Source organism: Bos taurus, chromosome 1 (assembly GCF_002263795.3).
Source record: "Bos taurus isolate L1 Dominette 01449 registration number 42190680 breed Hereford chromosome 1, ARS-UCD2.0, whole genome shotgun sequence".
In the NCBI taxonomy this organism is placed as follows: Eukaryota; Metazoa; Chordata; class Mammalia; order Artiodactyla; family Bovidae; genus Bos; species Bos taurus.
Genome location: NC_037328.1, coordinates 79,518,387 through 79,662,565, shown reverse-complemented (window position 1 = coordinate 79,662,565; position 144,179 = coordinate 79,518,387). Strand labels below are relative to the sequence as shown.

Genomic DNA, 144,179 nt, shown 5'->3' with positions numbered 1-144,179 from the left:
AGACTGAAAGAGACCTAACTCTGATTAAATGTTCATTCAATTTAATCTTTAAATAAAGAATAAATAGACATATGTGGGCACATAGCTATATAATTACTGCCAATTATTTCCATACTATTGTTGGGAACGGACAACTAAAGATGATACTAAAAACTTAAAATCTCCTGGCACTCATAGAATCTATGCACTGCTCAAAAAACACTTAAATTGTGTTCTCTTCTGGGCTTTAATCATAGTAATGTGATTATATCACTCTACTGAGTTGTGAACCGTGAACTTCCAGATGTTCAAGCTGGATTTAGAAAAGGCAGAGGAACCAGAGATCAAATTGCCAACATCTATTGGATCATTGGAAAAGGAAGAGAGTTTGAGAAAAGCATCTACTTCTGCTTTATTGACTATGCCAAAGCCTTTGTGTGGATCACAACAAACTGTGGAAAATTCTGAAAGAGATGGGAATACCAGACCACCTGAACTGCCTCCTGAGAAATCTGTATGTAGGTCAAGAAGCAACAGTTAGAACTGGACATGGAACAACAGACTGGTTCCAAATCGGGAAAGGAGTACGTCAAGGCTGTATGTTGTCACCCTCTTATTTAACTTATATGCAGAGTACATATGAAATGCCAGGCTGGATGAAGCACAAGCTGGAATCAAGATTGCCGGGAGAAATATCAATAACTTCAGATATGCAGATGACACCACACTTATGGCAGAAAGCGAAGAAGAACTAAAGAGCCTCTTGATGAAGGTGAAAGAGGAGAGTGAAAAAGCTGGCTTAAAACTCAACCTTCAGAAAACTAATATCATGGCATCTGGTCTCATCACTTCGTAGCAAATAGATGGGGTAACAGGGAAAGAGTGAGAGACTTTATCTTCTTGGACTCTAAAATCACTGGAGATGGTGACTGCAGCCATGAAATTAAAAGACACTTGCTCCTTGTAAGAAAAGTTATGACCAACCTAGACAGCATATTCAAAAGCAGAGACATTACTTTGCCAACAAAGGTTCATTTAGTCAAAGCTATGGTTTTTCCAGTAGTCATGTATGAATATGAGAGTTGGACTATAAAGAAAGCTGAGTGCCAAAGAATTAATGCTTTTGAACTGTGGTGTTGGAGAAGATTCTTGAGAATCTCTTGGACTGCAAGGAGACCCAATCAATCCTAAAGGAAATCAGTCCTGAATATTCATTGGAAAGACTGATGCTGAAGCTGAAATTTCAATACTTTGGCCACCTGATGTGAAGAACTGACTCTTTGAAAAAGACCGTGATGCTGGGAAAAGTTGAAGGCAGGAGGAGAAGGGAACAACAAAGGATGAGATGATTGGATGGCATCACTGACATGATAGACATGAGTTTGAGTAAGCTCTGGGAGTTGGTGATGGACAGGGAAGCCTGGCATACTGCAGTCCATGGGGTCACAAAGAGTCGGACATGACTGAGCAACTGAACTGAGTTGATTGGTAACCAAACGTACATAATGTATTTAACACAGACAGACTCCCCTCTAAGTGGACACCTTAATTCCCTCCTCAAGGTCTTATAAATAAAAGGTACACCAGTACCTGAAAGGATGTTCTGTTTTCACAGAGACTAGTTAGATTAGATTTCTCTTGTTTGATCAGCTGTTTAGGAATTAACGTCCACTAAGTCATGTTCATTAATACATTAAAAATGTGTATTATCTAACATAAATATTTTCTATAAAATAAGAAATTCCTCTTAGATATGTATATGCTCCCACTAGTAAGTTTGTACTCCAGAGACTTATATTGATTTTATGTGTTTATTGAGCTTCGGTAAATAAACTGCCTGCAATGCAAGAGACCCAAGTTCAGTCCCTAGGTAGGGAAGATCCCCTGGAGATGGGAATGGCTATCCACTCCAGGATTCTTGCCAAGATAATTCCATGGATAGAGGAGCCGGGCAAACTACAGTCCATGGGTTGCAAAGAGTAGGATGTGACTGAGCAACTATCACACTTTATGTGTTTATATTTAGTTTCTTATTTTAGCAGTTATTTTGAAATACAGTTGATAGTTAAAACACACTTCCTCAAAAGGACACCTTTTTAAGGTCTCTGTGAGTTAAATTAGCAATGTTTTTATCTGTCTTGAGCAATACCACTTAGAATGTTGTGTGCTCAGTTGCTCAGTTGTGTCCGAATACTTGTGACCCCATGAACTGTAGGCCACCAGGCTCCCCTGTCCATAGTATTTCCCAAGCAAGAATACTGGAGTGGGTTGTCATTTCCTCCTCCAGGGGATCTGCCCAACCCAGAGATCAAACCTGCATCTCCTGCACTGGCAGGCAGATTCCTTGCTATTATGCCACCTGGCAAGACCCGCTTAGTTTGTTATTATAGTGCTGATAATAATAGCTAGCGTATATGGAATATTTTTATTATTTGCATTTTTATTTGACTTTCACTTTCATAAAATCAAAAGAAGATCTGATATCTCTCCTCTTATTCTGTGATTATGATATTGTACTTCAATACCTTTAAGAGTGTGACAGTCACTGAGGTGACCCAGCACATGTGTTTCTTGTAACCCATAGCTCTCATGTTGGAATCTTATAATTAAACTAATATTTCCCTTGAGGAAAAAATTAGGAGCTTACTTTTAAAACAGAAGCAGCCATTTAACCTTGTTCAGTTACAAAGAGGATTGTCGAAGAAGATTTTAAAGCAATGTTTTTCTCTGGATAAATGTTCATAAATTATAAATACATTTTAAAAGCTCAGAACTTTATTTTAGCTATCTAAACCAGCTTCTTTTCTCCAACTTCTAAGTGATTTTTCCCTTTCAATTTTAATATATTATTTGTTTTACACAACAGCATGGTGGTTAGTTGGATATTTCAGCCTGCCTACCTATTAATACTAATATTCATTTCTACATATAATTTTAAGTGTATGTAAAATGTAATACATGTTTGTGGCAGCTGCTCCCAATAATTATCATTGGATTAAAATTAGAATTCATAAAATTATTTGAAATCATTTATGTTTTAAATAACCCAAATTATCAGAGTTACCAACTAAAACATAATCTTTATTACCACAGGGAATTTTAAACACTATATCTGTGAGATTTGGAGCATGTATATTAAATAACTTGACTGAAATCACAAATTAAGTCATATATCATTGAACAGAAATATTTAAGTCAATAAGAAACCAAAATCTTATTTTTCATAATTTCACCATAATTTTATTTTGTATTTACAGTCTTCAATTTCTAACACGAGGGTCTTATTGAGGATTGGAGGGATTAGGGAGGTGAGAAGGGGTTTGGAGAAGAGGAATCAGAGGTCTTATATGGGCAACAATCATTAATAAAGTTAACAGGATGTGAAAGTCTTCCAGAAGAAATTCTTGCAGCCAGCTTTGCGTTCTCGGGGTGCCATGGCCGGGTTTGAGTTAGCAGATCTCTGCAGCTCCAGCCTCATTTCATCCTGCTCAGCAGCCTGGGACAAATCTTCAGGCTCCAGGGCATCATTCTCTGTCTGGTTGGGTTCAGACAGCAGCTCTGCCAAGAAGTACTTGGCCAGTTTCTGCATGGGGTGGAAGGAAGACAGAAGGAAAGAGGATGAAAATGAGGATGGTGAAGAAGAAAAACCAGAAGAGCTTGGCTTGAAATACAGGTTTAACCACAACCAAACCCCAATTTTCCCAGCTGTGGACTTTTTGTAACACTTAAAATCAGTTAAGGATGTAAAAAAACAAGGGCTGTTGCTACAGCCACAAAATTACACAAAGAAGCTTTAAAAACTCAAATGTTTCTGCAAGTTTTCTGCTTCTGTAGGTTTAAAACACACACAAAGAAGGAAATAGATTGTTAGTTTTGCAAAGGTGAAACATAAGCCAATAGATTAGCTCAATGTCCACATCATGAGCTACAAACTAGAATTGTTCTTACCGTTTTTACTAAGCCACCTTTTAGGGAATGAGACCTTTCGCAACCGTAAACATGTTGTGTTCTGGCTGTACAGTGTCCTTTAGCCCCTAGTCCCGCTGCATGGGAGGGAGGTACTGCCTAGCCGCTTCAGAGGTCCGCGCTTTCAGCACCTGGGTCAGCACCTCCCGCGGTCAGTACCCGGGAGAGATGCCATTATCCCTTCGAGCTCAGTTAACCAAGGTCTTGGAATTGTCTTGAATGCCACAGAACTCACCTGAACTGTGACCTACTGCGCTGATCGGGAAAGAAAAAAAAAAAGGTAAAAAGGTATTCTGGACTTTGAAAGTTTTCCCGAGAGCTTTGGTGGCTAAGGGACCCAAAAAGGCACCAGCACTGTGGGAGCACCTCAAATTCACCCAAGGGAGCAGGGGCAAGGCGAGGGAAAGTTAGGGGATTCGGGTGAGGGGAAAGAAGACGTCAAGGGAGTCTCCTTACCTGCTTGCCAGCGGCAGCAGCCAGGGATTTCTGCAGAAACTGACGGAGCCGGGGATCCGAGGGCGCGCCGGTGACACCGCCAAGAGCCAGGACGATGGAGAGCGCGGCCAGCGCGCACTGGAGGCGGCAGGACAGCATCTCGGCGGCGGCGGCGAAGCCGAGCTAGAGTGCGGTTGGTCAAACTCTAGGAGCTGATCGCAGGCAGCAGCGACGGCTCGAACCTTGCCTCTCCTAAAGCAGCTTGTGTGCTCTCCTCCGTCTCCCCCTTTTTAAACTCTCTCTCTGACGTCAGACGAGGAGGCGCCCCCAGATCTCACCAGCGGTTTTACGCACCATTACCCTCGTGAAATCAATCACAGAAGTGAGAGGAGGCTGCACAATCAAAAGTAGCTTATTAAAAAAAAATAAATCCTGTACATGCACAGGCCCACGCGATGCCACATATGTCACTCCATCTACACAATTTTTTATATTCACTCAGTGCTATGCACATACACATTCCATAGTCTCACTCATACATGTGCACATTCAATGACACACACTCAAACACTCAGCCTCTGCAGAAGCAAATGAGCCAGCACACCTAGCTGCATGCCCATAAATATACCAGACCACTCTATCCAGCATCATACTCAAACATTTTAGGAGAGGCAAATGCAAAAGTATGAGAGTGTAACAAGTGGAGACTGTCACGAGCATTCCTCGTGACAATGCATGTCAGAGCATTCCTCTAAGAACAGATTTGAAAATGGAATGTGGATTTCGGAAAGATTGAATCATCTTTCTCCATTATCTCTGTGAAAAGTCTTGTAGATAAGAAGTCATGAGGCTCTGAAAGAACTTCACTTCTTATAATGGAGAAGAAAGTACCTTAAGTTCACCCACCATCCCTCTTTCTCAGCAGCTGAAACACTTTTAGTCTACCTGCCTTTCCACCGTTACCCTCCCCTGCAAAAACTGCTAAAGGAAAAAAAGAAAAATTAATTTAATTTTTGTCCTTGAAACTTGGAACTAGAAAGAAATCTCAGAAACCATCTACTAAACCCCAGAGTTTGAGTCATTGAGCCTAGAAATGGGCAATGAAATACTCTGACTCACATAGTGCACAGCTGGGGCCAGGACCAGTCCTCCACACTTCAAGGCCAGGGTTCTTTTCACTCAACTTTGAGTTTCCTAATAGGTTCCTGACTAGTAGTAGCAGTTCTGGATCAGGGACTCCCAGTCTGGACATACAGAAGTCCAGGAACCCCCTGAACATGTGTGACCATTATTGTATGTTTCTGTGCAAAACAGCATTGACAGTACTCTCCCACTCCTCTCACAAATAAAAAGAAAGTTTGAGAAATGCTGGTCTAATTCTAGCTGTGGTCTGGTTAGATGTCAGCTATCCTGATCAGAGTTCTGGCAGCTTTTTTCCTTTTTTTTTTTTTTCTCCTCCATGAAATAATTCCTTATCAGGGAAGGGCCAGATGAACCCTGCAGGCTCTTATGAGACTTACAGTTTATAAGCTCCAAGCTCATAAAAGCTGAAAAAAATTACTGATTCTCCAGAAACCAAGTGAAGCAGAGAACATGACTAACCCTGTCTCCAGCCAGGCATCACATATGTATTCTCTATACTAGACCAAGACAGCGTTAAGAGGCAGAAGGGACTGGGAGGTGTACCGAATGGCTTGATTAGTTGTCAGCTTTTCCTTTTGTGTCTGCAAGCTAAGAGAAGGAGTGCCAAAGCTTCCAGGGCTTGGTGAGTCCAGACAAGTCCACGCACAAGTGAGGCATTAAAAACTCACTCACAAAAGGAGATAAGCTTTTGAATGCAGTTTTTGGCCTTCTTACAACCCTGAATATTTATTGGAAGGACTGATACTGAAGCTGAAGCTCCAATACTTTGGCTACCTGATTCAAAGAGCTGACTCATTGGAAAAGACCCTGATGCTGGGAAAGATTGAAGGTAAAAGTAAAAGAGGGCCACAGAGGATGAAATCATTGGTTAGCATCACTGACTCAATGGACATGAGTTTGAGCAAACTCCAGGAGAGAGTGAAAGACAGGGAAGCCTGGCGTGCTGCAGTCCATGGAGTCTCAAAGAGTCAGACATTACTCTAATCTCTTCCTCTCTTAAGGTCCTCTTACCATTTTCCCTCTTTCCTTAGCACTTTCTCATAAAAAAATGTTCATGATCTTTCGGATCAGTAAGTCTGGGTTACTTTTCTCATATCCTTGCTGAAGTGTTGAGTCTGTAGATAAGATGACTTCTGGGCTTTTTGTTTTGATTAGTTTTATAATCCTTAAATTATCAAGAGTCTAGAAGCCACTTAAGAAAGAAGAAGAACCAAGACAAAAGGAGATGCAAATTCTTCCTTAAGCCCCCCACTCATGACCAAATTTTGCATAAAGCTTAATTTAGCACAAAGACACTTGAAACTTCCCCAACCTGAGCTCTTTGCAGCCAAATTCCCAAAGGCCTCACTCTCGGGTTCCAAAGGCTGGGAGGGGGAGGCTGTTTGTGTTTGTACTGAGGACCCCACTTCCTTGATCACCAGAAATGATTCCTCTCATCCTTATTCAGCCTTCTGTTGTTCACAAAGTACTTTCTCACTCATTTTGTCAGGGCATGCTAGCCCCATCTCACAGAGGAGAAAACTGAGTCCCTGGGAGCACAAGTGCCTCGCAAACAGGCACAGAGGCAGGAAGTGGCAAAGTCGAGGGAGGCTGTTGATGGCTCTAACAGATTCCCTCCTCCCCTGACTCAGAAATGCCAGAGTCACTTGGCTGAGCAGTTTGCAGCCAGGATGCAACTACCTTGAGGGAAGCATCCAGGCCTCTTTCATGTGCTACTTTCCAGCCAGGATCTGATTTCTCACTTCCCTGTGAAATGTACATTAGGGGGGAGACTACCTGTCAATATGAGAAGCAAAACTCATTTTAATAAGAGACAATACAATCTGTGAGCACTCAGATGTTCATTATTAGGCAGTGCAGAAAGGAAGAGAGTAACTGTACTTGGAGTCCAGAGACCTGGGTTCCGGTTCTGCTGCTGTCCAGCTGTGGGCTTCTTCTCTGGGCCTTAGTTTCCTCATTTGCAAAACAGAAGGGTTACTAGGCAATTTTTGTGAGTCTTTTCAGCCCTGACCATCAACAAGCTTGAGTCTAGAAAAGTAAGAGGCAAACTAGAGCATACTGTAACATGCTGTTTCTTTCTCAAGTTGAGAACTTCATATTGGAAAAGTAGCCGTCTTTTATGTAATATGAGGGGGGAAGCCAGATGCAGTGGGCATTTCACCACCTATAAGAAGGAAAATTAGCTCTTGCATCTTGCTTCTGCTACTGACCTGCCCCTTCCCACCTGCACCTCAGTTTCTCCATCTGGAAAATTGATTCACTCCAATTATTTCTACAAAAAGTGCCAAGAATCTGCTGCTTGAGAGGTTGTATAGTACTATAGTAGTGAACTATATAGACAAAGTCCTAATGAGAAAAACAAACAGGAAACTTATCAATTAATTAATATATGTTCAAATTGATTAGAATTAAAACAAGACAGACAGGGGTCAGATCATGTAGAGCCTTGAAGATCATGGTAAGAAAACCATTGGAGGATTTTGAGTAAGGGATTGACCTAATTTGAATTTTTTTTAAGTAATTCCTTCTGCTGAAGTAAATAATTAACTATAGAACAGCAGAGTCGAGGAGATGACTTAGGAGTCTAAGAACCATTTAAGAGAAAAGAGGAGCCAAGATGGAAGGGACACATTCTCCCTTAAATACCCAAGCCAGTTATCCTGGCATAAAGTCATTTCATACCTCCAACATGAACCTTCTGTAGCCAACTCCCAGCGCTTCTTTCCACAGAAGGGGAGATGGTTTGTGCTTGTTTGGGGGACCTTACTCCCCAGACTAGTTCAGACAAGAGGAGATGGTTTATGGGTGAGAATGACAGCTATGAATGAGCTGAGCACTGGTTAGGTTTGAAGTTTATTTTGAAGTAGAGTTGACAAGACATGCTGATGGTTTGTTTGCATCTCCAGTTAAGGAAATGAGAACAATTGGTAACAAGTGATCCAGACATTCCCTAAAATGTTTTCAAGTTCCACAAATTCCTGAGAGTACAGGAAATGGATTTTGGACAGAATCTCCTCTTGGGCATTTTATAAGTGAAAAATCATTTATTTCTGTCAGAAGAGAATGAGAATTACAGGTGGTGGGGAGAAGCAAGATGGACTAGTGGAAAAGTCCTGGCCTGGATGTCTGAGGTCTGAGACTTAAGTCTTCAGTTTTCTCTTGCTTAAAATGGGCCTGATAATCCTTGCTTTTGCTAAAACATGATTTGAGATCCAGGTCAGACAGTGTAAGTGACAGTGCTTAGTTATCCATAAAACACGATGAAAAAATAAAGTCCTGGTTTTTTTGTTGCTGCCCAGAGGGAAGCCGTCAGCCAGCGCCAAGGGGTGATATTCAATAAGTCGACCTCTGAAAGCTGGAGTGTTCTCACTGATGCTCTGACCTGGCTAGACAGTCAAGCCTTCCTCTGGGGACACCCATCTGACAGTCCAGAAAGATCTCTCAAGAAATGCAACAGACTGGTGCTGGAATCCATCTATTAGAATTAGTCTATGAGGATCAGACTCTGAGAAAATAGTCTCTTCTCTCATGTACTTTTCCTTGAAGATATAGCACCTTAAAACTTCACAGTTATTAACACTTTAATGTGAATGTATATGTTGAATTATTTTCTTGCTTAGAGCTGCCTAAAGGACAGTGTTGACTTAAAGCTGGGAGATCAACTTGGAGTGGGTGATCCATCTTGTAGAGGGCACTTCCCAACACTTATTGGGAAGTGTTGTTGGGGATGCAGGCAGGCTATAGGGACCACAGAGACTCCTTTTCCCAAGGGCAAGCGTGCTTGGGTGAGAATACCCTAAGGACCTTTCCTTCTAGACCAATCCCACCACCATGGGGCATGAAAATGAGAACTTGTGATTCTCTAAGGACTTCTGTGAAGCTGGATTTCAGCTGGAAGAGTCCCAGCTCATGCCCTTGAAATTGCTGGTGGTAGAAGTGCCAGATTTTTCTGCCAAGTTGGCTTTCATGAACTTCCACAAGGAGCATCCCTGGTAGCTCATAAGGTAAAGAAAGTGTAATGCAAGAAACCTGGGTTCAATCCCTGGGTCAGGAAGATTCCCTGGAGGAGGGAATGACTACCCACTCCAGTATCTTGCCTGGAGAGGAATCTGGCAGGTTACAGTCCAGGGGGTTGCAAAGACTCTGACATGACTGAGCGACTAACACTTTCACCATCTTGCCTAAAGTGATTGCAGTAGACAAGAAGAGTGAAGGGGTCACTAATTGAAGCCCAAGGGTAAATTTTTTCACACAGGGGTGAAAATAATTTCCCCCAGGGGTGGGTGAGTGGTGCCAGCTCAGGTCTGTTCTCCTGCAGTACTCTCCTATCTGGTCTCTATCCCATCACTTTCCAGCTCGGAAGCCCTCAGTGATTCCCCAGTGCCAATTAGTTCAAATGCAAACACATCAGTCTTACGGACATGTTTCCTCAGACCCTAACTGTTCCAGTCAGTCTCCCTCCTTGTCACTCCTCAACTCCCACCCTTCCCATTGCCCCCAGCTACCTGCTCTTCCCTGTACACCCCCTGCTGTCGCCCCCACCCACTACTGTGCGCATGCTCCTCCACCACTTGGAATACCTTGGATCCATCTCTGACTGTTAACATCGTGTGGCTTAAGACAAGAATGTCTCACTTAGAATCAACATGGCCCCTTCCTGCACCAAAGGGTGTATCTTTTGTGCCTCTCCTCTAGTACAGACCATGCTAGATCACTGTATTTCTGTTCCCTGAGATACTGTATGTCTCATCCATGAGCCTAGAGATTCACCAGGGGCAGAAATCTGGTTTTGGTCATATTTGCATTTTCCTCAGAGACCATAAAAATGTGAAGCACAGAGTAGTTGCTGAAAATGTTGATTAAGTGGGAGACAGATTTCTTCTTCTTATATGTGAGGTCTCTGTGAATTTTGTAGCTAGAACGAACCTCAGATGAACCTCAGGTAACTAAAGACTATCTCACTTGACCCCCAACCCTAGGTAGCTAATACTTTCAGGAACACATAACCATTGGTTTCTTAGTCGTCTTTGAGCTTCAGCAAAGAAAAAACCCCAATTGCTGTTCAATGTAACTTTTCCTATCTACTTAGAACTAACTGAAGTTGTCGTATGAATGTGCTAATATACTCATTGGAAAAACATAAGACTTCACTGGAAAGCTTAGAGAGGACTCATCCACTAATCACAGAGGAAATAAGTGCCCAGCACACAATAGGAGAGAGTAGCACAGCTGACTCACCTCTGCTTATTGTTAACCTTTGATTGTGTGTTAATATCAACCAAGCAAGGGCATGGAGGCCTCAGGTTACATAGTCAATGCATAGCTGGGCTGATACGGAGCCGTTTCTGCCACCCCAACATTTCCTCTCAGTTTGAGAGACAGAAAGAAAGAAGGGCACATTGCCCCTAATTATGCTCCCAGATTCCTTTCTCTTTGTGAGTCCCTAGGGTCCCCAGTCGGAGAAGGCAATGGCACCCCACTCCAGTACTCTTGCCTGGAGAATCCCAGGGACAGGGGAGCCTGGTGGGCTGCCATCTATGGGGTCGCACAGAGTCGGACACGACTGAGCGACTCAGCAGCAGTAGCAGCAGCAGTGTCCCTAGAGGCATCCATCTTGCTCATCTATGACTTCTGCGCAAGGCTCCCCGATGAAATGAAACTGGGCTGTGCTCTGCCCCCAGCCGTGCCACCCAGAGGATGTCTCCCAGTTCTCTTCACCTATCTCCCTCCTAAAAACAAGGTGCTAAAGTTCAGATCATCCATGAGCATTCCCAGTGTAGTCATCAGGGGAGGATATGTCTTGACAAGCTGGGTCTGAGAAATGAGAGACCAGAAACCAGTTGCCCTGTCCCTGGAACAGTATACAATAGATGGTGAAGTTCTTCTTCAGTGTGATGCTGAGATAACCCCAATCCCCACCTTGAAACGGCATGACACGGGTATATGAACACAGAAATGCCCCCATGGAATGAGAGCATTGCTACAGACTGGTCCAATTTCCCCCACTCAAGCTATGAGTATTCATCTAGACTAGTGGCTAGTATTCATCTTAACCCTGGCTTCATACCAGGATTGCCTGGAAAACATTTTAAAAGCACAGATAGATGCCTAGGATTCAACTGCAAAATTCTGACTCCTAGGCCTATATCTTTTAAGAGCTGAATTGTGGTCTGCAACCAGAATGATGGGGAAAATGATGGAGTCACCAACCACTGCCCCCCACTGCTCCCCTCTCATCTCATTCTGTCCTGTTCTTTCTTTCTCCTCTTCTCCACCTTTGACCTGGGGACACACAAGCACAATGGGCTTGGCTTGACCACATCAGGAACAACGCACCTATTTCATTGACTTTCCTGACACAGCCCCAAGAATTGAGGGCAACGGCAGGACTGGAGCCAGAAGTGGACCCGTTCACAGACCAGGACTTCAGAAGCATCTGATGCCTCCGCAGTGTTCACACATTGGAAAACTGAAGTCCAGAGAAAGGAAAGGTCTCTCGCAAAACCACATAACTACTATTAGAGTCAGATCCTCTGATTCTTAATTCTGTGGTTTTTTCTGTGAAGTTTTTTGAATCCCTTCCACCCAAGCAGTCAAAATCGTGCTGCACCGGCAGTTCCTGTCTTGTTATCTATGTAGCTTCCCGACAGCTTGAAGCAAAGCCTTATTTCCTGTCAGGAGTATTATCCTAGAGAGGAAGCTTTGTGGATTAATGCGTTGGGCCTTCATGCTTTGTGTCTCCATCCTTTTCTGATTGTGCATTTCCTAATCTCATGATATGATCCAACCTGCTCCTCAAGGCCATGGAAGAGTGTGGCTTCAGCTCTGGCACAGGAAGCTGTTGTTAAACTGAGCTCGCCTGCCCTCTGCTGGCTCAACCGGTAGAAGACAACTTTATCTAAAATTTTATATTCATTCCTTCATTTACTTCCTTCACTAACTTTTTAAAGCACCCACGATTCAGAGAACACTCTGCTTGGTGCTAGGATCGTAAAGAAGCACTCAGAGAAGAATCTCTTTGTTTAAACATTTGATTATTGAACACTCTGTGATAGACACTGTGCTACTGATTCAGATGACTAAAACTCATTGTTTGGCTTTGAAAAGAGGTTGCAATCTTGTAAATTATTCAGATTATTGTCTAAGACCTAGAATCAAACAATTAGCATTAGAGGGAACTTCAGACCCTTTACAACCCATTTTAATCCTGTAGGCTTCCCAAATTCAGTCCAGTTCAGTTCAGTTGCTCAGTCATGTCCGACTCTTTGTGACCCCATGGACTGCAGCAGCCAGGCCTCCCTGTCCATCACCAACTCCTGGAGGTTACTCAAACTCATGTCCATCGAGTCGGTAATGCCATCCAGCCATCTCATCCTCTGTCATCCCCTTCTCCTGCCCCCAATCCCTCCCAGCATCAGGGTCTTTTCCAATGAGTCTTCACATGAGGTGGCCAAAGTACTGGAGTTTCAGCTTCAGCATCATTCCTTCCAATGAACACCCAGGACTGACCTCCTTTAAGATGGACTGGGTGGATCTCCTTGCAGTCCAAGGGACTCTCAAGAGTCTTCTCCAATACCACAATTCAAAAGCATCTTTCTTCACATCCATACATGACCACTGGAAAAACCATAGCCTTGACTAGACGGACCTTTGTTGGCAAAGTAATGTCTCTGCTTTTGAATATGCTGTCTAGGTTGGTCATAACTTTCCTTCCAAGGAGTAAGCATCAGGGGCAACCGAGAGTGCCAGGCTGTGATGGTGCAGGAATGGCTGAGAGGAGCTATCTCATATCTGAGGTCAGGGGCTGTGGCTGAGAGGAGCTACCCCACATCTGAGGAGTGGCAGCTGTGCGGGCTCAGGAGGGCCGAGAGAAGCTACTCCACGTTCAAGGTCAGGAGGGGCGACTCATTCAAGGTAAGGAGCAGCCATGAAGAGATACCCCACGTCCAAGGTAAGAGAAACCCAAGTAAGACGGTAGGTGTTGCCAGAGGGCATCAGAGGGCAGACACACTGAAACCATAATCACAGAAAACGCCAATCTGATCACAGGGACCACAGCCTTGTCTAACTCAATGAAACTAAGCCATGCCATGTGAGGCCACCCACGACAGGCCTCCTCCTCATGGTGGAGAGGTCTAACAGAATGTGGTCCACTGGAGAAGGGAATGGCAAGCCACTTCCCAAATTAGGTACACCTAATTAGGCTCCCCATACACAGGCACAGGGACTCCGGAAGTATTGGGAGAGGGCATGGGGCAGGAATTTTATTTCATTGAACAGCATTCTGCAACAAAGTTTCATAGAAACAGAAAGTTTAAGGCAGAAGCAAAGTTTGATGTGAAGAAAGCTGAGCGCCGAAGAATTGATGCTTTTGAATGTGGTGTTGGAGAAGACTCTTGAGAGTCCCTTAGACTGCAAGGAGATCCAACCAGTCTATCCTAAAGGAGATCAGCCCTGGGTGTTCTTTGGAAGGAATGATGCTAAAGCTGAAACTCCAGTACTTTGGCCACCTCATGCAAAGAGTTGACTCATTAGAAAAGACTCTAATGCTGGGAGGGGTTAGGGGCAGGAGGAGAAGGGGACGACAGAGGATGAGATGGCTGGATGGCATCACTGACTCGATGGACATGAGTCTGAGTGAACTCTGGGAGTTGGTGATGGACAGGGAGGCCTGGCGTGCTGCAATTCATGGGGTCGCAAAGAGTTGGACACGACTGAGCAACTGAACTGAACTGAACTGAACTGAAAGTTTGAAAACTGCAGTTTCTAATACAAACTGTCCTCTTAACATATAACTTGAATGTCCTCCAACCTCATGAACCTACACTCATAATTGATGTCAGTTTACAGATGGTCTCAGGCCTTATCACTTTTTGAATCTTCATAGCAGTGAAATCTCACTCCCTTTGCAAGGTGCCTTCAAGGAGGTCTCACCGGCATTGAAAATTCCCTCCTGTTCACGCTGTTGCTGCTGTGTTTGGACAGAGTTCCCTTGTCCCCAGGTCGCTGGCAACGTTGTGCCCAGAACCAAAGACACATGATTCTTGTGTCCACTGCTCTCCCCATGACGCTGTTAAGTACCAACTGGCATCTCTTACACCATCTCTTTCCAACTTTTGGCTGCATCTTACACAAGAAATGCATTATACATTACAGTGCAGTAGTGCGTGTACATACCTGAACACAGGTTTCTCAAAACAGTACTTTTCACTTTGGTATTTTCTGTTCTTTCCTAATTCTTTTTTTTCTTTAATGCCAGTTATCACCCATTAAATTAACTATGTGACCCACTACTGAGACATAAACCAGTTAGAAAGGCTCTGCCTTGGGCCATGGCCCACCTGCCTGCCCTCTGCATGGACTATGGACTTGGAATTCCCAGGCTGCATCTCTCCCTCTACTGTGAGACCCTAGTGGGGCACAAGCCACAGGCCCTGCCACTGGGGTGTTGGTGTTCACTTCTCTCCTCTGCTTTCTATAGTTTTAGAAGGTCTCATTGCTGTTTTAAAGCCAGGGGCCTATACTTGTTAAGCAACTTATATCCCTGCTTTTAAAGAAGCAGCAGTGTTTACTAACTGATGGGTTGAATGGTGGCTCCCCAAAAGTATGTCCATGTCTTAACCCCATACCCTGTGACTGTGACTTTATTTGGGGGAGGAGAAGAGGTCTTTGCTGTTATAAATAAATTTGCTGATGTCAAGATGAGATCATCCTGGATTATCTGTGTGGGCCCCAAATCCAAAGAGTATACTTATTATTAAAACATAATAATTTAAAGATCATTTAATATTCATCTAAATCTATATCAGTTATTTATAACTACCTTGTTCTAAGAGGCTTCGCTGATGGCTAAGTGTAAAGAATCTACCTTCCAATGCAGACATAGGTTCAATCCCTGGATCGGGAAGACCTCTTAGAGAAGAAAATGTCAACCCAATCCAGTATCCCACAGACAGAGGAGCCTGGCAGGCTACAGTCCATGAGGTCACAAAAGAGTCGGACACAACTTCCGTACTAAACAACAATCTTGTTCTGATGAATATTCAAAGTAGTTTACAAGAGTAGACTTTTAAAATGCAACTTAGGAAGTAGAAACTTGAGGTTCAAGATGGTGAACTCAGCCCATGCCCCTATTTTGCAAACCTTCCAGACATTCCAAATTCCTCATTGACATAAATAAATGTGAGATAGGGAGAGAATGGGGTTTGGCTTCAAGCTGATACATGGGGAGATACACGAAAACAGTCCAAAGAATCAGAGTAAATGCCTCTCTCTCTCCTATGGACAAAGTTACTACAGGAAACAATAAAATAAACAGAGCAAAATCTCTTTAACTTACAGTCTCTACAAGATTTGTAAGGCTATTGCATCAATTTTTTATATTATATTATCAGATCAGATCAGATCAGTCACTCAGTCGTATCTGACTCTTTGCGACCCCATGAATCACAGCACGCCAGGCCTCCCTGTCCATCACCAACTCCCGGAGTTCACTCAGACTCACGTCCATCGAGTCAGTAATGCCATCCAGCCATCTCATCCTCTGTCATCCCCTTCTCCTCCTGCCCTCAATCCCTCCCAGCATCAGGGTCTTTTCCAATGAGTAAACTCTTCGCATCAGGTGGCCAAAGTACTGGAGTTTCAGCTTCAGCATCATTCCTTCCAAAGAAATCCCAGGGCTGATCTCCTTCAGAATGAACTGGTTGGATCTCCTTGCAGTCCAAGGGACTCTCAAGAGGCTTCTCCAACACCACAGTTCAAAAGCATCAATTCTTCGGCACTCAGCCTTCTTCACAGTCCAACTCTCACATCCATATATGACCACTGGAAAAACCATAGCCTTGACTAGACAAACCTTTGTTGGCAAAGTAATGTCTCTGCTTTTCAATATGCTATCTAGGTTGGTCATAACTTTCCTTCCAAGGAGTAAGTGTCTTTTAATTTCTTGGCTGCAGTCACCATCTGTAGTGATTTTGGAGCACAGAAAAATAAATTCTGACACTGTTTCCACTGTTTCCCCATCTATTTGACATGAAGTGGTGGGACCGGATGCCATGATCTTCGTTTTCTGAATGTTGAGCTTTAAGCCAACTTTTTCACTCTCCACTTTCACTTTCATCAAGAGGCTTTTGAGTTCCTCTTCACTTTCTGCCATAAGGGTGGTGTCATCTGCATATCTGAGGTTATTGATATTTCTCCCGGCAATCTTGATTCCAGCTTGTGTTTCTTCCAGTCCAGCATTTCTCATGATGTACTCTGCATATAATTTAAATAAACAGGGTGACAATATATAGCCTTGACGAACTCCTTTTCCTATTTAGAACCAGTCTGTTGTTCCATGTCCAGTTCTAACTGTTGCTTCCTGACCTGCTTACAAATTTCTCAAGAGGCAGAGCAGGTGGTCTGGTATTCCCATCTCTTTCAGAATTTTCCACAGTTTATTGTGATCCACACAGTCAAAGGCTTTGATATAATGTAAAAGGAAGGAAAATTAGGTTGATAATGTTTTTTTTCCCTATCTCAGTAAATTCCAGAAGACACTGAAAAAATACACACCAAGTTTTGAGAGAAAAAAAGATAAAAGATTGTGATAATAAAAATTAAAACTTGACCTATATATTTAGAGGGGATAAGAGCAGTACAAGGTCAATCACATACTCTTTCTCTCCCTGAAAATATTACTCACAAACATAAGAAAGGAAGAGAATAAATCAGAATAAAGAATTCAAAAGTACAGTGGGCTAGAATAAAGATGGTGAGGAGGAGTAAATCTATAATATTTAAGAGTTCAGTTCAGTGGCTCCGTCGTGTCCGACTCTTTGCCACCCCATGGACTACAGCTCGCCAGGCCTCCCTGTCCATCACCAACTCCCGGAGTTTACTCAAACTCATGTTCATTGAGTCAGTGATGCCATCCAACCACCTCATCCTCTGTCGTCCCCTTCTCCTCCTGCCCTCAATCTTTCCCAGCATCAAGGTCTTGTCAAGTGAGTCAGCTCTTTGCATCAGGTGGCCAAAGTATTGGAGTTTCAGCTTCAATATCATCCTTCCAATGAACACCCAGGACTGATTTCCTATAGGATGGACTGGTTGGAGCTCCCTGCAGTCCAAGGGACTCTCAAGAGTCTTCTCCAACACCACAGTTCAAAAGCATCAATTCTTTGACACTCAACTTTCTTTATAGTCCAACTCTCACATCCACACATGACTACTGGAAAAACCATAGCCTTGACTAGATGGAACTTTGTTGACAAAGTAATGTCTCTGCTTTTGAATATGCTATCTAGGTTGGTCATAACTTTTCTTCCAAGGAGTAAGCATCTTTTTATTTCATGGCTGCAGTCACCATCTGCAGTGACTTTGGAGCCCAAAAAACTAAAGTCTGCCACTATTTCCACTGTTTCCCCATCTATTTGCCATGAAGAGATGGGACCAGATGCCATGACCTTTGTTTTTTGAATGTTGAGTTTTAAGCCAACTTTTGCACTCTCCTCTTTCACTTTCATCAAGAGGCTCTTTAGTTCTTCATCACTTTCTGCCATAAGGGTGGTGTCATCTGCATATCTGAGGTTATTGATATTTTTCCCAGCAATCTTGTTTCCAGTTTGTGCTTCATCTAGCCCAGCGTTTCTCATGATGTACTCTGCATATATTCCAGAGTAGATTCTTCAGTTAATATTATGAAACATAATGCATTTGTCTGACATAATTCTTGAAAGAAAATGTATGAGCTATAAACTATTTTATTAATTTAGTTATAGAATACTAGACTATTCTAATAAAACTGGAAATCCAAGTTAACAAGAAAGAAGGTATGTGAAATTCTTCCCCACCAACCAAAAGAAATAAGAGCTTATGAATCTTTCTTGAAATAGATATAAGAATGTGGATGAAAATATAGTAATATTTCCTAAAAATATAAATACACTCAGAAGAATAGACATTTGTTGTATAACTTTCTAGGGGAAAATGATTTTTTAAAGTTGAACAGTACTGTAAAATAAGTTTTTAAAGAATTAAGAAGTGGGAGGGAGGCTCAAAAGGAGGGGATATATATGACTTATAGCTGATTCATGTTGTACAGCAGAAACTAACACAACATTGTAAAGCAATTGCTGTTGTTCTTGTTTAGTCACTAAGTCATGTCTGACTCTTTTGCAATCCCATGGACTGTATCCCACCAAGTTCCTCTGTCCATGGGACTTCCTAGGCAACAATACTGGAGTGGGTTGCCATTGCCTCCTCCAGAGGATTTTCCTGACCCAAGAACTGAACCTTCATCTACTGCATTGGCAAGTGGATTCCGTATTGCTGAGCCACAAAGGAAGCCCCTGCAAAACAACTATCCCCCAAATAAGAAAATCTTTTAAATGCCAAAAAAAGAATTAAGAGGTGATAAAACAAATAATTTTATATGTGATGCTTTTCTCCCTAAACTACAAATGCTTTTTGTAGTTTTGCTTTTCTAACTAAACAAGTATATTCTATTTCATTTTTATTCTAAGACTTAGAAACACCCATTTTCAATTTCCAAATTCTTAAATTTTATGTGGTCCACTGGAGAAGGGAATGGCAAACCACTTGAGTATTCTTGCCTTGAGAACCCCATGAACATTATGAAAAGGCAAAAAGAGGACACTGAAAGATGAATTCCCTGGGTCGGTAGGTGCCCAATATGCTACTGGAGATCAGCAGAGAAATAACTCCAGAAAGAATGAGGAGACAAAGCCAAAGCAAAAACAATACCCAGTTGTGGATGTGACTGCTGATGGAAGTAAAGTCCAATGCTGTAAGAGCAATATTGCATAGGAACCTGGAATGCTAGGTCCATAAATCAAGGCAAATTGGAAGTGGTCAAACAGGAGATGGCAAGAGTGAACAATGACATTTTAGGAATCAGCGAACTAAAATGGACTGGAATGGGTGAATTTAACTCAGATGACCATTATGTCTACTACTGTGGGCAAGAATCCCTTAGAAGAAATGGAGTAGCCATCATAGTCAACAAAAGAGTCCAGAATGCAGTACTTGGATGCAATCTCAAAAATGACAGAATTAGCTCTGTTCATTTCCAAGGCAAACCATTCAATATCACAGTAATCCAAGTCTATGCCCCAACCAGTAATGCTGAAGCTGAAGTTGAACGGTTCTGTGAAGACCTACAAGACCTTTTAGAACTAACACCCAAAAAAGATGTCCTTTTCATTATAGGGGACTAGAATGCAAAAGTAGGAAGTCAACAAAACCTGGAGTAACAGGCAAATTTGGCCTTGGAGTATAGAATGAAGCAGGGCAAAGGCTAATAGAGTTTTGCCAAGAGAATGCACTGGTCATAGCAAACACCCTCTTCCAACAACACAAGAGAAGACTCTACACATGGACATCACCAGATGGCCAACACCAAAATCAGATTGATTATATTCTTTGCAGCCAAAGATGGAGAAGCTCTATACAGTCAGCAAAAACAAGACCAGGAGCTGACTGTGGCTCAAATCATGAACTCCTTATTGCAAAATTCAGACTTAAATTGAAGAAAGTAGGGAAAGCCACTAGGTCACTAAGGTAAGACCTAAATCAAATCCCTTATGATTATACAGTGGAAGTAACAAATAGATTCAAGGGATTAGATCTGATAGAGTGCCTGAAGAACTATGGACAGAGGTTCGTGACATTGTACAGGAGGCAGAAATCAAGACCATCCCCAAGAAAAAGATGTGCAAAATGGTTGCAGAGGAGTCCTTACAAACAGCTGTGAAAAGAAGAGAGACAAAAGGCAAAGGAGAAAAGGAAAGATATACCCATCTGAATGCAGAGTTCCAAAGAATAGCAAGGAGAGACAAGAAAGCCTTCCTCAGTGATCACTGCAAAGAAATAGTGGAAAACAATAGAATAAGAAAGACTAGAGATCTCTTCAAGAAAATTAGAGATACCGAGGGAACATTTCATGCAAAGATGGGCTCAATAAAGGACAGAAATGGTATGGACCTAACAGAAGCAGAAGATATTAACTTGAGGTAGCAAAAATACACAGAAAAACTATACAAAAAAGATCTTCAAGACCCAGATTATCACGATGGTCACTACCTAGAGCCAGACACCCTGGAATATGAAGTCAAGTGGGCCTTAGAAAGCATCACTACAAACAAAGCTAGTGGAGGTGATGGAATTCCAGTTGAGCTATTTCAAATCCTAAAAGATGATGCTATGAAAGTGTTGTGCTCAATATGCCAGCAAATTTGGAAAACTCAGCAGTGGCCACAGGACTGAAAAAGGTCAGTTTTCATTCCAATCCCAAAGAAAGGCAATGCCAAAGAATGCTCAAATTACCGCATAGTTGCACTCATCTCACATGCTAGTAAAGTAATGCTCAAAATTCTCCAAGCCAGGCTTCAGCAATATGTGAAACATGAACTTCCAAATGTTCAAGATGGATTTAGAAAATGCAGAGGAACCAGAGATCAAGTTTCCAATATCTGTTGGATCATCATAAAAGCAGAGAGTTCCAGAAATACATCTACTTCTGTTTTATTGTCTGTGCTAAAGTCTTCGACTGTGTGGATCACAACAAACTGTGGAAAATTCTTCAAGAGATGGGACTATCAGACCACCTGACCTGCCTCCTGAAAAATCTGTATAAAGGTCAAGAGGCAACAGTTAAAACTGGACATGGAACAACAGACTGGTTTCAAATCAGGAAAGGAGTACGTCAAGGCTGTATGTGGTCACCCTGCTTGTTTAACTTATATGCAGAGTACATCATGAGAAATGTTGGACTCGATGAAGCACAAGCTGGAATCAAGATTGCTGGGAGAAATATCAATAACCTCAGATATGTAGATGACACCACCCTTATGGCAGAAAGTGAAGAAGAACTAAAGAGCCTCTTGATGAAAATGAAAGAGGAGAGTGAAAAAATTGGGTTAAAATTCAACATTCAGAAAACTAAGATCATGACATCTGCTTCCATCACCTCATGGCAAATAGATGGGGAAACAGTGCAAACAGTGGCAGACTTTAGTTTTGGGGGCTCCAAAATCACTGCAGATGGTGACTGCAGCCATGAAATTGAAAGACGCTTAGTCCTTGGAAGAAAAGCTATGACCAACCTAGACAGCATATTCAAAAGCAGAGATATTACTTTGCTAACAAAGTCCATCTAGTCAAGGCTATGGTTTTTCCAGTAGTCATGTATGAATGTAAGAGTTGGACTATAAAGAAAGTTGAGTGTCAAAGAATTGATGCTTTTGAACTGTGGTGTTGGAGTGCTAGGAGATCCAACCAGTTCATTCTAAAGGAGATCAGTCCTGAATGTTCATTGGAAGGATTGATGCTGAAGCTGAAACTCCAATACTTCGGCCACCTGATGCAAAGAGCTAACTCATCTGAAAAGACCCTGATGCTGGCAAAGATTGAAGGCAGGAGGAGAATGGGATGACAGAGGATGAGGCAGTTCGATGGCATCACTGACTCAATGCACATGAGTTTGAGCAAGCTCTGGGAGTTGGTGATGGACAGGGAGGCCTGGCATGCTGTGGTCCATGGGGTCGCAAAAAGTGGGACACCACGGAGAGACTGGACTGACAGAACTGAGCTGTTTAATTTTCTCAGTTAAGTTTCTCACAGGAAAAAATCTTTTTCTGCACAGTTTTGTCTTATTTTTTAAGTTAATTGAGATATCTGTGTACCCCATGGATAAAGAAGAGATATATCATGTCTTTGCTGATGTTCCTCAGCCAAAAGACCATCAGAAACACATGTGTCACTGAACAAAGTTGAATTGCAAAGAGTGAGAATGCCCTTGGCAACCATGAAGCATCTCAGCAAGACGGTTTACAAAGGACACACTCTAGCACTGGGGCTGGAGTCAGGTTGGGGGAGGATCATGTAAAAGACTTTGCTCTGGTTTAGATGTTGGTAGAAAGTGGAGAAAATTTTATGATTAGAAATCTCAATGGTTCCTATCTAGACAGTGAGAAGACAGACAGGAGCAAGGCTGAAGTTGTGACTGGTAAGATAGCAGCCAATATCATATTGGCCAGAATAGGAGGTTGTTAGTCATTTTTGTGTTTTAGACCATGTTTGTGCTCTTATTCATATTCAAATGAGACGACAGAGCGGTCTTCTTTTTTTGTTGTTTTAATTTATTTGACCATGCTGAGTCTTAGTTGTAGCATCTTTATTGTAGAATCTTTGCTGCCATGTTCAGGCTCTTAGTTGTGGCATGCAAGATCTAGTTTTCTGACCAGGGATCGAACCCAGGCTCCCTGCATTGGAAGCATGAAGTCTTGGCCACTGGACCATCAGGGCAGTCCCCTTATGCTTGCCTTGATCTAGCAAGGCATACCAGAGTAGTCTAGTCTGAAACTGCTGCTCTGTGGAGTTATGCTCAACAGGAGAGCACTCGGGCCATCTGTGAATGCCAGGCTGGCTCCCAGGGGTGTTTTTCTCTTTCTCATCTTTTATGCAAACACTTTGATATATGAACACACACATATGCACACATAATCCAAAGTTTTATATATTTTATTTTATCAGGGACATTTATTTTTATTTAATGAATCTATTAAATGTATATAAAGAATGTGGATATATGCATATTTAAATCATAAGAATGTAATTCACCTTCAATGTAGAAACAAACAGAAAGGAATAAAAAAGCAAAATGGAAAATCAGCTGTACTCCAATTGTTCGCAACTGAATTGAAAAAACATGAACAATTAGGACCAGAAACAAACTGCTATTTTCACTGATTATTAAATTAGTTAATTGACTTTATTTTCAGCATTGAATAAATAAAGGTTTCTGTGTTGTTTGAGCAAAGTTGTTACTTTTATGACTTGCAGCCCAGATTCTCATGACCTACGGTACACCTGAAGAAATCATTTATTGCTGTATCTAAAGATAAGAAATGAAGCTATTCTAGCTCCTTGAGTGAGAAGAAAACATGGACGGAGAAAGATCAGAATGAGGAGGAAAACTGAATGCTACTTTAATACATAAAGGCACCTAAGATAAAATATGTAGGCATTCAAATGTTTCTAGAAGACACAAGGGTAGGATTACGGTTCAGCACTATTTTTTTTTTTTATATTTGCTTTTAAAGACAAGTTCTAAAAATGGTAATAAAATGTGTCTTATGCTCCTTGCTCTCACTCCTTACTTGAGCCAAAAGAGCTGTCTTTACCCAACTCCAACCCTCCTTGCTTTTCTGCCTCTTTCTAGCCAGGGTGCCTAGCTTCCTCTTGGGCTCCATCCTGCCCTCTTCTGGTAGCTGGTTGCTTATTCTTCCTGAGCGTAAAATAAGCTCTGTCTTTGCTGCTGCTGCTGCTAAGTCGCTTCATTTGTGTCCAACTCTGTGCGACCTCAGAGATGGCAGCCCACCAGGCTCCCCCGTCCCTGGGATTCTCCAGGCAAGAACACTGGAGTGGGTTGCCATTTCCTTCCCCAATGCATGAAAGTGAAAAGTGAAAGTGAAGCCGCTCAGTCGTGTCTGACTCTTAGCGACCCCATGGACTGCAGCCCACCAGGCTCCTCCATCCATGGGATTTTCCAGGCTAGAATACTGGAGTGGGTGCCATTGCCTTCTCAAAGCTCTGTCTCTAGGTCTCCCTTTTGCTTTTTCTAATTTATTTACTTATTTTTGGCTGTGCTGGGTCTTTGTTGCTTCTCTCGGGCTTTTCTCTAGCTGCGGCAAGTGGCGGCTACTCTTCAGCTGCAGTGTGCAGGCTTCTCACTGAGGTGGCTTCTCTTGTTAGGGAGCATGAGCTCTACAGCATTTAGGCTTCAGTAGCTGTGGCTCACAGGCTCTAGAGTTCACGCTTTGTAGTTGTGATGCATGGGCTTAGTTGCCCAAAGGCATGTGGAATCTTCCTGGAGCAGGGATTGAACTTGTGTCCCCTGCATTGGCAGGTGGATTCTCAACCACTGAATAACCAAGGAAGTCCATGGGTGTTCTTTTTTGTTCACTCAGCATGGGATGCCCTTAGCTCCCTCTGAGACCCACCCTTGACTCCCTGACCACTTCTACAAAATATACCCCTGCATGACTGGTCTAAGAAACCATCCCTAACTCCTTACCCCCAGGTATGACTAAAATTGTCCCTTTCCTAGCACTGACTAGCACACGTTGTGAGCCCTCCAAGTTAGCGACTATGTCTAATTATCTTTGTGACCCAAGAACTTAGGACTACCAGGAATGAAACAGACCAGAGCAGACAGATGTTGACTTATGGATGAAAATGGAAGGATAACAGTTGTATAACCATAGGATATACTCCATGTAGTTTTTCCTGGGTTGGTAATGGGTCTGCATTGACTCACTCCACTGTGCTGTTAGACTAGTGCCTAGAGATCCTGAGTCTTAGCACAATTTTTTTTCCACGCCTCACTGTCCTCTTCATCAGATACTCTGCAAACAACTGCCAACCAGCAATTAATGAAAGCCAGGTATACTGACTTCGTGGTGTGAAAAAAGCAGAAAGAGACACACAGGGGTTATAGTGCACTGACTTCTTGCAACACCTATAACACAGATGCTGTTACAGGGTATAAAAGAATTACTAAAGAAAACAAGAATAAGAAGACAGCCTCTTTTGACAGGCCACATGGGCTTCATGAGAGATGAGGAACAAATATCCACTCCCCATCACAGGGACAAACGTCCGTGCCCACAGGGTTAATTTCACACCAAGTATCTGAGAAAGTTCTCTCCTAAACCTCTTGTCAGCCAAACTAGCAGGCAATTTTTGCACATTTTTCAGACATTTCTGCTTCCAGGTTTTAGAACTCGGACTCTGACTCCCCACCCACCCTACCCCCGCTCCACCACCTTCAGGTCCAGCTGTCATCTGAATGTTCGTGGGTGCCTCTGCCCTCTGGCAAAGTGCTGTGGTCTTTGTCCAGGATCTGAGTCTCAATATATATAATAAATATAATATATTGAGCCCAAATGGGCTTATTTAGCTCTTTATTTCTTGGAATCCTGGGTTCTGTAACAAACTAACCAGCTCACAAACTGGACATCTCACTAAGCCTGTTTTCCCCCTGGAAGTGTGGATAATCATAGTGCCTAGTTCACGGGCTGTTACTAAGGGGAGATTAGAAATACTAGCTGACATGAAGTCTGCATTCCCTTTACTTCCAGCTGGGGTATCACAATACATGAGACGCACAGGATTGCTCTCGGTGGGAACAAAGGTGTGGTAGAGAATACTGCAGCAACAAGACAGGAATTTAGTCAGTCAACCATCCTGATTAAGCAGTGACTTTGTGTCAGGTCCTGGGGATGAAAAGCAAGAGACAGTGGGGGACAGGCACACATGCAAATGGTGACAATATGCAAAATTCAGTAGCAGAGGTGGCTTCAAGGGGTGAGGTCCTGGCCTCTCCCGGGGCTTAGCACAGCACCTCACACACAGAAAATGATTATAACAGCAAGTGTTTCTTGAGTCCTCCTCAGTAAATGATATGTATTATGAGTATCTGGAAATGAGGTGCGGCTGGCTAATGAGAGTTTCATCCATTAGCAGGAAAGAGGGTAAGCAAGAGAATGACTCAACCATGTAGATTATTAGAAAGTTACCCCGGGATAGTGGTAGTGTGGAGGGTGGGCTATGGGCTGTGGGGGAGGCTACAGCCATGATGATAATGAAGGAGACTACAGAGGCAAGGCATACAAATGATGAGTTTAGGTAGCAGTAAACAGGAAGAAAAGCAAGAAGATCAACCCTGGAAGTACTTGGGAAGAGCAATCAACAGGGCATGGTGACCAATTTGTCCAGGGTGGGGAAGGGTGGTACAAGAGGTCAGGAGATAAATACCAGATTTCTAAAATAGGAGGAGCAAATTTGGATGGCAGAATGATGAGATCAGCTTTGGTCATGCTGAGGCAACTCCTGGTGGAAAGGTCAATTGATCTGGAGATCTGGAGTTCAGTAGAAATTGTTAGAGAATCGATAAGAGCCAGAAGTTCATATGTAGTGAAAACCTAAAGCATGGGGGGTGTATATAATAGAAAATCAGCAGAGCGAGAGAATCCCGGGGAATGTAAGGGATGCTGAGAGAAAGAATGCCATAGCAGCAGAGAGGAAACAGAGATAGGAGACTAAGGAGAAAATGCTGACCTGGAACCTTCAAGGAGGGAGAGCAAAAGGCAGCAGTGAGACAGAGATGGTTTGGCAATGGGGTGCAGGGTGACAGTTTTAAGGACATGGAAATGAGACTCCCAAGAATTAAGGAGGACAAATATAACCTACTCTTTGAGAAACATGTCTTTGAGGGAATTTTTTAAAATACCTGGTAGTAGTTAGAGGGGATGTGAAGTTGGGGAAGTTTCATTTGAGTTAAATATGAAGAAGATACAGGTGTACTTATAATACTGAAAAGAAGAGATTGCTAAAGGAGAAGACGTTCATCTCAAATTTTCCCCAGATCTCGTCTCATTCCATCTGCTCTATTCCCCTCACCCCGACTCCATTTTTAGTGGCTCTTCAACCCCCAGGCCCACCTCAGAGGCTCTACCTTTGTTGATCCACCTGAGGCCTGAGTCTCCCCCTGACGCAATCTCAGCAGTCTAGCCCTAACCTCACACACCACACCTCACACACCACAGTTTCAGTAATAGATGCTGCTGGTGCTGCTTTATCGAGCTGGGAACAGTTGGAGACCTCAGGAAACCTCATGATTCCTGGACTGCCATGTTCATCTTCCCAGGAGCCACCTCATGTCTGCGATTGAGCAACACCCCTGAGGCACATGCTCTGCAGAGGCCCAGGCCCAGCTGAGCCTCCTCTGTGACTGGAAGAGGTAAATACAACCCCACATGCCCGCTAGTTTACAAATGCACCAGCCTGAACTTTTCCTGTGCCTCTACTGCACCCAGTCGAAGAAATGTCGATTTCCCCAGACAGCCTAGCTCTCTGCTCCTGCAGGTCCATGGAGGAATCTGGACAAGTCACCGGAAGCCCTCTGCCAAAGCCAGAGAAGGGTAAAGCCAGCCTGCACATAAGTGTACAGGTGACAGCAGTGTCCACAGCAGCCCATCTCTGGAATCACGTCCAGACAAACACACTACCTTGAACTCCCATCTTCAGTTTGCAGGCCCCACTTGGGGCAGAAGCTCTAAAGGTGAGCTATAGAAAGGTGTGAATGTCACGAAACTACTCAGAGTGTGAATGGCAGAGTTTCTTCTCCTATTCCAGATAATAATAAGCAGAGGGTTATCTGATACCAGATCATGAATCAAATCATCCAAGTCACAGCTATACCTGAGAGGACAGATAAAGCAAATGCGTTCTCTCTCGGGGGCAATCTCGTGGACTGGGCAGGGGGGAGAGGCCGGCAGACAGGCGCTGTCTCCACTGTTCGTGTGTCCCCCTGGTCATTGCCTGCCCTAAACGGAGGTACACAGCCCCACTGTCACCTGGAGGATTCACGTCCCCAGATCTGCCTCACCTGCCCTTTCCCTCAGCATCCCCGGCATTTAGAACAGCTATAGACTCTTCTACAAGGTATTTCCATACAGGATGGCAATATCACACATCATACTGCATCACATGTAAACAGTGGTGCCACAGCTCACATACTTCTACAGAGCACAGGAATGCATTCTCCCAAGTCCCAAACCGACACACACACACAAACACACACACACACATACACACACACAAACACACACACACATACACAGAGCCATCACTTGCGGTGAACGTTTACAAGGCCTCCTTCCCAGGAAATAAATTTAGGTAACACTGGGATTCAAGAATTCCAGTCAACTGACAGAGCACAGAGGATACATATTTATTTGTGTATCTGTACCCCACCACCTGTCCCTGTCCCCAGAAGGCTTCAGACTGCAGATACTTTAAACCTGTACCCACCTCTTATTTTATGAGACCACATACACTGACATGCGAAGTCCAAATTCTAGACAAATACTATCCAGTAGAAGTTTCTGTGAACATGTTCTATATCTGCACAGTACCACTAGCCACTAAGTCCTTGATATTTGGCTGGTACAACTGAGGAACTGAATTTTTCATTTTATTTTAATTAATTTAAACTTAGCCACGTATGGCTAATGACTAACAGTATTGGACAGTGCAGTTCTAAATAATTCCAGCCAAGCAGGCTCTAGCATCAGAGTTTAAAAAAAAAAATGGTGTCTTTCAGAATGGTGGGAGCTGGCTCTCCAGGAGAGGGACAGGGTGAAGACACATTGAATATTGATTGAAGATGCCTTGAGTGGAGCCACAGCCCGCCCCAAAGGGAACCATGGTGGGATGCTCAGAAGCAACTGAAGATGACCTTGAGAATCAGGCAGGGACAAGACTGGACCTAAGGGGGTCCTAAGGGGATATGGCATATGGAAATGAAGCAGAATAAGGGGTAGAGGTGGAGGTGGAGGGAGGGGCTGCCCACTGTGAGATAAGTACTAACACCAGACGTGGAGAGAGTTCTAAATCCACCTTAGACCCTTCTCCCCATGCCCCCATCACTGTGAGTTTTAATGGAAGGATTATTAAATACCTCCTGGAACAACTTTCATTCTGCAGGGTAATAAACTGAGGTCCAGAGAGGTAACTGGGCTGTCCAGCGTCATAAACTGAATCTGTAGCAGAAGCAGGACCAGAACTGCACTCCCTGCATCCCCACTCTCATCCCCACGAGCCCTCCCCCACCCTCAACCAGCTGCACTAAAGGAAGGTCGACCTTCGGAAGGAGAACTGCAGATAGACAATGAGCAGACAGAGGGAGGCCCAGAAGAGGCACCAGCGAAGGGAGAAGAAGTTGTAGCCGGATCCCTCCTGGGCCCTTGACTTGGAGGCACCGGAGAAGGTCACCTCCTCCTCTAGCAGCTTCTCGCTGGGCTTCCAGTGCACAATGCCCTCCTGGCAGGCCTCGCAGAACTCGCTGCGGTGCGGCCCGCTATCCGGGCGGCTGGCCACGTGGATGCGGTACTGGCCGCCGTCCTCGTCGTAGCACTGCTCGCGCAGGCTGGTGATGAGGTTGTCCACCAGGTTCTCGATGTTCTCCTCCAGCATGCTCGACTCGTCCAGCCGCGCCGTGCCGCACTCATAGCACAGCTGCTTGAAGACGCGCATGCGCACCGAGCCCGCCCGCTGGGCGCGGTCCAGGTACATGTGGTAGAGGATAACCACGTTGGCTGACTGCCAGGTGTGCCAGCACCAGGTGCAGTGGAACCTGCGGGGAAGAGAGACAGGGATGGACAAGGTGGGCCTCCCTTCCAGACAGCCCTCCTGGAGGAGACTGGAAAGGAAGGGCACTGGGTGCCTGGGCCTGGAAGTCAAGGTGGAGTATTTACTGCCCCCTGGGTACATTAGTGCCTGAGCCTGCGTCTCCGCCTCCTCTTGGAGAACTCCCCTGGGCCTAGGACAGCATCCTCATAAGCCAGACACCAGAGCCATCTGGCCTCCAGCATTGCTCTCCAGCCTACCTCCTGTGTACCCTCCCTTGGTCTGACATGGGTCTGGATGCTGCCCAGGGTCACTCTCGCCAGTCTGGACCTTATTTTTCACCTGTGAAATGCAGGATAATTGTGCCCAATAAGAATCCTCCTGCTCATCCCTCTCATGACTCTGATAAAGGGGATGACCACACATCTCACTCATGCATCCTGTCTGCTCTGGGGCAAAGACTTGCCTCTAGCTGTCTCAAACACAGAACACAGAGAATTCACAGGACAGGCAGGCAGATGGGTGAGATGGGCCAGCAGGCGGAAGACTATAGAGTTTGGTCCATGCACTTTCACAAAGGGCACTCTCCTGTCCCTTGACAGATCATCCTTAGATCCCAATCCAGGGCTGCAGCAGAGGTTGGGAAGGTGTATCCCGGTTTGCATACCCCTCCACACACATATACACACATGCACATTTATGTACACACAGGCCCTCCACACACATATACACATCACATTTATATACACACTGGCTGCTTTGTCTAACCAGGCCCCTTTGGGTTTTGGCCTCAGGAAATACAAGGGAAGTGGCCTGGGACTCATATGGCTTAGGCTTCATCTCAGCTCTCCCCAGTGCTTGCACATCTTCAATGACAGAGAACTCATTACTGCCAATGGCAATTCCTTCCATCCCTGAGATAGAGCTCTTCCAGGGCCCTGTCCTTGAGGCTGTATGGCAGTATTGGGTCCACTGAGTTGCATCTGCCTTCACTGCTGACCCTCTCCAAGACCCCTGTAAATAGCCCTGAAGGACCTCTGATGAAGAACTCAGTTCAGTCCAACAGGTCCTGCACAGCACCTACTGTGATGCCAAGCACCACGCAGCCCAGACTGTGGAATGGAAATGAAGCCAAGCATGGCCCCAAACCCTAGGGCCCACAGACAGCACAAGCGCAGCACAGGATCCAGTGCACCCTGAGGCAGGGTTGTCAGGCCAGAGCGTCTTCATTGGCCCTGAGCCAGCAGGGAGTGTCCGCCTCCATCCTGCCTCCCCATGCTAGGCCAGAGCTGCTTGGCAGCAGGGTTACTGAGTCCCAACACTTATAGGTAGGGCAAGTCTCTGTGCAGAATATGCACAAGGGTGATGCTTCTCCAACACCACCTGAGGCCAACTGGAAGCCAGGAGTAGGACCAGCTGAGCCCTGAGGCGAGAGGAGCCACGAGCCTGTGGGGCTCAGCCTCCAACCTGCTGGGCCCCTGCACCTGAGTTTCCAGCCCTTCCACCCCTCCCACTTGCCAACTCAGAGCTTCACATTGTCAGTCTCCTCCTTCTGCACCTTTTAAAATCAAGCCAATCCGGAGATCTTTCCCCTCCCTCAAGCCAGACCTCAGGTCTTATATCTCAACGTACTGGAGCCAGGAGGAGGGAAACTTTGGATCATCTAGTCAGCCTTTCATTTCACGGAAAGAGAGCCCTCTGCACACACGCAGCTAGTCAGAGACGGAGCTGGGGCCCAGCTGATAACAGGTGCCCATCAGATGTGTCTTGCGGGGGTTTAAGTTGAAATGAGCCAATTAACCCCTGCCTCTCTGTCTTTGGTCCTAGGCGGGATCATGCTAACATTTGCAGGTTTGGGGGAAGGAGTTCAAGTGTAAGCTCTCCACCCACAGCCTGCCTCCTTCTGTCCCACCCCCAGTGCCACAAGGAACTCCACAGGCAAGCAAGCATGTGTGAACAGCCCAAGCTGTGTGTCCAGGTTCTGTTTACACCCCCAGAACACAGCCACCACCAGGGAAGAGTCCCACATCAACCCTGGAGATGAGCTTGAGGCAGTTTGGGCAGGGCATTCTGTTGGCCCCAACCCCAACCGTGATCTAGAAGAGGGAGAGGCAAGTGGACTTCAGATGCATGTGTCCTCTTGACCCAGGGACCCCTTGCTGTATGAAAGACATGGAGCTCCTATACCGTATGCGATGCTGTGCCCTGAGGACCTACTGAAGTGAAGTGAAGTCACTCAGTCGTGTCCAACTCTTTGCGACCCCATGGACTGTAGCCTACCAGGCTCCTCTGTCCATGGGATTTTCCAGGCAATAGTACTGGAGTGGATTGCCATTTCCTTCTCCAGCAGATCTTCCCAACCCCGGGATGGAACCTGGGTCTCCCGCATTGTAGACAGACGCTTTACCATCTGAGCCACCAGGGAAGTCACTGAGGATCTACTGAACTCCTGCCCAAAGATCTTTTTGTCACAGACCTGTAGGTAAAAGAGCTGGAAGAGATTTGATTGATCACTTCAGGCCCACTCTCTGGTTTTGCAAATGTGAAAATGAAAACTACACAGGGAAAAGGATTTGCCCAAATTCACAGTTGTTAGCTTCAAAGCCAGTTTCTAGAGCTTAGCAGGTGAACAATAAATGCTTTTGTATTCAAATCTGATTTCATTGAGTTGACTGCACAGACCTAGGACCAGAAAGAGCTAAGGCTTTCCCCAATGGACCACATGGCTGCCTCTGCTTTGTTCCTACCAATCTTTAAGAAATCAGGAACATGTGAAAACATTTAAAATGTCAAAGACTGCAGGAGCATTGAAGAATCACAGCTCTTTACTATGGAAAATGCAGACCTAGAGACAGAATACAACTTGCTAGGAGCATTCAGGGAGTTAGTGGTATAGCTGGGATTAGAATCAAAGCTGGTTCGACCCACCTGGCAGTTCCTTCTCTGGCCTCTAACCTCTAACCTGAGTTGACCCTAGAATTGGGCTCCATGCATCTCTGCCTCCTCTTGGAAGGTGCCCCTGGGCTGTGCCACAGGGCTCCCCACAGCCCTTCACACCCCACCTCTTACCTGCCTGAGGCATGCTGCTCCAGGTACTGCTTCCAGCCAGGAGCCAGCTCGTTGGGCTTGAGGTTGGGGTCTATGATGAGCTCCCAGCTGTCAGCTGGTTTGGCCACCTCCATCTTCTCATAGAAGACTTTCTTCCATTCACAAGTGGTCAGGCTGGTGCACATGGTCCTGTTGGCAGAGCTGGGAGTTTGAGCTCAACCTGAGCGAGAACACAGAAAACAGCCAGGTGGTGCAGAGCAGTGCAATCTCTGAGGCCTGGAAAGCTTCCTTGTCAGGACCAGAAGGAAACAGGACCCAGCAACCTCCTTTGTCACCCTGGTACCTGTTGCCATGGCAGCTGAGGCCGGGGCTGGGGAAGAGGGAAGTCCCAAAGGGGAGTCCCAGGGCCCTGAGCTAGGCTGGGGATGCAGGGCTGGGCAGTGATGCAAGGGCAGTGAGCAGGGTAGGGGCTGAGCCCCGGACCACACTCACCCAGGCTTCCCAGGTCTCCAGGAGGCAAGGATGATTTGGTGATTCTGTTTCACCCCTACCAGTCTTCCAGGCATTCTCCACTTCATGTACTATGGTGACTGGGACACCCTAGGGGACCACAGAGAAACGAGGGACTGGGAAATGCAGCGCCTATGGCACCCACATCCCCTGATGTGCTGGAACCATCATTTACCACGTACCAAGCACTAGCTGCTTGACCTGTGCTCTGGCCAAGGCAGGGATTACCCCCGCTGCTTCACCCAGATCAGGAGGCTGAGGTTTATACACCTCCAAGTGGCTCATCCATGAGCCAGATTCAGCTCCACCAAACCCAAACCTATATGTTCATTTTGTTGCTGTTTGGTCACTAAGTCTTGTCCGACTCTGTGACCTCATGAACTGCAGCACACCAGGCTTCCCTGTCCTTAACTGTCTCCCAGAGTTTGCTCAAACTCATGTCCATTGAATCGGTGATGCGATCCAACCATCTGATCCTCTGTTGCCCCCTTCTCCTCCTGCTCTCAATCTTTCTCAGCATCAGGGTCTTTATTGCAGTACTATTGCACTCCTGACACATAAGGGAAGTGACACATTGAGAAAGAGGTGACATGTGGTTCCTTTGCTTGGGGAGCTCACAGACCAGTTGGTGAGATAGAATATAACTTCATATGCTGTGAGAAGCATGGTGATAACATTGTAAATTCAGAAATTCATAGAATTGTTGAGCTTGTATTCGGTTCCTAATCCCAGGCAGCTGCTAGGGGAGCAAGCTGGTTCTGTGCTGATGGCTACTGCTGCCTCTGCTGCTGCTGAAAGAGGCAGGCAATAGAGTACCCACAGCTCCCTGATGCCCAATTTAAATACTTTTGAGACTAGCAGGGAACTTGGCCCCATATTTGCATAATCCAAACGAAGGCACCGTTGCTGGAGAGAGGCAGCCTCAGCAGGGAAAAGATAAGGCGACTTGGCAGCTGACTCCAGCTCTGCCCCAAGGTCTGCATGGTCTTAGAATTCTGTCATTTCCCACAGTGGAGCTCAGTCTTCTCACCTCACAGGGCAGGCTGTGATAGAAGGGCTTTTCCAGCTATAGTCTGGGCTTCCCAAGTGGAACTAGTGGTAAAGAACCCACCTGTCAATGCAGGAGACATAAGAGATGCAGGTTCGATCCCTGGGTCAGGAAGATCCCTTGGAGGAGGGCATGGCAACCCACTCCAGTATTCTTGTCTGGAGAATCCCATGGACAGCGGAGCCTGGTGGGCTACAGTTCATAGGGTTGCAAAGAGTCAGACACAACTGAAGCGACTTAGCACACATGTACACTGGCTATAGTCATCCTTCGGTTCTTCAACCAGGAAATTGGATCACAGAGTGAAGAGCATGCAGAACTAAAAGGAGCCAGAAAGAAAGCTTTCAGTGTTGAACTCCAGACTTGGGTCTTTGCCCTGAGTGCTGTTCACCTCAGGTAGGGTCATTGGAACGCCTCTCAGAGAGGGACGTGTCCTCTACCAGCTGTGTGCTGAAGACCTCAGAAAGACAAAACTGTGACTTAGAGACCTTGACTGAGAGCACTAGAGAGACCCTTTATTTTTTTGTGGGGGGCTAGGGGGTGGGGAGCTACTCTTTATTTTTAAATATCTGATTTCCTCATTGAGCTCCTCATCTCTTACCTGAAATCTCGTGACGCTGAATTAAAACAGCTTCTGCCCAGAAATGGAAATGATTTGGCCAAGGAAATTCCTGGGCTCAGGACTGGGCGGCTCGCTCCTCGAAGGAGGTGCTCTTAACAGTCAGTTACCAGGCAGGCAGGCTGGGAGTTCCCGGGAATCCTGGGCACTGAATGAGTTGAGGAGCCCATGGCCCAGCCCAGAGCCATGTGCCAGGAGTTACTCTCTTGAATATACTATGTCATTGTTCTCAGAACAAATGACAATGAATAAAAAACAAAAAGATAGACGGCAGGATTGTCAGGGTTCACTTGCTTGCTTTTACTCAAATGATGCAATCCCCTTAGGCCTAGAATGAGACTTAATTTGAGTGGGAGCACTCTAAGCAGAAGTCAATATAAGTCATCCTTCTGTATCACAGTCCTGTTTTCTCTCAAGAAGAAATAGCTTGTGATACAACCAAATTACACCTCACAATTGCAACCTCACTTGTCTGCAAAGAGCACAGGGTTGGAGCCAGTGTAAGAGCTCACTAATGCAGCTGTGGCCACATCACACACTGGCAGTTTCACTCTGCAGGGCGGCCATATTTTTAAAAAAATGTTTATTGGAGTAGAGTTGATCTACAATATTATGTTAGTTTCAGGTGTACAGCAAAGTGAATCTGTTACACATTTACATATATCCACTCTCTTTTAGAGCCCTTTCTCTTCTAGGCCATTACAGAGTATTGAGTAGAGTTCCCTGTGCTACGCCATAGATTCTTACTAGTTGTCATTTTAGACATAGTAGTATGTATATGTCAATCTGATTCTTCCAACTTATCCCTCCTGCCTTACCCACTGTTAATTGTAAGTTTATTTTCTTTTTTTCACTTTGACTTCAGTTTTATTCCAACTGTAACCTCTAGAGTGGGGAAAATGACAATTTTTAAATTTTCTATCTCTTACATGTAGACTGAACAGCATGAAACACATCAGGATCTTTTGTGGGGGATGTAAACTTATACTTCCTTATTAACATAACATAACTAATAAAGTTGACAATAGGTTTAGAAAGAAATACCTCTTTTAGTAGCATTTCCAAAGACTGCCATTACTGATCTGAACCAACTATTGAGACTTACAGGGTTCATAAGGTTATTTTTTACATCTGTAACTCTATTTCTTTTTTTAGATTCTGCATATAAGCAATATCATGATATTTCTCTTTCTCTGTATGACTTACTTCATTCAGTATTTAGGTCTTTAGGTCCATCCATGTTGCTGTAAATGGCAAAATTTCATTCTTTTTTATGGCTGAATAGTATTTCATTGTATATACATCTTCTTTATTCATTCCTCTGCCACGATGGACATCTAGACTATTTCCATGTCTTGGTGTGCATGTATCTTTTCAAATTATGGCTTTGTTCTGATATATGCCTAGGAGTGGGATTGCTGGATCATATGGTAGTTCTATTTTTAGTTTTTTAAGGAACCTCTATATTGTTCTCCATAGTGGCTGTATTAGTTTACATTCCCACCAACAGTGTAGGAGGGTTCCCTTCTCTGCACATCCTCTGCACCATTTATTGTTTGTAGAGTTTTTGATGATGGCCATTCTGATCGGTGTGCTGTGATACCTTATTATAGTTCTGATTTGCATTTTCCTAATAATTAGTGATGGTGTACTTTTTAACCATCATATGTTATTTTTGGAGAAATGACATATGATGTCTATTTAGATATTCTGAACATTTTCTGATTGTTCTTTTATATTGAGCTGCATGAGCTGTTTGTATATTTTGGAGATTAATCCCTTGTTAGTTACTTCATTTGCAAATATTTTCTCTTATTCTGGAGGGTTGTGTTTTCATTTTGTTTATGGTTTCCTTTGCTGTGTGAAAGGTTTTAAGTTTAATTAGGGCCCATTTGTTTTCTTTTTTTTTCATTACTTCAGGAGGTGGATTTAAAAGTCTTATTGCGATTTATGTCAGAGTGCTCTGCCTGTTTTCTTCTAAGAGTTTTACAGTGTTTGGCCTTACATTTGGATCTTTAATCCATTTTGAGCTTATTTTTGTGTGGTGTTAGGGTGTGTGGTCTCAGGACTTTATGAAGCTCAGGTTCTTGATGTCTCATCACAGGAAAAATTCAGTGAGAGACAAAGTGATAGATAAGGAGTAGATTTATTTAGAAAGAAACACACTCCACAGACACAGTGTGGGCCATGTCAGAAGGAGAGAAATGTCCACTACTTAGTTTTTAAAAGATAATATAGAAGGACAGGAAAGCTTCCCAGGTGGCTCAATGGTAAAAATGCACGTGCCAAAGCAGGAGTCTCAGGAGATGTGGATTTGATTCCTGGATCAGGAAGATCCCCTGGAGAAGGAAATGGCAACTCACTCAAGTATTCTTGCTGGGGAAATCCCATGGACAGAAGAGCCTGGTGGGTTACAGTTTTGGGGGTTGCGAAGAATCAGACATGATTGAGCACACATCATGCATAGAAGGACAGGAAAATCTTAATGTGAACTGATGCCAGTAAGGATGGGGAAAAAAGAGTTTGAAAAATAATTTATACTGGAGAGTAAATTCTGTGATGATAAAGTAGCCAAAGGTGCAAAATACATTATAATTATTTAATCTGTGTTGCTCTCTGCACAATTAAGTCAAATCCAAGAGGGTGAGGGAACTCTAAGCTTCAATCCAGAATGGCTTCAATGTCCAAGGGAACCTATTGATGTAAACTGGTCAGAGTACAACACCAAACTCATGGGTAGCTTCAGTTTTCATATGGGAGTCCAAGTCATTCTTCCAAGAGACTTTATATGATATAAGAAACAGATGAAGTCATAAACCAGTTCTTGAGACATCAGGAAACAGCTAAGGAAACAATGAAACAAGAAAACAAGCAGATTATTTCTTCACCTTAAAATCTAGTTGGAAGGAAAATCCTGATTAGCCTTAATTATAGTAAAAGTTAATAGTGACAGAGTGCTTACTTTGCATCATGAGTTTTTCTTAGTACTTTACATATGTTAATTAATTTAAACACACAAGAATTCTATGAGGTTGATAATCTAATTATTATCCCCATATTACATATGAGGAAATTGAAGTATCAGAAGTCTAGGTTATATACTGGAAGTCACTTAGTTAATGGGCTTCCCCAGTGGCTCAACTGTAAAGAATCAGCCTGGAATGCAGGAGACGCAGGAGACTCAGGTTCGATCCCTAGGTTAGGAAGATCCCCTGGAGGAGGACATGGCAACCCACTCCAGTATTCTTGCTTGGAGAATCCCATGGGCAGAGGAGCCTGGTGGGCTTTACTCCATAGGCTCACAAGAGCTGGACACGACAGTAGCGACTGAGCTTGCACTCATGCAGTTATTTAATCAGTGACAGTTCCAAGATTTGGACCCAAACAATCTGGCTTACCAATATGTACATTTTATCCTTTAAGCTTGTCCCTAGGTCCAGATTTATTAAAAGTAATAACCTCACTATAAAATGTCAAGCAGTACAACAATGTATTAAAGAATAGGCCAAAGTTCTACATTCTCTTGTCCCTACCTCTCCCTGCCCTTCACTATTTTGTCCAGTTATTATTGGTAAAAATTTTACTTTATTTGACTATAAAACGTGTTTAAATTAAAAAGGGAGTGTAACGGTTTTAAGTGTTGTATAGCACTGACATATTTCTAGTTTGGTATATAATGACTGATGAAACACAGAGCCTTATTCCCGAGCCTGTGTTCAGGCACCCCATCTGGCTCCAGCCATCAACCCCTCAGCTGCAGCGTTCCCTTGAGCCTCGCACGTGCTGCTGCCCACACCGTACCTTGTGACATCATTACGATACTGCCTCTGTGTAAAAATAGACTATCAAAAGCTGAAAAAAAGTGGTTAATTTGTGACATGAGGTCAGGCTTTGGCAATCTGTGATTCCAGTAAAAGGCAGTAAGCTTTTGTATACATTTCTTGAGTTTTCGACTTCAGGATTCTTAAAAGTTCAGGCAAATAGTCTCTGGCAATGTGAAGGGTCTACTCTTGGCATAAACCTTTCCATGGGGAGACAGAGACCTGTATACTTATCTCAAATTGGTGATAACCTCAGATCGATCACTTTCATTCTTATCTTCTATTTCCAAATGTCAGAAGTGCTCACCTCCCCCAGCTCTGTTCACTGATGAGATTTTAGTGTCTAGAGGCACCATGAAAAGCAAAGTGCTCTCACAAACCCTAATACAGATGTCCGGTCCTTAATTTTACTGTTCCTACAGACGTCTATCTGTGTTTCAGTGTGATTTTGCTTCTGGTAGCGTAGCTTCCTCCAGCTTTGTCTTATGGATTCAAGGGACTATAGATATTGTCCACCGTGAGATCTATTTTTTAATTCATAAATAGACAGTTATTGATTGACTCCCTGTCAATGCAGAGTGAAGCTCTGAGGCTACTGGGGTAAACAAAACACAGTCCCTGCCCTTCCAGACTCAGCCTGAGGCAGCACAGAGTTGCCTTTGTGGTCTGGAAACAATCGTACCTTCACTGCAATGACATTCTATCCATGAACCTGTGGCCCTCTTGCTAGAATAAGCGCCATCTCTTCTTCTCTGCCCCATGAATTGTTTTAGGGTTTTGTTGATTTTTTTTTTTTAATAGATAAATGGGATTTTTCCAATTCTCATTTTGTTATTGATTTTTAACTCAGTTGCATTGTTCTGAGAGAATGCAGTCTGTAATGGTACCAAACCTTTGACATTTTCTGAGGCTGCTGTTGCCCTTTCTTTATTGTACTTTTCTGTATTTAGGCTTTTAAATTTTGTATTGAATATATTTTGAGAGATGGTGTAATATTACAGTTAAAACCTCAAATTCTAGAGCCATATCTGTATTTAATTTCAGTTCTGCCTGTTACTGGCAGCATAAAATTGGGTGATTATCTGTTTCCATGTCCATAAAGTAGGGATAGTAATGGACACTTTGCAATGGTATTGAGAGGATCAATGAGTTCATACTTATACAAAGCTAAAAGCACATAGTGAATGCCCCTGGCACATAGTGAATGCTCCACAATTGGCATTTATTATTACTATTTCACTGTATTTTATTACTATTAGTATGTTCCATTTATGAAACATTCTGAAAATGATGAATTTATACAGATGGAGAACAGATAGTAGTTGTCAGGGATTAGGGATGAAGAGAGAAAGAGGATAACTGAAGGAGTAGCACGAGGGAGCTTTGTGGTGATGGCACAGTTGTGTGTCTTGATTGTGGTGGCCATAAATCTATACAGGAGATAAAATTGCACAGGGCTATCCATACACACACACACACACACATGTGCATGCACCAATTCATGTAAAACTGGCAAGATATGAATAAGATCTATGGTTACACCAACTGAATCACCGTCCTGACTTTGATATTAGGCCTGGTGGCTCAGACAGTAAAGAATCTGCCTGCAATTCAGGAGACCCAGATTCAGCCCCTAGGTCAGAAAGATCCCCTGGAGAAGGGAATGGCTACCCACTCCAGTATTCTTGCCCAGAGAATCCCATGGACAGAGGAGGCTGGTGGGCTACAGTCCATGTGGTCACAACACAACTGAGAGACTAACACCTTTATAGAAACATAATACTTTACCACTGGGGGAAACTGGAAGACAGGTACACAGGACCTCTATGTACAACTTTTGTGACTTCCTATGAATCTATAATTATTTAAAAATTTAAAAAAAATTTTTTTTAAAGATCCTAGAAGTGAAAGTGAAAGTCACTCAGTCATGTCCGACTCTGAGACCCCATGGACTGTAGCCCACCAGGCTCCTCTGTCCATGGAGTTCTCCAGGCAAGAATACTGGAGTGGGTAGCCATTCCCTTCTCCAGGGGATCTTCCCAATCCAGGGATCAAACCCAGGTTTTCCAAATTGCAGGCAGATTCTTTACCATTAATCTATAATCATTTAAAAGTAAAAAAAATTTTTTAATGATCCTAGAACATTGTGAATATTCATTAAATATTATTTAGTATCATTATTATTGTCATCACTGTTTTCCAAATTTTGCTGCACTTCACTGGTATTAATTTCAAAATTAAACACATAGGAATAAGTTATTTTTAAAAGAAAGATTATGCCTTAGCAGTTATGAATTATAATTATGTATGAACTTGAAGCCTCATGGGAACTGTTAAGTAGAGTTTTTGTAAGCCCCTCTTGAACTGTGACAGTAAAAGAAGGCTTGAGCAGGGAAGCCCCAAAGCCTGGGTGTGTAAGTGTTGGTCTCCTGGATGCAGAAAATACTGGGAACAGCAGATGAGAAGGGGCCAGCCTCCAGCAATTAGAACTCTGGGGTCTGGATGCCTGAATTCTAGTCCCAGGATACCCCCAGCAAGAGAAATTACCCACCGCTGTCTCCCATCTCCCAGTTACATAGGCTGGAAAAGCCAGAGTCATGGTTTCTTGAAGAGGCTTGGGAGACAATCCTGGACTGTCTTTGCATTTAGAGCCAGAACCTGAAGACCAGAAGAAGCTTCCTGACCAAGAACAAAGACCTTGAGTAAAGGCCAAGGATAGCGCTTGTTTGCCTGGGATAGCACTGTGTGAAGTCCACATCAGCAGGGATTGGCTGATGTCACACCCACACCAACACACACACACCCCTACCCGGGGTCACTGAATATGACTAGGAGAGCACAGTTTATGGTGCCTCACCAGGCCCTCCACATGGAAAGCGAGCAGTAAGGCAGCCAGTCCACCCCTGACGCCGGGCCCCGGAGTTCAGGGCCACACTCGGACATGAGGCTGCTGTTGCCGTGTCATGCCGTGTTCCATGCCATGCCTCTCCGTTTCCTCTCCGTCTTCCTTAAAAATTTTTATTTTAAATGGAAAAGAATTCTAGTTCTGAGATCCTGAACTCTCTTCCGAGCCTGTGTTGTACCGAGAAGCCATGCACTAGGGCACATGAAGATAGCACGATGATGCAGAATGTATCTTTACCTCACCACCCAGCACAAAGGTACTGTCTACGTGAGCAACCACCGACCGCAAGCTGGAAGGCAAAGTTTCCACTCCCAGCCCACCGCTTATTCTTCATGTGTTTTCCTTTCTGAGCCTCAGATTCTTCATCTGCCAAATGGATTCTTTCTTGACTGGCAAGATGGCATTGAAGATTAAGTGAACTCTTGGAAATGAGAGCTCCTGGTGATCTCTAAAGTTAGTTATTCTTATTAGTGTCATCTCCTATGACCCGCCCCCCTCCTTTCCAAGAAGAACTGCAAAAGCTAAACTCAAAGGAACGACTTCCTGAGTGGAAATTTACACTCCCAAGTAGGTCTCCGAAGGAGCGATTTGAGGGCCAAAGGACCTCGAGTCACATCCCACGGGCCACCAGCCAATTCTGTTGCATAACTTTGCTGAGGAAGGAGGGTCATAGAAAGGGAAGAAGCACAAAGCATAAGAGGCCAATTAGAAAAACACTGCACAGACTCATTTACATCTTGGGGCTTCCCAGGTAGCACAGTGGTAAAGAATCCACCAGCCAAAGCAGGAGATCCAAGAGACATGGTTGTCTCTGGGAAGATCTCTTGATCTCTAGGAAGATCCCCTGGAGTAGGAAATGGCAACCCGCTCCAGTATTCCTGCCTGAAAAATTCCATGGACACAGGCACCTGGCAGGCTACAGTCCATGAGGTCGCAGAGAGGTGAACAAGACTTGCCACTGAGATACTCATTTACACTGTCTTTCTCTGTCTCTGGAACCAGTGGCCCCTGTGGCCTTCACGGCTTGGTCTACCCTGCCATCTTGTGGCTATTTGCTAGACTGCACTAACAGAACTGCCTCGTAATCTGGGTGCCAGAAGAGCTAAAAAACCAACTGGAACACTTAATCACATACTCACTCTTTCAGTCTGCCATTCAAGAAAGCTATACAGATGCTCACGGTTTTCCAGGCTGAGAAAATTCATGAATGTATGGTCTTTAAAGAGTTCCCAGGGTGAGGGAAAGTAGAAGAAGAAAAAAAGACATGCTAAGCAGAGGCTGTGATATATACAAGGACACTGAAGACTGATATGTTGGGAAAACGATGCATTTCTCCATGAAACTAAAAGATAGGGAGCTCCAGGTAGGAATAGCGGGAGATGAGGTATAGTCCCACTCTCAAGAAATGCTGTGTGTGAACCCCCAAGAAAAAAGGAGGGACACAGGCCACCCCTAGAATGCAGCTCAGTTTAGGGGTACAGAAGCTGTTCATCCTACACAAAACAGCCCCAGACTCATGTGGTCATGCTCTTTTCTCTTTTGAGATTCATAAACAGACCCATGCTCTTGACTCTTTCCGTGATCAGAACCAGTTTCTCAATGGGATGGGATCTTAGAAAAATCTCAAGCTTGAACGGGATCTTAGAGTGATTTAGTTCAACTCTCCACGCAAGTCAAAGTTACTGCCACCTCACTGTGCATTTTCTGCTTCGTCACCTCAGAAGTGAGTCCAGAAGCCACCTCAAAGCCCATCCCATCCTTAAACATCTATGTGAAAATCCTTCATTCAATCCAATTGAGTTCCTCCTCTTTATAAATCTTGGCTCAAGTTTCACTCCCCTCAGGCCACACTGAAGAAGTGATGCCATATAGGAAGACATAGGAAGAAGACAATCATTTAGTGGCTGCACTCAGGTTTAGAAATAGAAAATCATGGCAGTGATTTTACTGAAAAGAATACTGGTGTAGGTACTGGGAAAGGTGTGTCTGAGTCCTCCTAGAATCTTTGCTTAGTGTCACTTGGCGTCCTTCTATGTACGGTGAAGATGCTGGATGAGAGTCGAGATTCTCACCTCTCACCAGGCAGCGGGCAACAGTACCTTTACATACTCACTGTGGCAGAGGTCTGGATTAGGTCACCACCAGGGTCAGCACAAACTCTCCAGGACTTTTCAAAATACCACTAACTATAATAGTCTCCTGTTCCTGTTAGGGGACTTTTATCAAACCTGTAACGATCTGAATACATATTCTCAGAGATCCCTATTCTGCAGAGATTCCCGTGACTCCTAGAGCTTTCTCCCCTCTGCATACTGGAAGTGTCCTTACTCACTGAGCTTAGTGACTTTGTTTCCTTGTGCTCTTCTGAGATGAGACACACTTCCTTCCCTCCCCTACGGCCGCCTTTGATAAGAGAGACAGGTGGTGAGAAGGAAAAGAGAAGAGGTACTGCCTGACTCCTAACAAGTGACCTCTTGTCTGGGAGAGGTCAAGTAAACGCCCCTCCCCACCCTCTGCAGTGCTTTGCTGTGACGTGACTGAGGCCACCGTGCAAGGCCCTGTGCCCAGAGTCAAGAAGTCCCTCAAAACCTTAGTTCCCTTCACCTCAGACAGTAAAGAGAAAGTGTAAAGAAGACGTGTGGGGGCTGCCGCTTCTGAGAGCGTCTCACCATCCCCTCCCACAGATAATTCCTGTCATGTGCTGAATTGCTGCCACTGTGCTGTGTGCGCTCAGTCGTGCCTGACACTTGAGACCCCATGCACTGTAGCCCACCAGGCTCTTCTGTCCGTGGGATTTCCCAGGCAAGAATAGTGCTGTGGGTTGCCATTTCCTTCTCCAGGGGATCTTCCCAACCCAGGGATTAAACCCATGTCTCTTGCATCTCCTGCTTTGGCAGATGGGTTCTTTACCACCACCACCACTTGGTAGGCCCATGGGCTGAAGTATGCACCCCCATTCTTGTGTTGAAATCCTAACCCCCAGTACCTCAAAATGTGACCTGATTTGGAAATAGAATCTTGGCAGATATAATTAGTGAAGATGAAGTCTGTATGGTGGGTGCTACTCCCATTTGATTGGTGTCTGTATTAAAAAGGGAAATATGGACACAGATACACACACATACACACGGGGAGAATGCCAAGTGAAGATGAAGACAGAGATCAAGGTGACGCTTCTACAAGCCAAGGAGTCACAAGGGTTTCCAGTAAACTAATGGAAGCAAAAGGAGAGGACTGGAATAAGATCCTGCTTCACTGAGCTGCAGGAGACCCTGGTTCCATTTCTGGGTCAGGAACATCCACTGGAGAAGGGATAGGCTACCCACTGCAGTATTCTTAGGCTTCCCTGGTGGCTCAGCTGGTAAAGAATCTGCCTGCAATGCGGGAGATCTGGGTTCAATCCCTGAGTTGGGAAGATCCCCTGGAGAAGGGAACAGCTACGCACTCCAGTGTCCCGGCCTGGAGAATTCCATGGACCATATAGTCCACAGTGTTGCAAAGAATAGGACACAACTAAGTGACTTTCACTTTCTTTTCACTGAGCTCAAAAGGAAGCAAGCCTGCCAACTCCTCGCTCTCAGAGTTGTAGAACAACCCACTCCTGAGTCCAAGCCACTTAGTTTTTGGTGCTTTATTAAGGCAGCCCTAGGAAACCAACCACCTCCAGAGATGGCTGCTATGGGTGATACCAGGGAGGAGAGATCTTCGCAGACGGAAGGAGGCACTGCAGTCCCACAGAAAAGAGGAGGACTGCACCAGCCCCGGGAGTGCTTCCACCCAGCCCCAGCTCCACAGGCCTGCTACCCTGTGCTGCCCTAAAGAGCAGCTTGCCATTTCTAGCATTTTGGAATCCTCAAAGCCACACCCCTCCCCCCTCCCAATAGTCAGGGACATCATTTTTTTAGCCACAATGGCATGTCTCGTGTTTCTTTGTGATTTTACTTCCATGTTTGTCCATGTTTTGTCTTTCCAAGTGACCGCACACTCCCTGGAGGCTGGGACCATGTTACAAACCACCTGGCTGTCAGGAGACAGACCTCTTTGTTAAAAATTCTGGGTGTGACATTAAGCTTGTTGCCTTTCCCCTGGTTTCGGCACCCATAGACTAAAATCTGGGCTTCCCAGGTGGTGATAGTGGTAAAGAACCTACCTGTCAATGCAGGAGACACAGGTTCGATCCCTGGCCTGAGAAGGTCCCCTGGAGGAGGACATGGCAACCCACTCCAGTATTCTTGCCTGGAAAATCCCATGGACAGAGGAGCCTGAAGGGCTTCAGTCAATAGGGTCTCAAAGAGTTGGGCATGACTGAAGTGGCTTAGCATGCACACAGCCCAGAATCCCAAGCTTCCCTGGTGGCTCAGACAGTAGAGAATCTGCCTGCAATGCAGAAGTCCTGGGTTCATTTCCCAGGTTGGAAAGATCCCCTGGAGAAGGGAATGGCAATCCACTCGTGTCCTTGCCTGGAAAATTCCAGACAGAGAAGCCTGGTGGGTTACAGTCCTTGGGGTCACAAAGAGTCAGACACAACTGAGTGACTAACATTTTTACTTCTTTCTTCAGACTAAGATCCTAATTGCTAAGGCCCGTACAGGCGTGCTATTCTGTGATTCTGATTCTAAGCATGCTTGTTATTTAATCAACCTGCCTGTTGCAAGTACTAAAGGAGGAAGGACCCAGGAAACTCATCTCTTAGAGGTACAGAGAAGTTAGTCCCTTGTGATTACGAGTCAGAATCATTTAATAATGGGGCAAGACTCCAGGGGCTTCAGTTCAGTTCAGTCTCTCAGTCATGTCCAACTCTTTGTGACCCCATGGACTGTAGCAAGCCACGCCTCCCTGTCCATTGCCAACTCCCAGAATTTACTCAAATTCATGCATCCATCGAGTCGATGATGCCATCCAGCCGTCTCATCCTCTGTTGTCCCCTTCTCCTCCTGCCTTCAATCTTTTCCAGCAGCAGGGTCTTTTCCAAGGAGTCAGTTCTTTGTATCAGGTAGCCAAAGTATTGGAGTTTCAGCTTCAGCATCAGTCCTTCCAGTGAATATTCAGGACTGATTTCCTTTAGGATGGACTGGTTGGATCTCCTTGCAGTCCAAGGGACCCTCAAGAGTCTTCTCCAACACCACAGTTCAAAAGCATCAATTCTTTTGTGCTCAGTTTTCTTTATAGTCCAACTCTCATATCCATACATGACTATTGGAAAAACCATAGCCTTGACTAGACGGACCTTTGTTGGCAAAGTAATGTCTCTGCTTTTGAATATGCTATCTAGGTTGGTCATAACTTTCCTTCCAAGGAGCAAGTGTCTTTTAATTTCATGGCTACAGTCACCTTCCACAGTGATTTGGAGTTCATAAAGCCTGTCACTGTTTCCATTGTCCAGGGGCTTAGGGTTAAGATAGTTCTCTGTGGGTTCCAAACCCCATTGAGTGCTCTTCCTAGACTCCAAGACCCTCCTGCTTCAGCTCCTGCCTTTCTAGAAGGCCATTTCCTTAGTGATGCTAAAGCCTTTCCTCCTTCAGTGAAGGTGCCTGACCCTGGAGACTGTGTTGCCAGTACCCACCAGGGCTTGGCAGCTGCATGCCTTTGAGAAGCCTCCTGCCACTGCTTTGAGGGATTGGAGGAATGTGGTCTTTCCATGTGTTTACAGTACATTGGGTAGACCATGCTTTGTGTCTTACATGGGAGGGATTACAGCATTCCTTAGCCTCTTATTGAGAACCCTGAACCCAATCTGAGAGTACTGAATGGTCTCCCTGATGGCACACACCTCAAACCTGGGTACATGTGTAAACCGTGCTCTTTTGGTTCCAGGAAACAGGGACTCACTCAAACCAGGCCAAGTGTGATGGGTGATATAGGAGTAAAGGCAGAGACCTTATTATGAAGTGGTTATAAAAGAGATGGAATCTTCTAGAAATCAACCTGGTGGTGGCAGGGCATTCCAGTTAAAATCCTTGTCCAGGGATCTCATTGTGGCGCCATTAATGACACCCAGCTTCTCCCCAGGGGATCAGCTTCTCTCTGCATCGCTTTCCTTTTCTTTCCGTATCCCAATTCTCTTAGAGTTTTCCAAACATACCTCTGATAGAACGTATAGTTTCTAGGACTTCCCTGGTGGCTCAGATGGTAAAGTGTCTGTCTACAATGCAGGAGACCCTGGTTCAAGCCCTGGGTTGGGAAGATCCCCTGGAGAAGGAAATGGCAACCCACTCCAGTACTATTGCCTGGAAAATCCCATGGACAGAGGCGCCTGGTAGGCTACAGTCTATGGGGTTGAAAAGAGTCGGACACGACTGAATGATGTCACTTTCACTTTCTAGAAGGCACAGAGTGGACATTTTTATTATGAATGATGACTCTTTATTTTCATTTATGTTGGAAAAACTATATCTTGAAAGTGAGTTGATTTAAAGATCAGATCAGATCAGTAGCTCAGTCATATCCAACTCTTTGAGACCCCATGAATCGCAGCAGGCCAGGCCTCCCTGTCCATCACCAACTCCCGGAGTTCACTCAGACTCACGTCCATCGAGTCAGTGATGCCATCCAGCCATCTCATCCTCTGTCGTCCCCTTCTCCTCTTGCCCCCAATCCCTCCCATCATCAGAGTCTTTTCCAATGAGTCAACTCTTCGCATGAGGTGGCCAAAGTACTGAAGTTTCAGCTTTAGCATCATTCCTTCCAAAGAAATCCCAGGGCTGATCTCCTTCAGAATGGACTGGTTGGATCTCCTTGCAGTCCAAAGGACTCTCAAGAGTCTTCTCCAACACCACAGTTCAAAAGCATCAATTCTTCAGCTCTCAGCTTTCTTCACAGTCCAACTCTCACATCCATACATGACCACAGGAAAAACCATAGCCTTGACTAGACGAACCTTTGTTGGCAAAGTAATGTCTCTGCTTTTGAATATGCTACTAGTACATAAATGTTGGAGAAGGCAATGGCACCCCACTCCAGTACTCTTGCCTGGAAAATCCCATGGATGGAGGAGCCTGGTAGGCTGTAGTCCACGGGGTCGTGAAGAGTCGGACATGACTGAGCAACTTCACTCTCACTTTTCACTTTCATGCATTGGAGAAGGAAATGGCAACCCACTCCAGTGTTCTTGCCTGGAGAATCCCAGGGACGGGGGAGCCTGGTGGGCTGCCATCTCTGAGGTCGCACAGAGTCGGACACGGATGAAGCGACTTAGCAGCAGCAGCAGCAGTACGTAAATGTTCAAGGTATGATGAGATAGCAAAATCATGAAAGTGGATTACAAATCACCGAAACTGGAGAAACACTGGACTGACTGGTTGTCTCCAAATATCACTGTAAATCCCCAGAACTCAAGATTCTAGTGGCCCAACTCATCATTGCCTCTCTCAGGTAGCACTTTGCCCTGGGGTCCCGTGTCCGTCGTTAGACAAATCAGGGAGGTGGGTCACGTGGTATGAGATGTGGCTGCCCAAGGTCTGACTCCTCCATCAGGGCTGGGACAAAGCAGTTTCTTTTTTTTTTTTTTTAATTCTGTGTGCAGGTGCAGTTTGATGTGTTATTATGGCCCCTGGTTTTCCACTGTAACTTCTCGAACTGCTGCTACACCTCTGCTCTGAGGAGTAGTTAGGAGATAGAATGTGATTGCTGACACCAACGTGCTTTGAAAATACTAAGCGCCTCACAAATGCCAGATGTTATTACCATGTTTAATAGATATACTACTCTGAGTGACACAGAGAGGCAAATGAACCCATATTCCAAAGGAAATAGCTCATTTTTCCCCAAAAAAGAGGTGATTGAACTTCCACCAACAAGCAGTTGTATGAACTCAGTTTAGTTGGCCACATCTTAGCTGTGTGACCCTGGACAAGTCCCTGCATCAGCTTTCTCATTTCTGCAATGGGAACATTTGTGACTGATCTTCTTTCCCTCCGGGCAGGGTCAGAGGCAGGAGCCTGCCCTCCACTCTCTGCTCCAGTGCCCTGGGTGACGGTAGCCTAGTTTCTTCACCTCAGTCCCTTCCTGGGTCAAGGACAGATTTCAGCGAGGTGATCCTTACCATCCTCCATCCTTCCGGCTCCTAAGTTTATTCTAACCACTACTCTTGTCCTTAGCAACTTTTCCTCTCAAAACCCTACAACCGAGAGAAAAGCATCAGACACCCTGTTTTAAAAGCTATGCATTTGTGGAAAGTTGTGCTCCAGTCACACTTTGGTAATAAAAATTCTGTATTCCCTCTGCCCCAGCTTAACTGTTTGCCTTTTACCTGTTATTGATTGTCAATTGGCTGCAGTTACTCTTTGATCTTCTCTTTTGTTTGAACTTGAATGCCACCCACACTGTCTGCCCCAGCCTCCTCTCTCTCTATTAAACAGTAATGATATGTAAACAAACTCGGAGGCCCCTGGGGAGCCAAGCAGCCCTGGGGCCAGCCTCCCTTGGGCCTGTGAATTGTCATTCCTGAAGCTGTCTGTTTTGTAAGTTCTTCTGCCAAGTGTCTATGGGAGCAGAGGGATCATTTTCCCCCCTTTCAAAGAGCAGGGTGAGCCGAGGCCTTGAGCTGGCGAGTCCTTTAAAGTCATCTTCAAAGGAAACCTGAGCTGCAAGGCCGGCCATGTGGCTGGCAGAGGGGCAATGTGACTTTCTGAGGTTCTCTCAGGGGCTTTGGGGGGTGAGCTCCCGCAGGCTTCCCAGCACGTGTGTGGAGCCTGCTGCAGAGGCACTGCCAAGGGACACCACCGTCCAGACAGTGGCCTGAGGGCCCAGGGAAGGCCCTGCCTTGCGTCCCCGCCCCACTACCGCCACCGCCACCCAGGAACGGGACGGGGCGGTGAGGACTTTCTCCTCTGGGCAGGCGGCCGTGACCACACTTGTCCTCACCATTCTTAGTTCCTGTCAGTCAAACTTGGTTTCTGAGGGGGTCTGAGGTAAAATAAAACCGGGTGCCAAAGCAAGCCAGGGTGAATCATGGAATTGTAAACAATCTAGTTAATCCGATTCCCTCAGGGGTGGGTGGGAAAGGGACTCAGAGGGGTAGTGGTTGTCACTCAGGAAGAGGCGGCTGACTTCCACCAGAGTTCTTGGTGCAAAGAACGCTTCAGCAGGGATGGGGTTTGGCTTGGCGCATAGGGATTCATAAAGCTTCTGAGTCTGTAGATGTCTATCCACCACCTAGGAGACAGCAAAAATCCTCCAAAGGCACCAAGTCACTGAGGAAGGCAAGAGTTGAAGCTGAGGGCTTCCCATACTGTCCTTGGGCCCCAGGAAAGAGAAACTGTTTATGAAGCCAGAAGGCAAGACGAGCCTTCTCACTTCACAGAATGAGCAAACTCTCTAAGACCCAGAGGAGGAAAGGACCCACACATTGGTGTCAGAAGGGCTAGAACTGAGGTCATTCATTTGAAGTTCAGCCTAAAGCTCTGAGTGAAAAATAAAGTGAATGAAGACAGTTTAAAAAAAAAAAAAACAGAAAGAGGAGGGAACCAGCCAGAGATAAGAAGCAAGAGGTCCATTCAAAATCCCCGACCTGGGCGCCACATGAGCAGAATTTGGCATCTGCGGTCCATCCTTCTTCCAAGAGCTGAAGGTGGGCCCTGCCCAGCAACCAGATGCAAACCCCAGCCTCAGTCTTGCCCTGCCCTCCATGAGCACTGCCCACCCAGGTGAAGAGCTGGGGAACCAGACCCATTCAAGTCCTGACTCCAGCACAAGGAAAAAAAATCCAGAACAAACCGATTTGACTTTTCATTTTATTCTTGTATTTGTACAGCTATATTTTACAACGCGGTAATGCAGTTTAGACACAGCCAAACCCTGTCTCCGGAGTAGTTATAACACAAGCATGACGCAGAATGTGATGAGACAAACATTCCCAAAGAGAGCTTAGTTAGTGACAACTCCAAGTCCCTGTGTCTGCCTACACGTCCAAAAGGGATGGCGCAGTCGTCCCCTGTTGAAAACTTCCATGAAAAAAGGCACCGTAGGACACGTTGTACGGGTATATACAAACCGAAAACTAGAACAAAACTACACGTTTTCTCCTTCCGCAGCTTTTTTTGTTCTTTTTGTTTGTTTGTTTTAATACACACTTTGTAAATTGTAAACCTTCACTTGCAAAAAAATACAAATACACTGAGGCATTTTAGACAAAATATTTTCTTACTTATACAGATGCAATACTTAAAATAGTCTCTTAAGTGCTCTTTCTCAATAAAGATTCTCAGATCCGTGTCTGCCTGCAGATACAAAATCGAGCCTTTAACGCAGTTTTATATTTTTAATATATCTTTTTTAGGTTTATATATATTTATTTTATATATATATATTTATATATTTACAACTCTGCCATATATTCCTTCACCTTTGGTTAAAAAAATTAAAGCCCTCTCTTTGATAACATACCGAAGTCTCTTCTTTTAAAAGAATGCACATTTACATACAAAAGAAACATCTGATCCCACAAAACATATACATTCCTCATTTTGCAGACTAAGTCAAGTCAGAACTTTTGCGTACTTCCCCCGCTTTGATATATAAAATGATTTTGCTTTTTGCTGACATGGTTCGCCGTACACATAGGAGAAGAAGCAATATTATTTTCTTAAAGTTTTACGGCAGTGGGGGAAGGGGAGCTGCCCTGGCGCCCCGTCCCCCGCCCCTCCCCCCACCCCGCCCCCGCCAGCTAGGATTTGCGCTAGTGGATGAAAGAGGCACTACATCATGGGATGAACATTGTAAAGTGTTACAGTATCCTTTGGGTAGATTCCGAAAAGGGGCTCGAATGGAAAGCATCAACACTCCATGCTTCAGCAGGCTTTGGGGAGCTCCGGGGGCAGGTCAGTGGCGGACACGCGATATTGCACCTTGGTGTTGGTGATGGCGCCGTGCTTCTGGCGCAAGTGAAGACGGAGCTGACTTTTGTGACGGAAATGCAGGTTACACTTCTCACACTGGGGGAGAACCAGAGGCAAACTGTTAAGTCATCCACTCAGGAAACGTGTCATTACTCAAGGACCTTGAGAAGGAGATTCTCCCTTCCAGGGATGGGGCAGTTCTTCCCTTCCCTCCTGTGGGCAGGTGAGAGCCCACAGGAATGCTGGCTTCTGCTAAGGGACAAGTACACTTTGTGCAAATGTCTCTTCCCTGCTTTCCAAAGTCTTGGTCATGTTCTTCCCCTGCTTGAGATTCATTTCCCTGCTCTAACTCAACAAATTCAAGTCTAAACCAAAAATGCAGTTCAGATGCAAACTCTTCTAATTTTTAAAGTTTTCCTGAATCTTTCTAAGGTGAAAATAATTCCTTTCCTTTAACCTCTGTAAGATTTCCAGCCTTGCCACTTAATGCCAAAAAGCCTTGGCATCCCCAAAATTAACATCCTTCTCAGATGCAGAATGCTTTGACACTGGTGACTACTTCTCACTAAACTTTGTAATCTTCCCAGTACCTGTGAATATACCTCTTAGGCAATTATGCAATACCTCTGAATATATTTGGACAAATGGATTAGAACAGTCTGAATTTTGCAAATGGAAATTCCGGAAATCTCAGATATGCTTTTAAAAGGCAGTTATATTCCTTTAACTTAGTGTACGCATCTTAGAGGCCTTCCCAGGTGGCACTAGTGGTAAAGAATCCACCTGCCAATGGAAGAGACTTGGGTTCAACCCCGGGTCAGGAAGATCCCCTGGAGGTGGGCATGGCAACCCACTCCAGTTTTCTTGTCTGGAAAATCCCAAGGACAGAGAAGCCTAGCAGGCTACAGTTCACAGGGTCACAAGGAGTGGGACACAACTGAAGTGACTGAGCACATATGGACACATAGATCTCAGATCAGCTAACTAGGCATTAGCAAGTAAAGCTGTTTCTTGTTTTGATTCCAAAAATGGGTGATAATCATTTTAGTGGAAAAGTTCTTTAAAAATAAAGTGGATGACTAAATGTAATGTGGGACCCTGATGTAATCCTGAGACAGAAAAATGTTTTAGGCAAAAACCGATGCTGCTGCTAAGTTGTTTCTGTCGTGTCTGACTCTTTGTGACCCCCGTGGACTATAGTCCACCAGGCTCCTCTGTCCATGGGATTCTCCAGCCAAGAATACTGGAGTGGGTTGCCATGCCCTCCTCCAGGGGATCTTCCCGACCCAGGGATTGAACTTGCCTTTCCTGCATCGGCAGGAGGATTCTCTACCACTAGCACCACCTGGGGAGCCCAAGTAGAAACTAAGAAAGTAAAGTATGGATTCTAGTTAATAATAACATACCCAGTATGGATTCATTAGTTGTGGTTAATGTACCCTAGTTATAAGACTTAATAACAGGGGAAATTGTGTACATATGGTATCTCAGTGCTATCTTTGCAACTTTTCTACCAATCTAAAACTATTCTCTAATAAAACTGTAATAAAATATATTCATATAGAGAATATGTCTTAAAGTAAAAATGGAAATAAACTTAGAAAATAATAAAGCAGGTGTGCAGTGAGTATAAAGAGCCCCAGTCTTGGGAGACAAGGGCCCCTCATACCTGTGCTACCCACTCCCATGTGCCCTGAGCATGGCATGTCTCTCCGAGCCTCGGCTTTCCTTTCTGCAAGGGACCGAGTCTACACTCTGAAGGTCGCTCAACTCTGATATCCTGTGTATCTACATGTCCAGCAAATAATTATAACAGCAAATACGTTCTGGACTCTTACTATGCGGCAAGCACTGTTCTGAACACTTCCGGGAATCCATTAATTTAACATAACTGTGTGAAGTAAGCACTATTATCAGGCTCAGATGAGGAAATTAAGGTACTGAGAAGATAATTAATTCGCCCAAGAACAAAATCAGGTGAGAAGATATTCACTCAAGGAGCGATAAACAAGTAAATGTAAATAACCACCTTCTCAGGTTAACATTTTGATATGGGTTAACCATTCCTTTATTTGTCCTTGTGTCCATCACTACCTACAGAGATGTCATAAATTCAGCAAAGCCAGCCTCATCTATAACAGTAGTTTCTACACTTGTAGGACATGGGACTCTTTTCTTCAAATTAAATGGAAACTGGAAAGGGAAAAAGGCTGCTATATCATTCCAGTCCTGCCCTGCAGGGTTTCAGAACCTCAGTGATTGAAAGAGCACAGTTGGAAACCTGCTCATCTACCTCATTCTCACCATTTCATAGACAAAGAAGACTATGGCCCAGTGAGAGGGTTAGGGTTTGCCCACAGCCTTAAAAAGGGTCATTGCCAAAGTCCAAATAAGAATGCAGATATCTCAGCTCCCTGGCCAGTATCTTTCCACTTTACAGCAGAGATCAGCAAGCTGTTTCTGTAAAGAGCCAGACAGTAAATATTTCACACTTGGTGGGCCTGACATTCTCTGACATAACTACTCAGCTCTGCATTGTAGCGTGAACGCAGCCGGAGACATACGTCAACAAGTGAGCCTGGCTGTGTGCCAACAAAACCTTATTTATGGACGTTGAAATTTAAATTTTATATAACTTGCATGTCATAACATATTATTGTTATTTTTAGCTATGTAAAAGTATAAAAACCATTATTAGCTTGTGGGATTTCAAAAATTAACCCATAAGCCATAGTTAGTCAAGACTCCACTCTAGAACACTGTGATTCCAGTGGCCTGATCATGGCCTCTTACTTCTGGTCATTTGCAACTGTCTTTTCTCTAGTTTTTTTCTCCCTTGTATCACCACATTTCTTTGGTTCCCCTCCTAGTCTGTGACTGCTCCTTTTCAAACACTTTAGCTCGTCTGAAGTAGACATCTAGCCCAGTTTAGGGACAGCTGGAGGCACTCAGTAAGTGTTTGTAGAAGGAATGAATGACTCTGATGTCTACGTAACCACAGTCCAGACTTCTTTCTTAAGGCCTGGATTACCTAGCCCAATACCCTCACTTTAAAGATGAGCAAACTAAGACTGATGCTGAAGCTGAAGTTCTGATACTTTGGCCGATTGGTGTGAAGAGCTTACTCACTGCAAAAGACCCTGATGCTGGGAAAGACTGAAAGCAAAAGGAGAAGGGGGCGTCAGAGGACGATATGGTTAGATAGCATCACTGACTCAATGAACATGAGTTGAGCTAACTCTGGGATATAGTGAAGAACAAGGAAGCCTGGCACGCCTCAGTCTATGGGGTCACAAAGAGCTGGACATGACTCAGCAACAGCACAACAACAACAAACTAAGACTCAGGCCAACCTCAAGCTGGCTGTCTTTGAAAATCAGAGTGAAATCTGGTCTTAGGACCATGCGAGTTCAGTGGTCCTCCCACTGCATGCCTGAGATTGACGCGAACAGCCCTGTGGCCCCAACCCCACCTCCCCGCCCCTCCCAGGCCAGCCAGTGGCCACAAGGGGCTCACGCACATGGTAAGGTTTCTCTCCTGTGTGGATTCGCAGGTGGCTCTTCAGAGTCTGAAGGTGCCGGAATCGGGTGCCACAGATTTCACAGGGATAGGGCTTCTCGCCAGTGTGGATGAGCACATGGGCACGGAGGTGGGCCACCTGCACGGAAGAGCGAAGAGCAAACAAACTGAGAGGCTCGGTTGAGGTGGGCTCAGACCCCCTGGAGCCTCTTATCAGCACACTGGCTGGGGGTCCGTGGCCCACGCCCCCTGCTCACCTGGACAAATCTGGCTCCGCACGTTTCGCATTTGTAGGGCTTCTCTCCAGAGTGAATTCGGGTGTGGGTTTTCAGGTTGGCCGGTCGGTTGAACTGGGCCCCGCAAATGTTACAACGATAGGGTTTCTCACCTGTTGCAGAGAGAAGAACAGGAAAGCCATAATTAAAGAAAGTTTCCACAGTCCCTGAGCCCTGGTTTGCAAAGCAATTAACCCTTATGCCACTTCGGCTTTCCTTCCCTTGGAAGGGGTCAGAGAGAGGTGTCAGGGGCCTGCCACCCCTCTCTCACACACACATCAGCACACCTCACCCATGACCAGGGTCAAGAAGCAGGTGGTGATGTGGAGGAGGAGAGACAATGTCAGGCATGGGTCAGGGAGGGACTAAGGTCCCAGGAACCAGCTTTGTCATCAGGATGATCTAACTTCAGGATGTGGACATGTTACTCGCCTTTTCTGGGCCTCAGTTTCCCTCTCTGGCACCCGAGGGGTGAGTTGAGATGACTCAGGAAGGCTCTGCTAGGGTAAGGCTGATTCAGTCAACCCATTCCTCAGAGAGGTAACACTCAGGCTGCTCTAATTTCTGTCTCTGAGAAAAAACATGCTTTTCCTTTCTGCTAGCGGCAACTACAGCTGCATTCTATTTGCAAGAGAGGTGGGGCCTGAGTTGGAGTAGATGCTCAGACAGAGGAAACCAATAGAAGGGCCACGTCTCCCTTCATGGAAAGTTTCTGGGATAATGGGCCCATTTAAAATTCCAGGAGAGAGGCAACTTTGGACAACAATCAGGTTATGAGATGCTACCCGGTGTGAGCTGATAAGGAACCAGCCCTGGGAGAGACCGAAGAGGCTTTAGCGTTTTTCTGGTTTATAAAAACCAACCTGTCTCTGCCTCTCTCAGCCAAGGTTCATCCCCTGTACAGTAAGATGAACACTTTTGACCCCAGTGAAGGTGGAGAAGCAACACAGAGCATCTCAAAGGAAAGACAAAGGGAACACAGAGTAGCTGGGTCACTAAGCCAAGACGTGACAGGCCAGGCCTACACTCAGGCCAGGAAAATCCCTGCTCCCTACCTCACCTCACCAGGCCCCAAAGCCCCACGCTGCTTTCCCTAGAATCCTTGCCCCGTTCTGCCCCGGGGAACCTGGCGAGCTTGGGGATGGGTTACAGAGCCATACCCGTGTGGACGGTCTTGTGGCTGGCGAGGTTGCCCTTGTAGCGGAAGGAGGCCTGGCAGCGGTCACACTTGTAGGGTTTGTCACTGTGGGTCTGCAGCGTGTGCCTCTTGAGGGAAGCCTCCTCAGAAAAGCGGCAGTCACACTCATTGCAGAAGAAGGCCCCATTCTCTGTTGGAGGGTGAGGGGAACACCAGGGTCAGCACGTCAAGAAAGTGAGGTGGGCCTCCATGGCCTGTCCTCTGGAGCCACCCCCAGGGCCAAACTGAGCCCCCAGTGCCCCATCTGCCCATTGTTCATGGGAGCCCAGAGCAAAGGCCCTGTGAGAATTCCCTCTTTCTTAGTGTTTAGGGTCTCAGTCATGGAACCAAGAAAGGAGACAGATTCAAATATTAAGGTAGAAAAGGGAAACTCACACCCAAGGTACCCACATGGCCTGTACCAGCTTACATTCATGCATAGAAGCCCTCGGGTAAGACTGCCTCTGTCTGTGTCTCTATCTTCAAAATCAGGATAATAAACCCCTGTCCTGCCTACCTCACAGGAGCATGTTGTATAACATCAAGCATCACAGGAATGTAAGATACGAATCAGAGTCAAAAATACTTTGAGTTCATCGAAGGAGGAATTAACAATGACTGTGGTCACCCTTGCACCCATCTAGACTTCATGTCTCCCAAGCACTTCTGAGACAGGGAGACAAAAGATGATGGTGGAAGTAGAAACAGAGGCCCAGAGAAAAAGAACTGGAGTATAGAGCGAACAGCCAGGGAGCCAGGATGGGACAGTCCCTCCCTGCTCTCCCAACTATTGGCCCATGGCCCTGTGCCAAGCCTCTCAGTGTAAGGAACTCATCTTTTTCTTTTGTCTTAACAATATGGAAATGACATATCATGGTGACTTACCCCTAAAAGAAGTATTACTGGGCTACCCTACTGGAGCCAGAGCTGGGGGAAGAGGGGAAAACTGGGGGTGCCAATCACAAACTATCCAAAAATGTCAATTAACAATCTGTTCAGTGAATCAAATTCAGCTAATATTAACTGAGTGCCTACTCCATGCTAGACTCATTAGGCCCTGCGGAAAACACAAGCATGAATAAGGCAGATGCTTCTCCTTCTAGAATGTACAGTCTAGCAAGGTGAACTAACATGCATACAATCAGTTTGGGTCCAGAGGGCCTGAGAAGGCTCTGGAAGCTAGTGGTAGCCAGCCCCATCGCTAGTTTTGCTGGAAGGAAGCTGAGAGAGCTGTGTGATCCTTCTCTATTCCCCAAGAATAACTCAGATTCTTCACCCCTTGCTTTGGTCAGTCTCATTCCCTACATAAGGTCTCCAAGAGTGGGAATCTGGGCTGGTGATTTAAATGCCAATGGACTTCCAATGAGGGGCTCCTTCCAATCACTGAATAGACACACAAACCTCTGGAGCAGAGGCCAGGGCAGGGAAGGGACTCACCGCAGCTGGAATCTGAGTACTCAGACTGGGTCTCTCCCAGCTCCTCGGGGAACGTGGGGCCAGCAGCATGCAGGCACATCTCTGCGTGCTGCGGGGACTGCGAGCCGCAGGATGTGCACTTGGGGGGGTGCAGGTAGAGCGGCGAGTGGCTCTCGCTGCTGCTTCTGGGGGAGCCAGTCAGGGACCTGTGGGCAGGAGGAAAGGGCCTCAGCAGATAGAGCAGGGCAGAGCCTCCTCTTGGCCTCCATGCATCCCTCTTCCCTGTGCTCAGGGCAGCCCAGGGGCCACTTGAGATGAGGAACCACAAAGTTACTTATCCCCAAGCCTCCCTTCAAACAGCGGACATACTGAGATCACTGATGGGGTCACATGGAGCCCAAACCTCACTCCCAGGCTCAGCTCCCTCCCTTTGGTGCTGCAGTCCACGGCCATCCTCCGTCCAAGACAGCAGGAGGATGCCCCATGCCATACCGAAACCAAGACCTCAGGAGCTTGGGATTCTTGGAATGCTCATCTACCACAGAGGGGAAATTCTCTCTCTATGAAAATACACTGAAGCTTAAGGACCTTCCTTACTTAGGCTAATTTAGTCAATAGGCTTTAGCCCACACCTCCAGTACACTCAGCATTTCAGGCAAGAGAACACAGCCTCTGCATCCATCAGAAGTGAGTCCAGAATCCTGCTCAGATAAGCCCTGGCCCCAAGTCCCGACTGCCTCTGATCACCTGTTGACAATGTTGTTGAGCCGACTGGCCTGTGGGATGGTGGAGTCCTCCGCACTGGTGCTGAGCTTAGTTGGGGACTGGAGGTCAAGGCTATCAGGCTCCATGGGTGGCTGGCAGGCTGGCGGGGCAGCATAGGCTCGGGGGGAAAGGCGGCCCAGCTCTGCCTGCTCAGGCCCCTCCGGTTTGGCGTTCTGGTTGAGACTGTTGAGCACGATGAACTTGTACTTCTTCCAGTTGCAGGCTTTGGGGTCAGTGGGGCTCTTGGCCGGCGGGGACCCAGAGGTCTGGAGGATGCAGGCGTTCTTGCTGCTACAGGACTCCGTAGGGGAGTTGGGCTGGCAGTCAGACTTCTGGGGACTTTGTGGGCTAACCAGACCCTTCCTGTTCAGGGGTGCATTGGGGGGCTCGAAATGCAGGGCAATCTCATCTTCCGAGGAGGGCCGCTCTTCCTCCTTGCCGGCCTTATCACAGGGGAAGTATGGGGCGCTCCGGGCTGAGGGCGCAGCAGGCTTGGGGCCCTCGGCCACACTGTAGTGCATGTCACTCCGCGCCTCCTCAGGAGCCGCCTCCTTGGGCGAGTAGATGGTGCTGTGGCACACGCTGGGGGAGATCTCCATGGCTGGCCGACTGTACTCACTGGGCACTGGCCTGGCACTGTCGCAGGGGAGGGCCCGATCCTTGGGGAAGGGGTTGGCTATAGGCATCCGGGCATCCCGGAGCTCCTCATCAGAGAAAAGGAAGCTGCTGACCGGAAGGTGGCCGTACACAGGGTATGAGGCTGGCGGTGTGGACAGGCCATTGTACAAGCTGGGGGCAAAAGCTCTGCTCTCACATCCGGGGGCGTTCCTCAGTGGCAGGCTGTTCTCCACCACCTCCCGGCCCCGATAGGCCATGATGTCCTGGGGCATCAGCATGCGGCTGTTGAGGAAGTCTTCACGGGGAGGCTTGATGGCAGGAACCATCTCTGCTTCACTGCAGGAGGGAAACAGAGAGAAGACCCCGGCCTCCTAATCAGAACCTTCCAAGTGACACTGGCCTATGAAACCCACACAGGCGCGGGGGTCAGCTAGACACAGGCAACGTGGCCCTGGACTAGGGAAACACTTGCAGTTACAAGGCAGTTCTGCTAAAAGTCTAGCAATCTAGCCCAGAGAAGCTAAGTGAGTTAGCCACACCATCAGTGCCTGTTCAGGTGTGATTTTGTGTAAGTCCCATATGTTCATATACGTGTGAATCTCTAATTATTCTGCTATTATAAAACGGAAAGCTTTTGGAGCCCTTATCTCATTTCATCCCTACAGAATCCTGCAAGGAAGGTTGAGAAGGCATTATTGTTTCCATTTTATACATGTGAAACCTGAGCTTCAGGGAGGGAAGTGTTTATTTGATGCTGGTGTCACATGTTTGGAAGGTCACTGTCAAACTGGTGTTTGTGAAGAAGGAACTCACTGCCTGGAGTCATAGGGAAGTTTCCTTTTGGAGAAGAGGCAGCAGGTGCCAGGGTGGGAAGCCCTGGCTCTGCAGCAACAGGACCTGGTTTCTAGTCCCTGTGGTGCCACTCATCAGCTCTGTGACCTGGAGCTAGTTACTGAATGCTCCCAGCACAAGGCTGGACCCAGGGAAAGCACTTATAAATGATCTTGCCACCATTATCACCCACAGGAGACAAAGAACTCAAGCTGCCTGTACTTGAAGGGACATTACGTGGGCGAAAAGTGGGCCAGCTCCATGTGATTGCAGTTAACAGAGCTAGAACCAAGGAATGAAGGTGAAAGGAGCCAGATTTCAACTTTCAAACTGTCCAAGGTAGAACTGCGTGGTTCTGGGAACAATGAGTTCCTTGCTCCTGGAGATGTTCAAACAGAGGCTGGAAACCTTTCTGTTGGAGAAGGGCTGCGATCACCCTAGAGAAGCTGAATCAAATGATTCTACAGAAGTCAAGGCCTAAGTGTTCTACTTAGCAAAGCTCTTCACTTTTTTGGCTCTCAGGTTTCTCATCTTTCAATGACCGTCCTATCTCACCAGATCCCAGGTAGGGGGTTAGACCCAGTGAACCCAATGTAACTCAGTAAACGTTCTCTCGTTTAGGAGCAGAGTGACATAAGAGATGAGTACAGCAGCCCACAGTCTGGTGGGGGAACTAAGTATGTAAATAGTTACAATGGAAGCCTAAAGGAGAACTAAAACACACATGCAAATAGTGAAAGAGAAGCAAAGTCTAACAGGAATACAAAGGGCTTTGGGAAACAACTGAACAGCTGCGGAAAGAGCAAAGTGATAACTGCACAATGAAGAAGTCGGCATCCGGGCGTGGTCAACAGGATGGGTGGGAGGAAAGGGTCAATCAAGTGAATGGAAGGAAGCAAGAAGTGGGGATACACGTGGCATATCTGAATAGCAGGAGTGTGCAAAAGCAATGGAAAGTAGGCTGTGGCGTATCACAGAGGATTATTTTTTCTACGTGCATGCATTATCAAGGGTCACTGATCTTTTGTGGTCCCTTCCATCTCCAAGGCCTCCATCCAGGTGGCAGCTCACCTGGCCTTGATGAACTTCCGGCAAGTGTCCACAACATGCTCCATCTGAAGGTACATAGCTGTGGCCATCACGGCCATGATGTTGCCCTCCCGCAGATTGAGCCGAGATGTGTACATGAAGTCCAGGAGGATGCAGAACCCCTCCGGGTTGATCTCAGGATCCAGATTGATCACACTGAGGTTGCATTTCAACTGGTCTGTGAAGATGCTGTAGAACAGGCCACTGTAAAACAAAGGAATGTCTCACTATAGCAGACATCAATTACAGAAACGGTCATCAATTACAGTTAGCAGGGGCCCTAAGCCCCTTTTCCCTGGACCAAGCTCTGGACCTTCCATGCCAATTAACAATAGCTGCCATTTATGGAGAGTTTACTCAATGTCAGAGAGTCATTAAGCACTTTACATCTACTCTCCTGTGTTTCTCACAACCTTATAAGATAGATTCTATCCTTCTCTCCCTTTTCAAATGGGGGAACTAAGATCAAAGAGGTCAAGTAATTTTCTCAAAGTCACAGAACCTGTATTCCTTTTGGTCTTCACTGCACAGATTACCAGAGTTAAATTTAGCACTCATTTGCAGTAACTATTTTTAGTTTACATCTTTGGGATAAGCATTTCCTTTCTTGCTCCACCACATTATCCTCATTCTAAAAATCTTATTGTATTTTTTAGAAGCAAATTGGGTATTGATGACAAACAAATAAAATGATACCTGTATCTGTAGTTTACTGATTTTCTAAAAGTCCATAGATTGTTTTCTAAAAGCCCATCACAAGGTCAATACTCCCAGGAGAGCTAAGTCAGTGTCAAGCTATACCTCCTGGTACCATGATGTCAGGTTCAGGAAAGAGCATGCAGGGAGAGGCCAGAATTCTGGACTGTCATCTGGATTCTACTCTTCCTGAGCATGCTGCCAGAAATGAGCTAGACTTACTAGACTTTAGTAAGTAGCTATGAAACCTTGGGTAAGGGACTTCACTTCTCTGCGCCTTGGTTTCCTTATCTGCAAAGCAGGAATGACAATGTCTCCCTTACACAGTTGTGGCAAGAATGAAAATGTAAAGGGGACAAATTGATGCCTGAACACAGTAAGCATTTGGTTAGTGTCATCTATTATCTTAACTCTCTATAAACCTTTCCACTATTTTTTTTAAAGGTGCTTGTTGTAGATGTTCTGTATGTCCTCTACTTGCAATCCAGATTCCTGACTCTACGTCAGCTCACCTATAAACGTTTTCATCTTACCATCTATAAAATAGAGCTAATCATGCCATCCATAATACAGGCCACTTTGAAAATCCAGGGAGATGATGGAATGTAAAACTGCTCTGAACATTTGAAATACTTGACAAATATAAAGAATTAGCCAGCTCACTTTCACCAGCTTAGATATTCTCTGAAACACCCACGGAAATATAATCATAGTATAAATAAATACAATCAGAAAAAAAGAGCAAAAGATCTCAACTTAACTTGCTAGAAATATTTAAAAACTCGCTTTCACTTTTCATTTTTTCCCCACTGATTCACTAAAGTCATTCCGTTTGCCCTAAACACATCTCTTCTGGAGACAGGATCTGATTTCTTCTCCCTCTATTCCCACAGAATGGAAACGCTTTCTTTTCTAAAAGTGTATTTATTCATTTGCTGCCTGGGAACCCACTCTGCCAGGCCATGTGCTGGGGACCTAGAGACAATGAGATGTGGCCCCAAACACTGCAAGAGGCCTCCACCCTCCACCCTGGCAGCCAGCACCTTCGCTCCCCTTATATCCATCATCTGCCTTCTACTTCCAGACCCCTTACCTGCAGGCCATGAGGACTGTCTTATGGGCTCTAAACTGCTCCCGGCTCACCACTATGACAACATCAGTCAAGATGTCACGGCTCCGGAGTCGATTAAGGTTGAGAAGAACGTCACTGGCATGGCGGGTGAACTGGATACAGCTGTCAGCCGGCGAGGCCATTTTTCTTCACCTGAAAGAAAAGGTCAAAATCCTGTTAGTCCTCCAGAACCTGTTTCCTTCTCACCAGGAGTGTGAGAGCAGGTGGCTCAGCCTGCTCCCTTGTGTTTGCTTTTGAACAATTCATCGGCCACCTCTGGGCATTTCTCTTCATGTCTGTACTAGGAGATAATCATCTTTACCTGACTTGTTAATAGAAAACCCTATAGGGTAAAGAGGAAGGGAATGAGTATTTGTTGAACGTTTTTTCCACATACCAAACACGCCACCAGCATTGAGAGGCAGTGAGTGAGTGACAGGGGAGAGAAAGCATGCTTTGAAGGTTAGCACGTGGGCCATACCTTTTGCAGGCTATATAACTTGGAACAGGTTGTTTTACGATGTCTGGGCTTCAGTTTCCCCAAATGGGGAGTACTAATTCCTCTGCGGTGGTAAAACTTAGAGATATGTGCCTGGTCCACACTAGATTCTCAAAAATCATAGCTATTCTCATCAGTATCTCATCTCATCATCCTAGCCACCATCTGTCTCTCCCCTGCTAAGCTTCAGAATTGTCAGAATGCAACTGTCAGAACTGCTGGTGCATAGTAGGCAGCAAAATTACTGTGAACCAAGCAACAAGTAAGGGAAGCCTGGTCACATGAGTGTTAAGACAGTCAAATGCAGGGGCAAAAGAGTAGGGGTGGGGTGGGGGGGTGTGAAGGAGAGGCAATCAGCTGTCCTTTCTCTCATCTAAAGAAAGGTGGCACTGTTCACAGAGACACATGCACTGGCAAATTCAAAAGAAACAGTTTGTCCACAAAACTGTAAAGCGTATAATTCAATTTACTTACCCAGTGCCTTGATTCACAGTCCAAAATTTTGCTTAAAACCTGCAGGGAAGAGAAAAACCAAGCAGAAATTGATTTAATGAATGTAAGATTGTCCACTATAGTCTTATTTTAGGACACACATATTTAGTTTTACTCTGATAGCTGCAGCCTGCCAGCTGGTGCGGTTTTACCACAAGTGAGCAAACACTTTATCCAGCTCGGCTCTTACAGAAACAACAGGCACCCGAAGCTACACAATAATAATGTTTTTACCTTGAGTACTCAGAATACAATTTCATACGTTAATTACATACACATATACACATTTAATTCCTTTTTCAAAGTAAAAAATGTATGCCATCCAAATGTAATAGAGTTTATGGGAAAGAAAAAAAAATAAGAAAAGTGATTCTTTCAATATTAATGAAATGATCCTTCAAGGGCCTAAAAACTGGATGCTTATCAAAACCTGCTAAAATACTATCTTCCAAACTTAGAATGATTCCACAAGACCAACAAGGTCAATATCTTTATCCTTAGTTCACCGAGGACAAAATTGAGTTACCAGGCAGTATTTCCTGACTGTCTGAAGCACTTAAGACTAAATAAGGAATGTGCAGAATCCAACCTGAGATGGTTTATCTACTCTTTTGTTCATTTTCAAAGTTTCCAATCCCATCTCTCCTGGGTCTAAGATCAGATATAGTGCCACAAACTTCCAAGTTTGTGCTTCCCCCTGCTGGTGAGAGATTTAACTGTGTGGTTTAGCTGAGAACTGGCCAGGGAGCACTCAAGAAACACGGACCCTCTCCAAATTGATTTCTCTAAAACAAAATCATTTAAAGTCTAGGTGAAAGACTCATTTATGATCACATGTGGGCTGCAGAAACAAAACAATATCTGAACCCTACCCCAACTCGTCTTTTTTAACATGTAGCTTTTCAGAGCTATTTTCCGGGTAAAGGGGCCCGAGGCCAAGGAGGTCATATTGGGCCACATAAATGGTGAGTGACCCAGCCCTAGGTCTTCTGGCTCAAATTCTTGTCCCCTTTCCAAATCAGCCTACGTGCTGTAGAACAGGCAAGACAGCACCCTGATGTGGGTGAATCTCATTTTTAAGTTCCTTCCCCCACACAGACACTTTGCCCCCATTCCAGGCTGCTGAGTCTTACCAAATGAGCACTCTAAAATGAGAGGTTTCCTTGAGTCTGTAACCAAACACTCTGACATTTCTCTGTGGTCCCAAGTGCCAGTCACTCAATCTCATAGGCTTCAAGGTTAATGTGTGCATGTGAGTGAGTGGAGGCGAGAAGGAAATGGGGGAAGGGAGAGGATAGAAAAAGACAAAAGAACCTATTTCCTCCTCTCCCCATCCGAACTTGGATTGGCAAAAAAAGATACACGGAATGGGTCCTAACCAAAGTTCAATGATTGTGTCCTTGGAAAAGGAATACTGCAGACACATGTGAGGTTTATTTATAAACCTTCTCCTCCTCCCCTACGGAAGAGATCCCTCAACAACTCTGGAATACTTAAGGCTGTCCTTTAACCAGCTTCAACCACCCTCTCGCTTGTGGATTTCCAGTCACACAGACTCTAGGAACCACAGGAAGTGCAGATTTGCCATTTCACCTTGACAAGTGGCAATGACTCACTCCTGATGCGGAATGAAACAAACAAACAATCCCCCTGGGTCCACTGTCTGTCAGGCTGTTGGCTGGGCACCTTCCACTGTAAACCTCTCGGCCTGGCTTGACCAAATAATGCACATACACTAAGGCCCCTGCCCTTATTAAGTCCACTCCTTTCCAAGCTAGCTTTATCTTAGGAACCCCCCAAACTAGTGAGTATGTTAGTCATGGTGGGTGTGGGCAATGATGCCACCCTCTATATGCTGCAGGTGTGGGAGCACCACTAGAATTTGGTTTGCTTTTCACAGACCACTCAGCTGTTTATCATCCATTTTTGTGTCTGATCCTTATAATAGCCACCATTAACTGGGAGGAGAGTGAGGCTCCATGAGATAAGTCTTATCCAGGATCTCAGAACTAATTCCAAGCAAAGCCCGGAAGAAACCCTGCCTACTAGCTTCAGCCATCCCACCAATGTCAGCACAAGACTCCTTCCACAGAAGCAACCAAGACAGCAGAGGTGTCAAGAAGAAACTGACATCTGCAAGAGCCCAGAGCTTTCCCGACTCCATCCCAGCACCAGCTGCAGTAACCACCAAGTGAAAGTTAGACTGGTCTTTTCCACCCCCATACACTTTCTCTCCTTTGGCGCTTTCCCTGTGTAAACGAGGCACCTTGAGAAGGCAGATAGATCCTTTAAAGGGCTTGATGAAAAACGAGGGAATTCCCCTTTTTAAAAAAAAAGGGGGGGGGGGCAAAGGTAAAGAAGACAACAGAAAGGCAAAGAGAGACAAGGGATGGGAAGGGCTAAGCCAGCCTATATGAAAAGATCCCATCCTTTTCCTCCCACCTCCAGAGGTGGCCCTCTTCTCTTGCTCACACACAAGGGCACAAACTCGAGCCCTGCAGCCGGGCAAGCCGGCGCAGATCCGCAGATTGGCCCACCCCCATCACACCGTACCTGTCTGCTAGGGACCGCCCACCCCCGGGCGTGTTGCCTGCACCGCGGCGCGTCCACCTCGAAGCCCCCCACGGGCGCGGCGGAGCCCCGGCGATAGCCGTGAATTTGGTTACATTCAAGTAAAACTTTTCGTGCACCTCGGTAGCTAACATTATGTGTGCCTTTTTTTTTTTTTCCTGTTACGCCGTCAAGGCAGGGGGCAGTGAGGGGAATGGCACAGCCCTCTCATTCCCGGAACACAGTCGATCTCAACTCAGCGGATTTCACAGAACACTCTCTGCCTATCGCCGGCTCCAACGAGAAGTAACTTTCCAGGAAGCTGCCGGCCCCGACGGCAGCCAGGATCGCTGCCTGCGCCGCTCGGGCCGCCGGGGATTCACCCGGCGAGGGGGGGCAGCCCGGGGAGGCTCGCGGGGAATACGGCGCACTTTCCCCTAAATCCCTCGTCCGCGCCAGGTCTAGGAGTCTATTAGAGTTCACCTAGTCCAACCCTTCCCCCACAACAATTTTTTAAACAGGGAAAGTCAGGCAAGTTAGTAGCACAGCCGGGTCTGAAAGCCAGGATTTCACGTTCTATCCCAGGCTTGACTTCAAGTTGCCCCATTACGGCGTTTATTTGCCTGGTGCGTCTTTTTCTTTCTCTTTGCTTGCCCCTCCGACCCCGTCCCCTCGTTTGAAAGGGAGTGGGCGGTCGAGGCCCCCCCAAGTCAAAAAGATGGAGTCCTAGAGCTGAGGGTCTCCATCCAGCGCGCCCCACCCGAGCTGAAGGAAAACTAAACCGAAAGCCCCTTCCGCCTACGTTGGCAAGAAGGAGAACCCAGCTCAGCTCGATTTCCGCCCAGAATAGAAGCTGCCAGGCCGAACCTGGCTAGATTTCGAAATTTCCGAATCCGATTTCTCTGAAACCATAGATTAAAAAGGTCAGGATTGGCACAAGCCTTGGGCTCAAACTCTAGCGCGTTCATGGGCGCGCCAAGGTTGCCTTGCCCTCCCCGGGCCTTCCTCGGAGTTAGAACCCCCGGGCGCCATCTCCTAATCGGTCTCAGCATCGGACTCCAAGAGGCACCTGCGGGACCCGGTGCTAGGGAGGCGAAATATGCAGCCTCTTAGGCCGCAGCGCAGTCCTAAAACTGGAGGGTAGCGTCACACTGCGCCGCGCAGCACCTCAGCAGCGGGGGCGGGGTCAGTAAAGACGGGGCCTCTTTGGCCTCATAAAATCCCACTTTCTCATCCCTTCGCCGGGTAGAATAAAGGTGAAAGCGAAGGCTGCAATTTAACACGGGATGGAATGAGAATCTAGGAAGGGAAGCTAAAATTAAATGCATTTATTGGAAATTAGGAGTCCCCGTGGTTCCGGGAGCTCAAACCTAATCCTGTTTTACCGCTGCCTGACACTAGAGAGAGCCCTCCATCAAGGCTTAAAACCGACTCCTCCTTGTCGCCCCGCCCCTCCTTCTATTGACCTAGTTTAGATCGAGTCTCCGGATTTGGAGAAAGCCTTTCCCCCTCCCCCTTTCTCTATCCCGGTCGGGTTTTGGATTATTGGTAATCTAATAACTCCAATAACTCGTTGAGAAATCCAGAGGAGAATCTGGAAGTGCAAAGCACTCTTGAGAGGCAGGGACGAGGCATTTTAATAAGGCCGGAGCCGCCGCAGTGGAACCCGCATCAGGGCTCTGGCCGCAGCGTTCCCTTTCTCCGCAGCGTCTCAGCTAAGGAGCCGCCTGGGTCTAGTCTCGGGGGTCTGGCGGTTGGGACGGGGGTGGGGGTAGGGTCAAACCGCCGAGTTGTTTTTGTTCTGGGGGAGAAACACCCCCTCACGCTTTTGTCTGGGGGGCGGGAGGGTTTGAACACCGTAGATGAAAGTGAATTTGATAACGTGGTGGCCTCTGCAGTCGCTTTGGGTGACCGAGGAGGTGTTCAGGGACATGATGTCCTGACTTTCATTTCTATCACACTTCCTGCCAACAGCGCTCTTGCAAGCCTGCAAGCTTCTAGGAAATGCAATAAAATAGAGGGATGTGTTTTATCATCAAGATCTGAAAGGAGCTGCAGAAGGGACACTCCCCGGGCGCCCAGCTCGCGACTGCCTTCCAGAAAGGGCCGGCAGTCAATGCCAACAGACACGAGCAAAGATATTTTGGCCATCCTGCCTGGAGCGGGCTCGGCCTTTGCAAAAAGGCTGACGGGGGAGGGCAGAAGCATGATCTCCCCAAGCAAACAATGCCTTTAAAAATCCGATCTGGACAGAAGTCAGCCAAGGTCTTTATTCACGTTAATGAAGATGGAAGGCACTAACTGTCCTTGGAAAACGATGAGTCAAACTTGACCGCTCTTCAAACACGTCCCCAGATTCGTTTCCAACCCGAACAGAGGCGCGTTTCTCCAACGCGGCCTGCAACAGCTCCCGAAGTGGGAGAGGCAGAACTTGATTCCTGCTGACCAGGGCGGTGGAATCAACGGCTTCTCTCGCGGGTGTGCGCGCCAGTGGTCGCTAGGGGCCGCCAGCACGCGGACGCGCGTTTGCCATCTTAAGTTTTGAACTCCAAGCGAGAATACTTTACTGAGAAGCTATTGTGGATTACACTCTGCCTGTCCATAGGACCCACGCACACAACTGATTTCTCACCAATCCACTAAGCAAAGTTTGTAAGTGGGGGGTGGGGTGGTCCGAGCTATTTCAGGATCCAAATGTGAGCCTCCGACACAGTGAGGTGCAATCTCTGCAAGTTTAGGGACGGGGCTTTAATCACGCCCTGACACACGCACACCCCCCTCCCCAAGATCTGATGCTCCCACCCCTCAGCGCTTCAGTGGGCTTTTCAAAGTCTGTTACGGAAAATCTTGGGCCATACTTTGTAAACAAGTTGCTCGGAGAAATATGGGGAAAGAACTCTTTCCCATTATGGTTACCTAAGAGGTTAAAATTATGGCTCCCTCTGCCTTCAGCTGCTTTTTCTCAGCTACCTCGAAGGGGCGGAGACAAACTCGCCTTTGACTTTAAGTCACTGACCTGGAATTCAGAAGCTTAAAATCTGGTTCCGGTTAGGTCACTAACTCCCCATTAACCCTCACATCAAGCCAGTTTCCTCACTGTAAAGAGCTGTATGTCCTAGAGCCCTTGTGGTATCCCTCCACTGTAGACTTTGCCCCGGGAAAGGCCACAGCAACTGGGAGGCAGTGTTTTCAAAAGGGGGTGCTTTTTGGTTCTCTAAGCAGATGCAGATGTCTGCCCGTCGCTGAGCGACATGAATGGGTAAGCATCCGCAGGCCTTGTAATTTTCCTCCGCCTTACCAAAACGTTGGAGGTTGGGTGTCATCCTCATTGGAAGGTGCCCTGCATCAGTCCTAGCACCTGGTTGAGATACTTGGGGACCCGAAGGTGACGCGGTCTGTCTAATGCCCAAAGTGGGGAACTCCGCCAAGACCTACCACTAGGTGGCGGACTCGGTCCGTACGAAAACCGCCGCGCGACCACAGCCTTCCACCCTCGACTGCCCCCCACCTTTCTGCTGTTGTGGTGTATTAGGGGGAGGGGATTGCCTCCATAGGGCAAAGCAGGAAAACATTTTAATTTACAGAAGGTAATTCGTTTTTCCCCATGCTCACACCTCTAGCAACCACAACGCAATATCTGAAGCTGCGTGCGTGTATTATACGTAGATTTTTCCAGCCCTAAATGTATTGGGAACAGAAAGAAAGAATGCACTTGTCTTCAAAAAGCAGGATGGCACTCGGCAGTATTGGCAGAGGTTCCTGCCAAACCCTGTCGACCACCAAAAAAGTCGGGTACAAACTGATTCCCACGGAGAAAAGAGACCCTGGAGGCCAAGGGCAGAAGAAGGGTCCCACCCAGTCTTACAGCGCTTGGCTAAATCGCGGATGGGGGAGTGGGGACGAGTTGGTCTTTTGGTGGGGCTGTGGTCTCGGAGTGGGACGCGGGCAGGGTAGGGAGGAGCCGTTCTGGCTTCTAGTGGGGCGAGGAGAAACCGGCCAGCTTTCCCACAACCCAGCACTCTCGCTCCGATCACTGCGGCAGCTTTCCCACTTGTTGCGCAGTGCAGGAAACTGGCACGCGCCACACTACTTTAACTCCCAGAGGTCTCCAGACCGGCTACAGATCAGCCTGCCACTGCCCCTGGCAATCCACAACCCTCCCTCCCCAACCAACCCCCCACAGACACCATCTCCACCGCCAGCAAAAACTACAGGACTTCCAGTCAGTATTTTTTTTTTTTTTTTACACCAAAACATTCCTTCTTATCTCAATATCAGACAGGCAGCAGAATTCGGGTGCCCAGAGAAGTCAAGTCCAAGGCGGCGGGAGTGGGGGGCGGCGCGCTACTTCCGCCTGTAAAACTCGCCTACTTAAAGCCAACCAGGCAACCCTCCCCCCATCACACACACACACACACTCGAACTACTTCGCCTATTTTGACACCATCCTAGCTCGAAAACCGTTTTTCTCCCTCCTTTTGAGAAATCAAGTTTTTAAAAAGCTAGCTTTATCTCTCCTTCCTAAAGAAAAAAAAAAAAATCCTCATAAGGTCATTTCACAATATTTTTCAAATATTTGACTTTTGCAAATAGATAAGTTTCATCCACCGAGGGGTGGCGCTGCCGCACCACCTCCTGTGAATCTGAATTTTTCACAACAAAGTGGGTTGTGAGTGTGGCTACCCAGCAAAGGAGAGAGGGAAGGAAGAATTTTGACATCTAGTTATGGCTACCATTTACTCAACCAATAACTGGAACTCTTTAAGGCTCAGCTAACGATAGCTGAAGAGTTTACTGTCCCATTCCTGTCCCAAACCCAGAATAAAAATGGAACATTTGTTTTCATGAAAGCAAGGGGTAGAACCCTTAGAAACTGAGCATAGAGGAAATAACCAGTTGGAGAATTCCCACTTCTATCTGCTTTCTCCTTCAAGTTGCTCTGTTTTTACAAATAGATAGCCTTATCGTCACTATCAACAGACCCTTAAAATCAGTCAATGCTTGGGCCTGCAGTATTGGAAAGTCTTCCAAGTAGGATATTGGAAACTTCTATTTATAAATGGAGAGAGGGGGGACTATTTCCCATCCGCAGGCTTCTATTTTGGCCTGAAAACTCAACTACAGTCATTTAAGGCAGGGAATGCCCATCTCCTGGTACTCCCTTTCCATTTCCTCCTCCCCCAGAGACACATTATCTTTTCTCCTTAAAAAAAAAAAAAAAAAAGCATATATTTTAAAGTGAGAATGTGATTTCACCTCGTTCCTTTGAGCTCATGTTTGCTACCTCCAGGAATAGCGTGTGGACTAGGGCCAGATGAACTTCAACTTGGGCTGCAGATTTACGAGGTTCTGTTCAAGTGCCAAAGGCTCTTGGTAGTAAATAGCGAGCAAAATAGATACCTGTCTCCTGACGGATCTTGCCGGCCCCCCTCTTAATTTTTTTCTTAAGTTATTTATCAAAACCACACACACCTTGCAAAGAAAAAGGGAAACTGGCAGTCTCTGTAGAGGAAGCCAGTGGCATCGCTCTGAGCCACAAACTGTATTTCTAAACAGCCCTTTCCCTGGTTCCTTCTCTCCTGCCCCATTTTCTTTTTCCTTTTTGACAAAAAAAAAAAAAAAAAAGCATCTACTGACACTCACTTTACTTTAAGGTGGGGGTGGAGGGGACGCATTACAAGATATTCCTCCTGGAAACTATAAACTGATGGAACAAAAAAATCCGAAAGGATTAAATCAGTTTCCTGGAGGGGATGGCGAGCTCACAGAAGAGGTCAGGGACCCAGTAACAGTTCTCGATTTGGAGCGCCCAGTCTGGGGCCATTCCTTCGGCTCAGCTGTCAGGACCCCCACCACCAAGACAAACATTTCGAGAAGGGGCACAACATAAACAGGATCTTTTTCAAGCTTTTTTTTTTTTTTTTAATTTGTAGGATTGTGTACTTGTTTTCCATGGGATAGCTTTAAAAACTCAATTATTGCAACACGAGTTCCATTTTTGGCCAGAGTTCCAATAACACGGCATCATAACGGCAACGCAATCTACAGTTCTCAAGACATTTACCACGGTCACTACATCCGGCAGCGGAGTGGCCCCCTCGCTCCCGCGGCTCCCCAGCGCAGCCGATTTCCGAGGCTCCGACTCCCTACCGGCTCCCGCCCCCGGCCGCCGCCGCCGCCGCCTTCCCCCATTCCTACTCCCTCGATGAGAGCTACAGGTTGCAAATCCAACCAACCTCGCAATCCATTTCTGCAAAATCACTCACAAAGATCTCCCGTTTGCGCCCGCGCCCCCTCCTCCCGGCGCCAAGTCCCCCAGCCAGGGCCACAAAGTGCCCTTCTCTCCTCCCGGGTCTTGCACGTAGGAACGCGGGCTGGGGCTGTTTGTGTTTTCCCTCGCCCTGTGCAAGGACCTCGGGAATCTGAAGCCTGACGCCGCTACTCTCCGACCCGCAGTTTTTGTTTTGTTTGTTTTCACAAAGCTTGCACCATGGGAAAAATAAAAATTTAGGAAAGCGGGGAAACAGCCATTGGGAGCTAACACCGAGTCACGCAGCGCCCAAAATACAAACACCGCGACCGCCAGAAATCCCGCCACCTTCCCGCTTGGCTGGGCCGTCCTGAGAAGGTTCCCGGAGTCCCCGCACTCTGAACAGCACCGCAGGTGCAAACGCGCACCCCTTTCCCACCCCCACCCCCAAATCCCCATCCCGCCACAAGCCTCTCTCCCCAGGACCGGGAGAGAGAGCGCGCGGGGGTTCCCGACTCCCTAGACTGCAACCAAGAAAGAATGATTTCCAAACTATTCAACATCCCCGCCCCCAGGCAAGCTAAACCTCCCCCAAAACGCAGGGGAAGGGGACACCAAAACGCTCGGATCTCGTTAGGAAGATCGCGGCTCAGAAAGGAACACTTCATCTGGGTTTATGAAGGGAAAAAAATAAATAAATAACCACGAGGAGTTCGCTTGCATTTCTCCTCCAAAATCTCGGCTCGGAGGTGGGGAATCTAGAGGACCGAGGCCGGTGGAAGGGAGCCAGCGGGGCGAGCGAAAGGGCAGCCTCCCTCCTCGCCTCCCGGAGTGACCAAGAAGGACGGGAGAAGGGAAGGAAGGAGAGGCGAGGGAAGGGAGAGGGAAGGAAGAAAGGCGAGGCTGGAGCGAGGGAGCAAGGAAGGCAGTTTGCAAGCGAGAAAAGAGGGAAAAAAAAAAAAAAAAAAACACAGCCGCACGAATCCAGCGAGATCACAAGCCGTACGCAAGCAGCAGCAGAAAGAGCGAGAGCGCGAGCGCGCGTCCTCTCCGCCGTCTGGGGCCAGACAGCCCCCAGACTTGCCCGAATCACCCCCCAAGCACTGTCTCGTCCTTTCTGCTCCGGCCGCCCCCTAATTCCCCTCCTTCCTCTCCTCCACCTCCTCTTCAAAAACCAAAACAACACAAGGGAGGGTGGCAAAAGCCTCCCCAAACCGGCCAATTCACTCAAAGACAACAAGAATAAAATAATAAAAATATAAAAATCTACATCCTAGAGTGGGAGAGACGTGGGACTAATCTTCGGCATTTATTTTAACACCTGACAGCTACAATAAATAAATATATACATTTACATCAATAGATACACATAGGAAACTTGGAGCCAAAGCATTTGGCAAGAGCAGAAAAAAAGAATTAAAAGGTAAAATAATGATCATGAGCAGCGGCGGCGGCAGCGGCACCAGCGGCAACAGCGGCGGCGGCAGCAGCAGCGGCGGCAGCAACAGCAATAATCACCTGGTGTCCGGCCTTTCCTAGAAACTTCTTGCATCACCACTTCTAAGAACCCCAGTTCTAAGAATCAACAGAGCTCAATTCTCGGAATTTGAGCTGGGGACTTTACCACTGCTACGTAGCAGGGGAGGACTCGGTGTCAGCTCTTCACGACTTATGCCTCCTCCGGGCCATAAAAAGCCCTCCAGGCCAAAATATTTTCCCGCTGTCAGGCAGATTTCGGGGTCCTCACAGGGTAGACGTCTCGGGTTTGGAGGTTTCGGCGCGAGGGTCGAGGGGCCGGACGGTGGCTCTCCCTACCCGGCCCCCGGTCGGTGGTACAGCCTGCTCCGCCACCGTCACGTGGGCGCCCCCTCTGTGACGTCGGCGTCTTCGCTGTAGCAAAGCTCGGCCTCTGGAATTCTGAGAACTAATTTGCTATTCGGTGACATAAGAGGGGGAGTGCGCTTTGCTTCCCCGGGGTCTGGGGCTCATTTCTCCTCTCTTCCCCATAAACTCAGCTCCTCCGAGCTCAAAACACAAAAGGAAGCGAGAGGTTGGAACCTTTGGGAAAAGTCTGTTATATATAGTAGGTTTCGGGGCGAGTAAGAGAGAGAGAAAAAAAAAAAAAACAATAAACACCACAGCTCTTTCCAGCTAGAATATTAGGCACCACGAGAAAAATATTTGCCAAGCAGTTTTCGGTGGGTTCATTTGCTTTATTTTTATTTGGGACAGTTTGGGATTTTTTTTTTCCTTGTTGGTGTGGTGGTTTGGGATTTGGGGTGGTTGTATTATGATGGTTTTCGGATTTTTGCTTCTGATTTTTGCCTTTTGCAACTTTGTGATGTTACGTAAATCGTAGGATCCCGCATCGGTTGGATTTTGTTTTGTTTTACCCCTATGAAATCTCTCAAGCGATATAAGGAAGACGTGTTGTTTTAATACTGATAGTGTTGAAAGAAGCTTGAATTTTTTGTCGTATGTAACAATTCCAACCCCCACTTTTTTCAGGGGGGCGGGGAAGGGTATTCAATTTTCCTTTTCCTCTTGGACTTTTACTGAGAGGACGCTCTCCTGCACTTGAGAGACATGTTCAAAGGATTTGTTTTGGTTTGTTTCTTTCCAGGACAGCAAGTGGTGGGTTTACTCTGTTATTGTTGACTCTTAGGAAAATTCTTGCTGCAAGAAACGTGTGTGTATGTGTACGCGTACGCTTGTGTTCTACAAAATTCTGTGAGCCAAATACATGTTTGTGTTCTGCTTTTTCTTTAGGTCTTGGTTCCCCCCGCTCCCTCCCAGCTCGTTTCAAGGTCGTTGTTAAAAATCTCTCCTGTCTGTGTTTAAAGAGACCAGCCGGAGGGAATTCTAAAGGCCTGCGGTGCCAGTATCACAGATACTGCGTGGATTTAGAACAGACTGTGCTACAACTACAACGCGCTTCACGCAGCACAGTCCTCTTAGTTTTAGAGCTGAGTTAGGAGGAGGAGGAAAAGGGGGGAAATCTTTCTTTCTTCCTCCCTTTCTTTTTAAAGGCAAATGCAGTGCAGAATCATTTCACTGTGGGCCTTGGTTTGTTTATTCAGAACTGCCAGTTTCCCTATTTAAATGTTGGTTGGGGTTTTTTCCCCTCCTACTCATCCCTGAATGAGGGAGACTCTTGTTTCTTTTATGTCTCTCTCTTAAAAGAAGGGTGTGAGGGGAAAATAATATTTCAGATTCCTCAAGTATTAACCCAAAATGTTTGGACCAGAAGCAGCTTTCAAAGGTCAGGCTGTTCTGAGCCTTGGCTATGAAAGTCCTTCAGGCGGACTCATTAAATTACAGACGAGTTCTTAAAGGTTCCACAAAATTTCTGCACATGTTAATTTCCAATAAAGATATCTCCCCAAATAATCTACCTCTCCAAATTTGGATTTATAGTGGAGAAGTGAGCAGAGAGATTACTGGCTGTTTCCTGGGATATGTGGGAATCTCTTTCCCAGAAGTCTGTAAGAAGTTCAGATCTGTTGCTGAAAATGTCAGTGCAGCCCCCCTTTTGAAAAGGCCGTGTTGGAGTTTTTACAACCAGGAGAGATCCAAAGGGGTCGATTATTTTCCACAAGGGCTGGAGCTTAGGAAAAATGCCTAAAGTGTGTCTGTCCCTTTGAAATCTGAATATTTTAATACTTATTGACAGATGGATTACTGCAGCTTCTGCAGAAAAGCCTGTCTTGTGAAGGATTTTTGAAAAATATACATAGGCCTAATCCTGTCACCCTTGTGGAAATGAACATTTTACCCCCGAAGACACACGTTATCGTTAAATGAAGATTCATTTTGCCAGAAGGCAGACTGTTTTTTAAATTGTCCCCTTCCTCCTGATTTCGAAAGAGTTTTAAAGGAATCCCACCGGATTCTAAATGACACCCGATTTTGCTGAAGCGATCGTCTTTGTGTATTTCTATGGGTGATTATTTTTCTATTTTTTATGAGTATGTTCCTCAGGTGTATCTGGGTGGTTTGGAATGTGAATTGTGTGGTTCTGCCCTGCTACTGATTCTGCAATGTGATAACTTTTGTGATGTGGGGTCCCTTTTCTTGTCAAAGTTGACATCCAGCCTCACTGGGTCCTCCCCACCACCACTTGAAACACACTGCTTGTCCCTCTCGCGTTCTCTTTGCCATTCCAATCTTAGCCCCGTGGGGGCGCTGCAGAGCAAAGGGAAATCTGCTCTCTCTAGCAGTAGAACCAACCAGAGTGGGGGCTGGGAATGAATTCACCCTTCTAGTACCTCAGCCCTCTAATTCTCTGCGAGAAGTCTGTAAAGGAAGACCCCACTAGGCCTGGTTTATAGATAATTAATCCCATCACCAGGGTCCTCAGACCCTTTCTGGGGCCAAATGCCAGAGTCCCACATTTCTAATACTCCCCCAGCCCCCAAATTGAAAGAAATTAACCAGAACAGGAGATGTTAAAAGAAAAAAAATTATTGAAAATATTTTAAAGGTAAGGATTTACATTTTTGTAGGTCCCCTTCTCTTTTCCAGATGAATGGTGAGGAAAATTGTGCACCCACCTCTCAATCTCTTCAATTATTAGGAAAGTAACTTTATCAAATTTTTTATACCCATTGAATTTCTTCCATAATGTCCTGCCTTCTCTCATTTCTTGATTTCTCCCCATTAGTAATCAGTTGGCATCACTCTGTGAACCTCCCTCACCCCAGCAGTGATAGGATTAAAGAAAGGATTGACTTGAATATATTCAAATTCTTTCAAATCATCCATAAGAAGCCCTGAAGAGAGATTTCATGTCTGGGGTCTTATGTGTGATTCTTGTGAACTTGGAGGGTTATGTATCAAACCAGTCCTATGATTTAATGGCTTCTGGCTATTAATACTCAGAGTAGAGGATCCAGTCAGCCTGTTTGCCTGGTGGTTTGGGTATGGTGATAGGTTCTTAATCACAGGTTCTGGATGAATATAAGCTTTGTTGCAAAATAAAATAGCTTGGTCTTAATATTACATCTGTTTAAGGAAAGGAACAGATTTTGCATCCAGTTCCCTCACAAACTTCCCCACAATACAGCCACAGCTGAAAAGGAACTATCCTTGGAGTAAACACTGTCTTGTCCTCTTTCTAAGGGAACTCCCAAGAGGAAATTGGTTTCACCTGTCAGGGATTTCTGGCACCTTGGTAGATCTTGAAACTGTCACATAAGAGAATTATAGATTTTAGGACTGGAAAGAACTTTGCAGATCAATCAACTCCTCGAGGCTTCCTTCTTTCAAGAGGACAGGAGGGCCATCACTGGAGGCCTGCGGGACCCCGAGACACAACTGAGAACAGGTCTTTGTGGTTCTCTGGTCCTGTGTTAGAGAATCAGGAAGATCTGACTGCCTGGGCTTTGAGGTGGGTGTCTCATTTTCTGACAGAATTGAGGAAAGAGAGGCTGCTTTGGGCTCTGTGTGAATTGTAAACTGGTTCTCAGAACAAACTCCAGGTCACAATGAGTATTGAGTTTTGACAGTCATTTGGACTTGGTGGTGCCTGTCACCTATACTGTGGTACTCAACAACTACTTTTGATGGGTCTGGGAGATTTTTTTAATGTACCCATTCATTTTATTTCAAATCCTTCATTTAGAGCTATTGTAAACAAGCCCCTTATATTATCCTTGGAGAGAAAAAAGCATTTTGTTGGTATGATTTAGAGAAATTGAGCAGAAAGTTTTGAGACATTTTTTTTTAAAAGATGATTTCCAATCACTACCTTCAGAAAAAAGAAGTGTCAACGTTTAATTTTGATCCATATGCTGCCTGCTTTCAGCCTGTATTATTCTGAGACTTTTTTTTTCTTTAGAAACCTTTTCAGCCTAGCTCAGAGTTTACCCCCAAAACACTGATTTTTTCCATACTTTTCTCACTAATTTAAAATGGAAATAAATATCAGGAGCTTAAAATAGAGAAGTGATTGGGGGTGCATAATCATTTGTTTATTGCATTCAATCACTGTTTTGAATAACAGGGTTTTCACTTCCTTTGAAACCTTAGCATGAGGGAAAGCAACAGCTGGACCAGGAGGGGGTTGGAGGGAGGAAGGCACTGGAGTGTTTGTAAACTCAGAGTGGCTGGCCCACCCTGCCACTGGCTGCCAGCTGCAGTACTTAGCTGTCTTTACTACCTAAGGCTAGAAGTGGAGAAACTTGATTTGCGTGTTGTGCCTGCATGTTTTTTTTTTTCTTCTCCACACCGCCCTCTGCACACCTGACCATGCCAAAGCCTATTTGAAGCCGGCCTGATGGCAGGGAGAGCTGGAGAGCAGAAGAATGTGCGGAGGGGGAGGGAGGGAGTACTCGGTACTTTTCCATTCACATCTCCACAGTGGCTTTTCTTGTTTATTTCAGCCTCCACCCGCAGAACCCTTTGAGCTGCCTGAAATCCGAGTCATTAAACTGTTCCCTGAGGTCAGACCACAGATGCCCGGTGCATGTTTCTTCCATGTCAATGTCTATGTAACACATGTACATACAGAGACACATGCAAAAAACTGTGTAACTCTGCGGGGGCACAGTGTGAGGTAGGGGAAGAAACAAAACAAAACTGAATTTGTTGCCAGAAGACCTTGGTGTCTAATTACAGTTCTGCCGGGAACTCCTTATCTGATGTGGAACAAAACCACTTGTCAGGACTCAGTCTCCTTAACTGTGTGAAGGTATAACCCCAGTGTTGGCAGGATGTCTATCAGTTCTAAATTTGATACCTTTATGTCTAAATATATATGTATCTGTAACTTTAAGATGGAGAGGGGAATGGAAAGTATATATGTGTCCCTGGGGTGGAAGAAGGAGTTAAAATGTAAACTTCTAAGTAAAGAAGGCAGTCCCAGAATCCTCACCTCTATCAATTTTTAACCAATTGTAGACCAAAGTCTGAGATTATGTTGAATAGGTCCAAAAGCCAATTGAAGATTTCAAATGTTAAGAGCTGGAAGTGCCAGTTCTAAGACCTTGTACCTTTGATCTGCATTCCTAATCAGATGTGACAGTTCCCAAGTGTCTTTTCTGCACCATAGTTCTGTCCTGCCCCACCACTTCTGCTTGTTTTTGGAATCGGTCCTAGTCAATGACAGGAAGGAGTTGACACTTGTAAACCGAGCACGCTGTAAGCCACTGGGTGCCATGTGGATGTAAAAAAAAAATGTCATAATATTCATACAGAAGGAGAAGAAAAAAAAAAAACCTAGATAGAAATTCCTGGTAAGAAACTGAGAGGTAGCTCAGCCATCACTGCATTAAAAGTAATTATTTGAAGTCAGAGGAAATAACAGATGAGGAGTTTGACCTTACCAAAAAAAAAAAAAAAAAGCCTTCCTCTACCAAAACAAACTTAAAGGCAATGATAGAGATCCTTTCTACCAATATTTCCTATACTTCTATGATCTCCATTCTTTAAAAAGAAAGGTCTAAAGTTTCTCAGGCCTGATTGTCTTAAGCAAAAGGCCTTTAACAGACCTTGATATCTTCAGGAAATAATTTTAAAAGCAACTCCTATTTATTGACAGCGACCTCCCCACCACCACCATCCCTCCATTTAAACTTTCTGGAATATTGATGCCTGTTTACAAGGAGAGATGGAGCCAGTTACATTCTCTCAATGAAAAACTATTGAGAGTTATAATAGGCTAGCACTGGGAAGTGAAAGTGAGTCACTCAGTGGTGTCTTGACTTTGCAACCCTGTGGATTATATAGTCTATGGAATTCTGCAGGCCAGAGTACTGGAGTGGGTAGCCTTTCCCTTCTCCAGGGGATCGTCCCAACCCAGGGATTGAGCCCAGGTCTCCTGCATTGCAGGCAGATTCTTCACCAGCTGAGCCACCAGGGAAGCCAAAGAACACTGGAATGCATAGCCTATCCCTTCTCCGGCGGATCTTCCCGACGCAGGAATTGAACCGGGGTCTCCTGCATTGCAGGTGGATTCTTTACCAGCTGAGCTACCAGGGAAGCCCTCTGTCCTCAGCAATTGTCTGATCCCACGCAACTGATTTTGTATCACTGGAAACAGGCCCACACAGAATGTATTTGCTGCACACACTGGACCAGGCTGAGTCAGATCCAGAACTTTGATGTCCTGGTTCTAAATCCACTGTGTTTTTCCATAGCTTATCATTAGAAGAGGATACGGGGTGGGCAGACCTGCCAAAGAGCCATTTTCTGTGGCCTTACATTTTCTGTGACCTTCAGAGAAGTCTCCACTTTTGGACTCCTGAGATCATCTCCACTGAGGTTCTACATCAGTCTTAACAGTACAATGACAGTATGGAAAGGAGCAGACTGTCATTCACAAGTTCTGCATGTTGGTCCCAGTGTAGGACGCCGTATAGGAGTCCTCACAGGTTCCTATGGTACTGTGACTTATCACTGTTAATAAACCTATAATTATCTTAGGAGTAGTGTGATTGCATTGTAATTGTGTGTACATTGGTGTTAAAAATGTAAAATTTAATGTATTTTTGGCCTAGAAATAATGATGCTACAATAGCCAAGAGCCCACCTGCTGCCAGTTCTTGATTACTGATCCCTTTCTGAAGTAACAGAAAGCAAGGCTCCTTGGATAAATGGCTGGTTCTAGGCTAGGACTGGGGCAAGAAGTATATATGACATTAGAATGGAACATTATATAGCACTGTAAATAAGGAATTGCTGAAAAACAAACAAAAACTGCATTCACAGGGGTATTTCAAAGAGACTGGAGAACTCCCAATGGCCAAAGCTGGAAAATCTGAAGCAAGAAAAAGAAATCGAATAATATTGGATCACAACCCAAAGTATAAAAGAAATATCCATGAGGAGTGAGCAGTTATATACCCACCTATTCCCATCCTTGACAGCAGTCACTCCTCAAGTGTGAGCTATGGGTAATGACTTCCTTCCAAAGAGTACAGTTTAGGAAGGGATGGGGGAGGGAATAATTTTACATGGAGAAATCCAGCAAACACTACTCCAGCCACTTCATCAAGAGCAATATCAGCAATTATAAACTGTGTTGACTGTGTGTACCTTTGATATGAGGAATATGAACATGGCTCTTTAACTCTGTGGTCTTTCTCCCATACCCCAGACTATTTATGAGAAAGGTATCAGACAGACTTCGACAGAAGGGCATCCTACAAAAGACATCACCAGTATTCCTCAAAACTATTGAGGGGAGTCTGAGAAATTGCTACAGCCAAGAGTAACCTCACACAATATGACAATATAATGTAGTGTCCTTGGTGGGGTCATAGAAAAAGATAAGGTAAAAAGACTCTGATGCTGGGAGGGATTGGGGGCAGGAGGAGAAGGGGACGACAGAGGATGAGATGGCTGGATGGCATCACTGACTCGATGGACGTGAGTCTGAGTGAACTCCGGGAGTTGGTGATGGACAGGGAGGCCTGGCGTGCTGCGATTCATGGGGTCGCAAAGAGCTGGACAGGACTGAGCGACTGAACTGAACTGAAACCCAGACAAATCTGAATAATTGACAGAATTTAGTTAATAATATTTTATCAGTGTTGTTTCATTAGTTGCTACAAATGTTCCATTGTAAGATAAAATGTTAATGAGAGAATGGCTACAGGGTTGTTCTATCTTCTCAATATTTCTGTTTAAAAAATATTTAGGAGGCATATCTTTTTTTTTTTTTCCTTCAATATGAGAAACTTCTGAAAATGAGCTGCTGCTGCTAAGTCACTTCAGTCGTGTCCGACTCTGTGCGACCCCATAGACAGCAGCCCACCAGGCTCCCCTATCCCTGGGATTCTCCAGGCAAGAACACTGGAGTGGGTTGCCATTTCCTTCTCCAATGCATGGAAGTGAAAAGTGAAAGTGAAGTCGCTCAGTCATGTCCGACTCCTAGCGACCCCATGGACTGCAGCCTACCAGGCTCCTCCGTCCATGGGATTTGCCAGGCAAGAGTATTGGAGTGGTAAAAAATATTTAGGAGGCATATCTTCTTTTTTCTTTCAATATGAGAAACTTCCAAAAATGAGCTAGGTCTCTTGAAATCTAGGAGATTTTCTTCTCACTCAGTCATGTCCCCCAAATACAGTCAGGAAAATGAGGGAACCTGCATGTATTCTTCAGTTTACTAAATTGAAAGCAATTTAACTAATTTCTGTATGTCACCATCTGGACACAGAACTGTCAGAACACTAGAGAAGCACCAAAGACCAAGTGTTGTCATGGTGGTGGACGACTCAAGCCACCTCATTAATCTACTTATTCTACATTTCTTTCAGAAAACCCTCCATGGAAACAAGATCCTCAAAGATGAGCCTTCAGTCCATACAGGACACACAATACTTAGGGATTCACCACTGAGGTTGGGGGAGCTCCAGGACCTTCCAGAATGTCTGGTATCTCATTGTACAACTCCAAAAGATCTGTGAATCTCATCATAGGTTAACTCTGGGTACAGAGAAGAATGCTGGCTGGACCCCATAACTCTTGAGTTTGTCTTCATTCTGACTATGACCCCCTTACCTAAACTAGAAAAATCCAGAGAGAGAAATGGTTTGCCAAGACTACCCCACAAATTAGTGGTAGAGTTGATTCCCATCAACCAACCTACCCTGAATAAAGTTTTTTTGCTGCAGTATTCTCTTTAGTAAACTGAGGACTACTATTGCATTAGTATATTAATACATTATTTCAGAAATGCCACATTTATTTCTAATTGTCAGTTACTAGTGGTGTCCAATTCTGATGCTGCACTGCGTTTTAAGCGTCTCTTCCTTCTTTCCCAGTTTTCTCACCTTCTCCCACTTGCATCAACCTCTCTGCCACATGGTTTAAGATCCTTGGACCAACACCTATACTCACGATGGAGGCTGATATTTAAATACTTCTTGGTGAAATGAGGTGAGACTAAATGCTATCACAGTCCAATTTGGGTAGCATGACTCTCAGCAACCTATTTGGTCACATGTCTCAAGAATCATAAATGTAGTCATGCCCTTTGACCCAGTAATTCTTCTAGGAATCTATCTTCAAGGCACAATTCAACATATAGGGGGAAAAGACATCTTTGAATGAATATATGCATCCAAGCATTATATCTAGCAACAAAAAGGTTGAACAATCTACATGTCCCATTATGATGGGTTGGAGGAAAGGGATTGAACACAGAATGGTTAAATAAAATGCAACTAATTAAAAAAAACCAGGATTGGAAAATACTTGTGGTAACAAATAAAGTGAAAAGAGGTAGAATGTATATGTAGTGTATTTATGTGTGGGTGCATGCTAAGTCACTTTGGTCATGTCCAACTCTTTGTGACTCTATGAACTGTAGCTCTCCAGGCTCCTCTGTCCATGGCATTCTCCAGGCAAGAGCGGATTGCCATGCCTTCCTCCAGGGGATCTTTTTGACCCAGAAGTAGAATCTGAGTCTCTTATGTATCCTACATTGGCAGGCAGTTTCTTTACCACTAGTACCACCCGGGAAGCCCAGTGTATTTATAACTCTGTTTAAAAATACTATACATAAAAAATAAACTAGATATAAATAAAAGTATACAATTACCTCCCCCCCCAAAAAAAAACCCCAAAAAACAAAAAAACTATTTACATTGTCTCTCTCTTAAGGTGGTAGGATCATGGATACTTTTTTCTCCTTTATTTTTTGTCTTCCAAATTGTATAATGTTTATATATCATTTTGATAGCTATCTATCTCATAAGCACATACTCAAGACCATGAAAAGCCCTGAGTGAAGTCTTTTAAATGCAAGCAGTTAGCCCTGTAATTCACAGTTTTGAACATTTGACCTAAAGTTGAATCCTCCCACATCTTTGAGGCCTAGAGCAAAAGTGAGAACTGCCCACTCAGTCCTGGAGAAGACCTTTTACTCTGGGAGACACTTGTCTCCACACCAACAAAACCTTTCTGAGCACATTGACCATAAAGAGGTTGAATGGATCCTGTAAATCTTTGATCTATCTCCGCCCCCTGGGTCTTGGTGTGCTTATCTGGTTTGTTGGTGTTTCACAGTATTTGCAAATGTCAAAGGGTTTCCCGGTTGCTTTACTGTCTCTATGAGGCCACCCAGGAGATCTCCTGGTAAAGAGACCGTCTTTGAGACCCTCCTGGGACTATGGGAGATTTGTTTTTAATTCTTATAACCTGTTTGACTAGTGAATTCTAAGGAAAACAATTTAAAAACAAACTATCAATTTTTTTTCCCTTCAGAGAATCACAGGGTTGTTAGGAACTTCTTGGGGATGAGTGGTTACCATCCTTTGAATCTCTGGTTCTCAGAAAAGGGCATGGCAGGGGAGATGGCAGGATCTAGGAGGTGAGGCAAGGACCATGGTTCTGTTAAGCCCTCTTCTCTTAGACCACTGATCTAATTCCTCATACTCAAGCTCATTCATTCACTCATTCACACAACACACAGTTCATTGGGGGCCTTTTGTGGGATAGACGCTATTTTCACTGTATACTGGGAAAATAAATATGAATACAACAGGGGACTTTGGCTCTAGGGGACACACAGTCTACTGAGAGAGCAAAGGCCAAGAAAGGTGCAAAAGCTGCTCTAGGTCATGCAAAAGATAGTCCCCTTGCCAGGCAGGGCCCCAGTATCCTGATTCTGAGCCAAATAAAACTCTCTGGCTTCTTCTCAGATGCTGTGTTTACCTCCCACTCCAAACCAGTACCAGGCACTGACTGCCTCCTTGGGCAGCTTCAGCCTCTGAGTTTTTCATTCAGTATTGATGAGAACAGAATATAACTCAGCTGCCTCAATGTACCATCCAGCAATGGTGGATGCACTATGCAATGCACCCAATACCCAATGCAGAGAAATCCATGAGAGCCTGGAGCACATGCAGCTTCACCACCCCCAACACCAGGTCAGCTCAGCCTACAGGCCAGAGCTTTGCCTGGACTGTGATTTTTACATCTTTGCATGCCTGACAGGTTCTACAATGAACACAGCCTCATGCTATTCCAAAACACACAGCCTCAAGTAATGTCCACAGCCTGGAATCCAGAACCCAATACCATATCTAACAGGATCTAAACACCTAATAGATCCTGATGCCTTCTCAACTAAATCAAAGCTTACCCCAACCCTCTGGGCATCCTGGACTTTTGGGTAATACACTAACAAGTGGTAAAACCCGGTACCAGTCCTGCACCCAGACCATTTTGTATAGTACACTAGTTGCCAAGGCCCAGCCTGCCTGAGGGTTGGACCCATGTGCCAGGAATCGTAACCATTTCCTTTCTATGGCCAGGCAAGGACGAGTTGGTTATAAAGATGGCATAAGAATTCCTGATACAATTTCAACAATCTTCAATTAGTTGGAAGGCACATGAAGCAGCAGCTTGCAGCTCACCCTTTGGTGGCACTGGCACTGAAATGCTGGCAGAATGCTCAAAAGAAAATGGGACAGGAAAAGATTAATAATGACAATAAAGGTCATAACTTGAAAATATATATTGAGAAGACTTGACGATGGTGATGGTAAATCAATAACCAAGCACTTTAGGCCCTCAAACTTCTTCCCAGTCTTGTCTCCTGTAACAGTTTTCTACCCCAGACCCTTAGCATTCTCTAAGGACCCGGCCACTTACCTCCACTCCACACCCAGGGCTTGGTCATTGCCTTTGATAGGATAGAAGCTCCTCAAAGACAAGAACACCTCATTTTTGTTGAATTGTACTTATGTCCAACACATGGTACTCACTTAGGAAATGTTGATTGAATTCAAGTAGGTAGAACTGAAAGAGAATTTGATGTGAAATCTGATGATCTGGGTTCCAGTTAAAGTTCCACAACTGACTAACTTCTGTGAGTCTCAGTTTCTTGTTCTCTAAAATGGTAATTTCTGTTCAGGGACGACATCACAGGATTCCCGTGAGAGTCAAGTACCATGGAGGGGAAAGTACTTTGGAAATTATAATGCATAATTCAAAGTAGTTGTTGACTGTTGAGTGAATGGACAAACTAACGGGTGAATCATCACAGTGAAGTGAAGCCATCAGGTTATTCCATAACCAATTTTGTGATTCAGATTATATCTGGGGAACAATGTGTTTGCAATGTCCTGCCTTGACTTTTAACCATCCTTAAATATGGTTATTTCACTTCCCAAAATAATTTAACTCTTTCCGTACAGGAAGACATAAATTACTGCAGAGGATTCATACTCATCCATAGAGAATAAAAAAGATCATCAGAAAGTCTTTATGTTCTTGAAATGCAGAATTGGAAATGACCCATTTCCCAGTAATGGGAACTGAAATCCAGTATTAGATCCTCCTTTTTGGTACCTTCTTCCTCTTCCTCCTCTTTCTACCTTGGCCCCTCCCTACCCCTCCCTTGCACCCAAATGGAATAAGTCTTTTGTTTTGAGCTAACTTTAGTCTTAGAAAAAGGTATTAACAAAGCACAAATCCATCAGGGCTGTTTTCTAGGAGCAACAAGTTAAGTTCTTGAGTTGATGGGTGAGTTACTAAAACAAGGAGGTAGGATAACTTTCTACCAAAGGTCCAGTGCAAATGACAGAGAGAACCTTGGACTAGCTTTGTCCTGTAAGAGAATCCATGCATCTCTTATCCCTTCTGCCTCCACGACAAATGTAGAACAGAGTTCATGGATGTGTCAGTGAATATAAAAAAGAGTTAGGAACAAGCTGATCTTGATAAGGAAGAGGAAACAAAACATGAACATGGGTGCTGGAGAGAAGGTAAGGGCTTCACTCCAGTAACAAAACAAGGCAATGTGTAAGATGAAGCAACAGACCTTTGTTAGAATTAAAAAAAAAAAAAAAAACTACTCAAAAGTCTAGATCCTACTTCTTATAATCTATGACAATAGGTACCTAAAAGGAACGAAATAGCAGGTGCACTCAGGGGAAATAAAATGACAAATCTTCAAAAGGGCCAGGACGGGTGGCAAGAGAAAGTTCCTAGAACTGGGACGTCATCTGCCCATATTTGCCAGTTTTGCCAGCACCAAACCCACGATGAACAGCTAACTTATTTTTGGATTCCTAGAGGTGGGAAGAAGAGAATACTGGATGTATATGGCATTAAAAAAAACCAAACCTCCAACGCGGGAGGGCTGAGTCGATGTCCAAGCAGTGCAAGGGCAGCCACCTCCCCCATATGGTTCCTTTTTTTTCCTTTCTACCCTTCCCATTCCCAACACCTCTAACCCAAGCATACCTGTGAAGTTGCATTCCTGCACAAAGCTAAATGTGTGTGTGTTGTGGTGGGTGGGGGGTGGGGGAGGGGGATGGCCCTGGGAGAAAGCAAAGTAATATAAAGATACTTCCCTTTTCAACACTGAAAGCTGGGAAGGTTTAGAAGAAAATGAAGGAGTGCTGTAAGATTCTAGGAACTAGAAACTGAGAAGATGGAGAAACAGAAAATATTCAACTGTATTCCCTGATTTTATTATTCATTTGGTTGGACTTTTTTCAGCGGAATAAATATGTGTTGATATTTTCAGGTCTTATTAGTTTACAGCTACAAAAGTAATGAAGTGAGCACCTATGCTAAGTACTAGGCTACACTTTGCACACACAAAGAAAAATTGCAGACCTGCCGTAACGGAAGCTTGTAATCTAATCAAGGAGATAATCATTATACAAGTAAATCCACAGATGAACATACATTGTAAATTATGATAGCTGAAATACAGGCATAGGTAAGGTGCTCTGGCATGGGAGGAGGGAAGTTACCTAATGTACAGGCCTCTCTATTAAGGTCAACTTTAAGCTGAGATCTAGAAAGAGGATAGGTTAGCCAGGTCAAGAATGAAGAGGAAAGTGTACTGGGAAGAGGGAACCGAGATCAACAGTCCTAAAGGGAGTAGAACCATGGCACATTTGGAGAGCTGAAAGCGGCCAGCATGGCACAGAGAGAGTGGTAAAGATGGATTTGGAGGGAGAATCAGGAGCTGCGCTATGTAGGCCTTTGTAGACGATGGTCAGAAATTTAGAGATTAAGTGTGGTGAGAAGTTATTTAATATTTTCAGGCAGGGTGATGCCATGATATGACTTATATTTTAAGAAAAGCAGCCCAGCTCTTGTGTGGAATAGAAAGAAGCACAAGGAGATTCTTGAAGAGGCTATGGTCAGAGTCCCAGTGAGAGATGAAGGTAGCTGGCACTGTAGAAGTAGCAGTGTAGGTGGGTAGGTATGGGAAGGTTTGACACATACTTTGAGGGTAGATTTGACAAGGTTGAAAGAAAGATTGGGTAGAGTAGGAGTGGGTATCAAGAATGAATCCCAAGGTTCTGATTTAAGTAATTGGGTGGATATGTTTCTATTTACTGAGTTAAAAATACTGCGAAGGGGGAGCTTGCTGGGAGATAATTGCCGAAAATTGAGAACTCTGTTTCAAATGTGGTATATTTCAGATGTCTCTGGAGTAGATGTCAAAGTAAGCAGTTGGATATTTAAGACCTGATCTCAAAAGAGATGTCTGGTTTAGAGATATCAACTTGGGATCCATCAAAATAGAGCTAGTATTTGAAGCTAGAAGAAAAGATAGGTTTTCATATCAGACCAGGTGTTGAAAAATAGAATAAAAAATAGTAAAGGTGGAACATGTCTTAGAAATACTCCAGTCCAAACTCATTTCTCAGTTGGTAGCAAAATTGGGAACTAAAGTTAAGCCACTGGTGGAAATGGAATTAATAAGAGACTGGGTCTCATTTTTGGAGCAGCACTTTTTTCATTTTACAATGTTCCGTCAACATCTGTGGAGAAGGCAATGGCACCCCACTCCAGTTCTCTTGCCTGGAAAATCCCATGGATGGAGGAGCCTTGTAGGCTGCAGTCCATGGGGTTGCAAAGAGTCGGACACAACTGAGCAACTTCACTTTCACTTTTCACTTTCATGCATTGGAGAAGGAAATGGCAACCCACTCCAGTGTTCTTGCCTGGAGAATCCCAGGGACGGGGGAGCCTGGTGGACTGCCGTCTCTGGGGTCGCACAGAGTCAGACACGACTGAAGTGACTTAGCAGCAGCAGTCAACATCTGACATCAAAACGGTGTAGACTTGAGATATTGTGTGAGACATAATTCTATAGGTCTGGCTCATGGTGTCATATCTCTGTCTCTGCTGGTTCCCTACTTACTGAAAAGACAGTCATCCCAAATGAACATGCCTGGCAATTTGCTATTGAGAGGGTCCATGCCTTAGAGTGGGCACCAAGCTGCTAAAGCCACGTTCCTGTGTAGCTCCGTCCTACTCAGCTTTGCATCTGTGGTCCCTGCAATTATTTAGGAACTGGACCATCCCTCCTCCCAAATGTGAGTCCCTGAAGGTCAGGAGCTAATTTTAGTTTTCTTGTTATGTATCTTAATCTCACTCTCACACTTGCAATAAGTAACTTACTCATCTAATACATGTTTTGAATCAGAGGAACCCAATAAATGGAAACTTTCCATCAGATTTAATGCACCTTTAGTTATCTTTCCATTCTTCCAAGGAAATACAGAGCACATGCTATACGTCAGGTATGGTGCTAAGGGTTCCAACCGTGTTCAGGCTTTAAATACAGGTATCATGTTATAGTTGTGATTAGCTTTTGTCCAGTATGTTTAGGCTTATTCATCTGTACTCATTTGTATACCTTCTATCTGATTAATGAATATTGTGCATCAACCGTGTGTACAGAGTTGAAAAGCCCCTGTCACTCAAGGCTATTAGGCCAGTGCAGGAGAGAGACGTACTGGACACTACAATGTCCTCGGCCATCTCTGAGCTACAACCAGTGTCCTTGGTTAAATATATGGGAGCATGATTGTTTCAAACTGAGACATCTGAAAATGTTTCTTGGAGGGATGGAGTTTGAACATAGTAATAAAGTAATGTAAAATAATGAACATATCCTTGAAATAAATATCAAAATAATAAATCTCTGAAATAATACGAGTTAACACATATGTGGAACTTAGTACATACTCTTGTAAGTACTTTACATTTGTGAGTGTATTTAATCCTCACAGCAATCTTTTTTTTTTTTAAGATTTTTTAATGTAGACCATTTTTTAAAAGTCTTTATTGGATTTGTTATAATATTTCTGTTGTTTGTGTTCTGATTTTTTGGCCACGAGTCATACAAGATCTTGGCTCCTCGACCAGGGATCAAACCCACACCTCCTGCGTTGGAAGGTGAAATCTTAACACTAGACTGCCAGGGAAGCCTTCAGTCCTCACAATGATCTTACATAATTGGGTGGTGCTATTATTGTCACTTTAGAGACAGGAAACTGAAGCACAGAAAGTAACTTCCCTATGGTCAAATAGCTAACACACAGCAGAGATAGGGATTTGAACGCTAGCGATGGAAGTCTCATGCTCTCCTGCCTTATGAATGAAAGGACTTCAACAGCCAGGTTCAGAAGAAGGGGTGTGGGGAAGGGGGACATTTTAGACAGAGAGGAGAGCTGAAACAAAGGCACAGAGATTAGGTTTAACTTAATGATGCGTTCGGAGAAGGCAATGGCACCCCACTCCAGTACTCTTGCCTGGAAAATCCCATGGATGGAGGAGCCTGGTAGGCTCCAGTCCATGGGATCTCGAAGAATCGGACATGACTGAGCAACTTCACTTTCACTTTTCATTTTCACGCATTGGAGAAGGAAATGGCAACCCACTCCAGTGTTCTTGCCTGGAGAATCCCAGGGACGGGGGAGCCTGGTGGGCTGCCGTCTATGGGGTCACACAGAGTCAGACATGACTGAAGCGACTTAGCAGCAGCAGCAGCAGCAATGATGCGTTATTTTGCTTAGAAAGCTGTCTAGTTTGCAAAGAACTTTCTCAGTCAGTCTTTAATATGCTTGTCCTTGTGATCCTGTGAAGTATGACGTGATTATTATTTCAATTAGAAAGATGAGGAAATTGGGAGCCAGGACGGGAAGGCACCAGCTGGGCTAGTGAGATGTACAGTGAGAGGCAAAACCCAATCTTTTCTCCTCAAACCAGTGCCTTTTCCCATGTTGTAGCGTAAGCAACTAAATATATTCAATGTTCCCATTTCTAAGCAGGCCCCACGCTAGGCTTTTCTTTTTTAAAAAAAGTTTTTTTATTTTATATTGGAGTTCAGGTGAGCCTGGCAGGCTGAAGTACATGGGGTCGCAAAGAGTTGGACATGACTTAGTGACTGAGCACACATGCATAGCTGATTAACAAGGTTGTGATAGTTTCAGGTGGATAGCAAAGGGACTCAGCCATACAGATACATGTATCCATTCTTCCCCAAACTCCTGTCCCATCCAGGCTGCCACATAACATTGAGCAGAGTTCCCTGTGCTATACCGCAAAACCTTGTTGGTTATCCATTTAAAATATAGCAGTGTGTACATGTAGATTGCAGGGGTTTCCCAGGTGGCTCTGTGGTAAAGAACCCACCTGCCAAGGGAAATATGGGTTCAATTCCTGGGTCAGGAAGATTCCTTGGAAGAGGAAATGGCAACCTACTCCAGTATTCTTGCTTGGAAAATTCCATGGAGAGAGGACCCTGGCAGGCTACAGTCCTTAAGGTTACAAAGACTTGGACATGACTGAACATGCACACAGACACATGTAGATCCCAAACTCCTTAACTGTCTCTTCCCCCATTTGTCCCCCCTGGCAACTATAAGTTCATTCTCTTTCTGTATACATTCTAATTTCATCTCCACAATGCCCCTGAGAGGTAGGTGTTATTGCATTTTCAAAGAGGAAATATTTCATCTCTGCCCCTACATTTTTTTTTTTTTTTTTTTTTTGAGACTACTAATGATTCCCTACAAGCATGTTGAGTTTTGGGTTCATGTTTTGTCTACTCTTTGGTCCCTGGGAACCCCTGAGGCTGGAGTATTACTCGTGTGTGAGCCCAAGCAGCATCTCTAAAAATGGAAAAATCCAATTCATCTCTTTGCCAAAATCTTCCAGTCACTCCTTGCATTTGGCCAACCTTTCCTTTGTGGTGAAAGTCAACATTTAAATATGAAACCCGGCCTAGTTTCCAAAACTTTAATTGCATTATTAAGAATTAGTTACACCTGGGCCTTGTGAATCTCTGAGGGGAAAGACTGGGAATGAGGCTGACCAAACCCTCCAGGCTGGCCAGCAATTTGGTGCAATTGTTGAAATTCTTGACGTAATCCGGGTCTGCACTGGTTGGTGGTACCATTCCAGCTCAGTGAGTACCCTCTGTGGAGGGCATAGTTCTAGGCCCTCTGGGGAAGTATAAATTAGTGGCTAGAGAAAAAGACTGGCTGTACCGTGGATCCAGTGACAAGTATGTCAAATGCCAAAGAAAGCCGATCAAGCAAGAGCTGGTAAAACTTCACAGCTAGCCCCATGGCCTGAGGCAGCAAGGGCTGGATTCCTGAGCACCAACTTTGTTTGTGCATGTTCAGCTGGAGAATCAGGTAGGGAAGAGGAAAGACTGTGTTCAGTCCTGTTGCCTTCCAGATTTGATGAAGGCTCTAAGACAGTCATGACCTCAACCTCGAAGGGCAACATTGGAAAAAGACCAGAAAAAAGGAGAGATAAAATGGCTAGAGCTTTTAATGCAGGGGTGTGGGGGTGGAGGGGTGTATGGGATAATGGATAGAGTGAAACTTGCAAGTTTTCACTTGATTTTCAAGGCCAACAATATAATGAAGGGGTTCATTTTTTAAAGCTGTTGTCATGCCTTTCAAAAGAGTCTTCCCAGCAAGCCGGATGCCAGACCAGAGGTCTAAGATGTCTCTCCTGATGCCTCTGGCCTTGGTTTGCTGATTTATAAAAGAGGAAAGCAACTGCTACTTCACAGGTATTCTTTTGAGGATTAAATATGGTAAAGCACAGTAAATGACTCATTAACATAAATGTGTAGAAAATAGACTGATATCCTGTCCACCTATCCCATCTGGTAAAAAGTACTAGACAGTTGAGTCTCGTTTAAGAGAAACTTAGAAATCATCTGATCCAATACCTGAATGCAGTAGATGAGGAGGGAGAAGGCAGGAAGTGCCTTGCCTAAGGGTTAGGCACTTGCCTGAGGAAGTTAGAGGCTGGGGGAGGCGGTGCGGGGAGGAGAGAGCCCCTGTCACATAATCTAATTTTATACTGACAGGAGACATAGGCAGGGGTCTTCATTTCATAAGTCAGACCCAGAGGTTCCAAGTGGAAATAGCCTCCCTGAGATCAAAGAGCTAGTAAGCAGATGAGGGGGTGATTCAAAGCCTGGCTGAGTTCAAACCAAAGCCCATGGTCTTGACCTTACACCATCTCGCCAGCTTTTCTGATTCCTTGCACTGACTGGTTTTTTCAAGGTTTCCATAGCACCTTTGGAAAGCACTGGTGGCTAGGGAAGGGGTTGTTCTTATTTTTTAGAAGTCTGTCTATGAATCACTGCTTTATGCAGCTCAGTTTTATGGCCTAAAATGTCTAAGTGCACTGGCTGCCCCAGGCCTCTTTCACCCCTAACTCTTTAACTGGTGCTTCACACCAATCAGAGAATGGTCCTCCTTAGCCTCCAAATTCAAGTAGTTCTTATCTATAAAAATAACTTCTTTAAAATCATCTCTATATGTTTCTTTTTGTTACCTGAGGCCAGCAAAGAGACATGCCTCTCACTTCCTTCCACCAGCACCCAGTAGGTGCTTAATATACTTTTGGATACATACATTGGTAAAGCAGACATTAATTCTAACAGCATCCTATACACTGAAACAGATTTTTTCTTTTCTTTTTTTGCGTTTCTCTGATCTATGGCCCCAGTATCCATCCATCTGTATGTCCATTATCCATCCACATGAATTTACATAGATAATTACCAAAATCACAGGTGTGCATGCATATATTCACTCAGCATTGATTAAATCCCTTATGTTACCTAGCTTGAAGTGTCACAGGTTAAATCTAGACTGGATTGTTAACTATCTCAAAAGTCTTTTCTTATACTATCACTTTAAAAAAGATTCTGATACTTAGACCAAAAGACATTGCTATGAGCTACATTATTCTATGCTTTACTGAAAAATTAGCTCAAAATCCTGGTCTCTTCTTAATTGTTACCATGTACTGCTGCAATACATAGCACGTTCATAGCACAGAGCAGTGGCCTAGAGAAGGGTTTACATTCACAGGTGGCTTGTGGACCTTCCTTTTCACTTTCTGAATTACGTTTAACAGCTTAGTCTATTATCTGCCTGGACCCCTGATGTTAAACTCATATATTATTCATTTGCCCAAATTCTGGAGACTAAGGCAGCGCTGCTGGTTGCTGAATTAGCTGCATCTAGGTCTCTGAAACCGAGAAGGCAATGGCACCCTACTCCAGTACTCTTGCCTGGAAAATCCCATGGACGGAGGAGCCTGGTGGACCGCAGTCCATGGGGTCGCTAAGAGTCGGACACGACTGAGCGACTTCACTTTCGCTTTTCACTTTCATGCATCGGAGAAAGAAATGGCAACCCACTCCAGTGTTCTTGCCTGGAGAATCCCAGGGACGGGGGAGCCTGGTGGGCTGCCGTCTCTGGGGTTGCACAGAGTTGGACACGACTGAAGCGACTTAGCAGCAGCAGCAACAGCAGGTCTTTGAAAAGGCAGCCCGTGGAAAAAGCACAGGCTCTTTAAACAAAGCTAGTTTCTTCTGGCTCTGACACCAGATACCTGTATAACCCTAGGCAAGTTAACTTCTCTGAGTCTCAGTTTTCTTAGCTCTAAAGAAAGGAGGAGTACCCAACTCACAAATGTATGTAAAGGTAAATAGAAAAGTAATTTCCAGAACCTGGTATATAAGGGCTAACAGGGGTCAATCATGGCTCCAAGTCTTCTGGCCTGAGCAAGGGTAACAAATGAAATTGTCATTTAACAGTAGCACAGGGGATAAACAGCACCTCATTTGGGCTCTGTCCTTGTCTTCAGGAAGGTACATCTTCCAATCCCCTTTTCTGTGTCCCTCCCATATCTTAAAGTCTTGATGAAGGACTTCTGAATTCATCACCAGTGTGGAGCCCTTGCCTGCTTTCCTAGCCACTGAGGTAGATAATCTACATGTGAGTCTGAGTGATTATTTCAGCGACAGTCTCATGCATTCCACTAATCCCCTACAATTGTCCTGCTTTAAGAGTGTAAAGCACTTTCCCATCCGTCACCTCATGTGATCTTCACAGCAGCCATATCAGAACCCAAGCCAGTGGTATAATACTTCTTTGACAGGTGAGCAAGCCAAGCAAACCTCTTTAAGGTTAAGTGGCTAGACCAGGGTCACACTTCAAGATACAGGTCTTCTATGGCTCTGAATTCCGTCTGCGAGTTTTCTATTATACCAAACGGTTATGGGATTTTTGCTGCACACTAAAAGACAGACAATAGGGGCTTCCTTGGTGGTCCAGTGGTTAAGAACTTGCCTTCCAATGTAGGAGACTCAGGTTTGAACCCTGGTTGGGAAACTAAGATCGTACATGCTTCAGGGCAATTAGAGAAAGCCTGTGTACCACAAGAAGACCCAGTGCAGCCAAAACAATGTTAAAATATTTTAAAAAATTAAAGGACAGACAATAGATCTTCTGGAAGAAATAAAACCAGGAAGGAATAGACTGACAGAGAACAATTGCCTTAGACTGTGCTTCCCAAATCTGGCCCTCGCCCAGTGTTCCGCTCTCCCAGTCACTCCTTTCTCAGTCTCTGGTCACTCAGGTCTTCCCTGCGGTTCAGAGCACCACTTAAACCCACACTTCTCCACGAAGTCTTTGGCCAGCCACCCACTCTATTCTCTAAAATATACTGAATGCTGGACGCTGTGCTCTGCTGTCTTCTAGCAGGGAGAAACAGACAGTAAGTTCAAGGTAAAGACATGCATTGTGTTGTTTGTTTTGTTACTAAGTTGTGTCCGACTCTTTGCGACCCTTTGGACTGTAGCCCACCAGACTCCCCAGTCCGTGGGATTCTCCAGGCAAAAACACTGGACAGGGTTGCCATTTCCTTCTCCAGAATACATACACTAGCTTGGATGATAATAAAAGTTACAAAGGGAAAAAAGCAGAGAAGAGGGATAGGGCATGTGAGGGAGAAAGATGCAAAGTGAGACAGGCTGCTAGTGTAGATGTTCTGAGCAGGTTAATAGTGGCTGAAAGATGAGGGAACAGACCATTTGGTTATAGGGTAAGAGCAGCAGGGAGAGGGTGCAAGACCTTGGCCCTGAGCCAGCGTGTGTGTGGTGTTGGAGAAACAGCACGGAGGCTGGTGTTATGGGAGCCGAGCAGAGGCTGGAGCAGTGGGAGAGGAGGACAGAGAGGAAAGTGAAGTACATTTATGTACATCCCATTGGGCACTGGAAGGACTTTCTGTGACTCTGGATGAGATGGAAAGCCATTGAAGAATCCCTCTGGAGGCTCTGTGGAGATGGGCAAGGTGGGAGTATAGACACTATTTAGGAAGCATTATAATAATTCTGGAAAAAGATGATGGTGGCTTGGAGAAGGAAATGGTGAGCAGTGATAAATTCTGTCTATTTTTTTTTTTTTTTAAGCAGAGCCAACAGTATTACTGATAGTTTGGCTTAGCACATGAAGAAATAGGAGTCAAACACAGCTCTAAGTATTTTGACCTGACCCACTGTTATAAGAGGAATTGTAATTTACAAAAAAAATAAAGAAGGGCTGAAGGTGAAGTAGATCTGAAAGAGCTAGGGGCACACAGGAAAGCCCAGCTTGGAGGTGTTCAGCCAGGGAAGCAAAATATACAGGCAAAGGTCAATGACTGACTAGGCAGCTGGATTTTGGAGCCTGGAGTCCCAGAGAGAAATCAGAGTGGAAAATACAAATTTAGGAGTTGTTGTTCAGATTTTATGAAAACTGTGAAACTGAATAAGAACCTCAGGGAAGTGAGCACAAACAAGAAAATGTGCCTTAGGACATTTTCCGGTCAGAGGTTTGGAAGAAGTTCACCAGCCAAGATGAATGTGGACTGGCCAGGGAGATAGGGGAAAACCTTGATATCCTATCTGTGGAATCCTGACAAAACTTGTCTATCCTTTTTAACTCTTGCTTTATGTTCCTGGGTGGAGGCAGACTCAGGCATCTTTAGAGTAAAAGCCACATCACTTCTCCACATTCCATGATGCTCAGCATCTAGGAGCCCTTCAGTTAAAACTCAGCTGGCTGACTTATAGCTGAATCACAAAATGACTGAGCATAAGGGACCCAAGAAATCATCTGGTTCTATGATTTCCCAACTGTATTCTTTGGAGCAAGTCAGACAGTTCTTTTCTTTCATCATTGGGAAACCTATAAAGCTGTGGCCTCTCTTTTCCTAGAAGGGCTAATAAAAGAAACAGCATTCTGACAATCAAAGGCCTCACTCTTTTCTTCTAAGAAATATTTGAGATTTCCATCAGATGCTTCAGAAAGTTCCAAGAGCTTGGATCTAGTCAAGAACATCCACTGGTCAGAGGGGCTAAGGAGAAACATACTGTTAGATTCTGACCTCGTTTCATATTGATCTGAGAAGGAGAGACACCATCTGCCATATTCCTTCCTCTTAAGACCAATTGTAGGCCCAGGATCCTAGACAAGATCATAGAGATCATCTAGTCTAACCACCTCCTCGAAAGATGAGGTCCTTGGGCCTAGAAAGTCCCCAGCATCTTGTTCAAAATCACATACCAAGTGTGTTGGATCCAAGATTAAAAATCAAGTCTAAACTTGAAACTTTCTGATCAGAATCAGATTCAACTAAGCTCTAAGAGCATTTACTATATGCCTGAAAACATGCCAGGAGCTTTTATATGTTATCATTCTTAATCCTTTCCGCCACCTCTGAGACAGATCCTATTACCCGCTCTTACAGGTAACAGCTGTGATGCTCAGAATGGAAAGTGACGTGTCCGGGGTCACATGTCTGGAGAGTTGGAAGAGCAGGAATGGAGGTCATGCTCGTTTGACTCGGTGTTCAGTGCTCACCCAGCACACCTGCTACCTTTCCCAGCAAGTCAGTCTCACAAGGTTATATAATCCAACTGTATGACTGACTGCCCCAGACCCTGCCTTCCCATCCATAGGTGACTCCCCTCCAGCTTGCTGTGTTGGAGAGTGACTTAACTTTGAGTCCAGAGTATGAATTCTGCAACCAAACTGCCTGGACTTGAATTGTGACTCTGCTACTTACGTTAGCTATGCAATGTTGGGCCATAAAACTTCCCTACGCCCCAGTTTCCTCATCTACGAAATGGGAACAGTGGTATATTTACCTGTAGGGAGTTAAGATTAAGCAACAGAATATATGTAAATCATTTAGCACAGTGTCTGATGTGCATAGCAGATGTTCAATAAATGTTAACTGTATTAGTCAATAGCTGACCTTTTAGAAACAAAAACAGAAAAACCCTGGCGCTGTTGTGAAACATACTGTCTGATGCTTCAAAATTTATTTCTGAAGTATTTCCAGGTGGGGAAGCCAATACTAAAATCCAAACCTGACAGGTTTTAGGAGTTTCAACAACATGCTCTGTATCAATCTGGATTCAACTAGGAAAGAAAAGTGATATGGAATTATAGGAATTAGCTCCTACACAACTGAGAGAAAACCAAAGGTGTATATTAAGATAAGTCTTAAAAACCTCTTTGAGATACCAATGAAAAGATAAAAATAGAGAGTATGCATGTGTATGGATAGAAGAAACACTGGAAGGAAACTCATAGAAATGTTCATAGTGAATATTTCTGAGTAATGGGAGAATGAGAGGTTTTAACTTTCTTTCATTTACTTACTTTCTAATTTTGTACACCAAACAGGTATTCAGATCAGAAATTATTTAATTGTTAATTATTTATTGTTCACTTCCTTCTCACCTAACATTTTTTTTTCTCTAAAAACTGCAAGATAAATTATTGGAATCACATATGATTATAATGCTAATGATGGGGAAGAGACAAGAAGAAGGAGTTAGAATAGACATAGAATAGAAATGCAGGGCAGATAATTCCTTGAACTTGATTTAAGTTAAGAAGTGTTTCCTCAGGATGCTGAAAGTCATGAACAGAAGATACTATCATATCCAAGTGAGAGTTTTAAAAAGAAAAATACCCAGCGTGATGGTGACATGAAATAGGCACTCAACTGGGATGTCAGTGTGTATGGGCTGGATCCTAGTCCCCCTGAGGAACTGACTGTCTTCAGCCTCCCTTTCTCCTTTGTAAAGTAAGAGCCCTCGGCATTAAGGGATTCCTGTCATGTCTGTGTGTTTCATTTGCCCAAGCCTAAGGTCACTGGGAAGGCTTCCCCAGTGGCTCAGCAGTAAAGAATCCACCTGCAGTTCAGGAGACAGAGGAGATGCAGGTTTGATCCCTGGGTTGGGAAGATCCCCTGGAGGAGGGCATAGCAACCCACTCCAGTATTCTTTCTGGACAAATCCCATGGACAGAGGAGCCTGATAGGCTATGGTCCATGGGGTTGCAAAGAGTCAGACCAGACTGAAGCAACTGAGTGCATACACACATACCCACAAGGTCACTGGCAGATGGAAGAAGCAGGGAAGTTGGGAGGTGGGTGTTGGGTGATCACAGTAAGACCTCTGACTACTGTCAGGGGAAATGTGTTGCTTCTTCTGTCCACTGTCACCCTGGCAACCCCATGAAGAGAGAGGCAAACCAAAGGCAAGAAGCTTGAGGATCTTTTAACATTCTCTGTGAAGCAGGTCTGGACCAGAATCTGATTTTCTAGATAAAGCCAAAGAATGTCAGGACTGGAAATGTCAAAGGCTATGTAGTCCAATCCCTATCTTTAAGACGAGGACACTGAAACCCATAATGGCAGATCACTTTGTCTAAGACATACAGAGCCTGGAGAGAAACAGGCTCCTAGTTGAGTGCACTGGCCACCATACCTTGACTTTTCCAAGGTCCCACCCATGATTGATTTAATGATGCAGATAGTGACTGAAAGAGAAGACAGCAAGAGCCGTTTAATCTTAGCCTTACTTGGTAGGAACTGGAAACTTTCTCCCATGGTTAGCCACCCTAAATTGGTTAGTTTTCTTCAAGATCCCAGATTGCCCACAGTAGAAGACACTGGGCTCCAGTAAAATGCCTTATCCAGGGGCACACATCTGGCAGATACAGAAGCATTAAAGCTTCTGATTTATAACTGCACTCCTCTCCCCAGTGAGAGGAGTGATCCAGGTGTGATCCAGGTATGATCAGTCTAGGCTCTGCTAGACAAAGCTCCTGGGCCAATCAGCTGAAAGCGTGCTCTGTATCAGGCCCCTCTCCCTGATAACACAAATGGATCTGCCTAAATTTGCTCCTGAATCTCAACAGAAATCGCATAACCAGTCATTGCTCCCAGAAAACCTCCCTACCTGTATACTTGCACATAGCTGGCCACTCAGCTAAGACAAGCAATGAGCCAAGAAAAACCGAAAAGAGTATGGTTTTGATATACAGGATTTTGTTATTAGCATTTGTCAAGTAATCGTGGGCCAGCGAATTTTCAAAGCAGTCTTAAAAAATAATCCCTTCCCTTGATTCCCAGACACTGAGCAGAGAAAGAAGGATGACAAGATAACCTTCAGAAAGCTCCTTTTTTTCCTGAGTCCTTTTTCAGTAACTCCGTGGACTCAGCTCTAGAGTCTAAAGACTTAATCTTAAAAGATTATTGTGTAGGGAGAGGCAGAGAGATGTAGTAAAAAAATCATACTGAGCCTAAAGTCAAAAAAGTAATTTTTTTTTTTGGTTATGCGATGCAGCATGTGGGACCTTAGTTCCTCATTCAGAGATCAAACCCACACACCCTACATTGGAAGCACACAGTCTTAACCACTGGACCACCAGGGAAGTCCCAAAGTGATTCTGCTTTGATGCTTCTATCCATCAGGTATATGACCCCGGATAAGTCATTTCACTTCGGGGCCCTGCTTTTCTCAGAAACCTGGGGTAATATTCATACTTCTCCCTTCAAACTCTGGTGTGCTGTTCAGAGGACCAACACAGTAGGTTTAAAACTATTTGAAGACTATCGTTTCATTAATTATAGTTTTAGTTCTAGTTTTCAACAGCATCAGGCCTCTGCACAAAATGAAATGGGTCTCCAGGTATCAAATGTATATGTGCGTTTCTGAAGGGATTGAGAAAAGAATGTAGAAGGAGCAATTTTTTCCTTTTTTCCTAGAAAGCTCTGTTGTTTAATTTTCTTCTTGGAATAAAAAATCCCAACCACACTGTAGGGAATAGAGCTCGGCTTCTCTTTGATGTCACCCTCAGCCTGTAGCCAGTATCACTTCCTCTTTTCCCCCAACAGATTCAAGACCTTTATGTTTGGGCTTCCCTGGTGGCCATGTTCAACGTTTAAATCCCCTGCGAATGTGTATAATAACCTAAACAACTGAAAAGAAGACAGAGGACAAGGAATAGGAGAGAGGAGAAAGAGAGAGGTTGGGTTATATTCTTTGGAAGGAGGGTAGCTAATGAGACCTATATTTTAGTTTTGAGCCAAACAGTTTTTTTTCTTTTTTTCAAACAGAGAAGGTTAGAGCAACTCCAGACAGGAGCAGGCAGGAGCAGGAACATGAGCCCTGCCTGCTCTCCAGCTAGTGATATTACCACCCATTTGTGATTCCTGAGACAGAACAGAGGAGCAAGCCAAGCCTTAACACCTGCCTTGCATTAACAAGCATGGACCTGGCCTGTCAGGTACAGTCCTTCCAAGGATGGGCCTCTCCCCTTCATCTTAGATCCTGCCTGAGGTCAGGGTGAGTCCTGTAAAGATTCAGAACCCTCTTGATCCATACAGACCAAGCGGCCAGGCCTGCCAGTGTTGGACTGCACACCTCCTTCATCCAGCCAGCAAATCAGTGCAAAGCCAAGGTAAGACATGCAAATCAGAAAATTTTATAGAGGGGTGCACAGGCTGTGTAGAGAGCTCAAGAAGAGAGTTAGGGCAGGAAACCTCTTCAGTGACTCCTTTTCCAAGCCATTCTTTAACTCCTGAGTCACTCTCCACACCCCACAGTGCAAACCAAGACTCAACCGCCTTACCAGTTCAGGATAGCTGCTGCAAACGCTGCCTCCAATGGCTGTGACAATTCGACACGGTCTTCTCCCGGTTGCATTTTAGATCTTCACATGCATCTTTTTTCTCCAGTTGTCAGTTCTCCGCTGGATCAAGGAAGGAACAGCCTGGTAGAAAACAAAGCCAATGATTGTGTTGTGCCTTGAGCAATGCGTGTGTAGTTGTACTAATTGGTTGATTGATGCAGATTCGGTTGGGAAATGCTACATTTTAAGGAAGTGCAACCTTTTAACTTCTGAGTTGGAGCAGGCAGCATACCAAGAGAAGGAGGACTGAATTAAACAGGAGAACAATTTTTTGAACCATGGACATAGAGCTGGGCACAAACCAAGCTGGGTCCTGGGATTCTCAGAAGATCCAAGGAGAAGTGGGCTGGCAGGTAATAGTTGAGCATCACAGTGAATACCAGCTAGGTGATCGTGCCCTCTCTTGTACACCAAGTCCAGGTTTGGGCATGTCAGTTTCCTCTACTGAATTTTTTTTGCACAATGCTGCCTTTCATATTTAATCAAAATTTATAATTCATGGCTCAGAAACCTGGAATATTGATGTCTTTAGTGTTAAAAGACTCAGTTATCCCATGTACAGCATTGGCCTCTCTTCTTTAGTAGGGTTAAACAGCCCTGTTCTTTTTTTAATATAAAGATAAAACCATTACCCACATTCCAGGATTAGCCTGATAATATTAGGTAGAACCCCGAAATCATAAAATTGTTGGGTTCAGAAGGACTTCAGAGATCACTCCATACCTGAATCTTCTACATGATACCCCTAATAAAGTGTCCATCATGCTCCTTCTTAGATATCTCCAGGCTGGGAACTTTCTACCTCCCAAGGTGGCCCATTCTATGGTTGATCAGATTTAGAAGTTAGGTGTGTTAAACTTTGACTTATTTATTGACTCAATTATAGGAAGTGACTTATCACAGCAAGATAGCACTCACCAAAGATATTTGGGGCTGTGTGTAGGTTGGTGATCATAATGGATGCAAGTAGGATCCGTGATCACAGAATATACCCCACATCCCAACCCATATGTAAGCCTTCAGTCAGCAGAGTGAACAGAAAAATATTGGCCGCTGTACATCAGGGCTAGTGATATACATTCAAATGACAGCCTTAGGTATTTGTGATAAAGCTTGTGTGAAAATTCTTCATTGGTTACAGAGAAGAACTTGATCTAATCACCTTTGAGTTTCAAGAGAACATATGAAATTCAGGTCAATATCATAGTTTTTCAGACACCAATGGACATTTAATCTCTCCCATCAGATTAGTCATTTCCACAGGTTTTCTTCCTCTTGGACCTATACCTAGGTAAGAAAAATTATAGATTTGGGTGCCTAATCCAGTTTTAGGACTGGAAAATTCCCTAAAGAAATCTTATCTGAGTTCTCTATCTTAAAACTAAGAAACAAAGGCCCAGAAAGAGGAGGCATCTGACCCAAGATCACAGAGCCCTTTTGAGATGGAGTCAGAACTAAATCACTGGTCTCCCTACTCCTGGTAGAGTGCTCTGCTCTTCATTATCAGTGGTGATGTGCTGAGTATGTCCAAAGAGCGATGCTGTCTCTAGTGTGCTTTGGGTCAGGCACTATAGAAAGTTTTATGGAGTACAAGAATGAGCCAACTTCCCTCAGATCCCACTGTGGCAACCTCATGGAAGTGGCTAACATGCCTTTGAAAATTATCAGTACACAACAACAACAAAATACACTGTGAACACCATCTCCTTGTATCTGCATGCAAAAATATCAAAGTGATCCTCATCATAAGACCGGCTAGCTATTTGTGTATCTACTATGTTCCCGGGTGGCCCAGTGGTAAAGAATCCACCTGCCAAGGCAGGAGATGTGGGTTCAATCCCTGGGTATGGAAGATCCCCTGGAGGAGGAAATGGCAACATATGCCAGTATTCTTGCCTGGGAAATCCATGGTCAGATAAGCCTGGTGGGCTACAGTCCATGGAGTTGCAAAGAGTCGGACACAACCTGGAGACTGAACATGCACACACGCTCTGTTTCAAGCACTTTAAATAACTTATCAGCTCTAAGCCTCCCAACAATTTTGTGGGGTTGATGTTATTATGATTGTTTTTCATGTGAATAAACTCAGGCTCAGAAGCCACATAGCCAGTGTGGCAGAGTCAAGATTTGGGACCTAGTCCTCTTGGCACCAACGTCTGTGATTTTTACCATAGCCACTACCTTTTCTAGATTATCTCAAACCTACCCCTGTGCCTCACCCACCAATTAGCCCCAAATATTTTCTATGACTGGTGCTAGTGTGTAGTGAAGTTGAGATTTTTTTTTAATTCCTTAACTATTCAACTAAGTTATCCCTTCAGGCAATTTGGGAAGTCTCTTCCCCTTTTACTGGTGTGTTGTTTTATTTAAGGAATCTTATAGAAAACAGGGCAAACTAAGACCCTAGCATCTGGTGGTAAGTCGCAATGTTCGATATGTAAACATAAATAAATAGAAACAATAACATTCTGAAAAAATTTATTCATTGGTCATACATTTAAAAAGTGTTGTTTGTATTAAAACATATTTATATGAAAAGCCTATGTGAAATATAAAATCAGAAATCTTTTTTCTATAGAGTTAGGTCCAGCATCTGTTTGTAAATTCCTTACATAAATAAAAATTTTCTTCTACAATATATATGTCTTAAGATATATATTTAATATTTTAAATGGAAAAGAAATATAGGGATTACATCAGCACTTGCCTTAATAAAGACATATCTACTTTTTAGGTTAGGGTAACATTTAAATACCAAAAAATAGAACGTGGATTCTGATAGATGCAGCGTTCTGGTAAAGTAAAAGAAAATATAATTGTGTAACTTTGGCAGAATTATCCTATGCTCCTCTTAAAGTCTTGGGTTAAAGTTCACAAACATGGACCATCGACATCTACTTGGAGCCTGCCACATAAGAAACTATATGGCACTTTAGAGAAGCCAGCCCCTGGGCCAATGAGAGTACTGTCATCTTAGGAATGAAGTAGTAATAAGGGATAGGATGTGTGATTTATACTCCTGGTTTACCCAAGTGAAATATAAACATCCTCTCTTCCTTTGAAAATTCACTAGGGGTTCTTTGATTCAAATATATTGTTTGAATTGTTTGTTCAATAAAAACAATTAGAATCAATGATTGAAGTGTAATAAAAATAGCTAACCTTCTTGTAAGGTAGGCTTGTTCTATGTTCTTTTCAGGTATTAGCTCTTCGATCTTCACAACAACTTAGTGAAAAAGGTATTGTGATTATCTGCTTTCCTGAATGCCCGAATTTGCAGAGCTGTTCATGAAGGAGTCTTTGTTCAGTGTCAGACAATGACTCCAAGAGCCTGGGGTCTCTCACCACAGTGCTGCCCTGCCTCCAGCCCTGGCCAGTGAATGGGTCCTGCACTCCTCAGACACTAGCCCAGGCAGCAAGGATGAAGTCGACTGTGGTATTTGTGTAGGATCCTCATGGCTTCAGCTGCCTGGATGCCACCACCTTCCTTATCAGACAGTTTCCTATTTTGATGGGTGAGTCATCAGGCGCTTCATGATCTTCAGCTGCAGTTCCTCTTTAAGGGGAAGCCCCTGCCCCTTCAGCACCAGGCTTACCTTACTGGTCACCTCTGAATGTTTTGTTGGTCATTCCCTGAGCTTGAGTTACCTTTACTCTGCCAATGTCTGCTCTTTTTCAGACTTGAAAAACACTGGTCAATTCTCATTTACCAAAACATAAGCATCCACAGACCAGGACTCATGTCTGATTTATTCTTTATTCAGTGTCATCTTGGAATGGAAGGATCCCCTGGGGGAGGGCCTGGCAACCCACTCCAATATTCTCGCCTGGAGAATCCCGTGGACAGAGGAGCCTGGTGGGATACAGTCCGTGGGGTAGCAGAGAGTCAGACACAAATGAAGCAACTTAGCAGACAGCAGGCCATGTCATCTTCCCAGTGTTTGGCAGTGATAAATGCTGAAAGAATAAATAGTGGTGAGTAAATGCTGAAAGAAGGAGCAAATGACTCCCCTTTGAGAACCTTCTAGACTAAGCAGTCCCTACATCTGCTCTAGTACTGATTCTTTCAGTTATTACCTCTGCAAATATTCCTTGAGTGTCCATGACCTGAAATAGAACCTGAAGTCCTATACATAGAATGGGAGTATTCATGCTTAAAGACTCACACTTTATTCATCCGTGTGTTCATTCATTCAACAAGCATTTACTGAATACTTCCTATGCTAAGAATTTGCAGTAAGTAGAAGTATGGGTGTTAAAAACCATAGATTTATACTGGAAATTCCTGGTTTTCAACTTGATTTCACCCCTTAATAACTGTGTACCTGGGCAACTTTCGTAACCATTGTGTACCCCCTGTTTCCTTATTTACAAAATGAGGAAAATGTAGTATCAGCATCCTCAATTAGCTGTGAGGATTAAAAGAGATCATACATGTTAAGTGCTCAGTAAATCTTAGCCACTAGCTATTATCATTTCCCTGGTAAGTAACAAAAAGAAACAAAGAGGAATTAGACATAATCCTTCTCAAGGAACCAGCATATTCATGGGTATATAAGTTTTTAGTGTATGAGGTACAAATAAAAATGCTAGGGATGCTCAGATTAAGTAGAGATGATTTGCAAACAGGGAAAAATCAGAGATGGTATCCTTCCTCAAGAAGGCTGTGTTTAAACAGGTTTGGATATGCAGATGTGTAGGGGAAAGCATTCCAGGAGGTAGAAATGGCCCAACAAATAAATGGAGGTATAACAAGCGTATTCTGGGCTTCTGAGTTACTGAGCAGTTAATTTGACAAAACTACAAGAGACAAAAGGGGGCTAGAGAAAGAGGCAATGATAGTAAAAAGGAAGTGTCTTGGGGAGGATCTTGAAAATCAGTGAGTGAGTTTGAGTTCTGTTCTATGTCAACAGGGTGTGTAGCCATGACTTTTGTGCATCATTCATCAGTTTCATTTTTGTTTTTGACTGTGGATCGGTATGGTCATCTGTGTTCAAAGCTTTTTAGATTTTAAATTATTTACATTTTCATGTTTGAGAAATTTGATCACCTCCCAGTGTGCTTATTTATTTGCTAAATTGAAGTATAGTTGCTTTATAAAGTTGTGTTAGTTTCTGCTGTACAACAGCATGAATCAGCTGTATGTGTACATATATTCCTCCCTCTTGCGCTTCCCTCCTGTCTCCCCCATCCCACTCCTCTGCTGCTGCTGCTGCTGCTGCTGCTAAGTTACTTCAAGTCGTGTCCGACTCTGTGCGACCCCATAGACGGCAGCCCACCAGGGCTCCTCCGTCCCTGGGATTCTCCAGGCAAGAACACTGGAGTGGGTTGCCATTTCCTTCTCCAATGCATGAAAGTGAAGTCGCTCAGTCGTGTCCGACTCTCAGTGACCCCATGGACTGCAGCCTACCAGGCTCCTCCGTCCATGGGATTCTCCAGGCAAGAACACTGGAGGGGGTTGCCATTTCCTCCTCCAATGCATGAAATTGTAAAGTGAAAGTGAAGTCGCTCAGTTGTGTCCGACTCTTAGCGACCTCATGGACCGCAGCCTACCAGGCTCCTCCATCCATGGGATTTGCCAGGCAAGAGTACTGGAGTGGGGTGCCATTGCCTTCTCCACCCACTCCTCTAGGTCATCTCAAAGCACAAAACTGAGCTACCTGCGCAAATAGCAGCTTCTCACTGGCTATCTGTTTCACAGTTGGTAGTGTATGTACGTCAATGCTACTCTCTCAATTCGTCCCACCCTCTCCCTCCCCTGCTGTGCGCACAAATCTGCTCTCAATGTCTGCATCTCTATTCCTGGCCTGCACATAGGCTCATCAGTATCATTTTTCTAAATTCCATATATATGTGTTAATATATCATATTTGTTTTTCTCTTTCTGAGTTCCATTTGTATGACAGACTGTAGATGAATGTCCTTCATGTCACCTGAGTGACTCAGTAGCTCTGTGTAGTCAGCCTCATGACGGAGATGAGGAAACTCACAGAGAAAAGTAAGATAACCTGCCTGTAGCAAGAACTGGTACTTAGATGGGCTGGGCTATCAATGTCATGGCCTCTAATTACAAGACCTTCTGTTTTCCGAGTTGGGGAAGTGCACGTATACCCCACATGCAAACCAAGCTCATGTTGCCTGCATAGGGGAAAAGAGACAGTCTGATGGCCAGGCCTCCAGCAGGGGGTTACCTCTGCCACCACTGGCTGCTTTCTTTAGCTGTGATTTGCAGCAGTAAATGCTGTGCAAAGTGAAATCAGCTATAGGTATTCTCTGCTTTCCTGACTCGGCCTACTGGGTACATCCCCTCTGGCCTTATCCCAGGTTTCTTGAAGAGCTTCAGAAGAAATACACATGGATTGCACTCCAGGGTTACTTATAATGGAAATCTAGTCTCTCATCCCTCCCAAACCCCACAGAAGAGGTGGGCCCTTAATCTGAACCTTGGGGAATCAGAGGCCCAGTTTCCTTTATTTAGCTTTCAGGACATTAGATTTTTTTTTCCCCCCAAAAAGCTTGAAGTACTGCTGAAGATAAAAGTATCTTATGTCCCAAAACCTTGACCAATTTAAATAATTCACCTTGTTCTCCAAATCCTATCCCCATATTCTACAAAGTTGGACCTTCTCCCTTATTTCTTTTCTTGAGCAGTTGTGAAAAAGGACAGTTTGGGTAAGAACTAACTTAAGGGCATTACCCACAGAGGAAATTTACGTAGGTAGTACACATATGCATAAGAAATAATCACAGTGCATTTATTTCACAATTTATCCAGGAGTCTGTGTGGTGCAGTGAGGAGGTTCCGTGACTAAATGTTCTCTGTTCCCTAGACTTGAACACCTGTCCTTGCACATAGTAAGTACTCAGTATATTTGCTGATTAACAAATCAGTTAGTAAGCTGGCAAGTGTCTCTCCATGTAAAGAAGTGCAGAGCAACAACTTGTAGGCAACTCCAGTGATTTTCTTTAACCAGAATTTTCTTATGCTTCTTTGCTTTTTCCCATCCCTTCTGACAAATATGCATACATACTCACACAAGTTCACCACTTGTGTATTAACATTTTGCCCATGTTCTTTTGTGCTGGTGACCTCGACTTCATGTCACTCAAGACATTTCAAAAGTTTTATTTTGACAGATTCAGTATAAAGTACGGCTTCCCTGGTGGTTCAGTGGTGAAGAAACCACCTGTCAATGCAGGAGATATGGGTTTAATCCCTGGGTTGGGAAGATCCCCTGGAGAAGGAAAAGGCAAGCCACTCTGGCATTCTTTCCTGGGAAATACCACGGTCAGAGGAAAACGGTAGGCTACAGTCCATGGGATTGCAAAAGAGTCAGACCTGACTTAACAACTAAACAACAACAGCAGTATAAAGTAATATCAAATACACTGTGTATACATCTAAAAAGTTGTCTTTTTAAATTTAATAGTTGTGTGACCTTAGTCAAGTTACTTAGATGCTTTGGGCTTCAGTTTCCTCTATAAAATGGGAATAAAAATAGTACCTTTGGTACTTGGGGCTATAGGTAATTTGGTATAGGTAATTCTTTACCATAGGGGCTTCCCTGGTGGCTCAGAGGTTAAAGCGTCTGCCTCCAATGCAGGAGACCCAGGTTCAGCCCCTAGGTTGGGAAGATTCCCTAAAGAAGGGAATGGCTACCCACTCCAGTATTCTTGCCTGGAGAATTCCATGGAGAGAGGAGCCTGGGGGTCTACAGTCCATGGGGTTGCAAAGAGTTGGACACGACCGAGTGACTAACACTTTCACTTCCTTGATAATTAAATGAGATGATGAAGAATAGAATACTTAGCTCAGTCTTTGGAATAGAGTACTTAGCTTAGTCTTTGTCACATAGCATGTGCTCAATAAATGTTTGTTAATATGACAACAGTGAAACAGTGATATTTTTTGTCTTTATGACCATCTTGGCACAATGATAAGCTATTAGCCAGTTTCCTCTTTTTTGGTAAGATGTCAGATAAAAAAATCCAATAAAAGATTTTAATTATTCATGCACTTATTAGCTATTGACTACCCACTTAATCAACATATTTGAGAAGGCTTAGAGTAAAATAGTGTAAACAGTATCATCATTAACATTTGGATTAGGAAAAGCATGAGTCATTTATTGAAGCAAAATAGTTATATAGTCCTTTATTGACTTCCTAATGCTTTTTCAAACATTGTCTGTTCTAATCCTTAATTTTCATAACCCTTAAAACAGAGGCATTATTACCTAACTGATCTGAGGAGAAGTAAAGTGACTTGCTCTAGTCCTCACTGTTTGGTATCTAGTTAAGGGATTCAGAAATGTTCAAGAATTTAATATCACAGACCCATCTTCCCCAGTAGAAGAGCTAGGAGCCCTTAGTATGAACTTAAAACTCTGATCAGGGCTATGCTCACAAGATGTGTTGTTAGATAAATGAACAGATCCCCAGATACAACTCCTAAATTCAGATTCCATAAAACTGACCTAAAATCCTGGTTGCATTCTCTTGGTGAAAAGCAGGACTCAGATAAGACTGTTTACTTAGACATACCTACTCATCTTTTCAGAAATCAGCCTGAAGAACCCCAGCAATGGCATTTAGTCATTTATTGAGTGGTTTGCATAGAGTCCCAATATTTACTTTGAGAAATTCTCACACTGGCTATTTCATGCCATGAGGCGGTAAGGTAGGAATTGTTTGTGACTAATGTTTTGCAGAAGAGAAGGTTGCGCTCTGGGTGACTGAAGCAGCTTGCTTGAGCTCACCCAGTGTGGAGTAGCTGAAACCAGATTTGAAATCACCTACAGAGGCTCTGGGCCCTGTTCCCAACACCCTTTCCCTGTGTGTATCTCTCCCACATCTTAATGCCTTAGTCAACTGGACAGCAACACACCTGCCCAAGCCCAAGCCATCCAACAATGTTAACACTTGTAGAATCAAGAGAATATGATGTCCTGACAGTCTAAAGGAAGATCTCCACAGCAGTACAGCTACTGACAGGTGACATAGCTACATAGCATCTCTGCTGTAAAATTTAGTTCCCCAGGAGGAAAGGAAAGCACTGTCTACTTGCATATACTCTACAACTTGGTAGAAATGGCCCCACCATGGCTGTTGGAGTCAAACTTCTGCATTTTTCAAGTTTCCTCAACTTTATCTGGTTGACCACCAACTCAGCCCTTCTTTTTTTTTTTTTTTTATTAAAAAAAAATTTATTCCTTTATTTCTCATGTGTTCCCCATCCTGAACCCTCCTCCCTCCCCATACCATCCCTCTGGGTCGTCCCAGTGCACCAGCCCCAAGCATCCAGCATTGTGCATTGAACCTGGACTGGCATCTCGTTTCATACATGACATTTCACATGTTTCAGTACCATTCTCCCAAATCTTCCCACCCTCTCCCTCTCCCACAGAGTCCATAAGCCTGTTCTATACATCAGTGTCTCTTTTGCTGTCTCGTATACAGGGTTATCGTTACCATCTTTCTAAATTCCATATATATGCGTTAGTATACTGTATTGGTGTTTTTCCTTCTGGCTTACTTCACTCTGTATAATAGGCTCCAGTTTCATCCACCTCATTAGAACTGATTCAAATGTATTCTTTTTAATGGCTGAGTAATACTCCATTGTGTATATGTACCACAGCTTTCTTATCCATTCATCTGCAGATGGACATCTAGGTTGCTTCCATGTCCTGGCTATTATAAACAGTGCTGCGATGAACATTGGGGTACACGTGTCTCTTTCCCTTCTGGTTTCCTCAGTGTGTATGCCCAGCAGTGGGATTGCTGGATCATAAGGCAGTTCTATTTCCAGTTTTTTAAGGAATCTCCACACTGTTTTCCATAGTGGCTGTACTAGTTTGCATTCCCACCAACAGTGTAAGAGGGTTCCCTTTTCTCCACATCCTCTCCAGCATTTATTATTTGTAGACTTTTGGATCGCAGCCATTCTGACTGGTGTGAAATGGTATCTCATAGTGGTTTTGATTTGCATTTCTCTGATAATGAGTGATGTTGAGCATCTTTTCATGTGTTTGTTAGCCATCTGTATGTCTTCTCAGCCCTTCTATAGTGCCCTGAAATCTGCCATGCTTGGCAATGATCTCAGAGGGACTTTTGACATTCTTTGTGGTCATTGTTTTATATATCTGAGAAAAAAGTAAAATTTTCCTAATTCAAATTATTCTGTACACATTGCCCAATAAAACAAAATAAATCAATGTACAAAATACACATAAAATATATTTAAAAAGTACTCATTCTGAGTATTCATTGAATAAATATTTATTGAATGCTGACTATATGCCACATGCACTTCTAAGCCCTAAAGATATAAGAGTGAATGAACGCAACAGATAAGATCTCTGAACTCACAGAGCTTATATTCTAATGGGAAGGAACAGATAGGAAAGACACAGACAGCAAATACAACAAGGGGTACTATGCAGAATACATTAGGGGATGGAAGACAAAGGGCATGAATGTATTATTTAATGGAGGTGAGTTCTGAGTTGAGGTCTGAAGGAAGGAGTGTACCCTGTTACTATGTGGGGAAGAGTGCTCTCAAAGGAGACATCACCAGAAAGGATCTTATGGTGAAAGGTTGCTTGGGTGTCCCAGGAACAGCAAGGAGGCCACTGTAGCTACAGCAGAGTTTGTGAGGGGGAATGGGTAGGAGTGGAAATCTGATGGGCAGTTGTGTCCGGCAGGGCCTGAATGGAAGTATGGCTCTTACTCTGAGTAAGGCTGGAAGTCACGGGAGCACTTTAAGCAGAGGTGTTACACCATTTGACTTGGCTTTCAAATAGATCACCCTGGCTGCTATGTGGAAAAGGACTTGAGAGGTGGGTATGGTGGGGAGAAGGGAGATAGATATGTAGGCTATGTCAAGAGATTAAGCCTAAAATGATTGTGCCTTGGACCACAGTAGGCTTTCCTGCTGGCCCCAAATAAAGAGAAATCTCTGGGCCAAACTTAAGGATAATTTATCTTTAAAGACTTGAGCCATGGGAGAGAGTACAGGAAACTTTAAACTCCACTTAAAGTTATGTGACTAATTCTACTTCTCTGCTACTGCTAAGTCGCTTCAGTTGTGTCCAACTCTGTGCGACCCCATAGACGGCAGCCCACCAGGCTCCTCCGTCCGTGGGATTCTCCAGGTAAGAATACTGGAATGGGTTTTCATTTCCTTCTCCAATGCATTAAAGTGAAAAGTGAAAGTGAAGTCGCTCAGTCGTGTCCGACTCTTCGCGTCCCCATGGACTGGAGCCTACCAGGCTCCTCTGTCTGTGGGATTTTCCAGACAGGAGTACTAGAGTGGGGTGCCATTGCCTTTTTCTATTTCTCTAGGGTAATGCAAATAAGCATTATCTTTGGTAAGTATATAGGCAATTTCCCCTTCCAACTTTGGAAAATAAAGTAACATTCCATATCACTTCTCTTGGTTTTTCTATAACTTGAATCACTAAATAGGTTGTGAGCTGAATATCTTAGCCAGTTAAGTGATGATGAAAAAGAAAATAATTCTCAGAGCTCTACAGAAGTTCATGGTAGAGTATATTGCAACCATAAAAGTTGAAGTTCTCTCAGAAATGTAAGTATTAGTACCTTAACATGTGAAAGAGAAACAAGTCACTAGATGTAGAAGAGATCCCAGTTTGTCCATGAAGAAAATGAGACTCAGGGCAGAGAGAAACTGTCCAAGTTACAGAAAAGTTACCAAGTTTGGACCAGAACTTGGTTCTCACTCTAGCATGATGCCTCCTCCATAAAAAGTTTTCCGTATAAATGTATCCTGTTGCTAATATGTAAGAAGGGTTGGAGTGTATCATTTACAGCTGCTCGTATCAGGAACTGCAGTTGTCTCCATTTCTTAGACACCTGACAAGGACTGGCTCCATCCACGTCGTCCTGACCACACCAGCATGGTTCCTTCATCTCCCTCCTTGCCTCACTCTCCATCCTCACATAGCCCCATGGAGATAGGTATTTTCCACTCGGTTTTCTTTAAGGAATCTGCCTGCCTGACTTGTACACTCTCACTCCACTGAGAGGGAGAGGCTGAGCAGATAACACCTGGATGTCCTGATGGGTTGGGAGAACGCCCCAATTTTACTGTTTTTGTTCCTTTGCCAAAAGGAGTCACATTTTCAAGCCTTGAAATTTCAATATATGGCTTTGTTCCCACTACTTTATATGTACTCATGCATTCATTTTCTGAGGAAGAAACACAGTGTGAATTTGAATGTCCAAAAATGCATAGGATTCTTTTTGTTATGTTTACGGTGACATGAATTTGGAGGAAAAAAAAAAAAAATCTTGAAAACAAAGATGGGCCAGCCCAGAAAAGCCCTAGAAAGCTAAACCCAGTTCTAGAACTTAGTGGCTTTGTCACCTTTATCAAGGCCATTTTCCTTCAGGGCCTCTACCATCTGATCTATGCAATGAAGAGAAAAGGAGATTGGGGCTTTACTGTTAGCATCTGCTGGGGGACCTCAAAGGCTCATTCCTAAGACTTTACCACACATATGCCAGGCTTTTCTTTACATCCCCAGGCCATTTATGTGGTCCCTTCCTCACTCCATAATCCAATATCTTCCTTCATAATTTCAAATCTGTGACTCACACTTAGAAGAATACATGTTTACTGAGAGCTTCTCTTGTGCTCAGGGCTATGCTGGGTGCTGTGAAGCAATGAAAAAGGAACATAAGGCATCATTTCTTCCCTTAAGGAAAATTAAGAGAAAGAGAGGCCTTTTGCATTAGTGAAAAGTTTGCATTATAGATGTTTTTAAGGAATGAAATTTTAGTGTCTCTATACACCTTGCACAGTTAAAAATAAGCCAGAAAGATCTGCTTAGGAAAACACTCAGAGGAATGCTTGAATTAATCCACCAAAATGCTTCAAAATGAACAAATCAAGGGCTCTTTGTAAATGGCGGGATAAGAGACTCAGAAAACAATTGATTCTCTTAAATATCTGAAACATTTTTGTCATAGTTTTGCAATATTAATTTGTTCTATTTTGGAAGAAAAAGTAGTCTAGAGATTTTCTGAGGGATCACATTTTCAGAATGATTGGAATCTAAAATCTGAATGAAAAGTACAATCCCTCCGGCTGAAATGTTTTGTTGCTCCATTCTACTTGTCAAAATTATAACCATCTTTGAAAGTGGGAACCACATACTGCCTCATCATCACCATGACCATCATCATCATCACCACCATCTTCTCCTTTAAATCTGCATGGTTGACCGGTTGCATTACCTTAGAGCACTCATGACCTTACCTTGCCTCATAGCAATGTGAGTACATGATATTTTCATCCTGGGATAGGCTCCCTGGAGCAGGGAGCATGTCTAATTCATCTGCTCTCACTGTACCTTGTAAGTAGCAGGATTCTACATGTTATAGCAGTGGTCTCATTGCCATTCTGTAATGGATGACTGTCATTTGGGATACAATTTCACCTGTTCTATGAGCTCAACATTCAAAAAACAAAGATCATGGCATCTGGTCCCATCACTTCATGGCAAATAGATGGGGAAACAAAGGAAACAGTGATAAGCTTTATTTTCTTGGGCTTCAAAATCACTGCAGATGGTGACTGCAGCCACAAAATTAAAAGACACTTGCTCTTTGGAAGAAAAACTATGACAAATCTATGACGTATTAAAAAGCAGAGAAAACTTTGCCAACAAATGTATGTGTAGTCAAAGCTATGGTTTTTCCAGTAGTCATGTATGGATGTGAGAGTTGGACCATAAAAGTCTGAAGGCTGAAAAATTGATACTTTTGAGCTGTGGTATTGGAGAAAGCTCTTGAAAGTCCCTTGGACTGCAGGGAGATCAAGCCAGTCAATCCTAAAGGAAATTAATCCTGAATATTCACTGGAAGGATTGATGCTGAAGCTGAAGCTTCAATACTTTGGCCACCTGATGTGAAGAGCTGACTCATTAGAAAAGACTCTCATGCTCGGAAAGATTGAAGGCAGGAGGAGAAGGGGGTGGCAGAAGATGAGATGGTTGGATGGCATCACTGACTCAATGGACATAAGTTTGAGCAAGCTCCAGGAGATGGTGAAGGACAGGGAAGCCTGGCGTGCTGCAGTCCATGGGGTTGCAAAGAGTTGGACATGACTGAGCGACTGAACAACAAATGAGGGATCCAAGTAAGAAACAAGTTAGAAATTTCTTTTTTACATTAAAAAACTATCCACAAGGAAATTAGGGCTAGTAAGGTAGCTCTAAAATATTTGGAAACCAGGTTCCTCCTATCTTGTTGCTCTGCCATCTCTAGAATGCTGTCCTTTTCTCCATGGTATAGAACAGAGCCTCTACCATGTCTGTATGCCAGACCATTGGAAGGAGGAAAGGGAGAGTTGGAGGTACCCCACTTGCATTTAATGCACATCTTGGCAGTTGCACACACTGCTTCCCTCGCATCCTGTTGGTAACTTCATCTTCTGGTCCATTTAGTCAATGGTGTGCTGGAGTCAGTCCCAGGGCAAGTGAAAGCCCATTGTGTGCATTTCCTCCCAATTCCACATTCAGTGAGTCATGCTGACAGCTTTAAATTAGTCTTGGGAGAATTAACACCAGGAAAATTGGCAAATGCTATGAATCAAGGCTTTTTTTCCTTCTAAGAGAGATGACTGCTTAAAATTTGCTTGTAATATAGTGCACCTAGCTGCAAGAGAAGCTTAGAAATGTAGTCTTTTGTTACAACTCTTTGGTCCCATATTTGGGATTATTAGTTGGGCAGCAGGTATCTAGTTAACCATTCTATATAAGGGAGCAAGGAGTTGTAGCTCTATAGAAGAAACTAAGGATGAATATTTGTAAACAGTTAGAAATCTTTTTTAACAAGTCATCATCTGGAAATAAATAAAAGGAAAATTGGAAAACCTGTTTTTAACTGAGAGAACAAATCTATCTGTAAATATATGCACATGGGCATTTCTGCTGCCACTTTCCAGCTGTGAGAGAGCATGCTAAAAAAAAGTTAAGTTTATTTGTCTGAGCTCAAGGTATAGGTCTTCAGGCAGAGGTGACATGAGCCATATTCTACTCATTTTTGACTATTGGTACCGCCCAAAAATGCAGCAATGCTTTCCGTCACTGCCATTGTCCAGGCAGGAGCTGGACGATCATCACAGGGTTTCCATAGAGGACATTTCATTGTGACTGGAGTTCCCCCGCCCCCCACCATCTCCAAGTCTCTGTTCCTGCTTCAGATACTCTTCCTGACCCCTCAGATTCTGAGGTCTTCCAGTACTTTCCTTTGTTCCACTTACCACAGTTGTAATTATTACTATACTCATTCAGTTGATGTCAATCTTCTCAACCAGACTGCAAGCCACTGAGTTATTTTATTTACATTGTCTCTGCTACACAGAGCAAAGCGCATGGGCGCCATGGACACAGATTAAATGCGAGTGGAATGGAGGATGAACGCTGTGACTGGTCATGTGTGAAAGGGCCTTGTAAACAGCTCACAATAATTATTCTTCAGAAATAAGATACTGAGATACAAAACAGAACAGAAAGCCAGTGAAGGAAGTGACAGTAAATACTACCAGACATCTAAAAGGAACTGAATTTGACTCTAAGCTTCCTGGAACTAACTACAAAAAGAGAACACATTGGGTTACTGAATTTTCTTTTTCTAATGAGATATGACTTGTGAAGTCATCTGCAGAAGCCAAGTTTCCTTAGTAATTTATTAAAATGAGACCATTGTTTCCTCCCAGCTAATGTTTAAGCATGATCAAATTTCTCCCAACTTAAAAAAAAAAAAAGACGAAAGAAAGGAAAAGAGACGTCCATCAGCAGCTGTCCTCCCCACCCAAATTCCTTTGTACATGGTCTGTGATGTCTCCATTTCCTGGCCTCCCAGTCATGGTTCAGCTCACTGGAGTCTTGCTTCTGCTCTGACCATCCTACCCAAGCTGCCATCTTGAAGTGCCAGAGTAAATGTGTCTGTATCTCTGTTTCCCTCTTTATTACAGCAGACATTTCTTAATCATTTGAAACTCTCACCACTGCTAGACCATGTCTCTTGACTCTGTGACCCAAAACTGAACTGGTTTTCTTCCTGGATCTTCTCTCTTTCTCGGGCTTTTTCGAGGACTGCTTGAGTTCTGTTCCTCTAGTAAATGTTGGCATTCCTTGGAGTTTTGAGATGTTTCCTTTGACCCTTTTCTTTTCTCACTCTACATACCCTCCCAAGGAAATTTGATTGACTCTAATGATTTTAATTACTCTTTAGATTCTAATGACTCCTAAGTTTTTATCTTTAGAATGGATGACCTACTTGAGTTTCAAATACACATATTTAACTACCTTGTAAATATCACTTCAAATTCAGCATGCCCCAAATAGAACCCATATTTTTCCTTCCTCTTAACATTTTCTTCCTCATGTGCCTCCCGTCTCAGTGAAGGGTCCTACCTTCTACCCAGCATCTATGACAAGATAGAGCTCTTGTCATCCTCTTTAAGTCATCCCTCTGACTCTCTATTCCCCAACAATTAACTTTCCTTCCTAAACATCTCTCAAATCAGTCCACTGATTCCTCTCACCAATGTCACTACCTTAGGACAGGCCCCTGGATATCTGTCACAGCTCTTAACTAGCTGTGCCCCAGGCTTATCATACTTGTAACTGATTTTCCATAAAGCAACCAAAGTGGTCTTTCTGAAGCAGCACTCTGAACTTGTTCTTGCCCTGCTTACAACTTATCAGTGGTTCTCCATGGCCTCCAGAATAAAGATCTAACTCCATAATGAGGCTTCAGTGGCCTGTGTGGTCTGACTCCTACTTACCTCAGCCTTGTCTCCTTCTGACTTCCAAACCCCACTCCTGGAGAAGGGAATCCTCCTACACTGTTCAGATCAGTTCAGTTCAGTCGCTCAGTCGTGTCCGACTCTTTGTGGCCCCATGAATCGCAGCACACCAGGCCTCCCTGTCCATCACCAACTCCCAGAGTTCACTCAGACTCACATCCATCGAGTCAGTGATGCCATCCAGCCATCTCATCCTCTGTCGTCCCCTTCTCCTCCTGCCCCCAATCTCTCCCAGCATCAGAGTCTTTTCCAATGAGTCAACTCTTCACATGAGGTGGCCAAAGTACTGGAGTTTCAGCTTTAGCATCATTCCTTCCAAAGAAATCCCAGGGCTGATCTCCTTCAGAATGGACTGGTTGGATCTCCTTGCAGTCCAAAGGACTCTCAAGAGTCTTCTCCAACACCACAGTTCAAAAGCATCAATTCTTTGGTGCTCAGTTTTCTTCACAGTCTAACTCTCACATCCATACATGACCACTGAAAAAACCATAGTCTATGCTGTTGCTGGAATGTAAATTGGTATAGCCACTATGGAGACCGGTATCAGCTCACTTCAATTCAGTTACTCAGTCATGTCCGACTCTTTGTGACCCCATGGACTGCAGCACTCCAGGCCTCCCTGTCCATCACCAACTCCTGGAGTTTACTCAAATTCATGCCCATTGAGTCGGTGATGCCATCCAACCATCTCATCCTCTGTCATCCCTTTCTTCTCCCACCTTCAATCTTTTCCAGCATCAGGGTCTTTTCAAATGAGTCAGCTCTTCACATCAGGTGGCCGCCAGATGCGAAGAGTGGAGAACAGTATGGAGGTTCCTTAAAAAGCGAAAAATGGAGCTCCATATGACCCTGAAATCCCACTCCTGGGCATATATCTGGAGGAAAACATGATCCAAAAGGGTGCATGCACCCGAACGTTCATTGCAGCACTGTTTATAATAGCCAAGACATGGAAGAAACCGAAATGTCCATTGACAAATGGAATGTTACTAAGCCATTAAAAAGAATGAAATAGTGTCATTGTCAGTGACATAGATGGATTTAGAGATTGTCATCCTGAGTGAAGTAAGTCAGAGAAGAAGAAATATCAAATGACATCCATTATATGTGGAATCTAAAAAGAAATGATACAAATGAACTTATTTACAACACAGAAAGAGATTCACAGACTTAGAGAAGAAACTTGTGGTTGCTGGGGGGAAGATGGGGTAAGGGAGGGATAGTTCGGGAGTTTGGGATGGATATGTACACACTGCTGGAGAAGGCAATGGTCCTGTGGACGGAGGGGCCTGGTGGGCTGCAGTCCATGGGGTTGCTAGGAGTAGGACACGACTGAGCGACTTCACTTTATTTTTCACTTTCATGCACTGGAGAAGGAAATGGCAACCCACTCCAGTGTTCTTGCCTGGATAATCCCAGGGACGGGGGAGCCTGGTGGGCTGCCGTCTCTGGGGTCGCACAGAGTCGGACACGACTGAAGCGACTTAGCAGCACGTACACACTGCTACGTTTAAGACAGGTAACAGCAAACCCTGCTCCTGAATGCCATACTCCCAACAGTTGAGCCACCTCTGCTCTCCGTGGTATCTGGCTCTCTCTTGCTTCAGCATTCTGCACATGCTATCCTCCTTCTCTGCTGATCACTCCACACTCCTCCTAAATCACTCCAGTCATCCTCTCACTCCCACCTTACAAGTAACCCCACTCATTCATTTATTTCATAAATATTTACTAAGCAAGTTACTATGTGCCAGACACCACATGGGCACTTGTCATACCACAGCAAGCAAGACCTAAGTGGTGTCTGCTTCCATGGTTCCAGTCCAAGTGGCCTTTCTTGACTTTCCAAGTCTGTTAGGTCTCATATGGAACCCTGTCCTCACTCTACATGGTTCTGTCTCTGGTGTATTTTAAGGACTTTTAAACCTGGGTACAATACCGCTCAACAGACTTTTTCTACAAAGGGATAGATTACAGATAATAAATACTTTTGTCTCTGTAGGGCATACAGCCTTGGTCAGAGCTACTCAACTCCATAGTTAGTGAAAGTGGCCACAGACACTACACAAACCAAGTGTATTAGACTTTTTTCACAAATGCAGATGGTGAGCCAGACTTGGCTCATTGGGTATAGTTTGCTGACCCTTGGACTAAAAAGTTAAACTAGTATGTCCTCATTCACCTTTGTATCCACAGTGTAGACACAGTACTTGGCGTAGACACTTGCTAAGTAGATCAAGTTTTAAATCCTTTGTCACTATTCTCCAACCATTCCTTACAGCACGGTGTTTTGTTTTTTCCTTGGTATGATAGTTAAAAGTTGGATTCTCCAGCTAAATTTCATATAATCATTATATACTTTAGTTATTTTATTTGTGTGTATATAGATGTAGGTAATCATTTGTCCCATACTTACTTAACCCTACCTTTAACTTTTCTTGAGCAGCTGAAATATTAGAGGAAAAGCACTTCAAATGAATCACTGAATGAAACATGGGGCATGAGGTGAAGTTTCAGTGTGCTGTCAGTGGAGACAAATATAACACAGATAAGGTGTTGTCCCTGGGGGGCTTATAATGCAGAAAGGAGATAACAAGGTGGGCAAATAATTTCAATTCAAAGTAGAAAGTGCTGTGTCCTTTGAGGAAGGAATCAGCCAAATACTCTGGGACTTTGATATGGAAGTGAAACTTGTCTTTAGCCAAAGAGATCAAAGAAGGCTCTGAGAGAGAAGCATTCAAGCTGGACATGGTATGGTAGGTATTTGGGACACTGATACGTCACTAAATGGTCTTTGAGGCTGAGGAAAGAACAGGCACACCCACAAGTTACTAGAAAGCAAGTTTTCATGAACCTATGTCCAGGGACTGGCTGATAAAAGAACAGCCAAATCCCTTCAAGAAGGTGCCAAGTCCATTCTGGTCTGGAATGCATTGATAATTGGGACATTATGCTCAGAGACTACAAACTGACATTCTGTCGTCATCCCTCTTGGAATAGAAACCCTGATCCTTTCAAGTAATTAGCACCAGTTTGGAGCATGTGTGCAAAAATAAATCACAAGTGTCCAAAAACAGATACGTTAAGTTCAATGGTTAGGAAGCAAATGTTATTAGCTCCGCCTATATCAACAAAATCAGAAGCAATTAGCATTTAAAAATAGAAGAGACAAGGAAAGTTTACAGTTCCCACTGGAAAATTATTATTTATATAAACGTCCACAACTGACCTCAATGCATCCTTTCTGACCTCAGTCATGTTATTTCAGTGGCTAAAGGATCTGATTTCTTTCAGGAGGGTAAGGAGGGAGAACCATGGATTCTGTGCCTATTATCCTAGTTAAAACTGAGAGGTGTGTGGCCTCTAACACACGGACAGCTAGGACTCCCTCTCACTGGAGTGAGTCTGGGCCTCAACCAACCATCAGTGTAGATGACAAGAGGATCTGCTTTGTCTCAGGATGCTCAGAAGATCAGCCCCTAGAAGCCCATTGCATGAAGCAGTGTCGACCTTTGTCCACGGGACACCTGCCTGTTGGAGAAAGCCTCAGTGGTACATACTGAAAAAGGGTGGCAGCTCCGAAGAACCTAAAAGTGCAGATGTAGCAGTGGCCTGTCACACGCTCTCTAGGACATGTCAAGGATGGAGTCTTATCATTGGCATTTGTGGTCAGACTGCAGAGGCAAACAGAGACCTGATGAACTCAGGTGTGATAAAGAGCACCAGCCGCTGGCTCCACAGGACTCTGAGTCCAGGCTGTGTCACTAACTTGCACTGTCAACTTGGCCAAACCCTTTGCTCTTTCTGGGCCTCATTTTCTCCATCCTTAAGATGAGGGGCTGATCAGGGTTGTCTTCTTGCTTTATTCCAGGTGGTTTTTTACCCTTTGAAAACTCAAGTCTTTTTCTGCTTCGTTTTATCCCCATGCTTGGGAAGATGTGGTGAATGCCGGGCTGGGAAGTAAAACGTAGGACTCAAATATTTTTCTATTCTTCATAAAACATGTGAAAATATACCCCATACTTCTTTCCCCCAAAAGGCTGTGGCTTTAGGAACACAGGACCGACATGAAGGACACAGAAGGTCCACTTGGAAAGGCCATGGAAGAGCCCAGTAGATTTCCATCAACCTGCAAAACAGGCATCACATTTAAAGTTGATTGCACCTTGGAATCATTGAGGGCTGAAGGAGAAGAGATTCACTCAAAGTGGCAAGTTAAAGACAACTATGAGTCAATCTGTTGGTTCCAAATCCTCTTTCCAGCTTGTCTTTCTTCCTCTGGCTTCAGTATATCTAACCAGAGTCAGGGCTTAGGGGTTGATGACATGTGTCCACTTAAAATAAAATGTCAGTAGATTCTTGTATGGGTGGGGAGTGAATTAAATCTTTGACCAGTAGTTTTTAATTAGGGTATCACTAAGTTTTTCATACTTTCCCCATCATTTTTCATTTTTCATTTTTCTCCAGTTCTCTCAACCACCATGCATACACACAAATGTTTTTTCTTTTTTTGGCAAAAATTAAATGCTGAACTCTCTCTTTGCTGTATATCTTCCCATTTGCCAGTCAGTCTCTAGTTCAACATCTTGTCCATACTTTGCTTGAGCTTATCTAATATCCCTGTGTATGGATCCATTGCCTCTGTTAAGTCACAAGCTCTTTGAGAACTGGGAACATCTTTGTATCACTGTTTACAAGGCCAGAAATGCTACCCAGTCGTCGATTGAATGAATTCATGGAAGAAAGAGGTACTTCATCTGTATCCAGATTGTGCCCTTGAAGCCTCTCAGAGTAATGATAAGCTTAGCAGTGGCCTCTGTTTCATCCTTTATGAGGAATCAGAAAAGGTCAGAAAATGGGCATATCTGGCTTGGCATCATTGGATTTCCTACTTTATGTCTCTGAGTACTCATAGGTGGCCAGGGTACACAGAGGGACCCTGCCCAGGCTTAGGAGATGGGGAAGAAGAGCAAGAAGCCAACTCTTAAACTTCTGGTTGTCAGACTCAGGATGAGTCTCATCCTGAGACTCCTACCAGAGTCAACAACCTACCCCATCCCCCACTGACTTTGGCCAGGGACCTAGGTCTGTTCTCTGTGCATAAGCATTTGTCAACCTGGCCATCAGGAGGGGATCCTGGCAACAGACAGACAACAGGTGTGCTACCTGAAACAATTTTGGATCAAGTGACATTTTCACTCAGAAACTTGGAAAAGGATAAGGAGAGGAATATAATATAAAAACCTCCGGGACTTCTGTCTAGCAGTACAAGCAAGAGAGCAAAGGAAAGGTTTCTCAAGTGGTGGTTCAAGATGAGATGGCAGGAAGATGGGGGAGTGGAGGAAGTCCCTGTGGACAGGAGGTGGGGGAAGAGTCTAGACTGAGGGCAGAGGAATGAGATACAGAGATAAGAAAAACTGAGAACAAAAAACATGGGGAAGAAGGGAATGAGGGAAGGAAGGAAGGATGGTGGAAAGGGAAGAAAGGGAAGAAGGAGAGAAAGAAGAAGGAAGGGAAGGAAGGAAAGGAGGGAGGGGAAGGGAAAGGAAATGAAGGAAGGAGCATTAAATGCTACAAAGAGACAGGCAGAGACTCCAGAGAGAAAATCAGAGCTAAGTTGGGAATGAGAGAAAACTCTGAGGAGAGAGAAGAGGGATGCAATGACGGGGTGTGGGTGCCCACACAAGACAGGGACAACTAAACATCTACCTGACCTGCTCAGCTCAGAAAAATTTCTTTTGTAAGTCTGGCACAGGAAAGATCTGGACAGAGAGGAAAATGTGCTGATCCTGCCCAGGGCCTGTCAGAGGACAGAAACAGATCAATTAACCTGGGTGGGGCTCTCCTGTGTTAGGCCTGGCACTGCCAGTTCTCAGCACCGGACCAGGCCAGGCCAAGGACTCTCACATGATCATTAAGCTATTAACAGGCCATCAGCTACAGGGAAGAATCACCCTTTTCAGTGAAAAAAACTCTCTTCCCAGGCTGACGTCCCCTCTGCTGGCCCAGCTACCACCTCTTAGCCAAGTCTAGACCCAGACCCAGTCAGCCTGCACCCCTTGGCCTGGGGATACCAATCACTGGGAATCTGAACAGGTTTCGAGGACCCTCCAGGGGCCAGCACAGCCTGGAATGTCCAGTTGATGGAGCGATATTATTTGCCGGTGGAGCAGGAGGGGTCCAGACCAGAATGTTCCTGTAGATCTTGGATCACTGGGTGCTCATCATAGGGACAAAGATTCAGAGCCAGGACGGACTTTGAAATCACAGATAGACAAAGTCAGATTCATTCATTTGCACATTTGTTATTTTTCCAACAATTTTTGAGCATCTGCAATGGATGGGGCCCTGTGCTGGAGGCCAAAGAGACGAGTAAACACACCCTCAGGGATGAGAACAATGGTGACTGCTTCCTTTACTCAACAAAACAGAAGGAAAGTATACATGGAGTGCTTCCCTGATGGCACAGGCAGTCAAGAATCCGCCTGCAATGCAGGAGACTCAGGTTCGATCCCTGGGTTAGGTAGACCCTCTGGAGGAGAGAATGGCTACCCACTCCAGTATTCTTGCCTGGAGAATCCCATGGACAGAGGAGCTTTGTGAGCTATAGTCACAGAGTCAGACATGATTGAATGGCTAACACTTTCACTTTCTTGCACAGAGTGTGTTGGGAGCAAAAAGTGACTGATTCTGTTTCCAGGACAACCAAGGTTTCTAGGAAGGGCATATTGGAGCACTGCTGCTACTGCTAAGTCACTTCAGTCGTGTCTGACTCTGTGTGACCCCATAGATGGTAGCCACCAGGCTCCCCCATCCCTGGGATTCTCCAGGCAAGAACACTGGAGTGGGTTGCCATTTCCTTCTCCAATGCATGAAAGTGAGAAGTGAAAGTGAAGTCGCTCAGTCATGTCCGACTCTAGCGACCCCATGGACTGCAGCCCACCAGGCTCCTCCATCCATGGGATTTTCCAGGCAAGAGTACCGGAGTGGGGTGCCATTGCCTTCTCCGTATTGGAGCACAGCCATAAAGACTAAGTAGGACTCAGGGGGTAAAGAATCCACTGGCCAATGCCCGAGATGTAGGAGACGTGGGTTCGATCCCTGGTTCAGGAAGATCCCCTAGAGGAGGAAATGGCAACCCACCCCAGTATTCTTGCCTGGAAAATCCTATGGACAGAGGAACTTGGTTGGCTACAGTCTATGGGGACGCAAAGAGTCAGACATGACTGTTGACTAAGCATGCATGCATGCTGGCACTAGCAATAGTAGGACCCTCCAGGCAGAGAAAGCGGAGGGACTCTAGACCAAGAGAAGCACAGGTAGAGGCTGGAAGGTGTGGAAGGGCAGGGGGCTCAGCTAGGGCTTGAACGGGATGAACCTCCTTAGTAGACACATGGGCCTGGCAGGAGATAAGGGTGGGATGGAGGTGGGTCCAGATAAGGAGAGGCAAACATAAAGGCGCAGACACACCCCAGGTTTTAGTCAGGAGGGAGCTTAGGGGTGATGGAAGTCATCTTTGTCCTTGTTACACATATTTTTAATTTTGACATGAGTGTATGTGTGTGAAATAGGCTTCACTGAAGAATATCCAGGGCTGGACACAGAGGAAGGAAGCATGATGGTAACTCAAATAATTTCAAACTGGAGAACTCCCTGGTGGTCCAATGGTTCAGACTTTGTGTTTCCACTGCAGGGGGCACGGGTTCTATCCCTGATTGGGGAACTAGGATCCTGCAAGCCGTGTGGCATGGCCAAAAACTAAAATAAAATAATTTCAAACTGAACATGTGATTCCTCTCCTCAGAACTTGTGAACTTGTAGGCTGTCTTCACTAAATGCTTTACCTTGTGTGGTGAACCCCTAGCTTTCTGCCTTCTCAGGGGCTTTTCTCTGCCATCTTTCCCATCTCAAGTCCTCACCCAGCCCTCCAGACTGCCCCCACCCCCAGCACAGAAACGTCTCTCTGTTGGGTCTCCTTTAGGTAACAGTAAGTAATCAGAGAACAAAAGAGCCTCCTGTCTCCTGTCTGCCCAGCTTCTCCTTCCGTATAGGCAGGTGTTAGTTTGTATTTGAAAAGTTCTAAAAGCCCCCAAAAGTAAAAATTATCCTATGCTGTTCTTTTAAAAAATTATATAACAAACTTTAAGTTTCCTCCTTCAGTCTGTTAGCATTTATCAGTCAAGATATCTTCCCGAGTTAAAGCAAATATATCTCCCTCTACACATATATATACACACACACACACACACACATATATATATATATATACACACACACACACACACACATATACATGTACACTCACACACGTATTTATAGAAAAGAAATTATGCCTTACGTATTGATCTGCTTTTTAGTTTAAAAATATGTTGTGAAAAAATCTCCAACTCCATATCTCACAAGCAGTCTAGTCCTTAGACTAGATAGACCAAAAGTTTTCAACTATTTTCCTGTTAATAGACATAGATGATGCTTTAACATGTTTGCTTTTACAAATAACACTACCTAGAGCATCCTTGCCTGTGAATCTTGACGTGCCCTTGCTATGATCTCTAAAGGATGGACTCCTGGAGGTTAGGTTGTTAAATCAAAGACTATGCACATTTAAAACCTTACTAGGAATTACCTCATTCCCTTTGAAAAGAATTGTACTATTAATGGTTTACACTCCTATGGACAGTTGAATGGGGCTGCTTCTTTCACACTTGCTCTCCAGTACTAGAACTGCCTCCTTTGCCAGATGAGGAAATGGCTTAGAGAGAATTAGCAGTTCTAATAACATACACCTAGGTACTGGCAATGCTGGCACCAAGATGTCTGATCTGTTGTCACTACACAATGATATAATGCACACAGAGTATTAAGGAGAAAGCCTGGTGCAGTGTAAATGCTCACTAAATGCTGGTCATAGCTATGATTAAAGCATACTGCCACAATAGGGACCCTTCAGAAGCTTTAACAGCTGGCTCAGCCTGGGCTTCCCTGGTGGCTCAGGTGGTAAAGAATCTGCCTGCAATGCAGGAGACATGAGTTGAATCCCTGGGTTGGGAAGATCCCCGAGAGGAGGAAAAAGTAACCCACTCTGTTTTTTTTTTTTTAAATTGAAGGATAATTGCTTTACAAAATTTTGCTGATTTCTGTCAAACCTCAACATGAATCAGCCATAGGTATACATATATCCCCTCCCTTTTGAATCGCCCTCCCATCTCCCTCCTCATCCCACCCCTCCAGGTTGATACAGAGCCCCTATTTGAGTTTCCTGAGCCATACAGCGAATTCCCATTGGCTATCTATTTTACATATGGTAATGTAAGTTTCCATGTTACCCTCCTCATACATCTCACCCTCTCCTCCCCTCTCCCCATGTCCATAAGTCTATTCTCTATATCTATTTCTCCACTGCTGCCCTGTAAAAAAATTCTTCAGTACCATTTTTCTAGATTCCGTATATATGTGTTAGAATATGATATTTATCTTTCTCTTTCTGACTTACTTCACTCTGTATAATAGGCTCTAGGTTCATCCACCTCATTAGAACTGACTCAAATGTGTTTCTTTTAATGGCTGAGTAATGATCCATTGTATATATGCACCACAACTTCTTTATCCACTCATCTGTTGATGGACATCTAGGTTGCTTCCATGTTCTAACTATTGTAAATAGTGCTGCAATGAACAGTGGAATATGTGTGTCTTTTTCGATTTTGGTTTCCTCAGGGTATATGCCTAGGAGTGGGATTGCTGGGTCATATGGTAGTTTTATTCCTAGTTTTTTTTAGGAATCTCCAGACCATCTTCCATAGTGGCTGTATCAATTTACATTCCCACAAACAGTGCAAGAGCGTTCCTTTTTCTCCGCACCATCTCCAGCATTTATTGCTTGTAGACTTTTTGATGATGGCTGTTCTGACTGGTGTGTATTCTTTCCTGGGAAATCCCATGGACAGAGGAGCATGGCAGGCTACAGTCTATTGAGTTGCAAGAGAGTGGGACATGACTGAGCGGCTGAACAGCAACAGTCTGGAAGTTGAATTGGAGAGGAGATAGGACAGAAGCATGGAGGCTCAAGTGGCTCCTCCCAGACTGGGTGGAATGCCCTTCTCCTGTTCTCCTAGCACTTCTTCACAACATCCCATTTAATTAACTGATTCTTTGTCCCCCACAGTACTGTTCTAGGAGGACCAGCAAGTGAGAAGGTGCGTTCTCTAACCTCAGAGACTAATGACCTATGGGCTAGGATGCTATCATTATCCTCAAATACCCCAAAGAAATTTGGAGTGATAAACTTCTGAATTTGAGATTCTCTCACTCTGTTGGTTGTTCAATGCTGAAAGTTACCTAAGAGAATGCGCTTTTACATCATAAATTATTGTGTGATTTTTGTGTGTGTGTTTCCTCTCCTCAATTGGGATGTAAACTCTTTAAAGTAGGAATTGTATCTTCAACTTATTATCTTCTCTTCCACCTTGACAGCTAGTGTGCTGAGGAGCAGATAGGAAGCACTGAGTACATACAAAGTAGGGGACAGGTAGGAACCTGGTTTTGGGTTTTGGAGAAGGGGTAGGAAACTAGTCCCTCTGTTTAGAGTCATGCCGCATAAATGTGGATTGACTAAATTGCCAAGTGGCCGTCTATCCAAAAGTCAATTTTGTTTTTGCAAAGTAGTGAACATACTTTCAGAACTACCCTCAGAATGATGCCTGCCAGTCTTCTGCACACATTCACCAAGTCATGTCCCACATTTTTTAGTCACAAGTTGTGCATTTGGGTTGGCCAGAGAGGAATGTCTGGGGAAACAGGATAGTAGAAGGTAACAGCCACTGGAAGAATTTGGCCCCAAAGTCGAGGACTCCTCAATCAATATGCATGACTTTCAGAATTCCTATTTTAATCAGTGAAACGGAAATGAAATTCAATGTAGCTTTTAGTTAAAAAAAAAAAAACAAATTGCAAGTGGTATATGATATTCATGCATACCATTTCCTCTGAGATTCTTTTTAAGAATTGAAGAAAATAACCATATAACATACTGGAAAGAACACTAGCCTAGGCATCCAGAGATTTAATTTCATGCCCTAAATTTATCACCTAGTAGCTCTGTGATCAAAAGCAGTCAGTTCCCTCATCTTACCTCATTTCACTCATATATAGAATGAGTGGGTTGATGACACGTAAGCTCCCCTTCAGCCACAATAATAAATGAGTCCCTAATTCCCTGATTAGCATTGAAGATCAGTCCATCCATCCATCCATCCATCCATTCTTTCCACAAATATTTGCTGAATTCCTACTTGTGCTATGTCTATACGATTTGAGTCCTTGATAGGTTGATGGCCATCATCATCCTTCCAAGCACTCACATTCAACATCTTGAGTAAATTCTGACCCCTCCTCCTCTCTCACCCTGTTTACCTTCAACCAGTCCCTGATGTTTGTTCTTTCCCAGTGTGTATCTCCAGGCCATCTTATCCCTTCCCTGTCTGCTTTACTCTTCTTTCTGCCTCACTAGCTGTCATTTGAATTGTTGCAGAAACTTTCTAAGTGGTCTCCCAGCCTTAATACCCTTCCTTCTCAATTCACTTGCATGCTCTGCCCAGAGTTATCTCCAATCTTTGATTTTAATCAGTATTTTATGAAGATTTGTTATGTATAGTTTCTGTGCCTGAAAGCTTCAAGAATTCACAATCCAGAAAGGCAGAGAAAATTAAAGTATAAAGTACAACCTGATGTGGAACTGTGATGGTGGAGGATCTAACATTGCTCATGTTGTATTTCTTCATCTCCTCTCACAAAACCTTCCTCTTTAGTTGTTCCCTTATCCATGCATCTCACAAGCACTTATTTTCATGCCTCTAGCATCTCACTTATCACATCCTTTTACTGTTTATTCTCCATTTGTCTCTCTCCTTGACCAGACTGTGAGCTCCTTGATAGGAATCTAATCAACTTAAGCCAATGTTCCAAGTCAGAAAGTTTCAGTGGCTTCTTTTTGCTCTTGTGTGGAAGTCCAAACCTTCATACTGAGCATTAAAGCCCTTAAGAGGACTTCCCTGGTGGTCCCATGATTAAGAATCCACCTTCCTGTGCAGAGGACATAGATCCCTAGTTCGGGAGGATTCCCACATGCCTTGGGGCAACTAAGCCTGAGTGCCCTAGAGCCTGTGCTCTGTAATAAGAGAAGCCACCACAATGAGAAGCCCTTGTGCTTCAAAGAAGACCCAATGAAGCCATTTTTTTTTTTTTTTAAGCCTTTGAGACTTTGGGTTTAACTATGTTTCCAACTAAGTCTGTTAATCAGCCCATATCCAATCCCACTTCAATCCCAAACCCTCTTCTTTCCAAGAACTTTTGCAGAGAATCTGATCCACTTGTTTAGAATTAATTTTCACTTGTTCCCAAATACGTCTTATAGCAAATGTCCTAACACACCTATGTCTATGTTCTACAGAGATTTTGTAAACTTTTTGTCTACTTCTTTCATGATGAGCTCTCATGGGGGAGTGCCCGTGTCCCTTGGCTTCTTGGATCCTTCATGGCACAGAGCCTACCTAGTGGCTGTTTCTTGGTCTGACTCTATGCTGAGCAGTTGCCACCTGCCAGGTGCAACTGCCACAAGCTTTGTGATGTTTTCTCCTTACAGCAGACCAGGAAACTAAGCTCACAAAGAGGCTAAGTAACCTGCTCAAGGCAACAACAGGTAAATGATACAATTCAAATTTGAACACAGGTGCCACTTAACAACCAGGCTCCACTGCTTGCCTACAAAGGGACATGATAAATGTGAAATAGTTTTGTAGCCACTTGGAGAAGTTGAATATATACTCAACCAGCATTTCCTCGTCAGCTAGGGAGATTTCTAATGGTTTCTTTTTCTTTTTTGAATGAGTTGGCTCTGATTTTGCTCTTGTAGATTAAGTAGGAATTTGACAAAGAAAAAAAACATAGAAGTGTTCTTGTAAGAGAATAAAATGTAAGCTAAGACCCTGATACAGTGGATAAAGGGTGTTTGGCAGGAGAAGAGCAGGGCTATTTACTGATTCACTTCCCACTCAGACAGTAAGCAGTTGAGGGAAGGAAACGTCTCTGTCTGGCTCAGGGCTGTTTGTCTGTTGCCCACAGCAGAGTCTAATATAGATAGAGCACATGTCAAATAAATATTTCGTATGAATGAACCTACTCAATAAATACTATCTAAGTGTTTTTTGTGTGTGTTCATGTAATTTTAAACTCACTCTGAACCTAAGAGTGTTGATTGCCTTTATCGAGGCTTTAAAAGCCCAAACCCAAACTTTCAGTCCCTGAAAGTGAAACCTGCAGTCCCTAGAAAGTTTCACTGACCAACCCAGTTTCACCAACTGACTGAGTAAAAAACAAACATTAAACCAACAGAAAAAGCTACGAAAACTCAAATAAGAAAAAAAATCTTTCGGTTCCAAGAAACTTAGGTATTTTCAGTAATGTGCCTCCTGCAAGGAAGCCTGAGGGCTTAGATGGTGTCAGTTTCATTTCCAGTAGAGAGTTTTGACTTTCTGTCTCCTCAGGAGAGAGGGAAAGAGTCGCCCACCCCCCGAACCCCTGTCCAGCAGCTGTACCAGGGAATTGGGTCTGGAAACATGCAGAGAACCGACACACAGAGAACCGAGGCAAAATCAAAAAAGTTCTTCTCATGTTGCATTAGGTTGCTTCGTGTCTCCTTGTTCTGTGTTAGAGTAAGCTATAAGCATGTCTGTGTCAGGGAGCATATTCAGATCACAACATTAGTTGAATCAGTGAGTCAGAAAATGTCTCAAAGCAGAGCTGGTGAGTGGGGAATTTAGCATGAGAAGTAGAAAATGCATTCAACTCAGGTCAGGAGGACTGGCCTGTTCCTTCTCCAACACATATGAGCTTGTGATCCTGAGCACTCACTTCTTTTCTCTGGGCTTATTTTTCCCTTTCATTTTTGACGTATTTGGCAGATCCTCATTATGGTAGGAGGGGAAAAGTCTGTGAAAACAGCTATGGAGTTTTTTCTTTTTTTAAAGGAGACATACATGAAAACTCTCTATGTGCATGAGATCTGGGAATTGGAGGGTTTTCCTTTTACTCTGACTTAGGGCTTCCCAACCTTAGCACAGTTAACATTTGAGGCCAGACAACTGTTTGCTATAGAGGGCTGTTCTTTCCATTGTAGGATGTCTTTCAACATGTCTGATCTCTACCCACTAGATGCCAGTAGCATCCTCTTCCCTCTCCCCAGTTGTAAAAACCCAACCAGACATTGCCAATTGTTCCCTGGGGGCAAAATTGCCCCTAGTTGAGAACCATAGGCCATGAGTTGCATTCCCAACTGAAAATAAAAGACTCCTTAGATTAGTGTAGCTGAGGATGGGCTTTGGAGGGTGTGGAAACCAGGTACAGCCTCCCTTCACGCCTAAGGATCTGGAAATGGGGCTTCCCACAGAGCTCAGGAAAGGTAGAAGTGCATGGAGTCTGGAGGCAGGAAATTAGCATTTGAGCCCTACATTATCACTGACTGGCTTTTTGACATTCGTGTTGCTGACGTTTCTGAGCCTGAGTCCCTGTGAATCCAATGGAAATGGTACCTCGTCTCCATGAATCTCCTTTCCGTTTTCCCAGCCTCCATGCACACCACCAAAATATTGGCAGAAGGACCAAAAGTTATGTATGTGAAAGACACTGTGAGCTAAAATGTCAAATATTTGTTATCACTCTAAAGGCTCATGTTTGGGGAGAATTCCCTGGGGGTCCAGTGGTTAAGACTCTGCGCATTCAGTGCAGGGGGCATGGGTTCAACCCCCAACTGGCAAACTAGGATCCAACAGGCCAAGCGGTGCAGCCAAAGAAAAAGGTTTGATTTTTCTAAGAGAGCATAGAAAAGGAACTTTATTACTGAATGATTTTCCTATCAAAAGTGGTAATGGTGCCATTGCAGGTGGCCTCACAGCAATATGAGAACAAATAATAGAGAACACCTAGGGAATACTGCCCAGCACCATCAAGACTGGATTTCCACTGGGCTTGAGTTTGTTAGCATTTGTCCAGTAAAAATGAAAAGCCTCCTCCTAGAGGGTGTCATGGTGTTTATCAGGCAAAGGCAAGGAGGAACAGATAGTTGTTCACATCCCTGGAAGTAACTTGGTGCTGGGTTGACTCTTCAATGGGGCTCTCAGCCTGAAAGAGGCCTCAGGGACTCCTGTCTTTGACGACAGAAAATTTCAGGACTAAGAAAGGCTTCTGATGGCTGCTGGTTCCTCCTAGTGGGAGTCAAGGGGCTCTGGTCACAGTCAGGCCTAGAATGGGTGACCCTTCTAACACCTCAGGCTAAAAGCCAAATCAGGCCAGACCCAGGGCCACTCTCCAGGAAGCTCAGTTAGCTCAGAAACAATCTAGAGTTTCAAAGCAGAAACCTCTCAGGTCCAAGGGACAGGTTCAAGTCAGAAGGGGTAGTGTAACACACACTTGTGAATTCTTTGGTGCATGGACTGCTCTTTCATCTTTTGAGGGTGGTATAGAATAGTGGCTAAGGGCACTTGCTTCTGAGCCACAAGTATGTATCCGGGCTCTGCTTCTTGTCAGCTGTGTGACCCTGGACCTGCAGTGTGTGCTTTGTAAATGTTAGCTGTGCTGTTTGATGTGCTACTTGATGCTCACAGCAACCTCTGAGGTCAGTGGTGTGATCATCTTCACTTTGCAGAAGTGGAGTCTAAAGTTCAGACGAGCACGTCCCGGCGCAGCACCCCCTCCCTCACAGCACCCCCACATATCTGTGCCCTCCTCTTCTTCTGAAGCCACTCTTTCTTCTGCCTCCGCTATCTAAATGCCATCTGTCCCCCAAGCCTGTTCACATGCTAGCTCCTCTATGCGTTCTGCCTCCAGGGTTAATCTCAGCTTCCTCCAAGCTCCATAGTATTTTGCTGGTATCTCCGTTACACTAAGACACTCACTTGGGCTGTGGTAGGCAAGAAAAAGGATCAAGATAAGGACATGACACATGGCAGACTGTGATAAAGCCTGGAGAGAAAAGCTCAGATGAAGAACTCAGGAGGATCAAAGGAAAGAAGGTTTCCTCCCTGAAGCATACCTTCCCGCTTCTCCTATCTGCCAGTCGCAATACGTCATGGTACCTTTTAAAGTCCTCATCACTTTCTAGTTCCAATGGAAGCTGACTCCGTAAATGGTCTCTCGCTTCTGCTATGGAGTATCTTAGGGGGTGGAATGGATTCACCTCCGCATCCCTCACAGCACATGGCTCAAGGTTGCAAGCACTTAAAAATGCACACAGCTCTGAACTGAGAAAAGCTTGCTGACAGTGGGTGATGGTGCTGGATTGACGGTGGAGATGATAGTGATAAGAGGAAGGTTAACTGAACCGAAACCCAGCCGTCACGAAGGGTGATGTACGCACGACGTTTCACTATGACTGAGTGAACAACAGGAGATCCACGAATCAGACCTAGAAACACAGCCCACTCATTGGCAAACTAAGAAACTGGAAAATGGAAAAGGCATTTGGGTGGGGACTATCTTATCAGATTCGGTCTGATCTATAGATTAAGGTAGCCCTGGCCTATGGAAATGTTGCTTCCTCTGATTGTTTCAAAAATATAACTTTCACAATCATTTCAAAAACTCTATTTATTATGATTGTTCATTGAGGAAGATACAGAAAATATCCAAAGGTAGATATAAAAAAAGCAATCTCATCATGGCAAGTGGGGTACTATTAAATTTCACTATAGTTCCCTTGTTCTATCTGTTTGACTTTATGGAGATGATATTGATTCTGTAGATAACAAAGTATTCTAAGTTTATTTTTAGAACAAATAACACATGCATAACATCCACAATTTAAAAGGCACAAAAGGGGGCAGGGAGAAGACAGTCTCTCTCTTGCTCCTGTTTCTCATCATCCAAATTTCTCCCAAGTCTCCTACATCTCCTTTGAGACGAGTCTGATGCTTATGTGTGCTCAGTCACTAAGTCGTGTCTGTCTCTTTGCAACCCCATAGACTGTAGCCTGCAAGGCTCCTCTGTCCATGGGATTCTCCAGGCAAGAATACTGGAATGGGTAGCCATCTCCTCCTCCAGGGGATCTTCCCAACCTAAGGCTAGAACCTACATCTCCTGCGTCTCCTGCATTGTAGGCAGATTCTTTACCCACTGAGCCATCGGGGAACCCCTGATGCTTATATCTGTCCATTTTTAAAGTTAATCCTTAAAAAGTCCCTTAGTCCTTCAAGGTTTTCAAGAACCAAAAACTATCTATCAGATCAAAGCATGTCACTAATGTAATGTTATCTGTGCTGAGAAAGATGCGATTATACCACCTGGATGCCAGTTACATAACCAGAATTGCATCCTGCATCTCTTCCTAAAGATCATTCTTAACCCACAAAGACAGTTAGTTGGAGGTTCTCAACCATGATACGTTCCCTTAGAAACAGCTCTTTGCTCCAAAGATTTATCTGAATCTTCACAAAGCTCAGAACTTGAAATCAGAGTCTCTGTGTGTCTGGATTGCAGTGACTAAGACATTAACCCCAGGCCCACGTCCCAGGCCCCTCCTACTCCCAGGCTCAGACCTGGCAGGGCCATCCTCATGGTGTTCTGCCCTCGTGTGCTTGCTGGGCTGGGAGGCGGAGGAAGAGTGGGTGGGGGAATTCCAGCTCCAATGAAGCGGTTTTTAAAAAATCATTTCCATAAAATCTAGCTCAAATTAGAGAAAGCCATTCTATACTTACCCAAATTCTGTCCTCTTCAAACTCGCCTCCCTGCCCTAAACACGATGAAGTGGTGGAGGGGCCCAGGATTCTTTCCTGGAGATCTGGTGCCACATGCTGCCCCATGGGCTTATGTGGTCACAAATCCTCCCACTCCGAGTGTGTGCCGGCCACCACAGCTTGCAGATTTTCTCCCCTGTAGGCAGTTTTCAGAGTTTTTCAGGAATCGGCTGCGATTTTGAAGTTTCTTTGCCAGTACAGTGAATTTCCCTCCTCGCCTCCGAAGATCCATCTGATAAAGATACAGAGGCATCTTGAATTCACAACAAACCTCCCCACCCCGCCCCCCTACCCCACCAGCCCCTCTCTGAACAACACATCGTCTGGCAGCAGGAGGCGTTTGATTACATTTGGCTGGAGTGCCCGCATCAACTCCAGTTGTCCCTGAATTGGAACTGATGGGCCTCACGTGCTTCAGCCAACAGTTTGCCTTCACCCACTCCCCTCTCTGAAATGAACCTTCCTCTGGGAAAACAAGAAACCTACATGCCATCCTGGGTGAGAGAGGGACAGGAGCTGGGTCCCAGCATCGCATCCCTGGAGTGACAGGCAAGAGAAGATTCAGAGGGGCTCCTGACAGCAAGCCTAGCCTCAAGGGTATCTGGAGAGACCCTCTGAACCACAGGACACAAATGCTCTCTCCGCAGGACTGGACGTTCTGTGTTCCTTTCAGCTCGCGGGCATCAATTGTCCCTGTGTGCAGGGTAAGGCACCAAGCAACTGTCCCCTTCGGCAAGCCTCCATGACCTCTCTCCTTCTATTCTGACTTATTTGCTTGGTGAGTCACTGCGGCAGGCAGAATAATGGCCCCCAAAGATGCCCATGTCCTAATCCCCAGAACCCATGAATATGTTATATTAAATGGTGAGGGCTAATTAAGGCTGCAGATGGAATTAAGCTTGCTCATCAGCCTTAAAAACAAAACAAAACAAAACAAAAAACCCTTAAAAACTAGGAATATTATCCAGGACTAATCATGTGCCCACAATGTAATTGCAAAAGTCCTTAAATACGGAAGAGCCAGGCACAAGAGTCAGAAGCAGAGTGATGGCTTGGTAAGAAAGACTTGACCTGCTGTGGCTGCCCTGGAAGATGTAGGAAGGAACCATGGACCAAGAAAGAATGAGTTGTCTCTTCAATCTGGAAAAGACAAGGAAACAGATTTTCCCCTAAAGCCTCCTTGATTTTAACCCAGTGAGACAGACCTATTCAGGCTTCTGACCTCCAGAGCTATAATAGTTGTGCTGTGACAGTAGTCATCGGAAACTAAGACTGTCACCATGGACTTGCCATGTACCCAGCCTGGTACCAGGTGGTGAGCTGAAGGAACTTTCCCCAAGCATGTGATTTCTACCTTGTATCAGTCATCAGGGTCCAATCAGGGAAACTGAAGCCACTCTAAGTGTCTAAAAGTGGGAAATCTAAGGCCAGTCAATGGCTAAACAGGTGATAGGAAGAAGCCACAAAGCCAATCCAGCCATTAGCCGTAATAGTGGTTGCTAGTAGGATTCTACTAGGCTGGCCTAGAGAGGGACATAGAGAGGAGGTCATATACTGAGTCCAGAGGATCACCTGGCAGAAGCTGGACCAAAGTGGGCCTGTCTATGGAGGGGACAGAGCCCTGCTGTAGAAGCTTCCTGAGACAGAAAGGGGAGAGAGGTATGTATCCAGTTTCACCTTTTCTCCTACCCTCCAATCTGCTGCCAACACCCTCCACTGACTATTACCAGTTGGAAGGCGAGTGACATGGAAGCCTGGGTACACAGCCCTTCTGCAGGTCAGAAAAGAGCTGGGAAACAACTCCGAATGGATAAAAGAATTTGTTGATGAATAGGTCCCAGACTGGTACACAACTCTTTTCTACTTTGATCGCCTTGAATCTTCGACAGTTTATTCTTTAAAAATCCAAATTCTTCACTGTGGCTTCTAAGACCTGACCTAAGCTAGCCCTTCTCTAACTTCTGTGCTCTCATCCTATGAAGTTCTCCCTTCACTCACAGCACCCCAACCATGCTGGCCTTTGTTCCGTCCTCAGCATCCGAGGCAAGTCCCATCTTGCCACCTTGTACTTGTTTGCCGTAGGCCTCTGCTCCTCCTCTTGTCTCTTCCCTAACTGATTACTTTTTATCATTGGAGTCTCCACTTATAAAATACCCTCTCCCATCTAAAATAAGCCCCCTCACCTAAAGTCACCATCATATTCCCCTATTTATTTTCTTCAGAGTAGCTATTAAAATATTATGTGAAATTATCTTGGTTATATGTGTACCTATTTATCATAACCTTCCCCAAACTGTAAGCTCCTTGAGGGTAGGGATCTGTCTTGATACTTGCTGCGTCCTTGTATCAGCATTGGCTAGGTGTTCACCAAAATCTCTTCTTCTTCCTGGAAACAAAGTAAGGCTCATGTCATATTCCTTTGTTGTTAGGTGGGCCAGAGTTGGAGCTAATGAAACAGGAGTGGAAACAGTCAGGGCTGCTTCCCCGGCCTGGCCCATGAAAGCCTCTTATGCACACTCCTGCATGTTTCCCCCTTTCTGCCAGATGATGACAAGGCCCTTTGGGATGGTGGAGGCACAAGATGAAAGGAACTGGGCTGTCGAATGACTAAATGAAGAAGGGTTGCCCCAGCAACCTACATACCCATCCAGGACTGTTATGTGAATAAGAAATAAATGTGTTTTGTATTGAATCATTACCTTAGCCTATCCTAACAAAAACAACTCCCACTGCCAAGAATTCCCAGAGTTTTGTCCATAATTGGCTCTCAACAGCTACTGAATAACTGATGGCTAAACACTCAGTAATTATATGTTCAGTGATGGAGTGTCTTTTCCTTATGCTCATGCCTTACCTGCCAAACTCCCTGTATATTCATCTCTGGACTCTTGATGGCTTCCATGGAGCCTCAACCTTCAAAGATGCTTGATGGGTGTGTGTTGCATTGGTTTCTAGGCAGCACGAGGGAGACAGTGACAAGGCAGGGTCTGTCTTGACCTTGTGAGTTTAAGAAGGTGTTCTGTGTTGCTATGACTACCAATGTTTGTGTAGTTCTTTAGAGTTATCAAAGGGTTACTCACTTGATACAATTACTCTGAAAGGAAATGGCTATTACGACCCCCACTTTACAGATGATGAATCCGGGCTCATAGAGCTTATCTCATTCAAGATCTTGCTTTTTCAAGGAATGAAGTTGGTGTTATTTCATGGCTCAAAATCATTTATGGAGTACCTAAAAATGTGCTAGGGGATTTCCCAGGTGGCTCAGTGGTGAAGAATCTGCCTCCCAAGCAGGAGACATGGGAGATCTTCCTGGGTCAGGAAGATCCCTTGGAGAAGGAAATAGCAACCCACTCTAGTATTCTTGCCTGGGAAATCTATAGACAGAGGATCCTGGTGGGCTGCAGTCCTTAGGGTCTCCAAGGAGTAAGACACAACTTAGTGACTAAACAACTACCATAACACAGTGTGCTAGGCCCTGGTTAAAGCTCCTATACCTAGTGGGGGCTTAGGAAACATGGGAACCCAAAGTTCTAAAGAAGTTGGAATAACCTCCCAGAAAATAAGAGAGGCCCCAGTTCCAGCCCAGGACTGAGAGCTTTGCTTGTGTCTTGCAGCTTATGTGTTTAGCTGAGACGCTGCCACAGCTGTGTGCCTTAGTATAAGTTTCTGGGTGGTCTCTCAGACCTGCCTGGAGGCCACAGCGCGGCTGGAACCCCTCAGTGACTCTCACACTTGCCCAGGCTAACGGCCCTGGCAGTCTGAGTCTGCCCTTTTCCATACATTCTTTCCTCCTTCCCGTGCCAAGATTGCAGCAGACAGTTGAGAGTGGGTTCCAGGCCATTTAGCTTAGTCAGAAATTTGGGTGAAAGTTTCCTCCCGCCCACCCCAGGCCTCAGATAACCCATCAGGGTGTGACAACCTGCAAGAATGAGGAGGAAGGAACACCGTGGAGACTTTCGGGCCCGGGATTGGAGCAAAAGTTTCGGCAGCTACTGCTTTTCTCCACCCTCTCCTGGCTGTACAAAGTGTGTCAGGAATGGGTCGGCTGGAAAGCTTAGGACAAAAAGCCCAAGAGGATGTATTAATAACTTGTCTAAACAGAGATGTCAAAGGCCCTGGAGGGTCACCTGTAGGCTGGGTTATTTGCCAAAGCAGAGGAGGCAAATGCTGGAGACTGAGGGGCCTGTGAAGTGGAAGAGGTGAGTGCGGTGGCCCCTCTCTGCCAGGGCCCAGCCTTTCCCAGCCTGACGACACCTGTACCTGCTTGGGTGCCTCTGTCTGTAAATAAATCCCGGCTGCTCTTACAGTGCGGGACGTTCCACATACCATACATCTGAGGTGGGGTGAAATACAAATATGCCTTTTCATAATAGCTTTACACCTGGAGCAGCAGAGGACCGGTTTACTGCCTTGGTAAACAAAAGTCTGAATTCAAAGCAGAGTACAAACTTTGCCCAAGGCACTTCTGACAGTGCACCTCGTGTTTGCAATGTGAACTCGATATATATGTGTATATGATCTGAAGCAATGGAAGCCTGGCCCCTCTCTCTTTCTCTCTCTCATCTGATTTCCAGGGTTTAAAAGTTCATGTGTGTGTGTGTGTCTGTGGTGGGGAGTACAGAGAGGGAATTTGCTTTGGCTCTGACTTTTTGGGCATTTTGAAATCATGCAGTTTGGTGTGTAAAAAAAAAAAACAAACCCAAACCTGTGAGCCAATTTATATTGTATTCCAGGGAGAGTGTACTCCTTGCTACTTTCAAGGTGACAATTAGGATTTGAGGGTGGGAGACAGGGTAAACCAGTTTGGGGAACACACACAGGAATCAGGATTTGCCTTGAACGTAAATGAAATATTAAAAACATAATAAATATTTATTGAGTGCCTATTATGTGACAGGCATAGAACAATGAATTTTAATAAACATTATTATATCTTCACAACTACATGGAAAAGGAATTGTTGATGAAAATAGCCATTTTATAGATGAGGAAACTAAGGCTAACTTTGCTAAAGAAATTTAAGCCACAGTTTTCTAAATCCAACTTCAGAGTTCTCTGTACGATCCTCCAACTTCTGTGTGGGGTCACAGACTCAGCTGTGTTCTGCCACTTGGTCTGTATCCCCTATTTTTTCTTTCTCATTCTCTGCTGCACTTGGGGAAATGACTCTTCTCCATTCTTTGATGCATTTCTGCTTAGAGAGTTTCCCTGCTATTTAGAAGTCACCTAGCCATCTAAGTTGCTCTCTCACCAACTAGCATTTCCATGCATTCAAATGCAAAGGACTTGAAATATGTGGATTAGATTTCCCCTCAAAATACTCATAAGCTTAAAAGCAAAGGTAGGGTTTCTCCAAAAAAGACAGACAGATGCTAATAAATACATGAAAAGATGCTCAACATCACCCTTTATTAGAGAAATATAAATCAAAATGACAATGAGGTATCACCTCACACCAGTCAAAATGGCAATCATCGAAAAATCTACAAATGATAAATGCTGGAGAGAGTGTGGAGAAAAGGGAACCCTCTTGCATTGTTGGTGAAAATGTAAATTCATATAGCCACTATGGAGAACAGTGTGGAGATTCCTTAAAAAAAAAACCTAGGAATAAAACTATATGACCCAAGAATCCCACTACTGGGAGTATACCCTAAGGAAAATATAATTGAAAGAGACACACGTACCCCACTGTT

General features: G+C 44.6%; 3 protein-coding genes and 1 long non-coding RNA gene across 15 annotated transcripts; 1 reads left to right on the top strand and 3 right to left on the bottom strand.

Annotated features, from left to right (window-relative positions):
* Positions 1 to 3,201: 3,201 nt before the first annotated feature.
* Positions 3,202 to 4,644, bottom strand: SST (somatostatin). The gene is given in 2 exon segments (NM_173960.1): positions 3,202 to 3,562; positions 4,402 to 4,644. Coding segments are annotated over 2 exon segments (351 nt in total). The 5' UTR covers positions 4,540 to 4,644; the 3' UTR covers positions 3,202 to 3,349.
* A 24,573-nt stretch (positions 4,645 to 29,217) lies between these two features.
* RTP2 (receptor transporter protein 2) lies at positions 29,218 to 32,951 on the bottom strand. The gene is made up of 2 exons (NM_001192316.1): positions 32,788 to 32,951; positions 29,218 to 29,725 (listed from the first exon to the last, which is right to left on the bottom strand). Exons 1-2 carry the CDS (start codon positions 32,949 to 32,951, stop codon positions 29,218 to 29,220), a joined length of 672 nt encoding a protein of 223 aa, NP_001179245.1.
* Positions 32,952 to 51,382: 18,431 nt separating this feature from the next.
* Positions 51,383 to 75,369, bottom strand: BCL6 (BCL6 transcription repressor). 3 transcript variants are annotated; one of them, NM_001206450.1, is given in 10 exon segments: positions 51,383 to 52,600; positions 56,025 to 56,162; positions 56,281 to 56,411; positions 57,459 to 57,626; positions 58,913 to 59,097; positions 59,639 to 60,610; positions 62,177 to 62,398; positions 63,984 to 64,154; positions 64,975 to 65,013; positions 66,126 to 66,160. In NM_001206450.1, coding segments are annotated over 8 exon segments (2,121 nt in total). In that variant the 5' UTR covers positions 64,145 to 64,154; positions 64,975 to 65,013; positions 66,126 to 66,160; the 3' UTR covers positions 51,383 to 52,456.
* A 428-nt stretch (positions 75,370 to 75,797) lies between these two features.
* On the top strand, positions 75,798 to 115,029 carry LOC100847171 (uncharacterized). 10 transcript variants are annotated; one of them, XR_009495096.1, is made up of 9 exons: positions 75,798 to 75,990; positions 78,914 to 79,181; positions 80,176 to 80,235; positions 81,623 to 83,066; positions 84,052 to 84,168; positions 84,559 to 100,960; positions 103,280 to 103,449; positions 103,550 to 103,623; positions 103,769 to 115,029. It is a non-coding gene; the product is annotated as an uncharacterized lncRNA (long non-coding RNA). The 10 variants fall into 10 exon arrangements; XR_009495092.1 differs by having other exon boundaries at positions 103,550 to 115,029; XR_009495093.1 differs by having other exon boundaries at positions 103,280 to 103,623.
* The last annotated feature ends 29,150 nt before the right edge of the window (positions 115,030 to 144,179 follow it).

Bases quoted from the DNA above. Each gene is read 5' to 3' on its own strand.
- RTP2 (NM_001192316.1), bottom strand. From the start codon at position 32,951: ATGTGCACCAGCCTGACCACTTGTGAATGGAAGAAAGTCTTCTATGAG. The intron at 29,726-32,787 runs GTAAGAGGTGGG...TCTTCCCCGCAG, and splicing joins GAGCAGCATGCCTCAGGCAG to GTTCCACTGCACCTGGTGCT.
- BCL6 (XM_024990977.2), bottom strand. From the start codon at position 64,144: ATGGCCTCGCCGGCTGACAGCTGTATCCAGTTCACCCGCCATGCCAGT. The intron at 56,412-57,458 runs GTATGGCTCTGT...TCTCTGCAACAG, and splicing joins CCACAAGACCGTCCACACGG to GTGAGAAACCCTATCGTTGT. The intron at 52,601-56,024 runs GTGCGTGAGCCC...GTTCTCCCCCAG, and splicing joins CAGGAGAGAAACCTTACCAT to TGTGAGAAGTGTAACCTGCA.